The sequence below is a fragment of the Apostichopus japonicus genome, chromosome 3 (assembly GCF_037975245.1).
Source record: "Apostichopus japonicus isolate 1M-3 chromosome 3, ASM3797524v1, whole genome shotgun sequence".
Classification (NCBI taxonomy): Eukaryota; Metazoa; Echinodermata; class Holothuroidea; order Aspidochirotida; family Stichopodidae; genus Apostichopus; species Apostichopus japonicus.
Window position 1 is genome coordinate 26,702,087 of NC_092563.1, and position 144,179 is coordinate 26,846,265.

General features: G+C 38.3%; 9 protein-coding genes and 1 long non-coding RNA gene across 14 annotated transcripts in view; 5 read left to right on the forward strand and 5 right to left on the reverse strand.

Annotated features, from left to right (window-relative positions):
• Nucleotides 1–1,565: 1,565 nt before the first annotated feature.
• Nucleotides 1,566–30,327, reverse strand: LOC139965666 (uncharacterized). 2 transcript variants are annotated; one of them, XM_071968270.1, is made up of 21 exons: nt 29,720–30,327; nt 28,365–28,404; nt 27,792–27,891; nt 25,009–25,243; nt 24,197–24,340; nt 23,124–23,401; nt 15,678–16,130; nt 14,306–14,545; nt 13,553–13,715; nt 12,657–12,921; nt 11,187–11,426; nt 10,666–10,793; nt 9,048–9,174; nt 8,246–8,363; nt 7,241–7,379; nt 6,119–6,362; nt 4,991–5,111; nt 4,372–4,522; nt 3,447–3,559; nt 2,769–2,976; nt 1,566–2,534 (listed from the first exon to the last, which is right to left on the reverse strand). In XM_071968270.1, exons 2-21 carry the CDS (start codon nt 28,389–28,391, stop codon nt 1,643–1,645), a joined length of 4,386 nt encoding a protein of 1,461 aa, XP_071824371.1. In that variant the 5' UTR covers nt 28,392–28,404; nt 29,720–30,327; the 3' UTR covers nt 1,566–1,642. The 2 variants fall into 2 exon arrangements, with proteins under 2 accessions (XP_071824371.1, XP_071824372.1); XM_071968271.1 differs by lacking the exon at nt 28,365–28,404.
• A 4,329-nt stretch (nt 30,328–34,656) lies between these two features.
• Nucleotides 34,657–48,646, forward strand: LOC139965669 (mitochondrial basic amino acids transporter-like). 2 transcript variants are annotated; one of them, XM_071968275.1, is made up of 5 exons: nt 34,657–34,815; nt 41,284–41,394; nt 43,977–44,020; nt 45,171–45,254; nt 45,876–48,646. In XM_071968275.1, exons 2-5 carry the CDS (start codon nt 41,361–41,363, stop codon nt 46,620–46,622), a joined length of 909 nt encoding a protein of 302 aa, XP_071824376.1. In that variant the 5' UTR covers nt 34,657–34,815; nt 41,284–41,360; the 3' UTR covers nt 46,623–48,646. The 2 variants fall into 2 exon arrangements, with proteins under 2 accessions (XP_071824376.1, XP_071824377.1); XM_071968276.1 differs by having other exon boundaries at nt 34,812–34,949.
• A 3,200-nt stretch (nt 48,647–51,846) lies between these two features.
• LOC139965670 (mitochondrial basic amino acids transporter-like) lies at nt 51,847–65,180 on the forward strand. Of its 2 annotated transcripts, none has more exons than XM_071968277.1 (5): nt 51,847–52,181; nt 57,572–57,715; nt 58,341–58,384; nt 59,089–59,172; nt 59,519–65,180. In XM_071968277.1, the coding sequence occupies exons 2-5, from the start codon at nt 57,682–57,684 to the stop codon at nt 60,215–60,217; spliced, it is 861 nt and encodes a 286-aa protein (XP_071824378.1). In that variant the 5' UTR covers nt 51,847–52,181; nt 57,572–57,681; the 3' UTR covers nt 60,218–65,180. The 2 variants fall into 2 exon arrangements, with proteins under 2 accessions (XP_071824378.1, XP_071824379.1); XM_071968278.1 differs by having other exon boundaries at nt 51,847–52,112.
• A 3,218-nt stretch (nt 65,181–68,398) lies between these two features.
• Nucleotides 68,399–88,007, reverse strand: LOC139965671 (uncharacterized). The gene is made up of 4 exons (XM_071968279.1): nt 87,862–88,007; nt 71,678–71,750; nt 70,341–70,526; nt 68,399–68,904 (listed from the first exon to the last, which is right to left on the reverse strand). The coding sequence occupies exons 2-4, from the start codon at nt 71,745–71,747 to the stop codon at nt 68,684–68,686; spliced, it is 477 nt and encodes a 158-aa protein (XP_071824380.1). The 5' UTR covers nt 71,748–71,750; nt 87,862–88,007; the 3' UTR covers nt 68,399–68,683.
• Nucleotides 78,010–83,869, reverse strand: LOC139965668 (uncharacterized). The gene is made up of 2 exons (XM_071968274.1): nt 83,265–83,869; nt 78,010–82,220 (listed from the first exon to the last, which is right to left on the reverse strand). Exon 2 carries the CDS (start codon nt 81,506–81,508, stop codon nt 79,286–79,288), a length of 2,223 nt encoding a protein of 740 aa, XP_071824375.1. The 5' UTR covers nt 81,509–82,220; nt 83,265–83,869; the 3' UTR covers nt 78,010–79,285.
• Nucleotides 88,008–106,404: 18,397 nt separating the features above from the next.
• Nucleotides 106,405–110,891, forward strand: LOC139965673 (uncharacterized). The gene is made up of 4 exons (XM_071968282.1): nt 106,405–106,565; nt 107,387–107,497; nt 108,810–108,962; nt 109,867–110,891. The coding sequence occupies exons 2-4, from the start codon at nt 107,392–107,394 to the stop codon at nt 110,088–110,090; spliced, it is 483 nt and encodes a 160-aa protein (XP_071824383.1). The 5' UTR covers nt 106,405–106,565; nt 107,387–107,391; the 3' UTR covers nt 110,091–110,891.
• A 2,776-nt stretch (nt 110,892–113,667) lies between these two features.
• LOC139958590 (uncharacterized) lies at nt 113,668–118,018 on the reverse strand. Its single transcript, XM_071955751.1, has 4 exons — nt 117,859–118,018; nt 116,951–117,061; nt 115,516–115,668; nt 113,668–114,721 (listed from the first exon to the last, which is right to left on the reverse strand). The coding sequence occupies exons 2-4, from the start codon at nt 117,054–117,056 to the stop codon at nt 114,498–114,500; spliced, it is 483 nt and encodes a 160-aa protein (XP_071811852.1). The 5' UTR covers nt 117,057–117,061; nt 117,859–118,018; the 3' UTR covers nt 113,668–114,497.
• A 4,174-nt stretch (nt 118,019–122,192) lies between these two features.
• LOC139965674 (uncharacterized) lies at nt 122,193–129,016 on the forward strand. Its single transcript, XM_071968283.1, has 4 exons — nt 122,193–122,346; nt 124,142–124,227; nt 125,278–125,457; nt 126,509–129,016. The coding sequence occupies exons 2-4, from the start codon at nt 124,146–124,148 to the stop codon at nt 126,721–126,723; spliced, it is 477 nt and encodes a 158-aa protein (XP_071824384.1). The 5' UTR covers nt 122,193–122,346; nt 124,142–124,145; the 3' UTR covers nt 126,724–129,016.
• Nucleotides 129,017–129,759: 743 nt separating this feature from the next.
• LOC139958595 (uncharacterized) lies at nt 129,760–134,845 on the forward strand. Its single transcript, XR_011789832.1, has 3 exons — nt 129,760–129,952; nt 133,766–133,888; nt 134,797–134,845. It is a non-coding gene; the product is annotated as an uncharacterized lncRNA (long non-coding RNA).
• A 3,966-nt stretch (nt 134,846–138,811) lies between these two features.
• LOC139965675 (uncharacterized) overlaps nt 138,812–144,179 on the reverse strand; it is a 14,671-nt gene continuing 9,303 nt past the window's right edge. Inside the window, exons 2-4 of one of the 2 annotated variants that reach the window (XM_071968284.1) lie at nt 141,885–141,957; nt 140,578–140,763; nt 138,812–139,141 (exon numbers count right to left, since the gene is read on the reverse strand). In XM_071968284.1, the coding sequence (XP_071824385.1) occupies nt 138,921–139,141; nt 140,578–140,763; nt 141,885–141,957 (480 nt within the window). In that variant the 3' untranslated portion in view covers nt 138,812–138,920. The remainder of the gene's footprint in view (nt 139,142–140,577; nt 140,764–141,884; nt 141,958–144,179) is intronic. The other variant, XM_071968285.1, reaches the window with a different exon arrangement.

Consider the following 144,179-nt stretch of genomic DNA (forward strand, 5'->3'; position numbering starts at 1 on the left):
TGATTGAAAATCATAAAAGCAATATTATGATGGTTATTAATTTGCACTTTATATATTTGTAAAATGAAATCACGATTATGGGATGAAGAAGCAAATATCATGAAAGCTGAAAGAAAATAAGGGAAAGACTTAATATATGCAATACTTTAATGGTGTTTAATTAAAACAAAAGGAAAGTGGCAGATTAGAAAGGGATGCAGAATAGTGTAAACTGTGACCAGCATATCATTAAGACACCCAAAAGCAGGCATGATGGAAAGGAGAAGGAATAAATTGTATTAAAAAAACCAAATACTAAGGGTAATATTTGACTAGTGTAGGAATCAGATTTGGTTAGGTAATGGGGTGGGGGGGGGGGGTTTGAGGGAGGAGGCAAGATTAGTGTAGGGGAGGTGATATGGAAGGGGAGGGGACAAAGTTAGGGTAAAAAGTGAGGTGCTAGGAGAATGGGACAGGAAAAATTGTTGTAAAATGAGATATTGCTTCACTACCCTAAATGCTAGTTGTATAACTTAACCAAACTAGTGACCATTCTTTTTCTTATTGAATCACTTTTAACACAAAATAAATTCCACCCTTCTCAAAGAAACAAATAATCTGGGGACGAAAATATGTCAACACATTTTTTAGGTAGTAAAAAATAAAGTACGAAAAATAATGACAGTCTTTTTTTGTTTTTAAATTGATTTGGTAAAAACAGCAAAGTTGGAGTCGAATTGCTGTCAAACCTAAATGAAAATAAAGGTAATTTATACATGATGAGACAATCTGTCCTTTTAAACCATCTTTTAGTATTAATATTACTTTATGAATTGATTTTTTTTAAATACTTTTTGTTTCTCTTTTCTCCTATGAGTAAGTTGGTTCGGTCAATCTATCGAATAAAGCTGTTAACATTAACAGCTTTGACAGGGCCAAGATAATTCTTAAAATAAGATGAATGTTTGTAAAACCACCTTCTCATGAACAAATAAAATATTGCCTTTTGGCATAGAGAAACAAAGCATATTATATTAATGATTGTTCAAAAAAAAAAAGGAATCAGCTATTCTTGCAAGCAGACAAACCATGCCAAGCGAAAGCTGAAGGAATCACTAGAAAAAAAAAACATATAAGAATATGAAGCACAAGTGTTCATATCAAAGCTTTTTAGATCATAATTTCATATCAAATTTAATACTTTCTTGGTACTCTTTTATATCTTTTTTAAAACGTCTGTGATATGGTACACAGCTACCATAATAATTACGGGTTGAAGTAATACTTCTTAATATCTCAGAGGCCTACAAGGGAGGAAGGAACAGGTGCAATCAGAACTCCACCATTTTTTGGGGAGTGCACAAAACAGCTTCCTTTTCTACCACACTGTTACGTGGTAAAAGACTTTCTTCATTTTGTTGTATAAAGATTCCCACCACCAGCCTCCAGCTCAGGGTCCCGGGCCCTTTGGAGTTCAAACGTGATGGACTATAGCACCTTAAATGTAAAACAAAACCTGAAATAATGTGACCCCCTCTGCCATTTTGTTTTTTTTTATCTCCATGAAGAAAACGTTTAAAGCACAGCGTTGAATTTAAGCGAAATCATGTGAAACATCAGACACGGTAACTAATTATTATGCAGACCAGCAAAACATGACAAATTATAGGCAAGTAACTTGGATTGAGTCATTGGAAGCATTGCAAGGCAGCGTCTCAGAAACGGTAGCGATTCTATCCGATGGTTCGGTCTCTTTCTTTGGACCGGTTGAGGTCCGTTTCATGGAATTACTGTTTCCGATAGATTTGCTTCTCAACTTTCCGAGACCGTTCCTTTTCGATTTTGGAATCAGCGGTGCGCTGTCTGACCGCTGTTTTCTCTCTGTTTGCTGGTGGATGTTATGGTGCGGGTGGATTTTCTGTCCCGGATACTCGTTCCGAAGAGCTTGAGTTCTCTTGGACAGACTCTCAAAACTTTCGTCTTTCGTTGCAGATCTCGTCGGCAGATGATGCAAAGAGCCAAACGTTTCGTCAAATGAGCTGGACTTCTCCAACATCGCCGAGTCATTCCTACCGTAAGGCCTGACCGAGTCGGACATGACAGGGTTGACCTTTGACATAAACCCAGAGTACTGGCTGACCTGAGACCTATCGCTGCTTCTTTCACGCTCCTGTCGAGTAAATATATCCAGCCCAAACTCTGGGTCTCCCCTGCGAACGAGTCCGGGGGATACCTTTTCGTCCGTACCGTTACGCTTCGCCCTCTTCTTCGTCAGGGAAGATTGTAAGACTTTTCTTAGACTTCCGATGCTCGATTTTACTCTCACCGAGCTGGACTCTGAGCTGAAATCAACGTCCCAACTTCGGAAACTGTGACGGCTGGAGAGTCCCGGGGAAAAGTTACCGGAGGAGAGACCGTCGACCGACATACTCTCGTGTGGCACGCTGATGCATGGTTCGATCATCTCTTGATTTTCCGCGAGTAAAATCATGATGTCTTCCGCTGTGGGTCGGACGTACGCCTCGGTGACCCAACACTGTAGCATCAGAGAAGACCTGTTACAAGATCAAATCAAGACCAAATTTTGATAAGAACATGTTCAAGACACCAAATGCTGCAACATTTTGATTTCTCAAATTATAATGTTCCTAAAATGTCAGTAATGAAATACAACCTATTTTTTTTGTAAAAGTCGTTCACAGCTGCTATATCAACATTGTAGTTCTGTTCCACTGGTCATGCTCAATGATCAATTTGCCTGACGGCGGAGCAAACAAAGAACAACTCACAGCATTTGCGGGCAATTTTCAGGCGGTGACATGGAGTTTCCTTCTCTAATGTACTCCAAGACGGCGGCATTGGACATTTCTGGATAGGGAAACCCGCCAAAGGTCACGACCTCGTAAATGACCACACCGAGGCTCCAGATGTCACTCATGGTGGTAAAGAGACCCTCACTGACACTCTCTGGTGCCATCCAACGGACTGGTAGACGTCCTGGAGATTATTGAACGTTAAAAATGTTAAAGTGGGTTGACAGGAATAGAGATCAAAGGATGCACAAAAAACAGTAAATTAAAATCCCAAGGAAGTCCTCAACCTTCCCCTATATTACTTTGTGTATAGTTCTGTCTTGCTTTCTTTACATTAAGAAAGTAAGGATACAAGTGTAAATGGTCAACAAACGATGTAAAGGAGGTCATGTCAACCTCAGCAAATCATTGTGGAGTTTGCCCATACTAGAAGCAAGAAATGGTCACATATTGTTATGGAAACCTTGACAACTGATTTTCATTGAATGGGATCAAACAATTTTTTCTCCCTGTGGCATAAGAAGTCATCATATTAGTCCACAATGAAGGGCTACACAGAATGATGCCTCTAAGATCTCTTGAACTGCTCAATCACAATATGAATTTCAGAAATGTTTAAAACATGTTTTTACTAAACCTTATATATTTACATACCTTGTTTATTCAGCCGGTAGTAGTTAGAGTCGTAGAGTGCCCTGGTCATCCCAAAGTCACTGATCATGACTGAGTAGCAGGAATTCACCAGACAATTCCGGCAAGCCAGGTCTCTATATGGTCAAAAGGTCAAACATATTCCTCAGTTTCATTTTTCATTTCATTTCATTTATTTGTTTCCACATTCAAAATATATTACACAATAATAGAAGAAAATGTATGTGACAAGTGGAGGAGGTCTGAGAAAGCCAAGGCTCTTACGAGGCAGACCCCCCGTACAAAGACAATAAGAAAAGACAAAAAAATAATGAACAATGCATGCAATAAAACAAAGGTTGCACACACAAACAGTTGAAACTGTCTCATGTTGCAAATTATTTATCAATTCAGCTTGCTCTTTTCTTGGACTGCATTGCAAATACACTTGGGTGTGAAATATATTACAGATATGTTGTAGGAATTGTTATAGCAGAATTATGTCTGACATGTTGTTCAAACTTGTGTCCATGGAGCAAAGCCGGACAACACTTTCATGAAAAATCTACCTGGGCCTTCTTCTTTGCATACATGAAAATCTCGGCTAGAATACCGTCATTTAAATGATGTCATTAGTAGGTGACTGTCAGTTACTTGGTAAATTTTGGGCAAGAAGAAGACAAAAATGTGGCAATTACAGAATTTATCACTGGTTGCTATGGTGAATCTGTTGAATAGTGGATATCAGGTAAATGTAAGTTTATTAAACGAATGCAACACATAAAGTCATGACTCTCTCATGATTAATAATTTGAAAAAATGCTGATATTTTGTCTTCGTTAAATTTACTCTTTGAGGTTTCATGCCTTTCACGGTCTACACCAAACCATCTTTTTTACAATAAGAAATTTGTTGCAATGTTATTGCCGTAAAATCTGCCGTTTCTTACCTATGAACGTATTTACTTTTGGCCAAATAATCCAGTCCTGAAGCAATATCGTGTACCATCGCTGTCAACCTATGTGGAAGTAACACTTCTGCTTCGTCGCTATGCTGACCGACAAGATGGCGTCGGGCTAGTAGAAATGTCTTTAGGTCACCTACATGGGACGATTGATATCAATTTATCATTGAACAACAGCTAACATTATGACAAAACATTCTCTAGTTTTCTGCCTTCTTTGCATTCTTTTCTGATACAAAACAAACTAACAAACTACTTCACTAGGAACAAAAGACAAATTTAGAGTGACTTTTAAACTGAGAGTTATGTGTAATAAATAAAGGAGTTTAAGATCACGTTGTATGACCTATGCACAATAGGCCAAACAAAGACAATATATTAAACTGAAGTTAAAAACCTGCACGTTTCCAGCAGCTATCAGGTTATATTTAAGGTAACAGTTTACTGAATACAATGTGCATTTATATGTCACCTTAGTACTGTAAAGGGATACTTTCAGCGGTCTATTTGTATATCTAATGTGAATTTTATTATTGACTTTTTTTGTAGGGGAGCTAGGGGGAGGACATGGAATGAGGAAGGGGTAGGGTAAGGTATAACTTACCATACAACATAAAGTCCATAACAGCGTACAGGGGTTCTCCCTGGGTACACACTCCTCTTAATCTTATAATGTTCTTGTGGTCAAACCTCTTCATCATCTCTGCTTCGCTTAGAAAGTCAAGCTTAAAGGAGCAAATAGAAAGAAAAAAAAATGACAGATAACCAAACATTATGAGATGGTGTAATAACATCAAATTTCCCAGCACTTGATTCAAAGAGCGATTATTTTGAATTGAGAATTTCAACCTTACAAAATCAATCAAAAAGGAGCAAATAGGCAACAAAAAAAAATGATAGATAAGTAACCATAATGAGATTGCATATTACATCAAATTTCCCAGTACTTGATTCAAATAGCGATTATTTTGAGTAGAGAATTTCAACCTGAGAAAATCAATCACGAAGGAGTAAGTAGAAAAAACAAAACACAAATGATAAATAATCAACTATAACAAATATGACAAGTATTCGTTTATGTGTTATGAGATGCTTTAACTAAATCAAGATTCCCAGCACTAGATCCAATATCATTCGAGGGTGATACTTTTGAGTCAAGAGTATCAACCTTTCTTACAGATAGAAGTACACATGAAAGTGGTCGGCCATTGGTGAAACAGTTGTATCCCATACATGACATTTTCTGTTATGTCATTATGAAATAATAATACCTGCCCTGCAAATATTCCAGGGTATAATTTATTGGATAAATTGAGACTGACATTGATTGATATTGCATTAATACAAAAATGGCATGCCATAAAAACAGGCCTGATGAAAGGGGCAAGTGGGTTAGCCCAGAGTCAATAAGGTGGGTGAGGGGGGGGGGGCAAGGAAAAATGGGAAGAAGAATAAATTTATTCTCATTTTCAGAACATACTATAGGAGATGTGAAGACTACTGGAGACCCTGTGGTGTACTTGTCTCCGGGTCCAGCTTCCCTCTCACGCCATAGCACGTAAGTAATTTGAAATTTGTCTACAAAATAACATTGAAATACATATATTATGATTCCACGGATCCACACAGCCAAATATTTCAGATCAGCGCAGATGTCACATGGATCTATCTATATCACATTCTCTCAACAAACTTCAAACACCACTAACGACATGACGAGCGTGGTGGTTACCTTTTCTTCAATCGACGAGCCCATCTTGAGCGTCTTAACAGCCACAGCGGCCCAGCTCTGCCCCTCTAGGAATGCCTCTCCTCCATACACAGTTCCAAATGCCCCCTCGCCTAACTTTCGGTTCAAGATCACATTCTCTCGGGCCATTTCCCACTTGTCCAGCGTCGACAGGGAATCGATCCCGAGGTTTAGGATCCCTAGCTTCTTCATCCTCAACTCTGCTTTTTTGACTTTCTTGTCATACCTGTAGGGATAAAATGAAAAGAAAGATAACATTGAGGGGTCTTGCCCCACCCACCCCCCCCCCCCCTCTTTGGTTTGTTAAATTTAATTCTGAACTAATCACACAAAGATTGGGTAAAGTACAAAAGTCAGTACTAAATGCTCCCAATACTTTGTGCTTTTTACTTATCTTAAGATGTTAGGCTTCTTTTCAGATAAATTCATTTCATTAACGATGTTTTGGATTGAAACACCCAAGAATTTACTCTCTATGATCTACCAATATCATTTATTACTATTTTTGTAGGCTTATGCCTCCCTGTATCAGGTACTGACACATATTATTATTATATCCTTGTATTTTACCCCAAAATGGGATAGAAATGTAATAGAAATATGATAAAAAAAATCATTTATTGCTATTTTTGTAGGCTTATGCCTCTCTGTATTAGGTACTGACACATATTATAATATCCCTGTATTTTCCCCCAACAATGGGGTAGAAATGTAATAGAAATATGATAAAAAAAAATTAAAAAATTAATAAATTAAAAGCAGTGATTGATCAGTTAAAAGTTATACCCCAACTCGCCGTCTGCGCTCTAGCACCCAATCATTGCTCTCTATGCACCCTGTGTTCACTAAATCTTATGCGAGCGATCTTTCCAGTACTCCTTAACCCTCCTTTGGAATAAACTCCCACTCAACATAAAGAATGTCATGTCTGTGTAGATGTTCAAAACTGTTTTGAAGACACCTGTTTTCATTGTTATAATTGTGTTGTTTACTCTTATTGTATATTGTGTACATATCTTTCACTTTCTTTTGTACAGGGCGGCGAGACTTTATTGTAAGTTGCGCTATATAAGAACTGTTTATTATTATTATAAAGGCACCTACTTCTTTTTGAAAAGAAATCCCAAACTGAGGGTCATCACGAGTAAAATAAGGGTAAAGAGAAGACAGAGGGCTACAATTGCTGTCGCACACGAGGAACCGAGCATCTCACGAACTCTCTCAACAGCACATGTCTTCACCTCTGTAGGAGTGAGAAAAGATTCTTCAAGCAATCAAGCAACTAAATTCAACTATTTATTATTTTATGATACTTCCTCTGCGGGATAGGAACGTCATTATTTTTAAGAAGTTTTAAGAATTTGAAGGCACGGTGGAGGGTGATAATTTCAGCTTGTTGCTTCTTTTAGCAATACAAAACATCTAGACATGTTGCCTGATCAGACGTTTTTATCAGTAAGTTACATAATGAAACTTCAAAAACCTTAAAGAAAGTGGATGGTGGTGGGGGGGGGGGGGGGAGGGGCAGGCCAGCTCCTTGCTCAGAGCTTAATCGAGACAAGTGAGAGGCTATCCCGGGCTGATATCGTCCTGTGTGTGCTTCCCAGAGTGTGTGGGGGGGGGGGATCCACCTGCTTGTAAGCTGCTGGTGGGGTAGAAGTTGTCTATGGCTGATTTAATCAGGTACGTAGTGAGGAATTTGCCAAGGGAGGGGCGAAGCTTGTAGGCAAACTATCTAAGCGTTAGGCCACCATGAGTTGGCGCGAAGCGTACAAGAAAGTTTTGGCCTAAAATGCCTTCCAGATTGCTGGAAATGGCACTTCCCATGCCTTGTAAGTTGCATCTAAGCATTTTCTATTTGAAATTACCAGCGATATCATAAAAAAATTCCCATGGGGTAGGTCGCCCCCTACGCCCCCCTTGGCTACGCGCCTGGATTTAATACTACATGTGCCTTTGGTGGGGAGAGGGTCTTGTACTTTATGGGCTACCACTGAGCTAGAGGTTTAACCATTACCGATGTTATACAGTATATGTTGAGGTGGGGAGGCGGGGTGGAGGGGGGATGAGTGTGTGTGTGTATAGAGGTCTAATGTAATCAAACTTTACCTGTTTCTCCTGTGAGAAAATCAAAGTCTCTTTTCATCCGATCTGCAACCGATTTATCTATATAGAGTTCACCACCGTCCAGAGTCCCTGGTGTTGGGATGTATTGCCCAAGCACTACCTAAACAAATAACAAAGATATCAGCATTTAGATTCCGAGATTACATTCGTAAATCTTATTTCACCAGGGTGATCAAACTATCTGTGACTGTCCTAGTAAATGAACTTTAACAAAATGGTGACTGGACTAATTTGGCTAAAAGAACAAGCTTGTATGCAGTCAAATATATGGCTCTTTTTAATTTTTTTTTTAAAAGCAATAGTTGAGAAACTGTTCCTTTCCGATCTTCCTTTCAATTTTATCTTTAACAGGTACACTCTTCCAATCATGTTGAATATTGAGTTAAAAGCAAACACTTTATGAAGAAGACTATACACAGTTCAATGTTTGAGTGACATTTTTATAATATCAACAAATATAGCCGATTATGTATCACTAACATGTCACTCTTTGTTGCGAAGAAATAAATATGGGATTATGGGCTCAATTTGTGTCATAATCCAGTATTTGTTTTGTTGTTGTTTTGCTCACTTTACAGGAAGCAAGGAAAATATCTGGAAGGAATAGGGGGGGGGGGGGGGGGTTAAGTTCACATAAATATAAGCCACCACGGCTGTGCTACCAGTTTAATATCATCCTGAAATAACTGTGTAAGTTTGAAAAAGATAGGACTAAGCCAATACAAATTTTGGCATTAATTGTGTCTCATTTGTTTTCATATCAACAATGTGATCACATCAGTACCTGATAGGGGTCTGAGTCGAAGAAATTCACCATGATGGTCACCGGGCTTCTTCTGTCCTGATTGATAAAGTCCACTGGACCAGTCGCACCCACAAAGGAAGTATTTCTGAGGTACTCGACAAATAAACTTAAACAAACAAGGCAGAATATCGATGAATTTAAATCATTTTAATTTGTAACTGGTACCCAATATTTGTCAGTTAAACAGACGTCTTAAGAATATTGTTTATATAATAATAAAAAGAGGAAATTGTGGGAAGGTGGTGGGGGAGGGGAGAGAAGAAAAATCATCTCCCACAACAGACAGTGCATTCTGTGATACTTCCATTAGAAACCTGTATGGTAACATCCCCACCAGAACAAAAAGATGGATGGGTTTAAACTTCTCCTTAGTAACACCGTCTGAACTGGCAACAGTAGCAAAGTATCGCTAAACATATAAGAATGTTGACTATTTTATTGCACTGTTAATGAAAATGCAAACTAAAAATTTCACTTTATCATCGGAATTCTGTTGGCATTGTGCAACTTAAGCAAGTACTTTTGGAAATTAACGAAGTATAGTCTTATCATGACATACACATAGGGAGAGGGAGAGATGGTTTACATATTCATGGAAAGCAAAACAGCCAAAGGCACGCACAGAAGAACCGAATCATTCCAACCTAATTATGACATATTAACCCCTCTGTCACTACATCCTGGATATGTAACAATCAAAATTCATTCTGATGAGAGGAAGAAATTCCCAGAGGATTTATATTAACGAATGGGATGTATCGTCCTCGTTCAATTAGATCTTGAGAAACCACGGACTAAAGGCAGACAACAATCAAACACTGTAGGATGCAGTGTTAGCATTTGAGGAGAGGAGTGTAGCCGTGTGGTGTAGAGATAATGACGAGAAGGACACTAAGGCTTCTACTGGATTATGTCATCTATTCAATCCGTGAAAACTACAAAAAATATATATATATATAAATTCTCTATTAACGTACAAATATATCACAAAATATCAGTAAATCACAAGCAGCACAAAACATTCAAGTAGCACATAAAGACTAGAAAATACAACACAAACCTCAAAGACGCAACTCAAATAGTTTCTAGAATTACACATTTAAAACTCCATAAACCGCAATAGTTAAAACGCACCTCTTTAGTATCCTTTACTCCTATAAGACAAATCCTGTGACAATCATAGGTCACACAGTATTGGCATGGGTAGTACTGGCTGCCACACCCTGGCACAAGTAACATGTATCATATAAAGTATATAGCAGAACTCTGGTCACACAACTGACCCTACGCAGATCTAGAACGCCAGTGAGCTCCCCGATCTCTCCATACCACATGAAGGAACGACCAAAGCGGTGAAGACATGGAGTGGGGGGGGAGGGGATTTGAGAGGAGGGTATCAGTTCCAATCCTCCTTTTGGCAAGATATATAGTTTGGGAAGTTAGTACTGTAACATCCTGTTCCCATTTCAATTTCAGGAAATTAGACCATCCCAAATCTGACGTATCTGGTGACGATATGACCCTGAATGGTGGTGGTTCTAAGGGACACGTAGTAACATGGCAAAGATGGGTGGCTCTGTGTAAAAGTTGAACTTACTTCGTGGTTTTATCAGACTGCAGAGAGTCCAGATGGGTGGCGTCCTCATTAAACAGTTTCTCGAGAGCAAAAGCAAAAGTGAAAACTGCATCATAGGCGTAGGCTGCCAATGGTACAAATGATTTGTTCTGTGATGAAGAAAAAAGGTAATAAGAGAAATTTGCAGGAAAACTGATCAAAGATTACATAATATATAACATGGAGGAGGGCACAGAGGGCTATAGTCATAGCAGGGGTGGGGGGGGGGGCATACATGGGTTTTATGGCATACCTCAGGGATAAACATGGGAGCTAGCTGTATGTGGTTTTAGGACAAATATGAGGAAGACCTTTTTCCATCTCTTTATTCGACTACCAACTTTAATTCAAGTAAATTTACAACAATAATCCAAATTTAAAATAAAATGAATCAGAATGCCCAGAATCGAGAAACAGTTTTTTACCAATTAATATAACTTTTTTTTTAAGCAAATCAGTTTTGCTACAGAATGTTTCCAATAAGTCAAATTCTGTGAACTTACTGAACCGTTGAGTTCATAGAAATTGTCAAACCAGGAGGACATCGTGGAACCGCCAGCAATGACTTGATCTGGTTCGGCAAGGTTTACCCGGGTGAGAGTGATCCCACCAGAGAGGGCAGTCTTCATGTCTGACGTAGAGCAGCCAATCGCACCAGTGAGGTTCTGTTTATCTAGGTCCCACCAATCCTCGTTATACCAGGACGGAAAAATCCACATGAAACCGTTATCAAGAATCAAACCCTGATGAGCCAAAAAGAGTTTATTTAAGCAAACTGTCTGGTATTAATACTCTGTTAGGATGTAAACACCATTGTGTATTATTTCTTAACAACTTCTCAAACATTTCCTGTAACTTAAGTGACCATCAGAAACTAGTTTTGCAAACATCATTTCCAGAATAACACATGGAAAGTGTACATTTTAACCTCTTCCTGTATGATGTCATCTTGTCAGGGGTATGGAGACCATGCTACTTGCCAGCTTAGTCCATAAGTTTGATTGAAAAAATGTCTTACTCCACCTCATACACACGAAATTGTGTCAAAGTGGCCCATACAGTGATTAGTAAACATTAAGGTATGTCATAATGGCCCATACAGTGATTAGTAAACATTAAGGTATGTCATAGTGGCCCATACAGTGATCAGTAGACATTAAGGTAAGTCGTAGTGGCCCACACAGTGATCAGTAAAACATTAAGGTATGTCATAGTGGCCAATACAGTGATTACTTAACATTAAGGTATGTCATAGTGGCCCATAAAGTGATAAGTAAACATTCAGGTATGTCATAGTGGCCCATACAGTGAACAGTGAACATTAAGGTATGTCATAGTGGCTAATACAGTTATTAGTAAACATTAAGGAACAATTACTTGTTACATTGAAGCCACAAAGAGCTGCAACATTCATATAATTAAGTAGGAAACAGCGAGGTCTACTGTATCATATCTCAATCCAATCATCATGATTCTTGTTTTTAATTCTCTTCTAAGAATATTTTAAAGTTAACATAGGAATTACTTTGAATAAAAGGGAAATTCGTCCAAAGCAGGTTTATAGGCCTACATAATGTCTGTGTTCTACCAACTGCACAATCTACCCCCAAGTTTGTGGCCAAACTTTCAGACTATAAGGTGCAAATCAGTGACTTACATGTATGCATGTCCCAGGATCACACACATTTCCAGTTTAATAATGCAATACATGATTTTGTAAGGCACTTGTTAAGTGCCAATTACCACTTTCTACTTCATAAAATGTCAAAAGCTATGAAACAAATCCATTTGAAAGAGTATTTTGGTAAAAAATTAATGTTCTTCTCAAACACATTCATCTGTTATCCTGTAACAGTATGCAATAGCAATCAGTAAATTTAAATTTCGGGCGACATAGAATACTAAACATGTAATCAATAAATCAATCCATATCTTGATCGCATAAACTCAAATTAATGTTATGAATCAATCACCTGTTTGAATGCCTCACAAGTGACTTTCTTTGCCAGTTCTTCAGAGGTATAGGCTATAACAACTTCTGGTTTGGCATTTTTAATGGCTGTGATGGTTTCTTCGACGTTCTCGTGACTGATGGTACCACACAGGGCACACTGTATCCCTGATATCATGAGATGGTCCTCAACGCTGGACTGGTCACCCATCTCTTGAGCGTCGCTCTCTGAGATGAGCGCAAATTCCGTCCATTCAAAGTATCTGAATAACTTCTCCTTGGCAAACCTGTTGGCATTATCAATAATGCATCATATGAAAAACACATGCACTTTGAATAAATAGGACCAAACGCATGATATATTACATGCATCGATGGAAGGAAAATGCATCGTAGTGAGAAATATGAAAGATATCATTGAAAAACCATACAGTGTTTTCACAGTTTACATTTTCATCAATAATGAAGTACATTTCAGTTTAGGAAATGTGCTTGAAAAGCAGACCTGAACGTTTTCCCGCCAAAAACGTTGCATAATTAAAGTACCATCTTTACCTCGTATTCAAAAACCACTTTCTTGATTTTGGAAACGCCGGTTTGTCATAAATATCTTCAAATTAATCTGAACCTTTCGTACAGCACTAGTAGTCAAAAACAACCGGTCCAGGCTTCCTGTTACTTTACGTAGATCATATATATATATAATCAGCAGTTATTTATGATTTCAAAGCGCTATGTGATATATGTATATATATATATATGATTTCAATATAGGATCTACTTAACCCAATCTGCTGAATATCTGGGGAGACCCTGTTAGACCCTGTTACTTTACGTGGATCTTATCATAATCAGCAGTTGTTTATGATTTCATAATGATATACATATATATATGATTTCAATGTAGGTTGTACTTACCCAATCTGCTGGATATCTGGGAAGACCCTAAATAGATAAGGATGTCTGTCTTTAGCCGCCAGTGACTTGGAATCGGCAAAATATGAAACAATGACTTGGTTGAAATATTTTGAGACACCAGACAGATTCTCACAAGCTGATGAACACCCTGGGCCCAGGAAGCCTGCAAAGAAACAACCAAATGGTTATTAATAATAATAATAAGAAGAAGAAGTTAATAACCTTAGGGAAGAAAATGATCATGTGACATCCGACATAATCTGTTGGAAACAAAGTAACCAACAAGACTGTGTGGTCTGGTATATTATATGCCATGTTATGTCGATTCTAGAAACCATAAAATTCATTCAAATGGAGTAATTAGTTTAAAGGGAGTGAAGACTCACGTACAAAGAAACGTATGATGCCGGTTATCTGACCTAGTTCCGAATGAGATGTAACAGAAGTGTTAGACACTGGCCACCATCGATCCCAGAAAATACACAGCTTGCTACCGTTGGTAAATATATACAGCTACGGTCAATACCCACAACACAGTTCACATAGCAGTGGGACATCTCAGGTCCAGATTAAAGATAACAAGGTATCAAGTTTCATTACTGTCTGCATTTTGTAGCGACAAGAAAAATACTTCACTTGCAAGCAACGGAAAGTCAACTTTTTTCAGAGGGCGGCACACAGTTTGGGGCTAGTCTTCAATGCCTTTAATGATAAGGAAATTGTTAGGCCTACTAAGGGTTGAGCTATACTTGCCAGCCAGTGGTTTAGTGTAATTCTGCATGATACCGGAATAAATATCGAGTGTTTGATCCGTCTCACACTGCGTGCTGTAGGGCAGGAGACTTAACTCGACCTGCGGCAATATCTCTGTATGCTTGTTGAGAGCCTGGACGGCCATACTGGCACCACGAGAAATGTCGTACAACTCGTCGGCTGAGTCTATTGTAGGAAATAGCCCAGGTAGAAACACCTTCCTCCTGACTGCTAGAGAACCTGAGTAACGAACATACCGTAATAAATATACCAAAATGACCAGCCTTTGGCAATATGCAACCCAGATTTACATTGCAAAACTGAAAAGAATATGGCCTAGTATTGTTAATATTTTACTAACAATATTTTCATAAAATGTTCCTTTGGCATGTAAACTAGATACTCTTTTTTTTAAGTTAAAAGAAAGAATGCATTTTTTGTAACTTAGAAGGTTCTCAGTATAAGCTGCAATAAAACAAATAAGACTTAACTTACGAGACACATGCAAGATTTATATCTTCCTGTGACATGAGCTGACAGAATGTTGATGAAGATTTCAAAAAACAGCAGAATTATTGACAGTGCATTGCTGGACATGAGCATGAACTTATGTGTAGGTCCAGAACCAGATAATAAATGTCAGAACGCATGGATATATCCAGTGGCGGAGCGTCCATACAGTCATGGGGGGCGGATGCCCCCCCTGACATACTCAAATGGACTGCTGGCGCCCTTTTCAGCTTTTTACTACTTTTTTACTTATTCGCGATTATTGACTTTTTATTGCGCTCTCATCTACCTATTGACATTTGTCATATTCTGTTGGTGTAATTTTCTGACAAAATGGCGACGACACCTATTTATTCTTCGTTTATCTGCAAATTAGCAAGGCACGGAAAGGGTCATTTCCTGTGCTCTAGGGAGTATCTTTACTCAAAACTTTTCTGTACGCTCCGCGCCAACCCCTGGTGGCGTTCCACTTAAATAGTGTCAAAGCGCCCCTACAGACCATTCTTGCCCCCCCTGACCAAAACCCCTAGCTCCACCACTGGATATATCCATTCTAAAAGGAATATTTGTAACTACGATGAACCAGCATATGGACCAAGTCACTACTCTCCTCTCGAGAAGTATGATGTGAATTTCTGTCGATCACGTCTGCCTTTGTATTATAAACATTTTCCACAGTTTTGAGGAATATTTGACTCACAAGTTGGTGATGACAACCGCCACTCTACAAAAACTGCTACTTGGTGACAAATAACATGGAGGCAAAGCTCCACAGTGAAGGGGATTATCTGGCAACTTGCCCAGGCACCCCAGGGCATCTCCTACTCCCCCCTCACCTCCCCCTCCACATGCCTACTCATACCTGCTGGTATCCAATCCAACCAGATTTCATGATTCTCCTGCAGCCATTGACAGGTGAATTCCTCCATATCAAGTTTACTATGAGCATACGACGAGAAGATGTCCTCGATGTCTCCGTCATCGATGCAGATATTCTGGATGAAAGCCGCGAGAGGCGGAGCGTTCATCTCGACGACGGACCAAGCGATTTTGGTCACGGGATGCCAAGGGAAGTCGCAACCGCCTAACTGGATGTCCCCTTCGACCAATTCTGGAGTGGGACAGGTTGGGAATGATATCCTGGTGAAACTTTGGTACTGCAGCAGGTCGCTCGGCGTCAGAGTGAAGAAAAGAACCGGCTGGTGGAGATCGCTCAATCTCTTCACCACGTACGGCAGATTCGGTCCGACCCAAGCTACCTTCACACTCAGCTGTAACTCTAAGATTTGGCTGGAGAGCATATGAAAATTCAGTTCTGGGGGAAAAACAAATAAAAAAAACATGTATTGAACTGTTTTTCATTTGTAGACAAGTAAAGTCATAGCAGATGGGTCTTCATCATTTTAAGGAGACTATCCAGCCAAGTATTGCAACAGAAATGGCTTGCTGTGAGCTATATTAACATACTGGACTCAACATCCTGTTACTTGAGGCCTAGCTATGACATATGTATACACTTTTGTTTTGATAGGTTTAAGCTGGCTAGGTGCAGCTGCATATGAAAAGTCACGTAGAGTTTGAACCAATTTCATTTGGGGACAAATTGAAGTATATTCTTGCATTTACAGTGACCATTACAGAAGTTGAATTGATGGAGAAAGATTTGTACCTAGCGAGAAGATGAGCAAGGATGTATCAGGCTAGTGAAGAAATGCATCAGAGACATCATTAATCAGACTTAGTAAATGACAACAATTAAAGAATCCTCTAATTAAATATTATCAATAAAATATGATAAGTTGGATCATACCCAAATTTCAAATGCTGATCCTTTCTACATCCCGATTCCCCACCCCCCCCCCCATCCACTTCAGGGGAGAACTTAACATAAAGACTTCCTGGTTATAATATCGCATGTTCGAGTTTGGAAGAAGACAGTTTGGAAGAAGACAGTTCGAGTTTGGAAGAAGACAGTTTATAGAAGAAGGATCTTGATATTGGGCCTAAATTGTATTAGTTTGCAATACTCTCTCAGAATAAGACTAGAACTTGAACATGTTTGGTTACAGATATTCTTCTGAAGTAATTAATTAAGACACCTGAAAATAGCAGTCTGACACTTTAATTGTTTATAATTTTCCAGTCCTTTTTAATTCCTTTCTCACTGAACTATAGGGTTTTTCTCTTGAAACAAACAATTTCAGAACAGCGACAAATTTATAACTCCATTTGTGCTTTGATAGAGAGATTCATAGAAACTCATATCATCCCATTTCCTTTGTTTTGAATCAAGAGGGGTTGACGATACTTGTAGGTCTTTCACATTTATCGTCAAGGCAGTTTACTTGTTGCATTTCCCCCACTTAATGAACCTCAATATATAAGTGGGTGAGCAATCATATAGTGGGTGAGCTATGTTAAGGTAGTCTATATAGGCCCGAATGATAGCACGCAATAATTGCTATAATTGCTAGACGTTTTTAAAAAGTACTTTCCTGGAGGTCTTTACCTCCAAATTGTTCTCAAGACATTTAAAGGAACACACAAGATGACTGAATAAATGTCCCAGTGAGGAATATTTCCTCGAAGGTTGTATTAAATAAAAACAGTTAAGAATTTTGACCTATGGTGACCATATTTAAATTTCTATCATATTGAGGGTCAATACAGCATACCTTTAATGCACAGGCTCAATGTATACCTGTGTATGAAACAAACTCATCTGTAGTCAGTTGGGAGAATATTTGGACATGTCTAGTAGAAGAAGTAGTAGTAGCCAGACTAGCCAAAATTGATAACTCTGTATTTCCTTAAAGTTAATGAAAAGCATAATTTAATTTCCTTTACTAATAGCAGTTAATCAGATGGGAAGCTGATAACTATGTTGTGCTGAAAGGTTGTTTAACGTCTGTTTGGATAGGTCCCATATGAGATATAAATATATCACTGACACAAACTTGGTCTATGAAAAATATAAGTTAAGACAAAAACCACCAAAATACACAGTTGAAGATCATGTTCAAGAATGATGTTATCAATAATAATGTAACTGGGCGATTCCGGCGACAAAGGCTAAAAATTTCAAAGCAATATTTTTCTCCCCAGGTTGTTAACATGTTTTGATGAACAACATCTTATAGCTTGAGAAATGAAAAAAAGAAAATTGATGTCCTCTTATAACAGTTCAGTTTCTTGAGACATATCATATGACTTTTCTTGTTTCATAATTCATTAAATTGTTTAATTTCTTTAATTATAGTGAGTATATCACATGTACGTATGTATATATGTATATTAGATCCTCCTGCAAGAAGGAACTCGCGAAGAAGCCTCATTGGCTTATCAAAGCCGCAATCTGACCGAAATCAGTCTCTTAGATTCATATTTAACGTCCATGATAATGAATTGTTAATTGTCAACAACTCTGTAACTGGACGACATACATTAATCTGGGAGTGATTCGAACTCGGGACCTTATGATTGAAAGGCACCGGCGTTAACCACTGAGCTAATACTCCACGCAACAGTAGAACATTAACAATTATAAGGAAAGATTAATTAAAATGACAATTAATATTATATAGTTAATTATGAACTGAATAAACAACACATCCAAATATGACTTGATGCTATTCTTTACACATTCAAAAATGTTTTAATGACTACTTGATTGTTTTTAATAACTGTATAAAATAGGTACAATATTTCATCCCCTTTGTTTGTTATTATTCATACTGGTAGCATACAGCCTGATACATGTAGTGTAACACATCTACACATTTCGTGTAGATTCGTGTAGATGTTCGTATCATCAAGCCTTTGTTCTACAAAGTTTTCAGGTCAAACATTAGCTCGTTAAGTAAACAGCCCTGGGAGCTTCAGATCAATGCTATAACTGTGTACATTTAGGCATTGTAACAGAATTAGGGAGCTCAAGGAAATAAAAAACCTGGGTGTGCTATCTTGTGCCACAAAATCATGATGGCGAAACATCGCAAACGAGAAGCATTCGCACATCCCGCCAAGTTCTTTATGCCCCTTGTGGGAGTCAACAGCCCCTTTGAAATTTTGCAACTTTGGGGTTATCTGAGGACAAAATTCATGCTTTTTCGAGCTATTCTAAATGCCTTTTTAGTAGTTACAAAGTTCAATAAAAATAGTTTATTGCTAGCTACAACATGGAATAAAATATCTACTTGGTATATAGTAATCATCTCTCCCCATCATCATCAGTCCTCCATCATCATCCCTCCCTGCCATCATCCAGTCCCCCCATCAACATCCCTCCTTGCCATCATCCAGCCCCCATCAACATCCCCCCATCATCACCAAACCCAGTCCTAATCCCTCCCCACCATTTCATTTGTGTGCAATCAAGTGTGCAATAGAGATTGCCTCCAACATCGTAGCATTTTCGTTTCATTTGTAAATAAATCTGACAAGAATTAGATTGCACGGCTTCAAATATATAATGAAACCCCCCGCATACTAACTTAGGCCATGATTTTGCAAAACTGGCGGTGCAAAGCACAGCTGCATAGCTGGCTGGCTACATCCCTGCTGGCAGACAGATATCAGAATTGGACAATTATTTTAATAAGATAAATGATATAAAGTATAAATGATTCCGTGGGAATTGAAGGTGACACTCAAAATGTAACTCTCTACTAACATGCATGTGAAGAGCATGACAATTTACTTTAACACTCTGTGCTAAATACTATGTATTGATGCTTAGCTGCATAGCAATTTACTTTGACACACTATGCTAAATAATAATAATAATAAAGGCTTATAAGCACAACTACTACAGAAAACTGTGTGTACTGTTGTGCTGGAAAACAACTAAATAAATCTCAAAGTAACGATACAAAAGTTAAACCTGGTAGAGATTCTGGCTGAAATCAGAACCATTGACAAATAAGTAGTGTTTTGCCTCATAAAAGTAGCAGCATTTTGGACTTCTTTAAGGCTGTCAGGAAGTTTATTCCACAATTTAGGTCCAGCCTTCGCAAACGAGCGATACCCATACGAGGAAGTGAGTTACAATAATCAATATGCGAAATAACCATGGATTGGACAATAGTGCTTAACTCAGACTTAGTAAGATAGAATCGCATTTTAGAAATATTTCTTAGATTCTAAAAGCACCTGGATTTAAGTGAACAGATTTGATGCCAAAAAGACATGGTATCGTCAAAATGAACACCAAGGTTACGAACAGTTTGGTCAAAATGTACGCAATCAACAGTGTTAAGAAATACTATGCATTTATATGCTTAACTGCATAGCAATTTACTTTAACACACTACACTAAATTCTATGTATTTATGCTTAACTGAATAACAATTTACTTTAACACACTATGCTTAATTATATGTATTTTATGCTAAACTGCTTAAATTGGATTACACAAAAAGCTGCCCTGGTATAACCAAAACGTTAATCATTAACCAACACGTCATCCTGTGTTCTAACATACCTTGATTAAATGTTATTGTACTATGCACTCAACAACCACTTCAAAATAAATAGAGAGGGGGGGGGAATGTCCTGATATGACATTTTGTAATTACAAATCATATTTATAAGTAAGAAAAGCACTTTAGGAGCTTATGCAAACAAAAGATATTTTTACCTGCCAGTGTTTTTCATTGCACATATAAAACCATTGTTTACCACAGCTGGTGAAGTTCTCAGCAAATTTTCAAGTTGAAAACAAAAATCTATGTCTTACTATTAAAGAAGCCGACTTGGTTTTTATTGCATTTTGTTTCGTATTGATTGGCTATGTGGTTCTAAAATCACATAATTTCATTTCATTTATTTATTTTTGTTCTATCACAACATAAGTATGACATATGACATAGAAGGAGATAAGAAACAAAACTTGTGAAAGCTGTGTACTAAGAAACCCTATAGGGCTTGTCGGGTAGTGACGCTCCCTAAAAAAATACAGAACTTTACAATTTGAAAAGAGAACCAAAAGAACAAAACAAACAGAACCACCCCTTCCTCTCCCTTTCCTCACATCCCCCCCCCCCGCCCCCAGTTTCAATTCGCAGTTCTAGTACATGTTGATGAAGTGCTTTTGTAAGCTTTTTCTAAAAGCAACTAAAGAAGGCTTCGCCTTTAAAGTGAAAGGTAGGGGATTCCAAAGTGCGATGGCCCGATGATGTAAGCTATTTTTAGAGAAATTGTTGTGACATTGTCTTGGGTGCAGGTAATCAGCTTGCCTAGTATTGTGAGCGTGGATGTTTGAGTTTTGTGTAAAGAAGGCATTCAGATTATCTGGTAGCACTTCGTGTAATGAACGATAAACAAAACTGACAGGGGCGTAGCCAGTATGTAGCGCTGTAGGCCCGAGCCTACACTGTTTTTGGCCAAGTTATCTTTTTTTAAAAACACCCATAATTCAAATCCATAAGCTTGCTGGACGAGTTTTAGAGTCTAGACAGGTAAATTATTGATATGAACGTAGCAAGAGTATGGCTAAATTAGGTGACCTATTCTTCTGTCATTTAGGCTGTCAAATTTCTATCGTGTGCCATTTCAATCAACACTCTACCTGCCGAAAAAGACAAGGATCCGATCTTGTCAGTTTTTTAACATCTAGTTAAGAACCCGTTTACGCAGATGATATTTCAGTTGAGAAACATTCCACAGTCGAAGAAGCCTATTGTTGATTAACAGACTTTATAGAGCTGCAGCACTTTGTTGCCTGTTGTTACTGGCTTACTCTGTACATGTACCTTACTAATTTTAAATACATTATGTAGTATTAAATTATGTACTATTTTAACTCGTTTGTTTTTTGGGTTTAAAAGTGATATTGAATGGGGTGTCTCAAGTTACCAAGAGGCCAGGGAACCAGAATGAACACTTGGGAAGGGCTGTTTCCAGCCATCTGGGGGGGGGGGTTTGCAAGACCAAAAATTTTCTTGTATGCTCCGCGCCAACCGATGGTGGCGCTCCGCTCAGATAGTTGGCCTACAACTTTGAAAATCCTGGCTACGCCCCTGACTGAGGACATTGAGACTGACCAGATCAGTAAGCTTCAGTAAATTCAAAGGCTTAAATAATGATGCAGTACATCAGAGCTTTGACTTTAATAGTCAAAGTTTCTGCTTAAAGACGACAAAAAAAAAAAAAAAAAAGCTGAATATTTGGAATGCATATTTGCATGAGATCAAAACTAATATGGAAAATGATCTGGGTAACAAAGTTTTGAAAATGATTAATGGAAATCATTTTTGTGATGCTATATGAACATTCATCGGCTAAAACTTCTTAGGGTGACCCAATGAGCTTTAATCTATTTTGGTTACAGAGATCATTAAAACTGTTGGATAAGTTGTACTTATATGAAAAATACAGATGATGCTTGTAAACCAGAATGGTATGTTTTTTTTGTTGTGTTTTTAATTTTTAACAATCTGTAAATAATTAATAACTTTATACCCAACTGAAACTCATAGTTACATCCAGGGAGAGCTAGTTATACACTCATGGTTTTTGGCCACGACGACGAAATGTTACAGCAGTGATACAAGATACACAAGTTCATACATACCAAGCTGCATATTCGCTTGATAGAGATTCACTCGGCAATATAACCAAAGTAATGCACTTACAGTGGCGGAGCGTCCATACAGTCATGTGGGGCGAATGCCCCCCCGATGGACTCAAATGGACTGCTGGCGCCCTTTTCTGGTTTTTACCACTTTTCACTTATTCGCGATTATTGACTTTTTACTGTGCTCTCAAATACCTATTGACATTTGTCACATTTGTTGCGATGACACCTATTTATTCTTCGTTTATCTGCAAATTAGCAAGGCCCGGAAAGGGTCATTTCCGGCGATCTAGGGAGTATCTTTATTCAAAAAAATTCTGTATGCTCCGCGCCAACCTATTGGCGCTCTGCTTAGATAGTGTCGAAAGCGCCCCTACAGACCATTCTTGCCCCCCTGACCAATACCCCTAGCTCCGCCACTGGTTTCTTACCAAGATGGAAACCCATGGATTGCTTCTGGATGAAAATGCATCTTAACTATGTTATTAACCACCAAATTAGCTTGAACCCACAACCACTCAGATACTCGGTTTCATATTTCAATACTACACTCACCTTAGTAAGTGCTCTCGACTATTGGTTGGGTGGATTGCTTGAATTGTAGTTCATAATAGTGACAGCCAAAACATATAAATGATGAAAACAAACAACAACAACAGAATTAAACCTGCAAGCAAAATAATTCTAAAAACATTTACCAGCAAAAATTTTGACTTTGATTAACAACATTACCTGAGTAGTCCGCAAGAAGATATGCACAATCCGGGTTGACACTGCCACCTATTATCGACGTCTCGTTGCTGCACCACGGCGGATAGAAGACTCCCTTGGTACATTCCGGTCGGTTGCAGTACAGGAGCCAGTCTTCCGTGTTCTCTCGTAGGACACTGCCGCTGATGGAGAGCTCCGACACGTAATGAGAGTTCTGCAGCGACCTCCAGTGATCCCCGACCACGCTGGATCCTTCCCACATCGACGTGACGATATCTGAAGACACGTACCAGCCGAACCTGCCGTGAAGGGCAAAACACCAGGCTATATGTGTTAGCTCATGTGTTATATGTGTTACATGTGTTAGCTCAGTGGTTAACGCTGGTGCATTCCAATCATAAGGTCCCCAGTTTCGAGTCACTCCAAGATTAACGTACGTCGTCCGATTACAGAGTTGTTGACAATTGACAATTCATAATCATGGGCGTTAAATATGAATGTAAGAGACTGAATTGATCAGCTTGCGGCTTTGATAAGCCAATGAGGCTTCTTGGCGAGTTCCTACTTGCAGGAGGATCTAAAATACATACATTTGTCAGGTAATGTGTCAGTAGGAGGCTGAGGGGGCTGCAGCATCAGTGCAGCCAGGCTGTGTACCTGGACAAAATTGGACTCTGCAGAGATAATCTCACTATTGTTCTTTTTGACACAGTGTCTTTAAGAAGAAAGTCAGTATATATCTTAGGAAAGTGTTCCTGTTCCAGGGTAAAATACAGGGCTGGAGGAGAAACCATGGCAACAGCAGATTACTTGAACATCTCATTTAGTTTTTGCTGTCACACCCTGAGGATTCCCTCCCCCCCCCACACCCCTTATTGTAGAACTGCATGTCTAACTTGAACTGTTGTTTCTCTCTGTCATCGAAATTGAATCAGAAATTTTTTGAGGGGAAGCGGAAAAAAAATCGAGTAAGTACTGATAAAAAGAACCACTAATTCATGACACCTACAGGACCATACATATATTTTAAAGACCAAGGAAGTGAGGGAGCAATTTTCTGTCCTTTGTTTGAACTAAAAAAACTATCAACATACCTGCCATATAGGGCATGGTTGCCCTGTTGTGATATTCCATCAGTACCAGCTGTGTTCCATCCCTCCAAAACCACTGGGTTACTCATCCACATGGCCAAGTTAATCGATGGTGCATCGCTTGGTCGGCTTCCGCTGGTCTTACAGCTGGGTACAGGAGTGGGGGGAGACCCATTGGTTAATATACAAAGCTTACAACTTGGATTAAACCTTGTTAGAATTAAAGCGCAGCAATACAATGTGTAAGTAAAAACATGAACTAATTATGTCTTGAAAAGTCGATTCTGTTCAGATGTTGTCAAGACGCACCTTTCTTGAATGTAGGCCGAGATTACAAGGTCCGTTGATCCGAAAACATATACTTTACATTGGCTTCTGGTGAGGTGCCGGGTCCAGTTTAAAATCATGCTGGTACTGTTTAAGGTTTTGCAGGGTGGTATTGCTTACCTTGTTGATTCTGTCCACCATTATGAACCCAGACCGGGGCTGAGGTCTGAGGGTAAGCATTTGCTCAAATCCCCCAGAACTCGTACCAGATATGGTGACCATTTTATTGCTGCAATTGCTCCACGTCTTTATACTAATCTTCTTTCTGATGTGCGCTTTGCACCATCGGTTAATGCATTTAAGGCTCATCTTAAGATTAATATCTTATTATTTTCTGTTACTTTCAATCTGGTTTTTCTATTGGTACTGTTGCTGTAAAGCGCTTCGAGCCTTTGGGGGAAAGGCGCTAAATATGTTTATGCATGTATGTATGTATGTATGTATACTTGTAAACATGTATACTTGTTTTTTGGGGGGTGTGTACTCACTTCTCATCCAGGCATCCGCTGACCCTCATCAGTGCGTGCGCTGTTTCAGTTGGGCTATACAGCTTGGGGGTAGTAATACACATCTCAGCATAACCAAGGATCTCTGTTCCAATGATCATAACAACATGGTTGAGAAAGTCTTGCATGGGTCTATGTACTGCACTTCCTTCAAGCAGGATGGGTAACACTTCTCCTTCAAAGGTGAAGTGAGTCACTCGATGGTCCATGCCATGCACTGAAAGAGCCAGGAAGGATAATTACTGGAATACTATAACTTTGGTATTAAAACCCTGGTAATTTAAGCATAATATTGCAGTAAATAGTGACCCAAATCTTAATTCTCCTTACAAACGTTACGCACACAGCTTAATTGGAACGGTTACTCAATCATCAAAACACTCTGTGTGAGGTGGGGAGGATGAATGTGTCTGACAAAATGCACACAGTGCTTCACAATAATGTGAGGCCTAAAAAGGGCATAAATTGAAAATTTCAGTCATGGTACCTGTAGGTCATAATTTACAACATGCAAAGATGCTTCTCATTGTTGGTTGTGAAGTTCTTAAAATTTTGAAATAAACATCCTTGGTAACATCATTAATAAAATAAACATTAACATTTGGCCACAACTGAATATTCTGTTTAAACTTTGAAGGGTGTGACGACTCGCGCAAAATGAAACGTCTAATGCCGGTAATCTGACCTAGTTTCAAATGAGGTGTAACAGACGTGTTAGACACCACCATCGATTCCAGAAAATACACACACAGCTTGGTACCGTCGGTAATTAGACACTAGTGTACCGTCAGTACACTTAGCTGCGGTCAATACCCACAGCACAGTGTACAAACTATAAAGCGATGGACATCTCAGGTCCAGCTATTAGATAACAAGGTATCCCGTTTCATTACTGTCTGCATTTGGTAGCGACACAAACAAAACGTCACTTGCAAGCAACAGAAAGTTAAATTTTTCAGATGGCCGCACGCAGTTTGGGGCGAGTCTTCAATGCCTTTAGGTGTCTAGACTATGCAATGTTTCACAAGACTCCTGGCCAGTTCTTATCTTGCGTGTGTTTGGTGTTTGCCAGATAAAAAATTGACAGCGAAAAAATATACTTTAGTCAGCCATTTTTTGTGGAATCTAGACTATTGTATTAATTAAACCTAGACAGGCACAGCAAGTTTCTATGAAAAATATTGTGCAAACATTTAGGCAAATCTTATTTATACCATAAGTTATTTATTGACATTCTTGTCATTTTCTGCATTGACAGTTTTGTGGGAAGAAAGAGAGTATTTGGGTAAACATTTAAATGTTATTTTACAAATAGTAAAAAGTGACAAAGAATATGGTGGTTCAATGCGATGTCTTGTAGTTACAGCTTGTTGACTTATTTTTCTACCCTTCATTCAAGATAACATCAAATCAGGTTTTGGAATTAGACTTTTTTTTCTTATGGTAACTAACTTTGATGTGATTGGTGTCTTTATTGGATGGAGAGGGAATGAGTCTAGGGAAGGGGTAGGACTTGGATGCAATCAATAAAGCATATTATTGGCATTTGGGAGGGACTTTACATCCTTGAACAGCAGTAATCACCAACTGCTTAGTTAACTTAAAAATTCTGAAAACAGGTCACAAGAAAAAAAGATTCAAAAGATCAAAAATCAACGCGGTCCAGATAGGACTGAAATCAATAACATATAAACTATATTGTTTGAAAAGTTCATTGCTCTTGATATGCTCGGGTTGTCCTCGATAATTGTAAACCCTAATTTGAAAGTAAATGATTTCGTCACCCAACTGGCACATGATATTGCCTTGCGAAGGGCCCAGGTATATCAAAATCAACAATTGCTGGCTCCTCAAATCTAGAGTCTTTGTCTTAAGACAATTATGCCACGCGCCTCTGGCAGCTGAATAAACATTTTTATCATCCTGGAATCAGATTGTGGTCGAGAGAGGGCACGGCACCTCAGCATATCAGTTACCAACTATAGAGAGATAAATACTTTGTCAATAATTATTCATCGATTTTAGGCTTCTGCATACAAACTCGAATCACACCAAAGCCAGCTTCTGTAACATGTAATAAAACTGCAGCGTGTTTATACAACAACTTACTTGTCAGGGCTTTTGTTTAGTCGACACAAAACTGTGTTTCGTGTAGCATACGATAGTTGTAACCATACGACAAACTTGAACTCAGATACCAGTACTTACATGTTTCAATCTGTTTTGTGCACATGCATGGCTGCATACTTGCTAGGACTTAAAGCAAAGAGATATATATACACTTTTTTCACAACTTTGAGGTTTTTGTGAAAAGCAGAATTATATAAATGTGTAATTAAAGGCTGTTAACACAGTAAGCATTACATTCAAGCAGTGCAAATAAACCAAGCCATTTTGACCATGTGCACATTTTACAATTATTTTCCCACCTATGTGATGGTACATTTTATATGTTGGGAACAAAAGACAACCATCCGTCCAATCATTACTAGTTTTTTACTTATATCTTAGGCTTCCAAACCCTCCCCAGGATGGCAAATTTGACACAGATTTTGTCACAAATGAAACTGGAGTCCCTAGTGCCAACTTCTGGCAATAGCCCTGGTTAAATGCAGTTCTATATACCAGTTATATATCCCTTATATATCTTAAGTGAGACTGATTTTGTGCAGATACTACCACCAAAGTTTCCAGTTTAACTTAACTGTTAATTACTTCTGTAAAATTATGCAAACTTGTGACACAATGTAAAATTTTATACTTACTCGTCTGATTTTGCAGTAAACAACTCGAATTACAGGAGGACAGCGAAAAGAGTAGGAGAACCCCTACTTTCAAGATTAGAGAAAGGTTAATGACAGCCATCTGTAGCAAGAAGGAATGGAATGAGACCAATGTGGGCACATTCTGAGAAATTGGTATTTACCCATCTCAAAACATTGGTTAAATATCTTGCCTACATTGACAGCACTGAATTCTAATATTTAGGGGACAGTAATACTGGTTTTGTACTGTCTAAACCCTATCCACTGTACTACATGTTGAATGTTACTTAAATGTAGTCAGTATATGAGCCCCAAATTATAGCACGCAATAATTGCTAGAAGTTTTCAAAAAGTACTTTCCTGGAGGTCTTTACCATCCAAATTGTTCTCAGACATTGTTATGGAACAAACAAGATGTCTGAATGTCCCAGTAAGGAAAACTTCCCCGCAGGTTGTAATAAAACAGTTTAAGTATTTTTACCAAAGGTGACCAAATTTGAATATCTAGCATATTTGGGGCCAATACAGCATACCTTTAAATATTCTGCACTTGAACTGCAGAAAAACACTCACCGACATGTTTTCCACGAGTTGATTCATTTATGTTAAGAGACTGTTATTGGGAAAATTATGCACCATAGATGTTAGGTAATTTAATACTTATATATCAATTGTTATTCTTAAACATTTTATGAATTGAGAATCACAATGGGCATCATTTAATATGGGTTAAAGTCTTAAGGAATAATAACACTTCAAAGAAAATGACCTACTGAATTTGCATTTAATCATACATTCACAGTTCTATTCAATCCATAACCCTGGGCTGGAAGATAAATGTAAAGTTTGCAATTATCAGTTTCCATATTTATTGGAACATTTTTAAACATTTGCAGGATACCATGTAAGAATTGAGACAATACAATATAGAAAAACAAAGATCCTGGGCTATAATCACAGGTTTAAGAACCAAATGTCTGGGGGAAGTTCTCTTCCGCCCCCCCCTCCCCAACCCTTCAAATTTCTTTTGGGGAAACGGTTTTAATGACAAGTAAAGTATTGTGTAAAATATTATGTTAATATTTTGAGTCAAATATCCAAATAAAATATCATTGAGTTAATTTCAAGTATAATATCATAGCGATATTTTGAGGATATTGAAAGGCTATTTATTCAAGTTTCTTACAAATTCTTGTCCTTTAATAAAACTGACGCTCCCTGAACATTACTTTAGGGTGTTACCAATTGCAATCTAAATGGGTCCATATAGTGATACAATACATGTCTGATATTCTTAGATGGCCACAATGGTATCAAAGCCAAAGAACACACTACAAGCACTGTGAAACAATTTTGGAAAAGCTAATCTATTGAATACTTAAAAGTTTGTGATTAAACTTTGTGTGTACATTAAGTTCAAATTGCCCTAGGCCAACTGAACATGCCTAGGCCAAGTTAGTGCTAGTACTAGTCACTGAAAGTTGGTACCACTGTGTGGTGCCTCATTTGCTTCCCTTTACAATTACTGTCCATTAAATAAGTTGGTTGGCTATTGACAACCTGTGCGAATGTAAATTGTCATAGCATTAGCAGGTACATAGGGCTACTTGCAATGCAAAGTAATACTAATAGGCCTACCCTAGGCCTATGGCATCCATAGCACAGCAGGGAATAATTTATCAAGTACGTGTCGCTTCGCAGAATGCTATACAAAATGCTCAAATTATATACAATGTATCCTAGCACTTTTAGCCATTTTTAAAAAAATAAAACAGCTAGGAACCATATTATTCGTATGAGACAAAATTTCGTTCTTTCAAACTGTTACTCAAAAGTTGGAAACTAACTTATTTCCCTGCACAGTCCTATCGACTGAAAATCTGGACAATGACCGTAATTTTGTAATAAAAACCACCATACTCACTCACCTTGTATTGTTATGTATATATTGACCATCCGTTGTACATTTTCAGTGCCTATCCGTAGTAGCCGATGTAAGGCTTATATTTATAATATTGAATCAAACTTTATGGAATTCCGAGTTCTTGAACCATAACAAGTAAGATATTCATTGCGAATATGTAAACTTCCCTTGATATTTATCTCTATGGAAACTTAACGAATGTTTTTACATTACCCAAACGTTCAGCCATAACCCTAAAACTTAACGGTTGGGGATAGCTTCGCAAACTCGAAATGCAATTTCCGGTTAGGCTGCAACTTGTCTACAACGTTAGAAAGCAGTCCAGGATCCCTGCGTGAAGTGACAGCAGTTAGCCTCGACCGAGCGCACAAGATCCAAACAAGTACAAGGAATTGTCACCTTTTAACGTTTGAAACAACGATCGTTCTTGCTTAATCGTTAACCTAGTATGTACTCTTTAAATCTTGTTAATACACGAGAAGGGTGTTAAAGTATTCAAACTTTGTCAAAATGACCAGTCGACAACGCAACTAACTTCTCTTGCTACATAACAATATCCCCAGTATACCGAAATGTGTTCACAGCTAGCTAGCTATGGCGTGCATGTGAACGGTGCATGCCTTCGTAGATCTATCATGCAATCTGAGAGTACACAATTTTTACCCACGTAGAAATGGTATCACCTTTCAAGAGTTAAGAACTTTTGTCGAATGGCGTTGATGCAGACCATAGCACTAAATACTGAAGGGAACATGGGTTGTGCGTTTGTACGGCGGAAGAAGGTTAAATTGGGGGCCAGAGTGGCGAGGGGAAGAAAAGCACAACCTTCGATGGCAGTGACACTGATTTTAGGGGGAACACCAAAAAGTTACCTAACAGCTTTCTGACAACACGAATCATCTATGTCCAAGTCGTATCACAAATTCCAGTATCTTTTCACATTTTAATGACAAAAAAAAAAACATCGAAAGTGTACTCTTCTACCAAACAATACCCTATTTATGAAAAAAGGTGACGTTGTGATTTTTTTATAACCCAAAAATGGGGTACCATATGCCCACGCATCTCCTCCCCCGGGCAATGGTGTGCAAAGGTTTCAAAGGTGGGGACCAACTCTAAACTTTCCCCGACTGCCGGAATGCATTAACTTTTGTGGTGGGGAGCAGAGGCGAAGAAAGGTTTTTATAATAATAATAATAATAATAATTTTCCATCCATTCGAAATCTGATTTCTGTTACAGAATGAAAATAGAACATAACGTAATACTAATATAATAATATTATAACTCACAGTTACCAATGAAACATGAAGAGGCACAGCCAAATGCTTGAATGAACATGCAAATACAAATCGCTAAAAAAAGAAAAAAAAAAGATGTATCAACAACTAACGAAATAAGTCAACACAACTACCAGAGAAAGCATTCTGAATTTGCATAAATTAACTTTGTTCTTATATTCATCTATGTTTACTTGAGGTAAATATACTTTTCAGCGTTTATTGCAAACTTAAATTTATAAAAGAATTCCTCGATACAAAGATTCTTGTTTAGGCGACTATAGTTTGGTAAATAGAATTTTTCACATGTAGAATTAAAAAGTTATATGGGTGGATACATCCATTCCCAAAGAGATTTCTTTGTGAAGAAAATTTGCTTTCTTAAAAAACAATCTTCCACTTCTAAAATAAAGTTAGATGTAAACTGACATTCCCAAAACAAGTGCTCAAGATTTTCAACATGTTTTGTACAAGAGGTACACTGGAAGTTTGTTATATAGTCGCAATTATTCGATGTAAAAAAACGGAATTGAAAAGAACGCAGTTTGACATTGGAAACAGTATATTTCGGCTTTTTAAAACCTTGCCAGTCCTTCTCCGTAAAAACATTAAACTCTTTATTCCATTTCATGAATGCTGTAGGTTTCTTGGTTATACGAGAAAGCATCATAGAATATATCAATTGAGAAATTGAAATCGCATTCATTGAATAATAATAATATCAGCAGATATTTTTTTTACGACGCTTAAGCGACCACAAATGTGGGAGAAGCCCGCAAGGGCTTATGTATTACAACTTACACGTCGGGTGGCTTCCAATTCAACAATTAAATCGAAGTTGGAATCTTTTCAATATAGAAAGTCACTTTAGATGGTTAAACAGTATATTGCTCTTGGATGAAAAACCCACCTTACTATGACCCGGCCGGGAATCGAACCCCGAACCTCCCGACTGCTAAACCTCATTGCGCTCAAATGCCCACCACATTTATCCACTCGGCCACAGCACCGGTAAAATGAAAGGGGCACTGCATGCACTGAGTAATTAAGTCCGACTTCTATGAAGGGGGCGGTGGGTTGTTCTCCCAGAACAAAAAAAAAAATTAAATGTCAAATGATACATTTTGAGGCATATTTAGATTAGAATTTAGTTCTATTTAATGTCTGATGAACGTAGGTGGAGCAACTTTTGTTCGTAGAGCGGTGCAGTCTGAGGCATATTTAGACTGTATATACATCAGGTATATATATATATATTTTCATTTATATATATATATATATATATATATATATATATATATATATATATATATATATATGAGCCCTAAAGGCAAGGTTTTACTAGTATATACTTTGTGTGAGGTTGAAAAAAATAGTGTGGAGGATACACCCATAGTTATGGTCCAACTCTCCGTCCGAATTTTAAATTCCTCTACTGAACCATTTCCCTCTGACTGACTGTCGGCGGAGGTGAGGGCCATGTTCCCCGCCCACCCCTTTGCTTTATGTACGCCACTGTCTCCGGTTGCATCGCCCCTGGCGATTTTTGAAGGGATTTGCTATGTCATCCGGCAACTGAGAGCCACGTCATATTAGTGTCAATTTCACAAAATGCTGCGAGTTATTTCAAACTTTGTGAACAGGATGTCAATTTTTTTTTAGTGTCTATCCTCTTCAAATTCCAGACATCATTGCAGGTTTTACATGTACAAATTTGTAATAACATGGTCATGTTCAACCTACGATACAAATCACATTCACTGTCCAATGATGTGGTTAATTCGTTTCACAACATTGATGTTACATTTATAATACGACAGTATCACATCGGTTGGAGTGCCTGTGATTCAAGCTTGAAACAAAACGTTTCTGTGATCTGTATTATGTGATAATTCATTGTGCACGGTTTGTCCTAAATTGTCTAATTTTTCTAGAAATCGAAGAAATAAGAAAGTTTAACGTTGCTTTTACCGTTCTCACAAATGATATCTGTTATCTGTATAGTATATATTTATGTCTTTTGATCACAGACAACATCTAAGAAGGGTGCAATGATAAACTGATTGAATCCACGAAGAGCGGAAGAAGATTAAAATACAAGAAAACTTTGTTTGATGAAACTATACTCTGCCTGTCCGACCGGTCACAAGTCAACATAATCAATGTTTCACATGAAATCGAACTTTCGCGCAAATTTCCCTCAAGTCTGCAGCAGTGATCTTTTATCTACTTCGACAAAATAATATTACTATAAATTCAAACTGAAAAAAACCAATCCTTTTTTTCATATCTTCTTATGTATATATAAGGGTGTGATACATTGATCACAAGAGAGCCCCTTATTCGCTCCTATCCTATTTTATAGCGATTGTTTTGAAAGACCCTGTAAACAGAAATTTGTTGAAGTTTGCTAAATAGAGGGCGCTCATCGAAATTGCGTTCTTAATCTTGTTACAACGGTACCAATTGAAAGGTTAGTTTCTGTTCATGTGTTATATAAATAGCATCCGATGGCACTTACCAACTAAATCTTTAAAACACGTGTAGTGTATAGGCCGTACCCTTCAGTTTTTTTGGGTGGGGGGGGGGAGGGGTAGGGAAACCCCTTATACCCATCGTTTGTCACGGTTTATCATTGAATATATTTGTAAAGGTATTAAAAAAAAGTTTCAAATTTTTGGTAGAGGGAATAGGGTGAGGTGGTCGGTTTGGGCCTTGGGGGGGGGGATGGGGTGGGGGCGAAGTATTCTATTTGAAACTCCCGATATCCCTCCACTGGTGTAGAATCACCAGTGGTTATTAGCCATCTACCCACCCCTATATTTCTCTCTTCATCTTCTGTTACATTTTATTGCACGACTGGTTATTAATTTACAGTACTGGTTGCTGGTTGGCTTTTTATTACAGTAGTGCATGATTCATTACTGTTATGTTAGCAGTTGGTTTTTGTTGCATTAGTTGTTTGCATATTACTGCTGGCAATGCGTTACAGTAGTGGTTACGATATTGCATTACTGGTTGATCATTGATGATTACATCAATGGGCAAGACACCAACAGCCTTAGTACGCATCATTTTTCTTAATGACATTTAACTTCCATCAGTCATGTCTGGTATCTGTTTTCATTTAAAATAAGAATAAAACAAAAAGAACAAACGAACAAAAAAATATTATAATATATATAATCACTTGATCAAATAGTCAAGAAGGAAACTAACCACAACTAACAGCTTTGATTTAAATGTTACCAACAAATCAATAAAGATGATTTAGCTTTAGTACGTTTATTGACTTTCTTATTCTGTATTTAGCATAATTTTGCAGATCTTGCAAAACACTTGCTGTCTTATTTCTTGTAACAATTCCATGTTAATTTAGAGGGAAGCTCAAGAAAAAGATAAAGCAGTCATTCTAGTAGCGTGATTATTGCCTTTATATCGGTTTATTCAGAACGATCTCTATAACAAGTGTATTTACTAGATAAAGTACAAGTTATCTTTATATCCGTCCCCCCCCCCCCCCCCCCGCTCAGGTACGATTCCATCTATAAACTTTTTACAAAAGTCCCTATTACTACAAGTATAGCCTATCGTGTTTCCGTCATGCCATGTATCATCTCTCTTGGCTATTTTCGTTTCTTATTCTTTTTGTCCCTAACGGCTACCAATAAAACAGATTTACACACACGTACGTCCCTTGCTGTTAAATTTTGCACTGGCCTTGAACTTGCCGCGCTGCAGCTGAAACAGTGTAACTCAACTAAACTTACCTCGAGGCTCAACGTAATGTTAATGCGGTGACTGATCTGTCGAGAAACAAGGTAAGACCGTCGGCTTTGAAAAACTCGATGATCACATTGTAATACAGTTTGACCATGGAGTCTGTTTATAGCTCCATGGTTTGACTTTACAGCGCTTTCTTAGACAGACTTGAAAATTCATTCCAGGCGTAAAGGCAAGTCAGCCTGCATGTGCTCTTGTATTGCAGTTAAGTTAGGCTTAACTTAGGCTGGGCGATAGAAATTGAATCAATTTCTATGGGCTGGGCACATCTTCCCAAATTTATTCTATTTACTACAGATGATTGCGTAATCATGTGCCGACATCCATGTTACATGTGCATGCTTGTTACTATGTTAGCTAATTGGCGATACGAAACTTATCTAACCTGTTATGAAGGTATATATAGTTAAGGCTACTAGAACATATATATACTCGAAAAATGCTGACATAACGTGTATGCAACTATAGTGTATCTCAAGTGTAACAATAAAGCCTAGCTTAGGTTACAATGTTCTCTAGGCTAAGTCTAACTCTTAACTTTCTAAGCCTTTATCTGGCGTAGGCACTAAGGTAGCCTGAGTATTACGGCCTAGGCCTAGTAACAGTTAGTCACTTAGTGTTGTTAGCCCAGGGCTGGGTCTAACATTAGGCTTAAGTTTGCCCAGGATATAGTAGCCTATGTGATATAGGCCCAGTCAAGATACAAGAATAATGTTAGTGTTAAGTTAGAGTCAGGCTTAACCTTGGTTGTGGACGAGTATGAATGGACCTCAGTAGTGATATGAAATCCACAGGAATTTTGACCCCTCGCATTACAGGCTAGACAGGCCTAGGTCCACATAAGGATGAACAATGTCAGGAGGCGAAGGTCACACATGTATAATCACAGGCACCTCATACATTTCTTAAAACAAACGTATGTTTCTCCCCTTCCCACACACCAGTACGCTATAAAGAAAAACCAAACTTGATCATGTTCAACAGTAATTTTGTTGGAACCTTTGAAGCATTAGTTGCCATCAAATTGCACATTCCTTATTTGCCGGGACTAATTTGCAACTGCTAGTACTAGTAGGCTATGTTTGGTGACCAGGTTTATAAGAACATTGAAGGCCACATGAGCTTGAATGTTCAGCCATGTTAAAGAGGGTATTAAAATTAAAACAAACTGTTCTGAGTTCCTTTACACACGCTAATATAAATACACTCACTATTTGTATATACACTAGTTCACCATAATGTTCCCTTGAAAGTTCACTTGAAAGTTCACTTGAATGTTCACTTGAATGTTCACTTGAAGAATCACTGGAAGGTTCACTTGATTGTTCACTTGAATATTCGCTTGATTAAAAATATATATAGTCCAACACTAACACTCAAAAACCCCACCAGTGATCCTGTAGAAAGAGGTGAAAACAAAGTCAACACTAACAAAACTCCCCTTTCTTCTTTTCAAAAACAAAAGGATCAACTGGTGAGACACTAATGTAAATCACTATGACACTGTAAGTTTCCCATCTGTAAGATGTCCATGAGACTCTTGCAAGACGCACAATGCTTTGTCATACAATTGGAAATCTGATCACTGCTCTCAATCCAACTAACTCTAGAAAGTTCTCCTTTGTGCAACATCTCCTTGATACTACCTATCTCTACCCTCAGACGCTTTTCACTCACAACTTTGGTAGAGTGAATGTTCTCAAACAAAGATTTATTGTCCGTGCACACATCAATGGGTATCATGTTTTTCTTGGGTTTGTTGAAAATCACCTCTGACAAAAGATAACCAAGGCAAAACGCTGAATCCAGGCCATCCGCCATTGATAGCGCCTCTGCTGCTAAAGTGCTTCTTACAACTCTTCTAATCTTTCCAGATCGCCATGCCAACGGACAAGAAATGTTGTCCTTTCCCTTTAGTAACACTATATGACCACCAGCACTGGACACTCCATCTTGTAAGTTTGCATATGATGCATCACAGTACACAACTAACCTCAGTTGTTCTTGGTCACCAAGATTAGGGAATAGGATGCGACTTTGCCTCATCTTTATCTTTTTGATCACTTTGTTGGCCTGTAATAAGTCTTTCACCTTCGGTTCCTTTGTTGTAGTACTAAGTTCCAGGGCATCATAACTTATATCAGGTCTGGTTTGATTGGATGCCCACTGCACCTGACCAATGGCACCTCTTAATTGTGTGACTTCACTTTGTTTTATTAGAAATTCCTTTTGTGCCACTCTAGCTGCTGGAACTGGGATCTCTGTTATGGATTCTATGTAGGAATTTTGTGTGAGCACAATGCCATCTACATCATGGGCAATCTCTAGTCCAATGTATCGAAAAGCTCCCTCTGCTTCTTTGCCTATCTTGAAAGCAGACTTTATCTTATCTACCACCATTCTCTTAAAGTCTTCTGTTCCAGCCCATAGAAAATCATCCACATGCATTATGAGCATACCACTAAGTTTGTCGCCATGATGCCAGTAAAATAATGCCAAGTCTACTTCTGAACAGGAACATCCAAGTTTGTTAAGTTCATCTCGAACGCTGAAATACCAGTTTCTAGAAGCATCATTTAAACCATAAACACACTTCCTTAATTTCCACACTTTGCCATGAGCATTCGCCTCTTTAGGTGGTCTTAAAAACATCTCACGGTTGATCTCATTACCTTGTAGAAAAGCAGCTTTGATATCAATGGAATGACATCTCCAGGAGTGTGTGGATGCAAGTGCAAGGAAAACTTTTAAAGTCTCTTTTGAAACTGTTGGAGAGTCAGCTTGTACACATTTTTGCTCCTCAAAACCACGTGCCACAAGTCTGGCTTTAGCAATCTTCTTACCATCAACTGACTTCTCTGTTATCACCCATCTAGTTGAGATTGCCAGCTGTCCACAGTCCTCTATTTCTTTATAAACCTGAAATTTCGTCCAATTTGTTAGCTCCTCATTTTTAGCCAGTTTAACTTCTGCCTCTTCATGCCTGTGAACTGGTATGAAAACTACATTAGCCTCTTCCGTGGAGCTAGAAATGTCTGCCTCATTTGAACTGTGTTCTATTACCTTCCAGTCTTCCACATCATTTTCAAAATCAAGTTCTTGAATATCTGAACCATCTTTATTCTTCACATAAAACCAGTTACGGTATTTTCCTGTGGCCTTTCCTGATCTCCTTACAATCTCACATTCAGTCCATGTGTCTTTACCTGTTGGTAAGTATGTGATATTCTGTTTCACCTTTGGTAGTGTTTGAACAGAGTGTATTCTGTTCCTCTGGTAAACTTGATGTTGATTTTTGGTAGCATCTCTTTCCTCATTATCATCTCCTGTAACAGTTTGAGGAATGTCAACATTATCATCTTCCTCCACTGTTGGATGAACAGGCATGTCTTCAACTTCACTCTTTGATTCATGTTGGGAACCATCATCATTCCCTTCATTGGGTAACTCATGCCTGAGATCACTTTCAGATGATTTGTTGAACTCTTCACCAACTCTTGTTAATCTGCAGGGATGCACCCTTACATATACACTACCATGGCGAACAAATACCACCTTACCATCTTGTCCCAAGACTTTACCTGGTCCTCTCCATTTGGTACTACCATCTCGCTTGTAAAACACCTTGTCACCAGGTTGGTACACTTCACCAGAGCTTCTTATCTTATGTCGGAGTGCCCGTCTGATTTTCTCTGAGGCTTCAGCTTGAATAAATGCTTTACGGCTTGAATGAAGCACATTTAAATGCTTTGCAAAGATTTCACTCACTGTAGTGCCATGTAAAGCTGGAGCTTTGTCAGTCAGTACAGACGGTAGATTGGGATTTCTACCGAACACCAGCTGATAGGGACTATATCCGTACACCATCTGCAATGAGTTTTTTGCATTCACAGCCCACACAAGAGCAAGTTCTATATCCATGTTGGGGTAGTCCTCCAAGATCTTCTCAACACAATTATCAACAACAGCATGATTTCTCTCACAAAGGCCATTTTGCCAAGGACTGTATTCTGCAGTATTCCATATCTCGATATTTAGGTTTTCAGCCATGTCTCTGAATTCTTCATTGGCAAATTCTCCACCATTATCTGAGAGAAACTTTTTGGGTGCACCCATACCACTTCCAATCCATAGTTTCATCACCTTCTCAATAACCACCTTTGGGGTCTTGTGACGAATAACACCAGCAACACTAAAACGTGTTTCGACATCAGTAATATGTAGAAAGTATATGCCACTCTTCCACTCTTCGAGATCTAATGCCACCACTTCATTAAACTCTTTGGCCAAAGGTAGACCAACTACAGGCCTTGGTGGTGTCTTTTTGTATTGCTTGCAGACTTCACACTTAGAGACAACATCATCAACTAAATCCAAAGTTGTCTTGTCAGACACATCAGCTTCTTCCAACAGGTATTTTAGCTTCTGTGCAGTCGGGTGAGCAAACTGCTTGTGCAGCTTTTCAATTCTTTTTCTGTTTTCTTCTGTACTCTTCTCATCTACTGACAGTAAAGCTTCAACTGTATCACCAATGGGCATGGTAGTTTCAACTATGGGGACGCAGTAATGCCCAGATGAGGTACACTGTAGTTCAACTGTTTCTCCAAAGATTGTGGCACAATCATTCTCCAAATCAAGTTTCACTTTAGCTTTCTTCATTGCTGGTTTACCAAGGAGGAGGGGAATATCACTGTCTACAACATCTGTGGTTATTTGGCATTTGACCCCTGCAATTTCACAGGGAATGGTGACTTTTTCTATGGACTTCAAGCGCTTCCCACCACCAAATTTGAAAACCGTGTCACTCTTACTTCTCATCACTCTGGCCTGTTTCTCTTCATCAAGCATATCCAGATAACATGTCATCCAAGACTGACCAGCCACGGTAGAACTACATGCACTATGAAGGATGGCAGCACCCACAGCCTCATTCATTAGAACTTCTGTCTCTATTTGTTTATCACCCGTAAACAAAACAGCCTCTTCGTCCTTAACATCTGCCTTAAACACCCTCTTCTGCATATTTTCATAAGAATCAGGACAATCTTTCAGCAGATGTCTGATTGACTCACAGCTACTGCACTTTAATGGATAACCATCAGGGCCAATAGGGTTAAAGTGTTTTGTAGTGCCCCTCATATTTCGCCCACCTCCTCTACTGCCTCGACCTCTTCCAGAAGTGTTTGGTCTCTCATAATTTGGAGCACCTGTCTGTCTGTAACCATATCTTCCATGCCCTGTTACTCTATAGCCCCCTCTTCCAGTAAAGAAAGCTGTCTCTTGTGTTGTAAGGAATGTTGGCTCTGTCTTGACAGCCACTCCTTCTTTAGCCTCAGGTGGAGGCATTGATTGTTGCCCAAAGAATTTCTTCAAGGAGTTCTGCATTTGCTCAAACATCTTATCAGGTTCTTTATAGTCCACTGCAGTAAACACCAATTGTCGGTCTTTGTGCTCTAATTGAGCACTCTCAAGAAGTTTGAATGCGAGGACTGGTTTGGGTAGCTCCATCTTGTATTTCTTTGTTTTATTGTACAACTTCTCAAATTCTGTCACAAATTCCTCCATTGTTGTCTCTGTCTGTCTCCTGTAACAGTCAAATGAGGTATATGCCTCATATGCAGCTGATAGCTCATCCTTCTTAAAAACATTGTCCATGAATTTGATAAGAGTGGAAACACCAGTTTCCTTCTTCAAGTCCTCCAGATTAATTTCGTTAAACACTTTATCTCTGATAGATTTAGCTCCTTCTTCTGGTAATGATAGAGCTACGGCTAAGCCATGCTTCTCTTTCTTAAGGTCGGTAACTTCTTGCCATGCTTTAACTTCTTCAATCCATCTTGAATATGGTTTTGCTTCACTAAAGACTGGTGGGGTCTTATAATTCGCCATTGTGTTTATTTCAGCAACCTCGCTCTGCTACCATGTTAAAGAGGGTATTAAAATTAAAACAAACTGTTCTGAGTTCCTTTACACACGCTAATATAAATACACTCACTATTTGTATATACACTAGTTCACCATAATGTTCCCTTGAAAGTTCACTTGAAAGTTCACTTGAATGTTCACTTGAATGTTCACTTGAAGAATCACTGGAAGGTTCACTTGATTGTTCACTTGATTGTTCACTTGAATATTCGCTTGATTAAAAATATATATAGTCCAACACTAACACTCAAAAACCCCACCAGTGATCCTGTAGAAAGAGGTGAAAACAAAGTCAACACTAACAAGCCACATCAAACATGTAATGGACATTGAAAATATGGTTTGGTCAATTTTGTTCTGGTCAAAGTGATTATTTAGACAGTTGAGTTTGAATGCATGATAATGAAATTTTAAATCTGTAAACTGTAACCCTAGATCCTGAGTCTCAGCGAGTAAGTCTCAGCAAGAAGCATAAGTTGGGTCAGGCCTTTTCCTTTCTTTTTTCTAATCTTTGCCATGCTATGAGGTTTCCTAGAGATTAGTTCTAAATGAAATTTGTTTTCACTTCATTTCGATACCAGCATTTCCAAGTCATCCAGCCAGCAGAGACAACTTAATGGAAGGATCCTAATATTCCTGGAAGACTAGATATAAACCAATGGCTGCTGACTTCATTGCTGGGCTTAATGGAGGTATTTAGACATTTTATGCTTTGTATTATCAGTCCATTTGATGTGAACTGAAGATACATGGTTACCCAATCATTTGACTTACATTATAATACAAAACAATCTTGCAACAAATTTTGCTGATGTAAACTTCATTCATTCGTTCATGTTGCAAGTTGTGATACAGACCGTATGGTACATACATAGTACAGCAGTGCATTCTATTCCTATATGAATAAAAAATGGCCAAATAGTGAAAATTGACAGCCACTGAACTGCACCGGCTAACTATTTATCAATTTATGTACGAGAGAGACAGGGTTTTGCTCCAGTTAGTGAAAGCAAATAATGCATGTTAATACCTAGAGGCCTATCTTTTGTGTAGTTACAGAACTCACCAAGAATTGGATAGTTTAGTTTCAAGTCAGCCTCTGCATTTTCTTGCCCTTTGAGAGTGCTTTCGTAGACAGTTGGTTTTTTCGAGTCGGTAACCTTGTCCTGGTTTGGTGTTCCAAATGTAGATCTCTGGTATTTTTTTGTATGTCATAGTGTGTGGTCAAAGGGGCATTCTGTGACCTGTGCATTACCTAAAATTTGTGGTACTCTTGAGTCTAGACCTACAGTAGTATGACCTGATTTGTGTTCAGATGGCCAGTACCATATCATCAATTCCACACACAATCTTTACGTAATCATTTGCTTTGTGTTTATCACAAATTGACCTTCTTCAATTGTCTCTTGTGTCAAGCAAAATGCTTCATAACTGAAAAAAAATAATTCAAAAAATTTAGTGTTAAAATTTTTCCATGGCAGTTTTTGAGGCTATGAACAATGTCCTGTTCATGTATAAACACTGATGTGCGTCTTTGCACAGTTTGCATAGCAATTTGCCCATTTTGTATAGCAGTTTTTGAGGCTATTAACATTGTCCTGTGCATGTACAAACACTGCTATGCATCTTTGCACAGTTTGCATAGCAATTTGCCCATTTTGCAAAGCAGTTTTTGAGGCTATGAACATTGTCCTGTGCATGTACAAACACTGCTACACATCTTTGCACAGTTTGCATAGCAATTTGCCCATTTTGCATAGCAGTTTTTGAGGCTATGAACATTGTTGTGTACATGTACAAACACTGCAACGCATCTTTGTAAAGCAATTTGCCCATTTTGCATCATAGCATTTTGCGATGCGATACCGGATGAAATTATTCACTGTGCAGTACATCGTTCTTTGCCCCCCTACCCGTACTTTTGAGGTTTGTTCCTTCCTGCCTTCTTACATTGGGAATGTGGCGTTAAAGACTAGATGCAGCGTGTAATCGTCTGGCAGAATATCAAACATATAAAAACAATATCTAGTGATGAATAAAAAACACCTGAAAGGAAAAGGAAATGTTTTTTTTTATGGCCAGCTTGATTATACTTGAGTTTGCTTTCTGTAATAAGGTTGTAAATATGTCAACAACGGTTGGCAAGAAGTTGTTTCATATCATCTCATCTGATATGTAGAACTGAACTGCTAACACCTGTTAGTTGTTTTATCAAAGTCAAACAGGGTTGTTAAAACTTGGTCAAAAGGACAGCATAAAAGAAAAATAGTATACTTAGTTGTGCAAATTCTCATGAAGTTGTATCGAAGCTAGCAATTTACTGTGTGCTCCAGGATTTACGTCATGATTCACCCATGATTAAAGATACATACGTCATTAATCATGTACAAGCATGCATGCCTGCAGACGTACTCGTGCCTTCGTCAATGTCACGTTACCGTTTTGCGAAAGCTGGCTAGCTCGTACAACAAGATTTACAGGTGAGTTGCAATCATGTTACAAGAAAACCAACATTCTGTAATAATGTTTGTCATGTTCGCTTTTAATGATTGCTCGTCCAATTATTAACATATTTTCCACAAAATTTATCACTTTGCTGCTTCAAATGGGAGAAATACTACTTTCAAATCTCTGTGAAGTTAGAGCTGTGTGCCCGTACTCATCGCACGTTCCTGTTGGTTTTGTTCGGTACTAACTATATTGGTGTTAAGTATACATTCTAAATAGTGTTTCTTAATATGTCTCTTCTGTTTCTTGCAACCCCTTGGCAATTGAGACAAAAACAATGTGTGCCCCTTTCATTCTAGCTGTGATTGAATGCCTTTTGTTATATATTTGTGGCTAATGCCTATATTTTAATACCCTCTGGAGACCTGTCTTGCACCCTTGGGGAATGGGAGGGGGGTGTGCATCCCATGTTCAAAAAATGCTGGTCTGGATGAATGTCGAGTCACCATGAATAAGATTACTTTTTGATGTACTGTAGCACAGTAGGTTTTTTGTAGGTTTTCAATGGTTAAAGTGTTTAGTAAGTAGTAAAACTTAATTACATTCTTCTTAATGGGTACAACCTATCATAGACTTGATATCGTGGTATAAGGTATGAAATGAGAAGACAAGGAAATTGTGTTTCATCTAAGGCTGCAGAAGACTTGATATTTATATATATATTTAAAGTGATGAAAAGGTTATATTTCTTTTCGAGAACCACAAGGTTGGGGGTGCTAATCTTCAGAATGATCATTTCACTACTAATTTCTCGTCTTTTCACCAGGTGTGGCAGGAGTCTTGGTTGGCCATCCTTTTGATACAGTGAAGGTAACGTTATGTCTTTATAGTAGATCTACTTCACTCCTCTCTTACCTGTCTCTGTTCTATGTATGCACTCAAATCTACCTATCCTACAACATTTGGTAACATTTTAGAACTGTGCCCCCCCCCACCTTTTCTCCTCGCTGCCTTACTTCAGGTCAATATCCACTTTCCTCTCCCTTCTAAATCTAGTTTAATACTTTGCAAATAGTGTGAGACTGGATACTGATATCCTAGTTAACCAAGTCAATTCTAATGCATGCAATTTCAAGGTTTTCACTAACAACAGTCTGAGAAGTAGACCATATAGATTTATCAGATAGCCTAACTCTTCTTTAGTTTCCAGTGTGAATTACATCCATTGCCATGTGTTAATGATAGTTCTGTGCATGTTTGTTTTGACGAGGAGAAGCATGCCTATTAAATGCAATTAAAGGATGGTGGAATATAAAACTTAAAAAGTGTTTTTGTGTGAAAATCCCATAAATCTGTTAATTAGAGTATTAGTTATGTTGCCATTTGGCATTTACACAACCTTGCAAAATAGCATACAGTAGCCAACTGTCAAATTTATAGCAAGCATGTGTTACCATATGTGTCGTGCAGGAAAAGTTCACCATGGACGTTGTAATTAAAACCAGAGTATTAAAGTGTAGAATCCTGAGGTCAAATTATGTTTAAACATCCTTTTGAAATTTTGCATTTTAGTTTGGAGGTAGTGTATTCAAGGGTAACACTTTGATTTCAAGGTAACACATTAATTTCAAGGGTAACACTTTGATTTTAAGGTAACACTTTAATTTCAAGGGGGAATCAAGGGTAACACTTTGATTTCAAGGGTAACACTTTGATTTCAAGGGTAACACTTTGATTTCAAGGGTAACACTTTGATTTCAAGGGTAACACTTTGATTTCAAGGGTAACACTTTGATTTCAAGGGTAACACTTTGATTTTAAGGTAACACTTTGATTCCGATTTGATTCAGAAGATACACTTTGTACCATACAGTAACTCGACGCCAACAGGTGTCGAGTCATATATTGCACGGTCCTCAAAATTTGCATTTCAACTATTGATTAATTAATTTGAACAATTAATTGGATATGTCATCGTGACATGAATAAACCGCATCTCGTCATATCTATCCCACCCTAGATTCGACTGCAGACACAAGATCCTGTCAAACCGAGGTACAGGGGAGCGATTCACTGCTTCGGCCAGATAATACGATCAGAATCGGTGAGTGATTTGATAGCAATGATAGCAGCATACTGTTCAGCTACTGTATCAAACATGAAATTTAAGGGTCGCAAGATTTTTGGTCATAGATTAAAAATGGTCCATAACTGGCTAAATAAGAGCAGTTAACATTTAGTTTTTTTTTTAGGTTGAGGAACATCTCATTATTGATGAATATAATACGGGTAGGTCAGAATGACACAACCCACCACAAAATAAAATACATCAAGTTAACATTATTCTAGCCAGCTGTTTGAGCCTCCCCCCACTCCCTCACCTCCCCTCCCTGTGTTTTTTTGTTATCTCTATGATGTACCCAGATGAACCCTTTAAACCATTGAACATTTTCATTTTAGGTAAAGCTCATTCTATTTTATATCAGAATTTCAAGGACAAAACCAGCATTATGATTTAAAAAAGGGAATGTTATTGAAGAACATTCATCTCATATCCATCTGGGTTTAACCCCCCTCTTTCTAATTTAAGCCTATCCAGGTGTATTTGAGATGGGCTTCTCAACTAGCAAATACAGAATATTTGTGTCTGCTCTGTAAAGTGCACAGTAAATTCTGCCTGTCGAATAAACGTTTTAATCCACGCTATTTGTCACTTTCTCCACAGCCCCTTGGATTGTACAAAGGTATGGCTACCCCTGTCATCACCGTAGCCTGTCTGGCATCGGTCCTGTTTGGATCCCACGGATTCTTGCTGCGGAGACTAGACGGAGAGAAACTATCCAGCCACTTCCTTGCCGGTTCGTTCGCCGGAGCCATCCAGAGTCTGCTGGCTTGCCCAATTGAGATTTCGAAGATCCAAGTCCAGCTGCAGGGCATCGGCCAGAGGAAAGACGCCGGTACGAAGCAAAAATACGCTGGCTCCATCGACGCGTTCGTCAAGATTCTGAGGGCGGAGGGTGTCCGAGGTATCTACAGAGGATTGGGATTAACTCTGATTAGGGACATTCCTGGTTTTGGGATCTATTTCACTGTGTTTGAAGCCTCGTGTAGGACTCTGAGCAAAGATGCACCTCCGGGGCAAGAGGTGGGAGTGGGGAGCCTTCTACTGGCAGGTGGCGTGAGCGGACTGGTCAACTGGTTCTCCACGTATCCCAACGACGTGATGAAGACCAGGTTCCAGAGAGGAGGAGGCAGCGAGCGAGAGTCTTATTCCTCGTACCGCGAAGTCTACAGGAGATCGTATCAACAGGAAGGGTTACGGGTATTCAGTAAAGGACTGGGCGTCACGTTGGTGAGAGCCTTTCCCACCTGTGCAGCCATATTTGCCACTGCCACTCTGACCAAGCGTCTCATTCGGAGAGAGAACCAGAATTTTGAAGAAGTAACTCCTGCTGCTAATTCCCCTAGGTAATGTTAAACATACGAGTTAGTACAATTCGCACAAAAATCATGACACGTTTCCTGGTTGTTTAAACCTTTAAAGTATATAGACATATTAATAGTCTTATTTGGGACCAATTCAGTAACGCTTTTTGCATTTTCTACATTTTGAACTTTGATCGAGGGCCACAATAGTTTCTTAATTTTTTGACTGGCCAACTGGAAGGACAATATAGCAATCCTCGGAGCTAAAAATTCCAACAAAACAAAAAAAAACATCTTTTGTATATAAACCTCAGTAACATAATAAATATTAGACGAAAGATTTGCAATGTCTAAGAAATGCCTTGTCATGTATACAGACAACTTTGGTTTTTGGTAGTATTGCTGCATTCTCTGATAATCTTTTTAGGAAATGAGAAGGAGCATTTTTAAGGCGTATCATAGGCACAACAATTGATACAATGAACTTGTACAGGATCAGAACATTTTCAGGTATTACAATAGAAGAAAGCAGATGTTTCTGTTGTTACGTTGGAATGCGAGAGATCTCGATAATTAATTTTTAACGAGACACAAGCCTGGGTTCGTTTCCGTAAGGAACACAGACAAATTGACGAGTCTAGAGAATTTGAATGAGAACGTAAACTATATTGAACAATGGATTTTGAACCAACAACAACAAGTGGTAATTACAAATATATAGAAAATTACTCACAAACTTAACAAGATAGGATACACTTTAAAACACGCTGGTCTCTTCCAACGGCGATATCCCTCAGCGGCCACGACCTTGATGACGATGATTCTCGGTCCGTTGTACCGCGAAATTCACTGGTCCTCGACGAAGTTTCTCGCGATCCCAGAAACAGCAGTCACCTTCTTTCCGGCGATGCTCCGAAATAGAAGACGGACTTCCAGCCACAATCGAGTGAAGCACAAGTCGAACTTCTCGCCGACTAAATATTACCAGAGTCAGTCCAAAAATCAGCTTTATAGCCACCAACTCCTGGCGTAACGAACTTCCTCAACGGAGACAGAAATTCTTCACCTTCTCCGAAATAAAGACTGGCACACTGTACTTTCACATCAAAGTCCTCTTCAAACTTCTGAATGGAAGTGTAGAATCAATCTTGTTATCGATATCTCAATCCCTCAGAAACTACTGGCAGTTGAGCACTGACGACATATAGTAGAATAGTATAATCTGTGTCGTCACTTGTATTCGTTCAGTTCAGAAACTGAGCAACTCTCCGATCTGGGCGGGTTTATATACGATGCGCCATGTCAAGAATCCTCCAGATCTTTCTCGATACACCTGAGTAACAACGCGACCCGGTTTCTCTATTTCGCGGAAGTCCTTTGCATATCTCGCGAACGTTCCAGAGAATCCACGAAGATGCCGTGCACAGCTTCCACTCGATTCCACGTAAACCGAAGTTAACCCGAGACCAGCGTGTCATCATAAGGAATATACCAGAACAATCGTGTATTATAACATTCTGACACGGTAACCCGACCTAATTTCTCAAATACTGATTTATCACGTAGGCAATTTTAAAGACTTTCTATATAATAACATTAGGTTTCTCACTAGCAGTGACTAGCGTTAGGCTACAATGGGCCCTCGTAACACTGTTTCACGCATCCCATAAGATCGTCTAATTATGAAATCACTTGGATGCCAAGAAAAACTCTTTTTTTGGGGGGGCCAAAGAGTGTTAGATAACCATATTAAAATGGTTTTTGCTGTGATGCATTTAATGTGATGGTCAGTATGAATATATAAAAGGCCAAAATGAATGAAACTTTGATATTGATCAATAGACATATATATGAACTTAAGTGTTAGGTGACTTCATTTTTTTCTTTCTTATTGTTCTTTGAGGAGGAGGGGTGGGGGTGAGTGCGATCACTTTATTTTGTTTCAGTTCTGAGGCTAGATAGGTTTCATGCTTATTACCTTCTGACATATGATCTCACAGGATTTGACATTTAATTTTTTATTTTTTTTTATTTTTTTATAATGGGCAAGTTTCAGCCGCAACAGAAGGGCTCACTGTGAATCTTTTCTTTTATTTATTTTTTTATTTCTCTTTTATTTCTCTTGCATGTGCACAAAAAGTAAACTCATAAGTGGTATCGTGAAAGAAAAAACATTCTTAATGAAAGACAATAAATTAAATTAGAATAGGCACGACAAAATATTTATAATACATGGTGCAATTGAAGAAAATAATTTTCGACATTTAAATAATGCTCGCTGATGAGAGTGTGTGTGTATGTATATATTCGTGAGTTTGGTGGTTGAACTTCATACAGACCAGACATTTAGATGGATCCACCTCACTGAGTAGGGAAACCCTGCAGTGCCTGTTTGTTGAAGGTCAAAGGTCACTTGAGATCAATCATTGGTCAAACTATGATAATGAGGTGGAATGCAGAATCTCCAAATGGGAAACTTGGATGAGTGCTGATAATGGTACTAAAATCATCCTAAATGTGGAAAAACATCTGTACTGTTTCCTGTGAAAGGATACAAAAGTCAAATTCTGAGTCTACAACAGTCAAAATTGAAAAATCCTGCATGCAATTATGACATTAAATGTTCTCATTTAAAACATAGTGTAGCAAGGAGTCACTTAGCCTAATGACTTTCTTTTTATATCTTAACTATAGGGTATTTGAGTTTTTTATTAACCATATAGACCATGTGTTGCATAAAGTCATATTAGTCTCACATTTCAATCATGTAACAGAAGAAAGTATTAAGAGAAGAATAAAGAATGTATGTCATAATGAAACGAAGATATATTTGTTGCATTTCTGTTGGCTATGAAGACATGCCATTTTCTGAAACATACATTACTTTTTTTTCAGATAAAACTGTTTACTAACATTTGTTCTTTTTATGTGGTATTTTTAGGCTAAAAAGTTATTTTTGTAACATTATAGTAATTTATAAAATGACCTGTAGACAAACCTCAGCCATGTTTTTCCCCCCTCACTAATTGTATCTTTTATGAAGGAATACTATAGACTGATAAGAGATACAGTTGCATAGTAATGTTTACCACCAGCAACTCTTGTTTATTTTTAATCATATGCAAACGTTAGATATTAATAGTCACATTAACAGAGTCGATTTTGCTGTACTCATTTCTAATTGGAGAATTGATGAGGTGGGTGGGTGTGTGTGGAGATCTTTACAATCAAGTAATATGTATCTGCTGGTTGGTTGCTGGTCTTTGAATCTTGAATGAACTAACCTTTATCCTTGGTACTGGCAAATTCATTACACTAACTACTGCATCTATGCAAAATGTGTCGTAGGAAATGTATTTATTGTCGACACAAGGGTGCATTTATATACAGGGTACTCATACACATGTAGATATTTTTGCGTGTGTGTATGTATGTATTTATGTACAGTATTTATGGGTGTATATATATATATTGTATGTATATTTTACATTGGTAACGTCCAGGTCATTCACTGCAAACAGAACCTTTTCCTTTCATATATAGGTGCATAGGCTGTTGTGAAGTGCCTACTAAATTACATTTTGCATAAGTGTTGCTGCATTATTTCATCGTGTGATGCGCTGCTTCATAATTTATATGAAATCTGTACAACGTACCATAAAAGTAAACAAGTTTTGTAAAAACCATCAATTCATCATTTGGGACAAAATTATTTGAAATATTTATCCATATATATATTTTCAAAACTACATCTTTAACATAATTAGTATGGCAAGATCATATCTATAATATGTCATGTGTATTATCATTGAAGAATATGTCTGAGAGTTAGATACTGGAACAAATCCCTTGTGAGGACCAAGTGTCTGCCATACACGGAAGTAACTTTATGAATATTCATGAAATCTTCCAGAACGATTATATATATGTGGAAACACTGTTTATGATTTCTGAAGTATTTATTAATTATGCCATATGTTCGAAATTTGACAAAAAATGTATTTGATTTGGGTATTATTTTTGCTTGTAATAATCTGCTAATGGTAAGGGCCAACTAACAATCAATCAGGCCCCAAATTAATCATATATTGAGGCCCTTCAGCTAATGTGAAGGTAGCACTTAATCTTTCCTTCAGAAGTAATATCCAATTGAAGATTTGAGTATAAAAACTACCCAAAAAAAAGGAATTGTAAGATCTCTTATGTCAGAGTTTACACAAACACTTCCAATATATCCCCCTCCACTGGGCTTCAAAATAAAGGGAGTAGATTTTCAGACTTTTTGCCTCCTATCTTGCATATAATTGTTAAAACATCTGCTATGATACTGTACACATCAGTACACTGAACATCCAGTAATAACAAAAAAGGGGAGAAATTTCATCTTACCTAAAAAGTGCTCTCAATCTCAATTATGAATGTTAACATTACAGGGCCTAACTCAAACAAGGGCCTGAAACAAACAAGGGCCTATTCAAAGCTATAGCCATATTTGCCTAGGGGTTAATCTGGGCCTAGGTGCCTTGGCTGTGTTGACCTCTCAGTTTTTAAGCGGGCCATCTCCACCTCGAAACTTGCGAGTAAACTTATTCCTTTCCATGTCCTATCAGCTACTATTTCATTGTTTGAGATGTGATCATCTGTATGTTTCTCAATTTGCTGTCCCCCTGTTTGCATGAAACCATTAATTTTGTAATATCTGTCTGATTTTAAGACATTTTTTCTCGTTTCATATATAAATTATAGTTTTCTTTTCATCTGTATGCAATGTTTTTTTAATAATCACATAAACGGATTCTCTAATTTATCAGTGTACTGCACAGTCGCCGCTTCTATCTGTGCGTCTTTCTTTCATTAATTACTAATGAACCTATTTATAGAACTTGCCAACCATTCGTGCCTATCACACCTTGGCTTTCATGCTCCACGGGGTTACTTTAATATCTCAAGTTGTAGAACCGATTAAGTCGCATTTGTGGTTCCTATACAAATAACTATCTTATCTTGTAACCTTTTAAACTGTTCTATACCCTAGGAGGTTTGCTTCAAAGATAAAATTCTCGAACTGGATACCAAATATGCATGCAGTTTTGTGTGGGGGATTGTGGTTATAGGAATGCTGAAATGTAACAAATAATAATAATAATACAGAAAGAAAGAAAGAAACATATATGCTGTTTGTGTTTGTTTTCCATGTTATTCATGTGTTCACTTTTAATGAGGTCCCATCATGCATTGCAGACAAGCATGACAATAGTAGCTACATAATAAACCAAGATGAAGATCAGTATTATACAGGTGTGAGGTAGTGTCACAGAATCAATGACAAACTGTCCCAATATCAATATCACTGGTTCGGTTTAGTGGTTTAGCTGCTGTGAAGTGAACCTTTGAATGCAAATACAATTATTATACAGGCATAACACCAGAGGAAAACAATGTGAGCCACTGCGGTTGAACTTCATTCTTGGTATAAGAAACTTCAACAGGAATTGATAGATACCCGAGGACTGAAAATATTGATTTGTCTTTGCGAGTGAGTGATATCTGTATACAGCCTACACATGTGAAGTAAAAGTGTACCGTATATTGTATTGTGTAAAAGGTACGTAAGGATTATTGCCAGTTTCATTTCTTGATTTGTCAGTGAGGATTAGGTTTGTCATGGTCGACTGATTCACTCTCTAAGTCTGATATAGTTACATGAGGTGTAGGTTATTGTAAGACAAGGCACATTGTATGTTATTGATAGTATACAGCACGAACAGGATGGGGCGGGGCAGAGAGGTGTTAATTGATTAATTATGCGTACAATGACTATCTCGCCGTATCATCACAGTAAAGGAATAAGAACTGGATGGGGCGGGGCAGAGAGGTGTTAATTGATTAATTATGCGTACAATGACTATATCGCCTAATTATCTTAGTAAAGGAATGAGAACGGGATGGGGCGGGCCAGAGAGGGGTTAATTAATTAATTAATTATGTGTACAGTGACTATATCGCCTTATAATTATAGTAGAGGAACAAGAACGGGATGGGGCGGGCAGAGAGGTGTTAATTTATTAATTATACGTACAATGACTATATCACCTTTTAGCTCCTCTAATGGAGCAGTACAGTGACTATATCGCCTTATATGCAGTGGCGTAGGAAGGTACTTTTGAGTGGGGGGCTGAAGACTGATGGCCGGCCTGGGGGAGGGGTCTAAGGGGAGGGGTGCCCCCCTCCCCTTTGGAACTTTTTGCATTTCCAGGTGGCCTCAGATGCAATTTGGTGCAATATAGCACACTTCAACACCCACTCCATTTTGTAAACTTAATTTTGTATTTTCACCTGGCCTTAGATGCAATTTGGTGCTCCAAATTTTCTCATTTGGAAATGAAAAAGGGGTTTTCTGACTTGCGGAGCGGGGGGCGGAATGATACTTCCGCCCCTCTAGATTTTTCACTGGGGGGGGCTGGCGCCCCCCAGCCCCCTCGTTCCCACGCCCTTGCTTATATGTCACAGTAAAGGATTTTCCAATAGGGGGGGCGTCAGGCATGAATGATCGCCGTCCTGGGGGATGTGTCTAAGAGGAGGGATGTACAATTTTTGCTTTCGAAGAAGGGCTGAAATGCAAAATGGTGTCATATGCATGGGCGGCGATCCGTACTTCCGAGTGGGGGGGGGGGGGGGATATGACCTTGTTGACTATCTAAGCGTAGTGCCACCATGAGTTGGCGCGAAGCGTACAAGAACATTTTGGGATTAACAAACCCTCTAGATGGCCGGAAACGGCACTTCCCGAGGTTTCCAAGCGGCATATACCCAACTTTAAAATAGGGATGTCATGTCCGAAATATCTCATAATCAGGATCCAAAATACTTTTTTTTTAATTTCGGGTGTTATTTTGGGAAAATTGCCCCTGTCAATCTTGTTTCAGGCGCAACGTTAGAATGTTCGAGAGCTCTTTTATATTATTCGATGAAGAAAATGGCCTCATGCAGGCTATTATAGGCCTATACACATGCAATACACAATTACACATAGTTACATTCCTAGGTACCGATTGCTAGGGCATCCAGGTGAAACGTATATTAAGCATTACCCTGGTTACATGAGATTCTCAGCTGTTCGAGGGAACATGTACGTGTGTAGGCCTACTATAGGGCCTATATGAATACTATGCGGGTGCATATATGTACTATATCAATACCGTGGGCGCAATAATACATTTTGTTGTTATAGGGCCAATGAAGCCTACAGTCAACTATTTTTGCTTTATAAAGACGCTTTATTTGAAAAGATCGCACTGCGTTTATGGTAGGCGAGAAATGAAGCTAAAAAAGAGCCGTACATTAACGAAGATGCATAAATGTAGGCATGAAAATATTCTTATCCCTGGCATTTGGTGGGGGGGGGGGATATGGTGCATTACATCCCCTCCACCCATTTTCATGGGGGGATATATCCCCCCTCCACCCAGGATCGCCGCCCATGGCCATATGTGATCCATTTTTCGACCTTAATAATAAGCAACATTTCCAGTAAATATGGACACAAAATGCACAATTTAGTATGGCTGGCATGTCACTTAGTGTTTATAGTGATAATACAAACACAATTACCATCTATGTTTCTAAAACTATTATGCCGCCGAACTTCGCCAGAACCTTTTTCTGGCAAACAAAAAATAAAGCATACGGGAGGGGGGGGGGGGTTGAGTGATCACCGACATATCACATAAAGGTCGTCATCAATTTTTTTTTTTTTTTTTTGCTAAACTTTTTTTTTTTTTGGTGACGGCCAAAGGGGGGGCGCGCGCCTGTTGCGCCCCCCTAGATACGCCCCTGAGTAAAGGAATGAGAACGTGATAGGGCGGGGCAGAGAGAGGATCAATGCGTACAATGACTGTAGCGCCTTATTATCACAGAAACGGCTAAATTATTTCATGAATTATTTCACAAACAAGAATATATAAAGATATTTCCTAGCCAGGGTGTGGATTAAATACATAATTATATTGGCGTTGGATTCTCTTATTCACAAGTTGATATGTAGTTGCGTATGAAAAAGGAGTAATAGTATCAACATAATTGAATTGAATTTAGTTTGGTTTATTTTAGTTTAGTAGACAAAAAGGATCAGGAAGTACACTCAGTCTCAAGTCCCCATCAAGGACCCTATAGGAGAACAAAAAATGAAGACACAAAAAGTCAGACCCGATTACAAGTCTTAAAGTGCTTGTCCAAAGCATTCTTAAACCCATTGACACTACTTCCAAGTACAACTCTCTCAGGCAATCCGTTCCACTCATTCACCGACCCTATTCAAAAAAGTTATTCCGAATATTTATCCTACTTTGTAACTTCTGGAGTTTAAGATGGTACAACTACCATTGGTAAACATGAAAAAGTCAGTGAAGGTTAAATTGTAAAAACCATACACAATCTTAAGAACCTGAATCAAGTCACCACGTAACCTCCTAAGCTCCAGTGTGGTGAGATTCAAAAGTTGCAACCGCCTATAATAAGGAACTAATCATCCTAGTAGCCCTCCTCTGGACCTTCTCGAGTACTTCCTTATCCTTAGCAAAATATGGGTTCCATGCCCTCATTGCATAATCCGGATGAGGCCTAACCAACTGCTCAACTACTTAAACCTAACAACTATGTCCAATTTCAGAAAACTGAAGTTCCTCTTGATCCAACCTAAAGCCCTATTACCTCTCTTAGCAGCTTCAAGACAATGTTTAGAAGGTTGCAGAGATGAGTCAATGTAGATACCTAGGTCTCTTGCAACAAACACCTCCTGCAACTCCACACCATTGAGATTGTCGGTACACTTTTGGTTACTATAGTACCAATATGCATCACCTTGAATTTATCAATATTAAAAAAGCATTTGCCACCCCTGAGACCAGGAAAAACCTTATCCAATCCATTTGTTATTGGGTTTGTCCCAATAACAGGGTAAGAATCAAGATTTTTCATATATGAAGGGTATAGTCATAGGCAGTGGCGGAGGGTATTGGTCAAGGTGGGCGAGAAAGGTCTGTAGGGGCGCTTTCGACACTATCTAAGCGGAGCGCCACCACAGGTTGGCGAGGAGCATACAGAAAAATGTGACAAATGTCAGTATGTAGATGAGAGCGCAATAAAAAAGTCAATAATTGCGAAGTAAAAAGTGGTAAAAAGCTGAAAAGGGCGCCAGCAGTCCATTTGAGTCCGTCAGGGGGGCATCCGCCCCCCCCACTGACCGTATGGACCCTCCGCCACTGGTCATAGGAATAATTACATATTCAATGTTCAAATAGTTTAGCCTTGGTGATCGCTTGGTGGAAAATCGCACTATCGCAGTTTCCTGCATTTTGAGATAGCTTTCAATATAGGCATAATATAGAATAAAGGGGCAAAGTCCATTGCATGGGACAGTGACAGGCCAGAATCCTAGGATGGGATTTTATTAACTGATAAGATTGGCCTGTGCCTGTGCAGGGAGATAACAACTCTCTGGTCTGTGCCCTTAGCATCAGCCGTAATGCCCATGAAAATCATCCGTTACCGACGGCAACAACTACCGTTCCTTTTTATAGTCAAGCTGCCGAAGGTGCCACCATAATTATCTTGATCACCTTAAAACTTCATCATCAAACTTAATCAGGGCTGTAAAATGGTCCCAAACGCCATTGATATTTGCTCTTGACAACCGCCATAAAATTAGCAGCGGGAAACGTAACGATCAAACATGTAAGGTTTCATTTCTGTTTCGTTTTCTCCAACTTTGGATAAAGTGTCTTTGCAATGGTGCACTTTTTGGAAAATTGCCTGGATACCCTTTTGATTCCTGAAAAGTTTGATGTAGTGACCCTGGCATTTTCATGAAAATTCAATGCAATTTCTAACTTGCCCTCAAAAGTTGCCATTTGCGACTCATCCTATATCCAGCCCTATTCTATAGCCTACATCTTTACGTCTCGCATATATCTGTTGTCGGTTAGACGCGTGGCAACGCGTCACACCAAATGAGGTATGCGCGAGGACAGAAGGGCTATATACTTGCTTCGGGGGAATTGTATTTACCTTTGATACTCAAAAAAAGTTATTTTTCTACTGGAGAAATGTGATGCACTTTTTGAAACGTTACGCCCGCGAGCAGTGTGTGAACGTCTGTGCTTGCTTGCACATATACTTGTAACAAAAGCAAATCCGAAATAGGCCGAGATATAGCTAAAATTAATGGAAACGATACGAAAGAAATGCAGGAAGCCAGTGCACACAATCAGTTTATAAAGTAGAAGATGTGAGTCCGAAGCCGTTAAGGTCAACTCCCTGTGTAGGGAAGGGGGGGGTATGGATTACGGAAGGTCCTCCCGTGGAATAAATAAACTTGTTCAAATAAATGTTACATGTGTGATGTATGAGTGCTATCACCGACTGTGATATCACACCAACCGTCTTTGCTATACATACTCCGAAGGTTGGTTGTGGTTTATATGCAAAGAGTGTAAGTTAGAAATACTACATAGCGTATTGCAGAGTGGTAGCTGCCCCATAAAGCCGTCCGATATGAAATAGGGGAGTGGATGATTATAGGCTTCCTTCCCACATGCACACTTCACCCACTAGAGGTTCACCAAGCTGCTCATATATTGCATATATCTTATTTTCGTCTACATGGCTTCGGTTTCTTTTTCATTAATTTACGAACTCGATAATATTGTGAAGGATGGAAGTATAAACTTTCCCTTGTTTGAAGTTATTTGACACCGCAAACCTTGATTTCAATGTCTATCAATAGTACAGTAGCCTACTGCTATAGACGTACACTGCACAGATCTTCCTCAAAGGTAAAACATCGTGTCATATGTAAAGCTGTAATGCATGTAAAGAATTATATGACTAGCTGTGACTGTGTCTTGATATCGACAGAAAATCAGTGCAGGGATATTGCTGTAGCTGTCCACTTAGCTCTTCAATGAGTTTAAACAAGTGGTTTTATTTTCCTGACAGAATTAAAAGGTTGCACTGTGTCCCATCTCCAGACTCCTAGATGTGTGTAAAGAGAGAGAGACATACAAGGCATCGAGAAGACCTAACTAAGATAATCACCGATAATCGGTATGGCGGTTGATTTCATAGCAGGATTGAACGGCGGTAAGATTAATCACTACAGTATGTTAATATATTGGAATTTGATGTATATAGGTTCTAGGGTGGAGGAGGGGCCGGGGAGACTTACACCCTCGCCTTCGTGCAAGGGGTTAGTAAATGGTGTGGAGCGAAAGAGTGTGATCAAGGCGTGGTCTCATACCTTGGTGACCCTACCTGCAGTCACTAAGTGGAACTTATTTGTATAATAAAAGCAAAACGCTCTACACACTGAAAAAAAGTCATAGATGTATGCTGTTGCAGGACCCCCTGTTGTCAGGGGATGGAGCGGACAGTAAAGCCCCATCCAAATTCATCCGCCATCTCACTTTTTGTAGAAATTGTTCCTCGCAAAGTGGTTAGTTTTAAGGGATATATCCAAGTGGAAAAAAAGACTTTACCCTCTTGCCTGCACTTAGCTAATTGCCTCAGCTCTATCATGAGAACCATTACCCACCCCCCTACCCTCCCCTTCGTCAACATACCCGCCCTCAGATTTCATAATGCATGCTCGATTTTGGCGAGACATTATTTTCATGATTTGAAACAGTGATCGGGAAGGATTATCTGCTTAGGCAAGAAATTTCTACATTCTTTTCTCTTTTCATGTTGAATGTATTTGGCATTTAAGGTCTGGCAGGATTGATAGCTGTTCACCCACTGGACACTGTTAAGGTGCGTGAAGTTTTGTTTCTTATTATCATTATTTGTTGTTATATTCATTGTTAAGCTACTTGTACATTTATATATAGGTGCAAGATCTGGAAGGTCGTGGGTTCGGACCCTGGCCGGCCACAAAGTAAGGTGGATTTAATATCGAGGAGAAATCCACGTTGTCTCTTTTCCATCCGAAATGGTCTCCCAATTAATTGTAACAAAAACATAATAATAATGATGTCGATGATGATGATGACGATGACGATGACGATGACGATGACGATGACGATGACGATGACGATGACGATGACGATGATCATGATGATGATCATGACGATGATCATGATGATCATGATGATGATGGTCATGATGATGATCATGGTCATGGTCATGATTATGGTCATGATTATGGTGATGGTGATGGTGATGATGATAATGTGTAATGGCTTCACACACTGACCAAGCTATAATTACTCCATGTCAACTTTCCTCTCCCTCCAACCCCCCCTCCACCCACCCCCTCCACCCCCCCCCCCCTCTCCAACCACCTCAAGAAATGTGAATAAAATTGTACAGTACAATCATTTTAAATTCATATAGTCTCGGTTTGTTACATTAACCGTCGATCGCACATGTTCGCGGTGTTCTATTGTTTTGTACACTTGAATGCTTTATTTATATATTTATTTATTGTTGTTCATTCGACTCTTGTTTACAAACAGGTCAGAATACAGATGCAGAGTAACAAAGCTCCCAGATACCATGGCAACCTTCACTGCATAGTTATGATCATGAAACAGGAATCGGTAATATCTCTTTCCCTTCTATCTTATTTTTTGTAAAATACTGATTGTAACAGTGTGGGCAAGGGATTTTCTAGGACTAGTTCCCCCCTTCCCATTTCAAAACAACAAGAGAAAGTTAAAAAGCATTAGCGAGTCGTGATACTATCACCTAATACTATATTAGATTACCAACATGGGTACTATATAGTACCCATGTGATCAAGGTTGTGCCAATAACTACTTTTAATTTGGTTGTTTGGGGTTCGAAAGTTGGTGTCGGCGGGGGGGGGGGAATGGGGATGGGGATGGGGAGGTGTTGGCAAACCCTTCTTTACATATGTATCATTACGTTTCGTTGTTTTTTCAGCCTGCATCTATTTACAAAGGTTTGGCTTTCCCCGCCTTAACCACCTCATCTTTAAATGCCTTGGTATTTGGGGCGTATGGACCCTGCATCCGTCGGCTCGATTCCAGCAAACTGTCTCACCATTTCCTGGCAGGGAGTGCGGCTGGTTTAGTACAAAGCCCACTTTGTTGTGTGGTCGAGTTATCCAAAATTCGAGTCCAGATGCAGGGTGTAGGTGAAAAGACAGATAAATCTAGCGTGCGAGTGTACAGAGGCTCCATAAGCGCCGTCTTGAAGATATTTAGAAGCGAGGGTTTGGCAGGGTGTTCCAAGGGGCTGATCTTGGTGACGGCCCGCGATGTTCCAGGTTTCGGGGTATATTTTGCTTCTTATGCGGGACTTTGCAACGTGCTAGGTAAAACACCCTCCGAAGATCTTTCATTTATGCCGTTAATGGTCGCCGGTGGCTTAAGCGGTGTGTTGTCGTGGGGGTCAGTATACGCACTGGACGTGGTGAAAACGCGATTCCAAGCGGACGGTATCGACGGTAACCGAAAGTACTCAAACTACAGCGATGTAGTCAGAGAAATATACACCCAGAACGGTATGCGCGGTTTCTTTGCTGGGCTCAGTGTGACCTTGATTCGAGCCTTTCCTGCAAATGCCGCTTTATTTGGAGCTGCCACGTTAACTCATCGACTGTTAGGATCTCAGTTCTGACAAGGATCCAAAATCGAGGGTAAATAAAATGTTATGTTATCATTGATTAAATATATGATATCACGATTTACGAATTATTGCAAAAAACTGCCAGTTTCAGTGGAAAATTTGCGATTCGTTGCTTGGAACCAATGTTCCTTTGAAAAATCAAACTGTTTAGTTTTTACGTCCAGTTTCGGATCACATACTCTTTAACTTGGATTATTGGTAAATTTAAACAGCGGAATAAATGACTCAACATTTATAACCTCAATGTTCCATTCAGACAGCGAAGATCACTTGATGTTGTTCAGTGTACCTATTTGTTGTTTCACAAGCTTCGTGTGTCATCCATATGAGACTACATGGCCACAGGGTATATGTAAAGCAGATGCCAGGCAAATGGTCTTAAAGGATTGGTTCAGGTGTTTGAAATGTCTATTTTGTATGAAAGAGCACAAAAAGACAAAAAGAACAGTGAAGAAACTACCATGATAGCATGCTCTGTTAAGGAGATATGACACTTTGAAGATATCAAAATTTCTTTGAAAACGACTGGTGTAGAAAGACTTACTGTGAGGGTGTGACGTCACATCCTCACTTCCTCAACATTTGTGAATATATTTCTTGAAAAATTATTTACATTTTTTAACACATTTGAAAATAATATAATCAAAAATTCTTCAGATGTTTAATCTCAAATACTTCCTTTGACAAATATGAGATCTCCTGACATATCTTTTGGTTGGAAGTCATGAAATCTCACAAAATATTTAGCGAAAAAAACAAAGACTTTTCAGGAATGTGAGGATGTGACATCACAGCTAGTCAGATTTCAGCAGTTTCTACACAATTTGATAAAACTTTACACTTGAATATCTCTTTAACCGAAAAAGATATTTGAACAGTTTTTTCACCATTGTGTTTCTTTTATTGTCCTCTTTCATATAACATAAACATGTGTAACTGAATTCCAATCCTTTAAAGGAGCAAGAGGGGAATGGGGAGGGTGGGTCCATTGTTACATAGTTTCTTTCATAATATACTATACCTGTTTATGGTCATAACTGTTTGCTCATTACGGTCTCCAATTTAGTAAATACGCCGTCTAATTATTATTATTTTTTTTATATTAATCGGTCCCTTTTTTATTGATTTGTTTTGTTATTAAACTAACATTTATTTCATTTCAAAGCCTTATTACAAATATTTTGACAGTGTAGTAATAATCATTGTTGCATTTGTGTATAATTTTTTAACAAATTAACCAAACAAAGCAGGCTTCGCGTCCACCAAATTGCAATTACGTGTTACACTTTGAAACATGCATAGATGAAATGTCTCAGGTAAGCATATTATCATTCATTCTTCAGTCATCGTTTTGGGGTTTTTGCCAGAGGCGGAAGGGAATCTATATATAGAATGGCAATGGCGTGTCATGTGTGTGTGTGTGCAAGTGATACTTGCTTGTAAACCCCGTAACTGAAAACGTGAATGGTGGATTAACTTCATACTTGGTATGTGGTTCCGTCCTATTTAGTGCAAGAACAATATTTTTTTTCTGTGAAGGTCAATGGTCATCTGGGGTCAGCAGAGGTCAGAATCTGAAAACTTTGTAAACACGATAACTCAAAAAGTGCATCTTTGTTGAACTTCATACTAAGTGTACATATATATATATATAACTATATATATATATATACACATATATATATATATATAAATATATATATATATATATATATACACATATATATATATATATATATAAATATATATATATATATATTTATATATATTATATTATATTTGCATGATGTTGTTTGATTGTTCTTTCTAATATCCTAAAGGATATTAAATGTATGACTCACATTATACATAGTATATATAGTATAGTAATGACCGCAAGACCATTCCTTTATTTGTTTTCCGAACATGTTACCTCATTTGACTAATTATTACTGACATTCCATCTCCATTCGTCCACATCCAAACCACCCACGCTGTTCCTTTATAGTTTTTAGTTTATTCCTAGGTGGCCAGGAAAGACATAGTTTGAGTTAGTTGAATTGAGCATATATATGGACATGTATTGGCTATGGGCGGGGGGAGGGGGGATGAGGAGTTGTATTCTAAGATCTACTTTAAATAAGTTAACTTCCTTTGTACTATTTTGTAAATAACGTTATAAGTTCGAAGAGTTTTTAAGCTGCTTTCTTATTTGTTCCATTTTGGTTTTCAATTATGTTGGCCTTAAATCCTCTGTTGCATTTTTTTTTTTTTCGTGTTGCCTTTGTTGGACCCTGGCGGGGAGGGACCTCGTTACAGTATATTGAGGCATTACACAGTATGTAGGACTGGCCTGCTAGATAAAATGAAAGTGTTACCTCATTGTTCATGTTTTGCTAGGCATCTGCATAGGGTGAACAATGGGCATGTAACGTTGCCTTCTATAGTTATGATTAAGTGTATGGTCATTATGATATTAAGGGCTCTTGAAACGTTTCTTATAGTTCACATTTTGTAATTTTGTTCACCATTTTGTTCCGTTGCTATAGCTCCATAAAATACGCACAACTAAACAGAGTAAAGTGTATGTATTTTCCCCTGCAGACAGGGGGCATGTCTATCCATTGAATTAATAGGGTCTCCTTCCCGCATCAATTACCCCCACACCCCTTTCCCCAAACAAAAATAGTTTTATATTCGTTGTTGCATAGCCTCTTCGCTCTTGTAAATGTATGTACAATTTATGTTTTCTAACAAGGCGCGGCCGGTTAACTCTTTGAGCATCCTATGGACACAATAATCAGGCGCGTATCCAGGATTTTCTAACCCGGGGGGCGCGAATTACTATCTAAGCGGAGCGCCACCATCGGTTGGCGCGCAGCGTACGAGAAATTTTCTGGTTTTGATACCCCCCAGATCACCGGAAACGGCACTTCTCGGGCTTGAAATGACCAACCAGATGTACACTTTTGGCCTGAGAACCAAGTATTTCCTAATAGTTTTTTTTCCATCCATAACCTTTTTGAAGATTGTCAACCCGGCACACGTCATGTTCGACCTGATCGCATCTCCCGTGGGTCTTTGCTTTTGTAGGTGATTCTACGTCGCGGCCCACAATACCCGTCAGCCCCACTTTTCAAGGTTTTAAGCCCCAAATTTGTTCAGAATTTGAAAATTCACATTTCTCGTGAATAAACTCACTTCAAAACATACCCATAATGTTGTACAAAATTTCATCTATGGACAACCAATATAGAAAAACTTCCTTCAACCCCTAACAGACCGGTCAAAATTGCTCGAGTAGAGAGAAGTGTGATGCAGAATGTTGGTCAGAAATTTTCGAAAATTCAGACACAGTTAATTTATTGGTGTACAAATATTAAACCTGTTATAACGGCTATTATAAAACTTGGTTAAAGGAAATGATAAAAATAGCAGATATTTCCGAAACCGAACACTACACACATAGGTGTAGTAGGCGCGGCGGCAGTGGCGGAGCTAGGGGTATTGGTCAGGAGGGGCGAGAATGGTCTGTAGGGGCGCTTTCGACACTATCTAAGCGGAGCGCCACCACTGGTTGGCGCGTAGCGCACAGAAAATTTTTGAGTAAAGATACTCCCTAGATCGCCGGAAATGACCCTTTCAGGGCCTGGATAATTTGCAGATAAACGAAGTATAGGGTGTCATCGCCAAATTACACCAACAAAATGTGACAAATGTCAATAAGTAGATGAGAGCGCAATAAAAAACTCAATAATGTAGAATAAGTAAAAAGTGGTAAAGAGCTGAAAAAGGCGCCAGCAGTCCATTTGAGTCCGTCAGGGGGGGGGGCATCCGCCCCCTGACCGTATGGACGCTCCGCCACTGCGCGGCGGGGGTGCAGCCCCTAATTCGCCATTACTAATGTAAAAGAAACTTTTGACATAACTGGACCTTCATGCTTTTTATACATCTACATGAGACATGTCGTTGTTAACATTAGCATCCCGCGGTATACTGCGCAATTTGAACGGACCGTACGGTACATGATGGATGCTTGCTTATATAATATTGACATTGACACGTTGAACGCGCGCTTCGCGCGCGAAAATTTTTGGTTATTTTTTCGGGCAAGTCGGACAGTTTTGAGGATTTTCATCCTGGAACGCTATTTTCATGCTCACTGATATGATATGATATATGCTGTTTGCGTTACAAATTCGAACAGGCGCGTAGCGAGGAATTTGCCAAGGGAGGGGCGAAACCTGTAGGCAAATTATCTAAGCGTAGCGCCACCATAGGTTGGCGCGAAGCGTACAAGAAAATTTTGGCCGAAAATGCCTCCCAGATCGCTAGAAATGGCACTACCCAGGACCATTTGTTAGCGCGAAGCGTACAAGCAAATTTTGGTCGAAAATGTCTCCCAGATCGCTGGAAATGACACGTCCCAGGCCTTGTAAGTTGCATCTAAGCACTTTCTATTTTGAAATTACTCAGCGATATCATTTAAAAAAATGCTGAATGGGGGGGGGGGGCGGTCGCCCCCATCCCAAAATGCGTCATGTTCCCCGACGACACGGTCGAGTTCGAGACCAGCAACAGTTGGTTTCATAGCACAATTCTACACACGCGTTATGATAGACCATATATATATATAGATCATTAGTGAGAGAGGAAAATGGAAACGTCAAAACAATGGAGTTGTCGGTGTAAGGGGTAGGTTGAGGCACACTTTTACGAAATCATTGATCCGTCACTGGCTACCCTTCAGCGCTGTAATGATGTCACTGTTCCTCTTTCTATTCCCGGTGCCTTCGCGTTTTTCTTTTACTCCCTCCTTTTCTCCTTCTTCTCTCTTTCTTCTTTTTCATTTCCCTTCCTTCCTCTCCTCCTCCTCTTTTTCCCCTCTTTTTTCCTTTTTCTTCTCTTTTTTTTCTCTCCTCTTTTTTCTTACCCGGGGGGCGCGCGCCCCCAACGCCCCCCCCCTGGATACGCACCTGATAATGGTGATGAAAATGAAACAGCACCACCCCCTTCTTAGTGCAACACACCTCCACAACTGCCAGAAATGTACCAGCCCTGTGAATGTATATACTTTCTAATACTGACCGCTTAAATGTATGCTAAAGTGCCATCGAATCATAACAGCTATTCCTTCACACCTCCTTCGATATAAGTATAACTCGTACAGTGGCGGAGCGTCCATACAGTCAGGGGGTGGATGCCCCCCCCCCCCCCCTGACGGACTCAAATGGACTGCTGGTGCCCTTTTCAGCTTTCTACCACTTTTTACTTATTCGCGATTATTGACTTTTTTATTGCGCTCTCATCTACATATTGACATTTGTCACATTTTTTGGCGATGACACCTATTTATTCTTCATTTATCTGAAAATTAGCAAGGCCAGGAAAGGGTCATTTCCGGCGATCTAGGGTGTATCTTTACGCCAAAAATTTTTCTGTACGCTCCACGCCAACCTGTGGTGGCGCTCCGCTTAGATAGTGTCTAAAGCGCCCCTACAGACCATTCTCGACCCTCTGACCAATACCCCTAGCTCCGCCACTGAACTCGTATCCTCTAGCCGGCCGACGACTGCCCGACTAAAGATGGTTAAACTCGACACCATTCGGCAGTCGAGACCTATAGGTTTTCGAGCATCTTCAAGACAAATAAATACTAAGTGCACATTCAGCGAATGATGAACGCTCTCTGGATAACATTCGAAAGAATTCTGAAAGAACACGGCCAGAGACTGCATGTCACATATAACAAGGCCGAAATGTGTGTTTTTTTTATTATCCCCCTGAGTGGCTATATATGTCGAAACTGGTAAGTTGCACTGCACAACAGCAGCCGACTGCTGGGGGTGCCGACCCAACATGTTGAAGCAACACAACTGGCCAAATCTTACTCAGTCGTAGTAAACAAATGCCTTACAGATACACGATTTCGCCGAGGTGGGTCGCGTTTAGCCTTGCAGTAGTCGGCCAATCTAGCGATTCACCCAGGGCGCTTGATTTTTCAAAATCCAATCTGATTTATATGGTAACACGGGAAGCACCATATTTTGACAACTCTTCAGGTTTCTCAGCAATGTTGAATATGCAAATTTCATATTTGCCCGGGATGACCATCGTTTAGGGCCTAATGAAACGACAAGTCCATATGTCAAACAGATGTATACGTCTAGAAAATTGGATCAGCACTGCACATTTCAAGGCAATTACACCAACATTCCTTAATTTCTGAGAATCCTTTCAATAACGCATGCATGTATTCACGGTGAGTTATCGATTTTGCAGAATGAAATTGACTAGCTATTGCTTTTCACAATTCATAAGGTCCCGAGTTCGAGTCACTCCAAGATTCATGTATGTCGTCCAGTTACAGAGTTGACAATTCGTTATCATGGACGTTAAATATGAATCTAAGAGACTGACTTCGGTCTGCTTGCGGCTTTGATAAGCCAAATAAGTATAGCTTCTTCGGGAGTTCCTGCTTGCAGGAGGATCTAAAATACATACATACATGCAATTTTGATTTATTCTGCTCACCGGTATTTATTATGACATTATTATTATTATAACAGACACTGTTGTAGTGCCCTACCTCAGCCAAGTACCGCGGTAGCCTCCATTGCTTGGTTTCTATCATCAAGCAGGAAATCGGTATATAAACCTTAAAGTTAAAGTAATAATATGCTCTATTAAAATTAGACCAATAATGATTATGGTGATAATGATGGTGATGGTGACGATAGCGAAAAACGGTTTTGGGGACAATGACGGCAATAGTGACAGCGGTGATTACCATTTTTGAGCCAATCCACCCCTGGGTTAGGGGGTTAAGTTTAGCTGATCTACGGATGTTCGTTAAAAGGGACGTTGTATATTTGGCCCTATTCGTAAGGTAGACTGCCGCGTTTCATGTCACTTTAATATGGGGTGAGAGTGGGTGGGGTGTTAGCATGGAATTGCATGTCATGGAGAGAAGGGCAATGGAATGGGAGGCAGAGATCATCCCATAATTGGTACCTACTCTTTTGTATAGGCGTGTCACTCTCAGATAATTGCTGATACATGTTCTTCTGTTTATGTTTATCATCATTACCATAAATGACATTCTTTTGAATATTATTTCCGTATTTATAAATGTTTAATCTCAGTAAATCATCGTCATCATCATGATCATTACCTTACTAATAAATCTAAAGAACAAAGACCATAAATGAAACTATAGTCAAGGGCGGCGGAACCGGGGGGGGGGCACAGGGGGCACGTGCCCCCCCCCACTTTTCCTCAGGATAAAAATGTGCCCTTTTTCTACATAAAAAATTGTACTCTTGATCACCTTATTAGGTCAGCGATATTTCAGTAAGAGATCTAATCCTAAGTTAGAAGTAATAATGGATTCTGTGGGTCAAACTCAAATGTTTACTACCACAAGGCTTCTAGCATTCTGGTGAGTGCCATTATGCATATTCAATTTGTCAAAAAAATCCTAATACATTTCCAAAAATACATTGCTATATTACAGTGTGACTTTGTAATAAGCAGAAGCCATTTATAGCCTACTATGAATAATGAGTTTAGTTTTAATATCCCATAACCTCCCCCATCCTTTCGTATTTTGACATGTTTCATTTGCTTTCATGCATGTATCGATCGCGTGTGTACGGACTTTGACTTTATAATGATTTCACCTCATTTTGTCTCGCAAGAAAACTTGTTCCTTGTTTCCAATATGCACATTGGATATTGCAGTGCTAGTATGCATTTTATCCTTGAGGGGGGGGGGGGCAGTGGCGGAGCGTCCATACAGTCAGAGGGGGTGGATGCCCCCCTGACGGACTCAAAATGACTGCTGGCGCCCTTTTCAGCTTTTTACCACTTTTTTACTTATTCGCGATTATTGACTATTTTATTGCGCTCTCAAATACCTATTAACATTTGTCACATTTTGTTGGTGTAATTTTCTGACAAAATGGCGATGACACCTATTTATTCTTCGTTTATCTGCAAATAGGGAAAGGGTCATTTCCGGCAATCTAGGGAGTATCTTTACTCAAAAAATTTCTGTACGCTCCGCGCCAACCTGTGGTGGCGCTCCGCTTAGATAGTGTCGAAAGCGCCCGGCCTACAGACCATTCTCGCCCCTGACCATCACCCCAAGCTCCGCCACTGAGGGAGGGGGGGGGCGTTGATGGAGTGATGTGTATACGCAAATAAGATAATACAATAAGAGTTATAAAGGGTACTAAATATCAGGCTGCATCAGTCCAATCGAATTTCTGCAAAGTGCCCTTCGACGTCGGTGCCCCCCCCCCCCCCAGATTAAAAGTGCTTCCGCCGCCCTTGACTATAGTATTGTGTGTATAACAAGCAAATTATTTGCGTATTACTGAATGAACCATGAACCATCAAACCTGGCTCCTTATACAAAGGAACTAGGTTATAAACCATTGAACCATCTCGCTAGATCAGTATAGCTCGTATCCTCTATGGTGAACTGCGGATGGAGCGTTTGCGCTTTTTGTCGTAGGAGCCACAGCGTTCGGGATCAGGTTGGTTTTCGCCACAATCCGATTCGTCTGATCCATCAGAGCAGTCGATGTATTCTCCGTCGCATACGTCACACTCGGTGATACACATACCGTTATCACATTCAGCAACACTGAAAGGTTTCAGATCCTCCTCGCTATAAGCCTCTTCACATAACGCTATGAATTTTAAGACGATAGAATGGAAGTTATTGAAAATTTTAAGATTTATTAGGTGTGGAATTTTGGGGGTGGGAGGGGGGGGGGCAACTATAAAGCCATCAGGCATCATTGGACAATATGATAAAAAAAAAAGGGTTTCTATACGACGAAATACTTCCCCAAAACAGCTAACAGCAATCAAATATCTGAATGTTTGATGTATATAGTATAGAAGATGCCATGTTGGTTTCTATGTTGCCTCACACATGAGAATGGATTATTGAGATAGTCTGTAGGCTATAATGTGAAATTATTGAGCTACATGAGTATTGAATGGTTTTCTGCATTTAGCACGAATCTGTTTCAGTTTTTGTTTCTGTGTGAGGGTGGGTGGGGTGTCTACATGCGTTTGTTTTGTATTGTGACCGAGGACTTGAACGAAAGAATTCCAGATCCTCGGTATGGATTTCTTAAGAATCACCACGTCCTCGGAAGAATTCTATTGTGCATGTGGGGTATTGTTAAGGGTACGTGGATTTGAACAATGGAAAAGTACAATGGGGTCTTCGGTCTGAATGTAACTTAATAAACATATGTGCGTGTGTGTGCGTTTGTTTTTCTATCTGACCGAGGACTTGAACAAAAGAATTTCAGGTCCTCGGTTGTGATTTCTAAAGAATCACCAAGTCCTCGGAAGAATTATATTGTATGGGGTATTGTTAAGGTTAGGGTACGTGGATTTGAACAATGGAAAAGTACAATGGGGTCCTCGGTTGGAATGAAACACAAACATGTATGGGTGTGTGTGTTATAACGATCGATCGGTTGGCTTCAAATGTTGCATCTACAATGCGGCATTGAATGTGCTCTGTACTGCTGACATTGGTTTCAGGGTCAGCATTGCTTAAAATCATCCAGAAGATACAAATAGAAAAGGAAAGTATAGTTTCATAACCATCACAGATTAACAAACTGGACTGCAGCGCCTAGACTGACCACAACCCGAGCCTGACTCTACCGTCGTGACCTAGTTTACGATAGTCGAGAAGACTCCGCAGTTTATAACAACTGACCCCTCATCCGGCCCCGCCCCCACGTGGCGTAGGTTTAGTTATGTCGAGTCTCGATCAGTCTGCGGTTGGTTTTTAAGAATTATCCCCTCCCTCGCCCGCCCCGCCAAAACAGAATTAGAGGTTCGGATTCACCAAATAATCTATTGTGACCGCTCATAAACCTCTGTACAGGTCGCGATACAGAAAATTGAAGATGTGTTAAGGGTCAACAGTCCAGTGGTGGGGTAGTCTGTACAGGTAGATCGAAACAAACTATCTTCGACGATTAAGTTTGTAAACTCAGAAATAATGTAAGGTGGCTGGCTGTATGTGTAATACTCATGTCACTCTTCAAAGAGTTCATATTAACTTACATTTTTCTATAGATTTAAGTTTCCTTACCTTCCCATTCATCTTGACAACTTTGTTCATCTTCATCTTCATAATTATTGCAATCCAAAACACCGTCACATTCGTCATAGCGTGCATCAAGACATTCGTTGTCCCCGCAAATGAATAAAGATCCCTTTAAGTATAGCTGATATGCGTCATAATGGTTGCATTCCACAATCCATTGGCCGCCGTTCCCTACGAAAAATTAGAAATAAATATACGTATATATATACATATTTAAGATTTCAATTATATATATATATATATATATATATATATATATATATATATATATATATATATATATATATGGGTCTGTGTGTATGAGTGTGTTTTTTGATCGCTCAACGCGTTAAACTGAGTAACAACAACTATAGTGTTCTACTAGTCTCAACTAATTCTCTCACAGAAATGAGACGGTAATGCGGGGGTGGGGGGGGGAGGGAAGTGGTGTGGATGGAGATGGAACAAACACAATTGCCCTTTCTGCGTGGGATCCTACGAAAGGCCTAAATGACACTGTCTTAACTTGGTATATCCCATAGGTGTAGTCCTATCTCATATTTCAGGTTTCTGATGTTCTTCAGATTCACTTACAAAAACGCGGACCCACCCCCCCCCCCTCCCCAGTAGGTCGGATATGTATTGACCTGTTTCTTACTATGTGTACAGTAGTTATCTAAGAATTGGGACCAAACGTTGAGTGTCATAAAACCTAAAATCAAAACTAAATCTCATTTGAAACAAAACTTAAATTGAGGCATACTGATAAATAAAACTTGTGTGCCCGTCAAAATCAAGAAAGGTACAGGAAAATTAAAAGTTCAAGTAATTATTAAACTGAAGGTTATTAGATAGCCTAAACACCTGTATACATACGTGGTTAATTTAATGGGATTTGTTACTTTAATGGGTATATAGGTTATTAGTATAAATTGACCCTTCACATTTTAAGCAGTGTTAAAATAAGTGAAAAGTTTCACTTTCCTGGAAGTTCTGATGCCCTCAAGTACTTCCAGACACTGGATTGGAAAATTCCTTTAGTCCATGGAGGTCAGACAAATGTTGAAGCCTGAGTTATTTTTTTAAATATTTTGTTACCATAAATGGACCTTTTAGCAGATTTAAGATGAAGGATAGGGTTCTTGATCAGCTTTAACACATTTCCTACCGTGGGGGGGGGGTGGCATTGGGGAGGGGAGAGGGTAGCGTTCGCGGCTATGATTTACATCTAGCCACAAACGAGCCATTGCCTCATCTCATTTATGATCATGATTATATTATCCCCATGGTAACGCCATTGCATAGTTCTTGTGTTTACTGTATACATGTGTGGTCATACTTACTTAACCCATAACCCTCTGCACACGCAAGTGAACATCCTAGCAACCAGATAGCCATTTTAATTCCAGACATTTTCTATGGCAAAGAAAGAAACAGAAGAATAGGTTCAGACCTACAGAGGGAGAATATCTTTAAAAGTATTGTGCATTTAGTTTCCAACATTTGATTTCTGCTAGGCTATGCCAATAAGCCGTAGGCCCTAATCGTGGTTTCAAAAGCCAGATAGTATAATAATTGTAAGATGTCTTTTGGGTCCAAAAAAATTGTCGGAACATAGAGACGTCGGAACATATAGAGACGTCGGAACATATAGAGACGTCGGAACATAGAGACGTCGGAACATAGGTGTAGTGAAATATATTTTGCGTGTTTCCGTATTGTTGTCTGTTACATAATTTGGTGTAACTTGGTTTGACCATACCTCAAATTGTTCAGATTCAGCTGCATAATTATTCGCACATTTTTGAACGAGGACCTTGCGTGATTGGCTTGTTGAACCCTCGTGATTTGTGTTATGTAATAAGTCCTATTCAATGTCCATTGATATATATATATATATATATATATATATATATATATATATATATATATATACATATATTGGGCGCACACGGAAAAAGGACTATTGGCGTTGGTTGCGTCTAGCCAGGATACATAATTTTATAAAGATAACTTGCGAAATGGTTGGAAAGTAATGCCACGTAACCAATAATGCTGTTCGTAATAGGGACCAGTGGTTTCTTGATGTTCTCGATGTTAAAGGGCTAAAGAGGTATTTTGGTGTTTATATATTATAAGTTAAATGCTTTCTTCGTGTGTGTTTGCTGGTTCATGTTTGTGCAATAGTGAAATTTGTGTAGTTTTATTTCTGCCAAAAAACAAACAAACTATAAACTATTAAACTATAAACTATTTTTGTATTTCGATAGTTTTACGGAGTCATGGAGTCATGCGACTGCGGAGTAAAATAAATTGCGGTGACTTCAACTTTTGTACGAATCCGTCCTCATGTTCGTCTTGCCACGACCGTTACAATATAGGGATGTCACCGTGGCCACGAGGGAAGGGTGTGGGATCAGAAAGCTACATCAATATTGTCCCCACACACGACCCCAATTCCATACCCCACCTTAATGTTCTAACAGTTTTTTTTTTTCTTTCAAATTTCGGCAAGATAAAATTATTGACAAATCTCAGAAAGTTTCGTAATATTCCCGGAAATTGAGAAGGGTTAGGTTAGCTGCAGCTGAAAGTTTTCAGCTGAGCTATATAGAGATCGTGTGATTCTGCCGAAATTGATTCTGTGTCTATTTCAATGACTGCCATTTCGCCATTTTCATTCGATTTGGATTACAATTTCACGATATTCACGACCAGTATGCGTTTTGGTGTGAGTAGCAAAATTTCTTCCGTCTTAATTTTCCCGTCATTTTGGGAAGTAATTCCACCCGTGGGAGACTTGTTATTCAGGCTTCCTATGTATAGTTTGATGTCATTCTCTGTAAATAGGACTTCTTGGCAGATTTGCAATTGGAACTTTTCAACAGTTTGTTTGTGGAATACCTATATATTGTTGGAGCCGTTTCCGATTTCTGTTGTTTAACGTTTCTCTGTGGTATACGTCGGTTCTAAACAAGTTGCAGGTCGTTCTACTATTGCATGGGTGCAATGTTCGTGATCAATTTTGAGTTAGCAAAATTAAAACGGGATATCCACAACATTTTAGCAGAGAATTATACTTTTTTAACGTTTTTAGTTCTTTTATTGCGAGAATGAAACCTACGAAGTGCATATAATGTTTTTTTTTTAATTTATTTTTGTTTGCATTGGGCATAGCTTATTACTAGTAATTTCAACGATCTATTGCCTGAAATAAGTTCCTGACAGTGTTTCCAAAAAGGTAGATGCCCAGTGGTGGACCGTCCATACAGTCAAGGGCGGATGCCCCCCCCCCCCCGACGGACTCAAATGGACTGCTGGCGCCCTTTTCAGCTTTTTGCCACTTTTGACTTATTCGCTATTTTTGACTTTTTTATTGCGCTCTCATCTACCTATTGACATAGTTTGTCTCATTATCTGCAAATTAGCAAGGCCCGGAAAGGGTCATTTCCGGCGATCTAGGGAGTATCTTTACACAAAATATTTCTGTACGCTGCGCGCCAACCTGTGGTGGCGCTCCGCTTAGATAGTGTCGAAAGCGCCTCTACAGACCATTCGGTCTCGCCCACCCCCCCCCCACCCCACTGACCAGAACCCTTAGCTCCCCACTGCAGAAACCAGGAAAGGAATGACACTGCTATCCCGTCTATATCTTATATTTTCGCACTAACAAATTGAAAAAAACTGCTTAGAAATAATGCGGCCAATCAAAACAAATTTCTCAAAGAGAAGCTTAGCTGAGCTTCTGTAGCGGTGCTGATCTTGTTTCTATCTAGTAATGCAAAACAATTGCAGTAAATTTCAAGCAATAAACGTTTTGTCACCTCTTTGTAAATTCCATTGAACTGAATGTGCAAAGAAAATAGTAGAAACATTCGAAAATGCAACTCGATTAAGAAGATGAAGAGTCGAGCAAAATGTTAAAACCTTGTTTATTGCATATTTGTTTAGTCTTTATTTATCTACGCAACTATGCATTGGTAAACCAGAAGAAAAAAAATGTATAGGCAAGACTGTGGAGGCAGGAAAAACATGAATGCAGAGCCAATAGTAAAACCAAAAAAGTTTTAACAAGGAAAACAAGCATCTAACAGAAAATTAATGTAGTAATTATGAAAACAATGAACTGTGTTATACCTATGCAGTATTTGTTAATTGTATACAATAGTGTTTCGCTTTTTTTTAAGCTCGGTCAGACAGTCAAAATTATGCACATGAAATCTACTGTAAACAGTTGTAAACGAAGTAATATCATGAGATAGACCTTTCATCGGCTAATAGCAGCCTGCCTGTACAAAAGCACTGATATTCTCTTTCCCGTTAGATTCACTGATAACTTGTCACCAAATTCGATTCTTCAGTTTTTACAGTTTCGAACCCACCCCCCCCCCCTTCCACCTCCCCCACCATCCGCTCCTCCCACAAAATAATTACATGTAATGATCATAATAACTGTAGAAAGGTTGATCATTTCCGCCCAGAATTCTTTATGTTAATAAGTATATATAGTTCTGGGTACATTCGCTTTGTGAGGCCTACCCTCTTGGTACATTGTTCTGAAATTAGCAGATAATATCGACTGCATAATTGAACGTTTGTTGTGACCGAGAACAAGCAAGCTAATAACATTTTGTAACTATGCAATTACGTAAAAAAAAAAATAGATAAACAAACAACAAAACCTAATAAAAACACACGCACAATAAGAAATGTCAAAGCAGCTGCTTTACATCACATAGTATGGTTACAAATAAAATCAAAACACAGGAAATGTTTTAAAGGGAATTAAAGACAATATATTACTCTCTTTTCTTTTATGCTGGGTTTGCTGTTTCTTCTCCTCGTAATAATCTTGATAAAGCTAGATAGATATGTTTACTTTCATGGTGAAGAATAAATTGCAATTTATTAATACCTATTATAATAACGTAAAAAGTATAGAAAATATATAGCAGAATATATTCGTTTGGCATCCATGCCTACCACGTGTGACTCTGTATTACAGCTTGCATCAAGGGAAATGAAAATATGATAACGTAAAATAACGAAAATATAATATAGAATAATAAAAAAAAATAGAAAGAAAGACAGTCCATATGAAACGAAATTACCATTTTCATGAAATCTGCAGGAAATCATTAGAAGAGAAACAATTATCCGCTGAAATGTATCAAAAATTCAATTAATACAGTGATCATAACAGCCCAGTTTAATCCTCTTACCTCACTGACATTGGATCGAATAGCTTGTAACCCCCTACCCTCCTCCCCCACCAAGTTCACCAAACGCAGTACATGCATGCTTCGTCTATTGATATTACCAATGTAAAATAGCAAGAAATATCATTGTAACCAAAGTACGAAAAACAACATGTTATTATGCGGGGTATCCCTGACGAAGCTGAGTGCAGTCGCCCTCTATCGTTGCCATGAAGTCAGAGTTACACAGAGTTCTGGGTCTACGTCAGAGCCGTCTGTACAATCAACATTATAATAACCATCACAACTGTAACACTCTGTTATACATATTTGGGTTTTTTCAGACTATATCAAAAGCAAACTTGCTTAGATCCTTCATTCCTTGACTTCTTTCGCACATGCAGCTGTTGATATTACAGCAAAATATTATCCAAACTTACTGGTATATATTTCATATACATATTATTGCAAACATTCTCAATATTTTGAGGGCTCCTCTGGAAAGCAGTGCTTTAAGTGTACTGAGCATGCAGGACTACCCTCATTAAAGATGACAATAATAATAATAATAATAAAAAAAATAAAAAACTTCATGATTATTGAAAACTGTTTTTGGTCCCCAGATAACAAATAAGGGTCCCAGAGAAACAACGACGACAATTATAAGCAGTACTTTGTTTGCCAATATCCAATATTGTTTTATTAAATATGGATCCATTGATTCGGATTGATTGATTCATATTTCATTTCAAAGGTAATTTATTTGAAAATTTCTAGTTACAGTTTAAACATCTCATGGCTTAAAATGTATCTTAGCGAGAGTAATGGTGTGTGGAAGATCTTTTTAGATTATCATTTGAGTGATTTTGGAAAAGAAGTTTACTTAAAAGGTAATTTTAGCTAAATGGATTATATTTCTAACATCAATATTTTGTTGTTGTTGATAATTGATATATGTAAAGCGTGGTTTATTTTGAGTTTTAAAAACCGACAAGAAAAGTTTGAAAACGAGATAATTTGGAATAATTTGAACATTAAAGTTAATAATAAGACAGTGTTTAATCAGTTCCTGCACTTGAAGGGAATTGACGACTTTATACACATTTTTTTTTTTGTGTCTTCAATAATGATAGAAGAATATTGCAGTATAATGTATTTGTGAAAGTCTATATTAGACAACTTTCCTTGTATCATGTGTAATAGATTAATTTCTGCTGTTCCGACTTTGTGGACGGAAAACTTGCTCAATACAGACTACTCAGATAATAATAATGAAACTGCTAAACAGTATACGTTCAAACATACACCGAAAAAATACACTATACAGTGGCAGTAAATTACAAATACACCGTACCACGTGACCAAGTCGGAAAGTGGAGTTAACGGTGTACCAGCGAAACCTAGGAAATTGGCCCTCCCTTTAAAAAAATCTAGCTCAGAGGATACCTTTAATAGATTGCTTTATCACAAGAATATTTCACAATTGGCATATGCCATTATCACCAAAGGATCGACTCGTTCCGAGCACAACTTAATTACAGAGATGGAATTATAACTTCGACAATTAAAACTGGTCAAATATGTTCTCTAGTGCCTAATTCTTGGATGCTAACTTTGTTCTTGGATGCAGTATTTCTAATTCCGTGTTTTATACAGAATTTAAGGCACTAGTAGACGCGTACATGTCATGGCAATTATCGAGAGCATCGTTATGTTCTTTCTGCAAAATTGAGTACCACATATATCACGTGCTATTGATATATCACGTGATTGGTTCCAACTTAAATCAGGCCTCAGTTCGGGGCAATCAAAAACCGAAAATGGTCAATGTGGACAGGGGATTTGATTTATTTATTTAGGAGCCCAGTCGGGGGGGGGGGGGTGGAGTGGGAGGGTGGTGATAATTGTGGGTAGTACTAGTTACAAATCTGCAAGTGTTATAACATGATATAGAAGTTTGTTGTACAACTGACAATTAAATGTGGATTTTGTTTTCGGCTCTAAAGATTTCCTTCATGCTTTCCGCAGTCTTCACTGACTAACTGGGAACGAGGGGGGGGGGGGGAGGGGCGGGCGGATCTCAAGGAATCATTCAACACTAAAACGATCTCTTCTTTGACATGAATTTAAGGTACTGACCTATTTCGCTTTTGTTGCTGTTGTTGTTGTTAATGGTTAGAAATGGTTGATCGTATCAAGTGATCAGCTCGTCCTCCGCCCGCCATCCCATACCCCCCCCCCCCGACAAAAAAAACCTCTCACCACCGCAACATATGGAAAAGTTCAGGCTATAAAAGAGCATTTGCTCTACAAAGCCACACAGACTAAACTCCGCCCATGTTATGAGTCACCGGTATGAATATGCATATTGACAGGCGGACTGTTCCATTACCGGCATGGGGATTGTATTTGTTTCTAAATGAATTGATGCTAAAATAATTATGGCAGTGAATGTAAACGAACACTGAGACATGACGTTGTGTTTATACATTTATTTGTCTGCACACCTTTTAATCGAACTTGAGAAAATAACACTTGTTACAAATCAATTGGTTGTAAAAGCAAAATAAAGTAAAAATTTTCAGAAAATGACAAAAAATCATGGCGAACTGTGATAGCGTGGTAGAAAGAATGAAGGCTTACATGGACGAAATGTGTGAATGAAAAAAAAAACTAAGAACGAATACCGTATTTATCCCATTATACGCCCCGGGGCGTAACATTTTTCAAACTGGGGCGTTTATTAGGGGTCAATTTTCTACGATGTTACGTATATGATTAGGCCAAGCCTATATAGGCTTGCACATACGTTTGTTCATAGCCTTAGTCAGCTATTTTCGGACAATTTTGTTTGCTGAATTTTGATGGGAATTTTAGGGGGTCGTTCATTAGGGAGGGGCGTTTAATGGGATAATCCCAACAGGTCTATGTTATGGGGTGGGGTAATGTGTGGGCTCGGGGGATGGTATGGAAACAACAAAATTTAGGTGATTTGATAATTTACACAGTAATTAGGGGAGTAAATTTCTGTCAGCAACTTAGTATTTTCATTCCAGTTAACAATAGACCATGTTGGCAGAGAGGGCAGAAAACATCCAAAATGATGATTTTTCTTGTCACCATTTTTTGTTTATTCTAAATTTCTTAGGTGGCGAGAACATTTCTAGGCTTGACTACAGGCTTAGGGTGGTTATCCTTAAATCCTACAGGTCTATGGGCAGGTAATACCCTTAAGGGAAAATACATTTAGATGTCTTTTAATGCAATATAATGCAATAATCAGATAGTGACACTATTTTCATGAGAAATGTTTACTATTGGATAATGAAGAGGGACCCCTCCCCTCTGCCCCTGACAGCAATTCTACCATATTTGCTAAATTAAATTGTGATTATTTTTTAGGTTTCTGTGCATTCTGACACCCGGACTACATTGTTCACAACAATTGTTATGATTTTGACAGAATACCCTTAATGTTAACCTGAAGATTCAATATCATAGCTATAAAACATGAAAATCAGATGCTGCTTCACTTTCTGGAAATTAATTCACTAAATGCATGTAATATTTTAGTATGTAATTTGCATGTAATTTTTTAGTATGTAATTTGCATGTAATTTTTTTTTCATTTTCTTAATCCTTCTACCAAAAAATCATAGAGACATTCCTGAATGTGGTATAAAATGTGTGTGCATTCAATGCGAGTCACCATTAATAGTAAACAGAATGTTGTATTTGTGATCTCACATGTTTTTATTCTTCGAAGCACGTCCTCCTGTTATGACCAACTTTCTTACACTTTGTGCAGGTTATGTGGAATTTGAGACCTCTCTGATGCTTCTCCTCCAATAGTTCTAATCTATTTTGTTTTAACATTATCTGCTTCAATGCTTCAACACCCTTATGATTGGAGGATCTGAAATACCACCCGGTCACCCTGTCATTGAGCTTTTCTAAGCCCTGCTGAGAAAAATGGGACAGATTACCATGAAGTTCTAAGGATTCGTTAACATGGTAAACAAGTACATGCATGTATGGCGTGACATTAGTGGTGATGTACACAAGATTGAAAGTATTAAGCCAATCCTTTGTTGTTTCACGGAAGGCTGGAATTTCATCCTTTGGGATTTTGTCTTTGAGCATGGTGACAATTGTTACAAATCTAGTCCATAGGGACGTAATCAGTTCTAATTTTGGATGTCCAGGGATCATTTCAGCTAGATCTATATTGTTGAAAATTTCCCAGTGCTCTGGACCTGTAAAATCGCGAGAAGATACTCTTTTGGACTCTTTGTTCACATAGAACTGCCACTCGATATTGAGCTTCTGTACAAAATTCTCGAATCGTCTCATGTTGGCACACTTTTCTGGTGCATAGAGGGTTGAGGAAACAGAAAGGTTATCTCTCTTCCTCAACTCCGTCAACAAATGGCTCACCAGCTGATCAGCAACACGTAAGAATAAGTGCAAGGTGTCAGGAACTACATGGGTGATTGGTATATTGGGGAACAAGGGAGCATGGCTGCAGCTAAACTGAACACTTTTCTGTTTCAACTTAGAGCATTTTACAATTTCCTCAATGGACCGTGCACCCAAGGTGGCATCTGTCATCGACCACTGTTTTCCAGCATCAAAATGTTCCTTGGCCGGACATTTACACCATAGACATGAGAATGCCGAACCAAAGCCATCAATACCCATGACTAAATTAAGAAATTTCAAATCCCCACCCAGGAAAAAATCCACTCTATAAATATGTCCATCAACGTTCACTTCTTGTAGGTTGTTAATTTCACTAATTATATCCCCTAGGCCTTCCTTGAGACAATCATACTTCTCAGGTACCTTTACTATACCTATCAAGTAACTTCCTGTTACTCCAGAGCAGGCCCGTTCTCCAATAATAGAGAATACAAAGTTCAAAACATGAATTCGCTTGCCAATCCTTGTTCCGTCTCCTGAAATCTTTACCTTAATCCTCCCATCTTGGAGAATATCTTCATCTTGTTTGCTTGCAGACATTTGTCTCAGTTTGACAGTTAACCTTTCTTCAATAGATTGGTAAACACCAGTGAAACTTCCAGACACTGCCTGTACATTGAACTGGGCATTAAGATCCTTTATGCGATTTGAAACAAGGTTTTGAGTTGGTAAGCTGTCACAACTTTGAGCTAGTTCGTGATACGCTCTACGTGAAATATTAAACTTGTCTATAAGGTAAACAGCCCTATCAGTTTCACAACGGCCTTTACCTTCGCAGTTTTCAAAAGAAAGTTGCACCTCCTTACTGTGTTCATCTTTAAAGATGATGAGGACTGGTGACATCCCATTTGGTCTCAAGGCTTCCACAACATTTTTAGCTCTATTGATTTCCTTTTTCTTGTGGCGTCGTTTCTGGCAGGCACTGTATTTGCGTTTGTCCTTTGTTTTACCCCTGCTGCGCTTTTTATTCCCATCGGTTCCTAGTTCAGACTGAAGTATCGATGTTGCCTTGACCAGATCTTTCACCACAGTGTTCGCAGTTTCCAGTTCATCCTCCAACAATTTTCTCCGTTTCCGTTCCTCTGCAAAATCTTCTTGTAATTTCCGCTTACGTGGTGTATCAGTTTTGTAAGTAAACTTGAGGTCATATGTGGAGGACTTCAGTTTCGCTAGCAATTTCTTCAGTTGTCTACCTCCTTTACACTTCTTCACTTTATGACATAAAAACTTTACTTTGAAGGTCAGAGTTTTCATCAATGGATCAGTATGCACTTTCTCAAATGTGATTCCATTTTGGTTAAAAATTTCTCGTATCATAGACTCAATATTCTTTTCTGCCAAGGGATCCACGGTTTTGACTAGCTGGTATAGGTAATAATTGTTTACCGGCACATGAACTTTATCTGGGTTGTCCACATGTAGAGCAGCAGTGACCAATGACAAGTAAAGACAGAACAGGAAACACAGTCTGGAAATGCTCACTTGGGAATCCATTGTTCAGCTGATGCAGTTACATTTCTCACTTCAGTACCTCAACCAAATCGGCATGAGTCCCATTGTCTTTAACAAATTTAAAAACAAACATGAATCCTCGATGGAGTAGACTTTGGCAACCCGTGGCGGAATATTCTACTAGAGGTTTCCTCTCATACATTTTAAACTGAACAGAACCATCCACAATAAAGCAAAAATCTGCATGTGAATTCAGAATTCTGCGGTGCCACCCACTACCAAGAAAACAATCCAAGTCGGTCAGTTGATTTAACTTGTAACTGTCTTTGTTACATAGGACGCCGTAAGGCCTTATTTCCTCAAATGTTCCTTTTTGTATTGGTATCTTAATTTCCACCAGTGAATCTGTTTTGCGATTGCCGTTCAATTGTTCTTTGATTTGAAGATGAAGTTGCTTTTTGAAGAGTTCCTCCGCATTTGGTTCAATGCTGGATTTGGGAATGTCTAAAATATCACTAAAATGGCGCCATTCATCATACTTTCTTGGCCATCCCTTGTAATGGACCAGTGCACTGTCTTGTGTTTGTTCCAAAATTTCAAGTTCAAAATATTTTGCTGTGCTCCATTTTACCTGTGAAGTTTTTCGAGAAGTGTCCAACTTAATTTCACTCTGTAGAAGGAGACGGTAGTTTTCTTTTCTCCTGGCTTCACGAGGGTGTGACTCGCGTGGTGGAGTCATAATGACACATTCTTGCTAGGAAAGGAAAGGGGAAAATAAATTAAATATGTAATAAATGCAATCAAATAACTTATAGTGTCAGGTACGGATGTACCGGATTCCAGATTTTAAGATCCGGCCAGAGGTTATAATGGCAACATGAAAGGGGCCCCCTCAAACAGTGTTACGTTTTTTTTCTAAGGCCCACCAAACTTTGTTGAGTGGCTACACTGCCAACTTGTGAGAGGAGCCCTATAAAACAGTGTTACGATTTAAAAAAAATAAGTACACTTACCACCAAACCTTGTTGAGTGGCTACACCTCCAACTCACGAGAGGAGCCCAATCAAACATATTACGTAATTTTGAGAACGCCAATACACATTACATAATGATAATGTGACGGTGTAGCCGGCTACACCGTGGAGCTTGCAGTTGATTGGTATTCTGCAATTTATTCTTGTACCATACGGTAAAGTATGATCAGTGCAGTAGGCTAGCCTACACTGAATTCTAGGCCAAGGCCAAGGGAATGAAAGTCATATCGGAATACTGTCCTGGTGGTTTCATGAAACACATGAGGCTTTTCTCATTATTTTGAAACACTGGCCAAAATATGGCAAACCATAATTAATTAATGATGTCATGTAAACAGCATCCTAGTAATGAAATGTATGAATGCAAGGAAATGTTCCAACACGTTATTTTCCCCGAAATCATGTGAAATCAGGAATAAAATTTCGGTTGTATATTACTGTTGACGTCATTTATTAGGCAAACTCATGTATTTGACTTAATTAACTGGGGTACATGGAGTTACCCACTTACAGTGGTATCATCCAAAGTGATAGTCCTAGCGATAGCTTTAGCCTACGTACATATGAGTGTACCTAACTGTACGAAACCATATGCATTAATACATAAAGCACGGTAGGCCTGTACGTTCGCTACAAACGTTTACGTGGGCAATTTATATCACTATATTCATCCTATTTCAACGGAAACTATGAAATAGGATTCTCAACTTGTTCATTTATGTATATTGCAATGTCGTCATCTTATTTCATTGCATATTACTTACCAAATCTCGAAATTCACCTCAGAAATCACGATTGTCGGACGAAGCATCAGTGAGATACACAAGCCTGTTGATACACAAGCTGATTCGTGACGTAGCTCATGAATAAATAATGAGGCGTTATAATGAGGTTTTCGAAGAAAAATTTCTAACAGAAACTTTCATTCGATGGAAAAAAGACATACAGTGAACATTAACTAATCAGAAATAGGCTTATATAATATGAAAGAACAGAATTTGAAGTTAGTTGCGCAAGTTTAGCCATGCAGTTTGATCAAACGGTCTGAGAATTCGAGTAGTTTGAAGTTAGCGTCCTTGTAAAATAAACGAATATGCAAGCACATAAATCCGACTGGACTAAAAAATTAAACTTTTTTAATCGGAAAACGACATACAGTAAAGTTCAGATTAATGATGATTCGTTAAAAGATTATGAAAGAGAAATGTTTAAACTACTGTAATTTGTTTTAGCCGATATCAGTAAATGATATCGGTACATTGATTTTTTTCAAAAGATCGCGATACGGTCGTTTTGGAAGGTATAAAACACACACTTAAGGCCCGAGGTCGACTATGCACGGATCAAATGATCGCCACCTTTCCATATGGTTTATTTCAGTATATGCACACCGTAACGCGTTACATATCCATGCACCGAACGCCAGTCAGTAAGTGATTAATTAAGACAGTGACGTCACACATATTAATTATATCGTAGATGTATCTATTATACTTCTGAGAAAAAAATGACATTGTCTTTTCTTCTACGACGTCTGGGCGACGGAATCGATATCGCATATCTCCCCTGGGGAGGGGGTTGGCGCGAGCGAGAGGGGAATGTACTATTAAAATAACCAAATCCAGCGTTGTTTGAAGATATATCCAGTTCCTTGAATCATGGAGGTACCTCCATGCTTGTATTAAATGCAAGGGCGTAGGAACCGGGGGGGCTGGGGGGCGCCAGCCCCCCCCAGTGAAAAATGTGGAGGGGCGGAAGTATCATTCCGCCCCCCCCCCCCCCCGCTTCGCAAGTCAGAAAACCCCTTTTTCATTTCCAAATGAGAAAAAAATCTCATTTGGAGCACCAAATTGCATCAAAGGCCTGGTGAAAATACAAAATTAAGTTTACAAAATGGAGTGGGTGTTGAAGTGTGCTATATTGCACCAAATTGCATCTGAGGCTACCTGGAAATGCAAAAAATTCCAAAGGGGAGGGGGACACCCCCTCCCCTTAGACCCCTCCCCCAGGCCGGCCATCAGTCTTCAGCCCCCCCCCACTCAAAAGTACCTTCTTACGCCACTGATTAAATGTAGAGACAAGAGTATCATATTTTAGTAGTATCACATTTCATTAGTTTGGTTGTAACTTGTATACAATTACATTCCTGGTGTGAACGACTTAAATTGTACAGACTATAGCGTGACATGAGGATGCCAATTGGAATACACATCCATATCTATACCTGGCTCGGCCAATATCATGGAATTGAAATTAGGTGAAAGAAAAACGAGGATATATGGGATTATGAAGGGGTAACAGGCTAATGTTTATACCTATGTAGGTGATTAACAGAAATTTATACAAAGAAGCCATGTCGCACTTGCTTACAACATTAATACCTTTTGCAGCTATTTGAAGGTCACTCCGCGCCATCTTGATACACCTAAAGCAATGACTCGCGCAAAGGGTGCCTACGTTATAGTAACGAGGTTTCGACGAAATCCTGATCTCATCGTCAAAACATCTCTCATTTTCACATATTAGAAACACTTGATGTACTAGATTAGTTGGATGAGCCCCTGGGGAGCAGGCACTCCGAGTTGGAGGGACACAAACAATTTATGGAGGATAAATTAATAGGGTGGGGTGGGTGAATACTAGTCTGAAAGTTGAGTGGCATGCCCCCTGTGCCAAGCCTGGCTACGGGACTGTTGGGGGGGGGGGGTTGGCATACTTAAATGGAGTCATATAGCCGACTTAGAAAAATGGTCAGTGAACGATAAAGACTGATAAAGTCTACACTGCAGGTCGACTTGATCATGTTGAGGTCAAACATTTTCTGAAACATTTTTATGGCAACTAAAGTCTTCAAAAGCTGAAGCTCGGTGAAAGATCTTCGACAAATTGCTTCGTCTGTTAACTGAAATATACCTCACAGTAATGAAACAACCAAGATGCAGCTATTGCTGTGTAAAAGTTGATGATGTAGGTGCGTGGAAATTAGGTCAACACGCAAAACGATTTTGGATAGAACTTCCCAAAATGTATTCTCTGTTTCTTTCTGATTATTTTCAATGGACGTATCAGACAGTCCAAGTGGAAACTGGTACAGTATAGACATACTTGCAAAATAAAATTCAACATGGAAGAAGAAATAGATAACCTGTCCAAAAATATCCTACTCCCCTCCCCTCCCCTCCCCCCCCCCCACTTCCCCCAAAATGGTTATAGGCTTCTTCTTTTTTAATTAAGTCACTTAACAAATGATTGACATGCTGTGACTAATTTATTTACAATGTACATCCTTTTATTGAAGCATATTAAAGTTACAATGGAACAAGGCACCATCATAGATGTAGGCCTATAAACGTGTATATTGCAGCATGTTTAGCAGTCTGCCACAGTATATACATTGCTGTCTACTTACAAGTATAGTCTCTTTCTTCCGCAATATTAAATTGTTTTCAGATGTTCTCAGATGCCTTCGGTGATGCATGGTGACTCATATGTGAACACTTTAAGTTGTCATGACATAACAAATAATCACTTCATAATTTCGAAAGGGATGCATGCATTTACCACAAACATATATCATCTTCAACGTCATTTGCTTGGAAGGTTCAATGACTCTGTCGTATTTGCATCTCATTCTTCTTAATTAGCAGTTAGGCCAATATAGGCAAGTAGCAAGAGCAGACTGTCTTCTCAGTCCCAACAAAATCACCAATACTTCAGTTGAATTCTACTTTCCTATCCTAAGCAATTGGATATAGCCTAGGCTAGGCCTAGTTACTATACTGTAGCTTTAATACAACGATGACTTTATAGTTATACTATCATAGTAGTCAGTACTCATAGAAATTGATAAGGTTTTCTATGTCAGTACTAGAGTTAACTTGTAACTAGGCTAGGCAAAATATATGTTATCGCCCGTCAGTGACTGTGTCACTGGCATTGAAATGCAGGACAGACGCAGTGTTGAGGTAATCTAATACCGATCGATGAAAACTTGTTACATCCTTTGGGTTGTATATTAGTTCAGTTAAAAGCCGCATTTTAATCTCTCGGAACCTTGAAAACGTGCAGTATGCTTCCGTAGATAGGCACTGTTACGTCCCAGCAGTACAGATTGAGCAGTAAGAAACTATTTATTGAAACCATTTTTTTTTAAATATCAACATGATACAATATTCCGTTTTTCGTTTTCCATTCCGCATACGTATACCCTTAGAAGTGGCTCACAATTCGTTGAGTTTTAATATTTTAAAGAATTTCTTACAATCTGGAAAATGAAATTGGGTACTTCATTGCCTACATTAAGACTCTACGTAAAATAACAGTGTAGGTTGACGCTTTTGGGTGAGCTGTTGATTGTAAAGATCGCAATATTTGATGAATATTGGATGGATATGATGATGGCGTTCTAGTTTCTATAGCAACCGTGCACTTCTCGGGTGCATACAACTCATATCGTATCACAACTTTGATATTCCATTTGCTGCACAGCGACAAGCGGGAAGTGGCTTCTATATATAAATGTAACTTAGGGTGATAAAGTGTGTCGGAGTTGGTCACTGTAATCACAGGTATTATACTATAATAACGATGATGTAATGTATAGGAAAGTGTGCAATCAACATGAAGACAAAACGTGGCTGTAAGGGACGCATGGTGCATACATGTGTTCTACAGATAAAACACATCAGGACACATTGCATCACATCACATCACATCGGGACACTTAAGAAAAATATCGTGGATGGACTTGACTGGTATACGTGACGAGTGTTTCAGAACGTCTTTTGATCCCTTGTTATCATTCGTATGGGTGAGAAAGATCGTACTAATATGAGGAATGATGTGGTATAGTACTATACTGAATAATTAGACCATTAAATATACATTTACGGGAAATAACTCAATGCATAGATACAAAAGTCTCCCATAACATCAGTATAACCGTGTGTACTGATTTCAATGTTATACCTAATAAAGCGTAACTCTTAATACAAGTAACTTACCCAAGATAGAGCCTGAATGGGCCCTGAAACAGAACAACTTGATCAACTCTAAACAACGGTCCCGTTTCATCAAACCTTTCTTATACGAAACTGGGAAACATAAACTTTATAATCGAGCCCCCGAAATATTGTTATTATCAAATAAGCTCATAGGCGTGGGAGCAATTTATTTTCTTTCAGTAGGTGCCCGAAAAATTCTCAGCATATTGCCCGAATTTTCACAAAAATATTTGGTTGGGGGCTGCAGTCCCCCACCCCCATCCCCCCGCATCCTACGCCTATATGATTAAGCCTACTTTGAATTATCTATAAAACTGTGAGAATTGTGTAAAACAGGATTACAGTATATATAACTCACCTGGTTTCTCGGTTGGATCTTTTGAGTGATGATTTGAAACTTGTGTTGAAAGAACTAAACAAAGTTCAGGAGATCTGTCGCTTCAGTTTGTACCGACAACCATTTATAACATTCAGGATACCCGTATGCAAATTCTGAGTTAACTACGTCTGCGCACTATGAACGATATACATATAATTGTTACGATTGAATGTATGATATACATGTAAGTGATACGATTGGACCGTTTGCTGTGAGATGCTGTCTGAATGAATCTGATTCGTCTAGGGTAGATAGTGGGCGGTGCTTTGCTAGTCTAGGACCATGTGTGAGAACTGAGTTATCTAACTAGATTGCAACTGGCAGGGTCAACCTAATTGATTAGAAAGTAAAACGAAGTAAATATTATCATTATTTCGATGTCACTCCTTATTGGTATGAAATATTTACATCCCATGATATAGAACCAAAAACATTTTGAGTATTTCCCAAAGACTCAACCGTCTCTCCTTAGTTTATGCAAAGTAGATTGAATAATGTGATATTTCTTTCATAAGCGTTAATCAGTCAGGAAGGATATCGAGGGGGACACATCTTGTAAACGGTAGTTTTTAATAGTAACTAAGCAAATACTAACAGTTTCGAATGGGTTAAACCAGGGTTGTCCAACCTTTTGCAGAGGAGGGCTACATGGAATGATTATGATGAAGGAGGGGGCCGCATGAACCCTACGCTCGAATTTTCGATTTTTTTGCCCGAAGCCCAAGGCAACAAAATGTGAGCACTGCGCGCGGAGCGCACTGATTTATTTTCCTTCCTGATAAAACATGAAAAAAGTCCAGCCGCCCGCCCCCCCCCCCCCCCTCCGCTTAGAGAGTGTCACACAAAAAGACCTGTATGCAGTTTTTTGGACCCAGAAGGTTCGAATGATTGATTATATAGCTTCAAATTGTTATCAATAAATCTGCTCACTAAAATTTCGCACCGTAGAGCATCTCTGGCGGGCCGGACGCAACCCTGCGGCGGGCCGGACTGTGGCCCGCGGGCCGTAGGTTGTACAACCCTGGGTTAAACGGTTGGCATCGAAATCTATGAAACCGTCAGAGTCCGCGAGATTGTAGGGTCAACCCCTTTACGCAATAGTGATGAAGTAATGAGGTGTTATCGATGTTTCATTCGAGGAGTAAGTAACGTTTCTGTTTTCAACTCATAGTCTCCCTAAATAAAGCAATTCCAGCAAGAATTTAAAATTTGAAAAAGTAAAATTGGAACTGTAAGTTATATGCATTTAAATCTTCTCATTTTTGGCTTTCCTTCCTTTTACTTGCTGCGTACCGGCAAAGATTTGTCGAACTCAGCCAGATAGAATGTGTAATGTATATCATTGAACAATGTAGTCACGTCCTTACTCAGGAAAGTCAGAACAACACGTAAGATTTTACTGTTAAGTGAAGCTACATCAGGTTCGTCAGTCGGTTTGGGAACTGCAAGGGTAATACTTATATGGTTTAAGGTCTTTAAAGTTAACTTGCACAAATTTCAAATGACTTTACTTATACATACACATTCTGTGTAACCTGCAGTTGTGGGATGACCCACAACTGCCCTTGTGCAGATCACTCAGTAAATAACAAAGTGATCCATTGGAATATATTAAACAACAAATATTTCCTCCCACAACTGTATCCACACTTTGGTCATTTGTGTCATTTGTGTAGGTCATTTGTGTAGGTCATTTGTGTAAACTACTGAAACCCAGAATTGCGTTTTGGCGCCCTCTATAGCACACTGTCCCATAACTGCACTTTTAACTATACACTTTGGCAAGTTGCAGGAACTCTAGTCACACGGCCCACATTACTGTATGGGACAGTATGTAACCCATGAAGAATGTGGGTGAATTCAGTGGGACAAAACTAAAAGTAAAACACCATGTTCCTTTTTTTTTCTAGCAAATTAAATTTGATTAAGTTAGACTCAGGAATGAAACATGCCTTCAGAAATTTAATTTGCTAGGAAAAAGACAGACGGTGTTTTAGTTTTGTCCCACTGAATTCACCATTCTTCATGGGTTACATATACTGTTACATACAGTTGTTGGCCATGTGACTATGTATATAAATAAATAAATATGTAGACGAATACTAAGTACTGATATTTTTTTTTATTTTCAAACGTTTAGAAAGTTTTTTTTTCATGTATTAAGCTGCCTTAAATGTGTGACATTAATGCAGCTAACCAAATATTATATTTTCATTTTGCAATAAATTGCACAGCGAGCAAACTGCATGTTGGAAAATCAACCAGCTTCGGAAATAAACTCTTTGCTAAAAATCTTTCAATCCAGACAGTACTTACAGACATAAATCGATCAAGATTTTAAACTAACCACCGACGAGCACTCTCTCAATGAGTTGCAAAAATTGTTCAAATAAAAGCTCTTGGATATAATATACAACTTCTGGTACGCAAATATCTTCTTTACGAGTGTCATTATAGAATATGAAGTATATTTATTCCTGCTTGTTTCAAATAAACCCAAGTATCGACCATAGAAAAGGACCACTTTCGCGTCTAGAATATTTACAATTGACATGTATTGTGTTTGTTGCCATCATGCAGCTGTATACTACTTTGATTCCAAACTACCAGCAAATTGTTGAGAAATGTCTGGCGTTTGCCAAGAGAAAAAATCAATGTGATATTATCCGTAGCGTTTATTTTCTTATAGAACTTACATAACAAAGATGCTATGCAATGGAAATTAGTTACTTGCTGCAACTTTCCCTTTGAAAGTTATACCATTTATACGAGTTGTTTTTATATTTACTTTGCCATATACAGGTACCCAGACTTCCAGTACGAGTACCACAGCATGAAAACGGGTACAAATACATTTTACCTTGGTACTAGTACAGGCAGGAGCAAACCACGTTTACTCAGAAGAATTCCACACTGGATAGTGTATGGATACACTGGATATATATATATATATATATATATATATGTCACCAAAAACAGAACTAGTATTGTTCGATACAGGTGACAAACGCCTACAGTGGAATTACGACCTTCCTTACCGATTTCGAACCTCTGGACATACAATCAGCGTCCATAGCCTAGTGGTTAGGGTGTCCGCGTACAGAGCGGAAGGCCCGTGGTTCGAATCCCGGTGGAGGCTGAAATTTTTTTCACTGTTCTTGTTTTCCAACTCATTACGATTTTCATATTTATATATATATATATATATATATATATATATATATATATATATATATATATATATATATATGTTTCTTGGTTTCAAAATCGTGCCCGTGGCATTGTGGGTAATGGTGGATGACGTGTCGATATGCGCACAGACCAAACACTTAGACTTGTTCATTTTTCGTTATCAGAGGGGGTCGTAACTTGTGGGGGGGGGGTAGAGAGGTGCGAAAGAGGATCGACTTTATGTTGCGAGGCTGCTTGTACGCTATCACGGGGGGGGGGGGGGTGAGGGGGGAGTCAAAGAAATTGCCAATCATGGGATCAGATTTAAGAATGTTCCAGCATTGCTGAACATTTTGGAGGAGTGGGCGGATTAAGGAATGATAAGAGGTAACAAGAGGAATGTGTTCGGGTGGCATACTTCTATTAGCGTCTATATCAATCCGCCCAAAGTGTTCACTTTCAGGAAAAGTGCCAATTAGGAGCATGAGAACAAGTTTTTTGCTATGTTATCAATTAGAATGTGTTATTTTTTGTGGCTTGGACGTTAAAGAGCATGAATGGAAGCACATGTGGTGCAAAAATTGGGTCAATTGAGGCATTTTTAGACCAGTTTAGACCTCCCCAGGAGCAGCGTACGAAAATTGTTTGCGACTGAGTAAAGAGGTTTGTTTACAAGTGACGAAAACTTCAGGCTCTCGTAGCAACAAAAAAAAATCTGCATGGCCATGGTACGGAAAATTGATGGTGCCATGTGTCACAACTTCCGTGGGATAATACAAAATGGCACACTCTAGCGCCCCTCTGTTGCGACCCCGGGTTTTCCTTGTCCTTCAAAGCCGATAAAATACAATTTTAGATAGATTTCAGGGAAGTAAACTCAAAGGACCAAAAGACTACTGAGAGGTTTCTGATGTTAACAAAAACAATATATTTACAATGATACGATCTCTACTGATTTGTAAAAGGATTATTGGTACTAGAAATTAGGAATATTACAGACAGATTTTACAATATTATACGGCCGTTAAATACTTAAAAGATTACTTAACTTATCTTACGCGGCGCGTGCCGGCTCTCGGTTCCTTTCGTAGCTGTTCTGACCTCTTTGCTTTACCAACAACGATGTCGGGAGTATCCCTCGTAGGCTGGTATCCCGTGACTTGTTCAGGAGCAAAACCGTTCCCCGCTGGTCCAATTCGACTCAACGTTTGTATCCCAAGGATGGCTTCCTCCTGGGTGAACTCCGAAAAACTCTGCTGAAGTCACGCCTGTCCCGGTTAAACGACGCACCAATCTAATAAACAAACAGTCCACCGGTTCCTCCGTCCGTCCCCTCGATAATTAATCTTTTATCTCAGATGAATTTCTTCTCACAATAGATCGGAAAAACTCCAAATCATCGAAAATATCTCTTTTTATATATAGCCGGGTTTAATCTCCCGAAAGTTCTTTTCCAGGAATCCTGACGGAAAAACATCGAGAATCATCCATGTCTCGAAGATACGACTGACAGTTCAACGTTCATTGGTCGACGATATCCGGTCACCTGCTAAAAATAACTTCCCGTATGTTCTGGAAATTTGTAATCGCTAATACCGAATAGCGCCATCATTTCTCGACGCTTCCAGAAAAATTAAACACGGTTAACAGTCACGACGAGTGACCTACTTATCACCCAGACCAGCGTATACTGAATACACGTACAATGAATACAGTCCTTCGTGACACCATGAAAGGCCAACTTGTCAACTATCCAGTAATGGGTAGCGTTTAGCTAGTGAAACTTCTATCTAGACTTAGAGACCACATTCCTTTTGTGATTTAATGTATTAGTCAATGGGGCTTTTAATGGGCGTATGCTAATTTCGGTGGTGGATTGGCGCGGTAGGTCAGGTGTTGGGCATGAAGAAACTCTGTCACTTTGTCCACAAAAAGACTTTGCCTAGAACGGATACGTTGATATCTAATTAGCTGGCTATTAACTATAGATCGCTTAGTGTGCTGGGGATGAAAACTGTTAAAATGCAAATAGGTATGCTTGTCCGTGGGTTTGGAGTAGACAGATGTCTCAATTGGCTCACTCTTGCATCATGACCAGTACGTCAAGAAAACAGATTTGCCTAGAAGAGTGATCCATATAGTGAACTTAAAGGAGTCATGCAAAATATGAACATGTTCAAAGAAAAGGCAATAGAGAGTCTACACCGTGCTCCCATATCATAAAAATATCGTCCATACAACGTATATACATATAGAAAAGGAGTTTGTGGGGAAAGGCAGCGAGAAAAATCCTGTTCTAAGAAATGCATGAATATGTTAGCGTAAGATGGCGCCATTCTCGTGTCCATGCATGGCATTACCTTTAATTTGGAGGGAATTTTGGGTTAATAAACGTGAAATTATTGCGTCTCAAGATAAATCTGATCAGTTTGGCAATCTCCTCTGTGTGTGAGGTATTGTTATATATAGGCCTCTAAGATTGTGTAGTGACGAGAAGGGCGCCATCAGGAAGGAGGGAATACTGTCTTGAATGTTGCTCGATAAGGTGAGAATTTAGGAGAGGTTGTAGATCAGGGTTTCCCTAACTTTATCCCCCCCCCCCCACGAGCCCCTGTGGATGTCAGAGTTGTCCACGAACCCCCAACTTTTCGAGACACGATCTGAGTCATTATTATACTATAATACGCATAACAGTGCTTCGTAAAAGATACAGTTCATAGTGTAATATTGCAGAGTTTGTCCATAGATACGACTTTTATACATTACTCAATTATATGATATATCAGATTTAGTTCAACAAAAAGTTCTCTAGTTTAGACTTTCAGAAACGTCTCACGAACCCTCTGGGATGGACTCACGCACCGCCCCCGGGGTGCGAATATTTTTTCCCCAAACAGGTTTGCAATTGTGTGTAAATATTCACTCATGATTGGTCGGAAAGTTACGTCATCACCATGGAAACCTTCATTTCGAGGCTATACCGAAATGTCTGCATACATTCATTTCAACGAAGATATACCCGTTCAAAATTACCCGGATTTTTTTACGTATCTTTGGACTCGGTTTAGACATATTTAGCACACTAGTTTGTTATGATTGTATGAGATACTATCTATGTTTGGTCGAAGATTTCTGTGAAGGCATTAAACGATAACATCGCACAGTGAAAGTTTCGTACAGGGTGCATGAAACGTGCTCAGTAGGTCTATATGTATTAATACTGTGTACACAGTGCAGTGACGGAAATACATGCAGACTGTATATAGTGTTTTGCGTATATTCATTCAAAAGACAGTCACAGTCTCGATGCAAGGGGACTGCGGTTGAGAGCGGATCAGTCGTTCGGTTGTTTGGTTTCCGTGACCAGGTTCTTTCCTGGGTGACTTTTCTTTTCTTAAAAAGTATTCATTCAAGACTCGTGAACTCGCGCCATGAAGTTGATTTTAGCGTACCGATTCCACGAAACGACTTACGATTTCAATAGAGCGGCTCCCGAATCTTAAATATCGTAATCACAATGGAATGTAGCGTATGTATCATACGTAAGGTAAACATGTGATCCAAGCATTAAACGTTAAGTTAGGGCGTTTGAAGAGAAACCCCGTTACTAGACCTTAATTAATTGTCATTGTGTTATTCAGTGTATGTCTTCCAGGCGATGGTCATTATTGGTGCTGACGTAATGAACATGATCTGATTGGCTGAAAACTCTGTAATTGCAAACCTGTTTGGGAAAAAAATATTCGCCCCGGGGTCCATGCTCCTCAGTTAGGGAGGGAGGGGGTAGATGGTGATCAAAAATAGGAAGACATATACTCTGTAAGTGTACTCAATACCAGACATGATGGGTGTCCCTGGTGCGGCCAAAATAATACTCTTACGAACAAAGTGAAATACCTCGGCTTCGGTAAGTACTTTATCCGTGTTGGTCGCAATCTGCGTGTACCATGGGGAGCGTATGTAAAAAGTCGCAGGTCTAGGTGAGGATGGTATGAGTCCTATAGGTACGACATCTGCTCTGACCGCCGAGGGTGGGTTTCCTGGCAGTATTTGAGATTATGGGCTCAGAAGAGCGTTTTATGCTTTAGTCGTAACACGTGGTATGACCATGGAGCTATGACAGAGCGGTTTTCGTAAGCGGAAAAAAAACCCCGAGGTTCAAGGTCAAGTTTCTTGCATGTAGATAAGAAGTATAGATTGACGACCTAGTTTGTCAGTGCCAAATCTACGTAATTTCCTCCTGTGTAATCCGATATTACGCCAAGTTTGGGTATCCAGGTCAAAATAAAATGGCTTAATGATAGGCGTCTGTGTTGGCAACAAAGGAACAGAAAGGGGAAAACCCGGATAAATTCATGCCAACTGTCACGGTTACGGAAAATATTTCGGTCAACCGCACTTTTTAAGTTGTATTAAAAGAGTGAAAGAAGGGTTTCTCGCTTGGGTGCTCATGAAAAACAGGTCTCTGTTAAGACCAGTGTCGTGCGTTCTAAGCTTTAGTATCGATCTTATTAATTGGGTGTTTCTATTTTGGGATGTTGAAAAGTTACCATAAAAAATGCTGCTGTATAGTACGTATTTAATGACACTATGGGGGCATGATACATACAGTGGCGGAGCGTCCATAAAGTCAGGGAGGGCAGATGCCCCCCCCCCCCGACGGACTTAAATGGACTACTGGCGCCCTTTTCAGCTTTTACCACTTTTTACTTATTCGCGATTATTGACTTTTTTATTGCGCTCTCATCTACCTATATTGAAATTTGTCACATTTTGTTGGCGATGACACCTATTTATTCTTCGTTTATCTAAGTGAAATACCTCGGCTTCGGTAAGTACTTTATCCGTGTTGGTCGCAATCTGCGTGTACCATGGGGAGCGTATGTAAAAAGTCGCAGGTCTAGGTGAGGTATGGCGGGCCATCAGTCTCAAATCATGGGAGATCGACTTATACCGATTTAAATCGACATATACCAGTTTCCTTCGACTTATACCAGTTTCCAGCAGCTGAAATCGACTTCTACCGATTTAAATCGACATATACCAGTTTCATTCTACATATCATCGATTTAAATCGACATATACCAGTTTCATTCTACATATCATCGATTTATTTTACTTATCATCGATTTAAATCGATGATAAGTAAAATAAATCGATGATATGTCGAAGTAAACTGGTATATGTCGATTTAAATCGATGATATGTCGAAGTAAACTGGTATATGTCGATTTAAATCGATGATATGTAGAATGAAACTGGTATATGTCAATTTAAATCGACATATACCAGTTTCATTCTACATATCATCGATTTATTTTACTTATCATCGATTTAAATCGATGATATGTAAAATAAATCGATGATATGTCCATTTAAATCGACATCTACCAGTTTAAATCGATGATATGTCGAATTAAATCGGTAGAAGTCAATTTCCGTGGACTTATACCAGTTTCTAGCGTCTCAAATTGACATATACCTATTTAAATCGACATATCATCGATTTAGCTCATTAACATATTCCAAATCCCGATTTCGGTGATGATTAACATGTGGAGATACATCACGTGTAGTCACCTGACAAGGCGGGCAAATAATTGCAAATAAACACGAGCGCAGTGGAATGCATGATTTGAGCTTGAATACTGTAATTGTTAAACCCCATGGGTATATATTTAGCTACATTAAAACGTAACCTTACATTAGGCCTCACTGCAGAACAATATCATCTTTGTTTATGGTGTAACTGGAGTAGGTAATTGCATCTGTGTACGTACTGTGGGCCTATTCAGTTGCATGTATATTCCTATACTATAGCGCCACGTGTTTGAGTAGACAAGCCCAGTTTGCATTGAGATAATTGCACGTCATTGACATATCAGGTTTTTCAGCCGTATTGTTACACCGAAATCGTTTTGCAAGTAATTGTTCATAATTACCATTGACATAACCATGATGAACACCCTTGCTAGCTTCGTAATTTTGGAACTATTATTAAATTATTCGCCCGCCTTGTCAGGTGACTACACGTGATGTATCTCCACATGTCAATCATCACCGAAATCGGGATTTGGAATATGTTAATGAGCTAAATCGATGATATGTCGATTTAAATAGGTATATGTCAATTTGAGACGCTAGAAACTGGTATAAGTCCACGGACATTGACTTCTACCGATTTAATTCGACATATCATCGATTTAAACTGGTAGATGTCGATTTAAACGGACATATCATCGATTTATTTTACATATCATCGATTTACATCGATGATAAGTAAAATAAATCGATGATATGTAGAATGAAACTGGTATATGTCGATTTAAATTGACATATACCAGTTTCATTCTACATATCATCGATTTAAATCGACATATACCAGTTTACTTCGACATATCATCGATTTAAATCGACATATACCAGTTTACTTCGACATATTATCGATTTATTTTACTTATCATCGATTTAAATCGATGATAAGTAAAATAAATCGATGATATGTAGAATGAAACTGGTATATGTCGATTTAAATCGATGATATGTAGAATGAAACTGGTATATGTCGATTTAAATCGGTAGAAGTCGATTTCAGCTGCTGGAAACTGGTATAAGTCGAAGGAAACTGGTATATATCGATTTAAATCGGTATAAGTCGATCTCCCATGATTTGAGACTGATGGCCCGCCATAGGTGAGGATGGTATGAGTCCTATAGGTACGACATCTGCTCTGACCGCCGAGGGTGGGTTTCCTGGCAGTATTTGAGATTATGGGCTCAGGAGAGCGTTTTATGCTTTAGTCGTAACACGTGGTATGACCATGGAGCTATGACAGAGCGGTTTTCGTAAGCGGAAAAAACCCCGAGGTTCAAGGTCAAGTTTCTTGCATGTAGATAAGAAGTATAGATTGACGACCTAGTTTGTCAGTGCCAAATCTACGTAATTTCCTCCTGTGTAATCCGATATTACGCCAAGTTTGGGTATCCAGGTCAAAATAAAATGGCTTAATGATAGGCGTCTGTGTTGGCAACAAAGGAACAGAAAGGGGAAAACCCGGATAAATTCATGCCAACTGTCACGTTTACGGAAAATGTTTCGGTCAACCGCACTTTTTAAGTTGTATTAAAAGAGTGAAAGAAGGGTTTCTCGCTTGGGTGCTCATGAAAAACAGGTCTCTGTTAAGACCAGTGTCGTGCGTTCTAAGCTTTAGTATCGATCTTATTAATTGGTTGTTTCTATTTTGGGATGTTGAAAAGTTACCATAAAAAATGCTGCTATATAGTACGTATTTAATGACACTATGGGGGCATGATACATACAGTGGCGGAGCGTCCATAAAGTCAGGGAGGGCAGATGCCCCCCCCCCCACCGGACTTAAATGGACTACTGGCGCCCTTTTCAGCTTTTACCACTTTTTACTTATTCGCGATTATTGACTTTTTTATTGCGCTCTCATCTACCTATATTGAAATTTGTCACATTTTGTTGGCGATGACACCTATTTATTCTTCGTTTATCTGCAAATTAGCAAGGCCAGGAAAGGGTCATTTCCGGCGATCTAGGAAGTATCTTTACTCAAAAAATTTCTGTACGCTCCGCGCCAACCTGTGGTGGCGCTCCGAGTAGATAGTGTCGAAAGCGCCCCTACAGACCATTCTCGCCCCCCTTGACCAATACCCCTAGCTCCGCCACTGGATACATATCAACTCAAAAGTTCGTCATAACCTAAGTGAATTAGAGTTCGACTTAAGTAAAATGTATTCCACTTAAGTGAAATTGAATTTCACTTAAGTATGTGAAATGTTAAAAACGGCTTGCCATATGGACCTGAGGCAGATTTAAACACTGTTAAATTTGTTTGAGCTATACTGACGATTGAAATAATTTGTTATAGCTTATATCATGGAGGTAAAAACAGATCTCCATGGTTTAATCCATATGTGTTGGATTACATAGAGTGGGTTTTGAGGAAGGGGCTGCAGTAGGTTAATATTTATACTGATAATCCGCTCTGTGTTTCTGAGTATTGTTACCTCCCCAACCATGCCCAACCCCCCAACCACCACTCCCCGCCGGCTTGACCAATGTTGAAAATTTGCTGGTCAAACCTACATGCAGTTTCTACGATGTAGCATTTCATATGAAATACCTCCAATTAAACATCATCTAAAGCAGGGTTGTCCAACCTACGGCCCGCGGGCCACAGTCCGGCCCGCCGCAGGGTTACGTCAGGCCCGCCAGAGATGCTCTACGGTGCGAAACTTTAGTGAGCAGATTTATTGATAACAATTTGAAGCTGTATAATCAATCATTCGAACCTTCTGGGTCCAAAAAACTGCATACAGGTCAGTTTGTGTGACACTCTCAGCGGAGGAGGGGGGGGGGGGCTGTACTTTATTCATCTGTTTTATCAGGAAGGAAAATAAATCAGTGCGCTCCGCGCGCAGTGCTCACATTTTGTTGCCTTGGGCTTCGGGCAAAAGATCGAGCGTAGGGTTCATGTGGCCCCCTCCTTCATCATAATCATTCCATGTGGCCCTCCTCTGCAAAAGGTTGGGCAACCCTGATCTAAAGCAACCAACACCATAACTTTGGCCGCAAACATATATAGATAACATCATTACGTGTCCGAACAATGCACGGTTTGAAATGCCATTGTTGTGGTAATACGATCTAACGACTTAAAATCAACATCCTTATATGAACAAGGTTTTGGGGTAATCTTAACAAAAGATATTCTCCGTATACAGACTATAGCCAGACTATAGTCTGGCGTTTATATTACAACCAGGAAGTAACCACTTATTGGCTAAGGAATTGCTTAGTCACACATATTCAGAGCGTTCTTGCGCATAAAAAGAACCCTAGATAGCGGTTATTGGCTAACGCTCAAACTGTTCAGTTTAAGGAATGTCACGGTTGGGGAAATACCGGTAATGTTTGGGTACTTTACACCTTTAGCCTATAACATTGCATGTAGGACTTAAGTCAAAGTCAAATCCATAGCCAAATCTTATGTCAAATCCATTATTTGGTCTGGTTCATACAACACCAACCTTAACAATCTTATAATACTTCAAAAGGCAGCCATTCGCCGCATAACACACTCAACCCCACGTGAGTACACCAGTCCCCAATTTAAGAAACTCAATAAAATTGCACGATCTCAATAAATTTAAGCTAGCATTATTTGTCTACAAGACCTGGAATGGATTTCTACCAGCTGCCTTTGACTATTTTTTAACCAGTTACAGAGATGTACATAATCATAACACGAGGCATGCTAATCATGCCCACTTTACTCTCTACAATACCACCATTGGAACTTTAAGCCTACAAAACCATGCAACAAAAACATGGAATATTCTAACGAACGATTTAAAGAATAAAAAGTGAGTCACATCCTTTAAGAAGTGGTTATGTAAGGAAATAATAGCTAGTGACTGGCTACTACCAAATTATACCTGTATGTAATTACTATATAAATAATGAACATTTAAAGCAGCATTTTGCGTTGGGTCGCTTTTTTCCACCTTTTTAACATGTGCATCGATTTTTTTACATGTATCAATCATAAAACAGCAAACTAAGATACCATCCAAGTTTCACCCTGTCAAGAGCGTTAATTAGCGAGTAATTAACGATTTATATCGATAACGAGTAAAAGTGTCCTCGACAAAGTTTTCATATCTCCAAATCTTCTAGTTTGAATTCCACCAATCAGTGAATAGTATGTTTATTCATGAGCATTTTGCGTTTGGTCGCCGTTTTCTTCTTTTTTGACATGTCCATCGAGTTTTTTACATACATCAAATCACAAAACAGCAAATTAAGATATTAGCCAAGTTTTCCCCTGCCAAAAACGTTAATTGGCGAGTATTCCACATACAAAATTAAATCGCATTCAGTTCCCAAACCCACTAGTTTGAATTCAACCAATCAGAGATGCAGGTTTAGTTATGAGCCGTTGCTAAAAATAGATTCAAGACTTTGCGTTGGGAGTTGTTATGCAACTCCCTGGTACAACTGCCATATAGACTGTACACAAATCTAGCGTGGTGTTATATTACGTATCTGTCAATGACGTTCGTAGTGTTTAAATATTCATATTATGGGCGAGGTTTATTGGGTTCCCAACGGAAAATATCTTGGAGAACAACAACGTTGAAAGTTGCAATTTTTTCGACTTTTATGCCACCATTTGAAGTGAAATATAAATAGATAAGCTAGTTATGTATGTCGTTATGGCATAGTGGAGTCAGTGAGGTTGAGAAATATCATAGTCGAGGACGCAAAATGCTGCTTTAAGTTGTATTTATATTAATGTTTATGTGTTTATATATATATATATATATATATTCCCCTTTTCTTTTCTTTCTTCAGGGAGTCTTCCACACTGTTAAGCTTTTAAGCTTTATGGACGACTTCCCTACACTTTGTACTTTTGTGGTAAAACATATTTAAAAAAAAGTAATCATAAGTTTCATTGAATTTTCAGTCTACTCACCAACATATTAGACCTTTCTAAGCCCATCAACTTAGAGAAAGCCCGAGAGTGTAATATTAAGGAGGCTATAATGGGTGCATGCAAACGTCTAAAATTCTCACCCAATCCCAAGCCGTGGTTTCTGCTAAGCTTGGTTGGAAAAAATAGCTTTACAGTCAAATATTGCAGCATCATCTGCATATTGTGAAACAGTGCAGTAAACCCTGTACGTTAAAACAGGTATACAGTAGAACAATACAATAAAACCATTACAAAACAACATGTACAGTAAAACAGTGCAGTGAACCCTGTACGGTAAAACATGTATAGTAAAACAATACAATAAAACAATTACAGTAAAACAGTACAATAAAACATGTACAGTAAAACAATACAACAAAACCATTACAAAACAACATGTACAGTAAAACAGTGCAGTGAACCCTGTACGGTAAAACATATATACAGAAGAACAATACAATAAAACCATTACATTAAAACATGTACAGTAAAACACTACAATAAAACAATTACAGTAAAACAGTTAAACAGTACAATAAAACATGTACAGTAAAACAGTAAAATAAAACAGTACAATCAAACATGTACAGTGAAACATGTACAGTAGAACAATACAATAAAACATTTACAGTAAAACAAGTACAATAAAACCTTTACAGTAAAACAGTACAATAAAACCTTTACAGTAAATCAAGTACAGTAAACAGTACAATAAAACAGTACAATGAAACCTTTGCAATAAAACATTTATAGTAAAACAGTACAATAAAACATGTACAGTAAAACAATTCAATGAAACATTAACAGTGAAACATGTACAGTAAAACAGTACAAAGAAACCTTTACAGTAAAACATCACGTTTTATTTTCAATTCAATTCAATATAATTTCAATCAATCAATTTTAAAATGCAACTTTTACAAAGAGATGAGAATAAACATACTGAGAACATCAATATTGACAATAAATAACATGAAAGGGGTATTACATCACAACGAGTAAAACAATAGAGCAGTATATACAGCGGAAAGATAATCGAATGATTGAGGAGACCTCTATAGAAAACTTGAAGACTGATAGAAGTCCCCGGAGAGGATGGAAAACAAACACACGCGCTTTATTTTGATTACGGAAATAGGTTATGTTAAATATGTACTTTGTCAGAATGCGGCCTTTATACTTTTCTTATAGCAATATTATACAGGAAGAGCACCAGCTAATCAAAAGTTTTTATTATCAACTTGAAATCCGACCTGGTGTTTGTTCAATGATAAACAATCGATGTTTGTATCCCTATAGCTATCTTACAGAATTACCTATCATTCATATAAAAAGCATTTTTGTCGTAAAGATGAACTATATCAGTACTTTTGTTTCCACATGAAATGGAATAAGAATAAAAGCTTCCCTAGACGCTTCCCCTCCCCCACCCTCCCCCACCCTCCCCTCCCCGAAGTGTAATTGGCAATGCTACACTAGCTACTTGAATGTAACAACATTATAACGTCATTACGAGTTCGAATCAACTCAAATACTAAAATATAGACATCGCGTCTGTATACCCGATAAGGCACAAACTGAGCCCCCCCCCCCCCACGACCATTTTGGAAGTTGCAGATCCGGGGGTGCATGGCATTTGGAGGCTCAGTCATGTTGACCCCAAAAATGGTTATAAAGGTAAACGAAAATGGGTTTAGAAAGCCGTCGATGTTTGACTTGAAGTTATATTTTTTATATCGAATCAGGCATCTGAAATGGTAAGATATTTCATATTTCGGGCCACTTAGGACTTTTGACTTATATAAGTATCTACTTCACAAGTCAAGAAAGCAAACAACACTGAAGACGTTCCCATTTTGAAGAAGGTTACCATTTACAGTCTCACAAATCTCAAGTTAGAATAAAAATTTACTTCCCTTAAAGCAAGTAAACTATAGGGTTTAGTTCTTTTACAAGAATTTAAATCTATTAGGTATGCAAAGGCATCTCAATATCTTACGACTTGTAATGGCTTTCTGATGTGAGTCGCATAATTCATAATTTTGCTTGCAAAGTGTTGAATTGATGAGTTTCTTAGGTTCGTAGTGATCAGTTTATCACTGTGCTGCCAATAGTTCAATTGATGACATTTGATAAATGATCTTTTCGTCATTTTTGAAGCAAAATATGTTGAATTCCATGCTTCTTAGATTTAAGGAATTTGACATTTTGTTGCAAATTGTTTATATATTAAACGAACAATTAATAATTTTGTTGAAAATTGTTACTATATTAACATATGCACCAATTTGGCAGTTAAAACTTAATTTGTTTCTGGTGGTGGACCCTAGACTCCCCTACATAGGGGTCGGCTACAATAAACCATCTTGAACAATAGGTTGTGTGTGTGTTGAAGTGAACAATGGTCATCATTGCCTTCTGACACAAGAAACCATCAACAGAGGATCGCTTGACATGGAGAAGCTAAACAAGAGCTAAAGTTTCAACAGTCTATCGCAGATTCACTCTCTATGGCACTAATATATACTTCTTACCCTACTTTTAAAATTTTAATTATGTACCTATATCCAGCGTCAAAGGATATATATATATATATATATATATATATATATATATATATATATATATACTATAAGTATATAAGTACTAAAAAATAATGAACTCGGAATGTGGTATTCTGTACGTACTCCGTGCTAAACTAAAAGGTCGATTCCAAAACTTTTTTTTTTTTCTTTTTGCGACTTCTAATCACAAAAATATGGAACGGTTTTTGTTCTTTTCTTTGTCCAAAACTATGGATTCCATGGTAACTCCGATACAAATTTGTAAGTTCAGCGTCCGTATACATGTACTGTTGCGGTTGAATGATAATCGTTCGCCCGAGACGCTATCTTAATGGCTTCACAATTACATCCGAGAAAAAGAGTAAATTGTTTGTTCTATTGAAACCAATTCAAATTTCAGCTTTGAGTGGCCATTGATAACCGATATCAAATATGTGATCATGTATTCCCTTTATTAAGTTGATCAAGGAGAAGCACAAGTGTTTTCACAGGTCTATTATAGAAACTAACGTTTAGTATAATTATGTGGCGTTTTCCTATGTACATATAGCTTCGACACGTAAATCTACTATTACAGTCACTGAATAGAAATCGAACGGATTACTGACAGTAACGTCATTTTTATCATCATTATCATTATTATTATCATTTTTTAACACCCCTCTCGATTCCATTTATTGATTTCCCCGTCCTCCATCGTTTGGACGTCAAATTATTGACGTCACAATTGTCGGCCCTTACGAGCTTGCACTTGTGACTTTAAAGTGACGTACAATTAATCATTTTAATTTATTAAACTGTTTCTCATAATCGGAAATGATGCCCTAACGGCTCTGATGTCATATATAGAGCAACAGCTTTTCTACCCTTTTTGTTCTAAGTTCATTATTTATTTATCCTTCATTTTGTGATGCTTTGGAAAAAGCTGTGAAAACTTGGTTTTCCAAAATATACTTAATTTAAGGATTCATTAAAATGAAATGTATGAAACGATAATTGCTTTTTATTACTGTGAAACTTCATCATAACCATGTAGATATGCCAAGCTATTTAAAGCACTGACGAGATACATCGAAACACTTTAAAAGGGTTATATCATTACGAAGGAAAACAAACAAATAAATAAAACAAATAAACCAAATATGCTAATATATAGCATTTCCCTCTTCCTTTTGATTAAGTATATGCATACAATTCACAGCAAATGCCAGTGACAAAATAAGTGTTTTGCTTGGGGAATTCCGTAAACTTGTGTGATATTGTTGTTGAGAGATGCACAATCTTGTATTTAGCTTTTCGTAGAAAGGTTCTCATTTGCCCTCGGATTTCGTTTACGAGCTATTGTTTGTAGTATGTGATCTGATGACGTGTATAACGTGCGGTATAGGCTTACCCGCAAAACGTACCGTAACGCATGAATGATCAGCTTCATGGGAAACCCAAGTTTTGACAGGAAGTCATACGACCATATTTCATAATTCTCAGTATGTATTTGTGTACGATTCCAGGTGAAGCCAACGGTCCCATTTCCAGCTGTATGAGTTGACCTTGTTACAAGAGCGGTAAAGTCGTAAGGGCCGACAATTGTCACCATTTACAGTCTCACAAATCTTCAAGTTAGAATAAATATTTACTTCCCTTAAAGCAAGAAAACTATAGGGTTTAGTTCTTTGACAAGAATTTAAATCTATTAGGTATATGCAAAAGCATCTCAATATTTTACGACTTATGATGGCTTTCTGATGTGAGTCGTATAATTCATTATTTTGCTAGCAAAATTGTGAATTGACTACATTTCTTAGTTTCTATCACTGTGTGGCCAATAGTTAAATTGATGACATTTGATAAATGATTTTTTCGCCGTCATTTTGCAGCCAAAAAAATGTTGAATTTTATGCTTCTTAGAATTAAGAATTTTGACATTTTGTCGTAAATTGTTTCTATATTAACCGAACAATTACTAATTTTGTTGAAAATTGTTACTATATTAACATATGGCGTTTAAAAAATTAATTTTGTTTCTGGTGGTGGACCCCAGACTCCCCTACATAGGGGTCGGCCACAATAAACCAAGTGCAGCCACCCAACCCCTCTTCATAAAATCTTTCCAATAGTTGAGGCTATATATATCGATGACCTCATATGCGGAACCTCTCTCATATAGCCTTTTATCGCCTTATTTTGTGGTTTCACTGTTAGCTCTGGAAACATGTTGCACTTTATTTGCTGTGTCACCATCTTGAGAAATAAATAGCCTGGTTTTGTGGTGAAGTGAACAATGGTACAGAATAAGAAGAACATGTATATAAGGAGTCGACATTATTGCCTTCTGACACAAGACACCATCAACAGAGGATCGCTTGACATCGAGAAGCTAAACAAGAGCTTAAGTTTCAACAATCTTTCGCAGATTCACCGTCAAAAAAAAACAACACACAAGGTAAGATTTTGACTTCATTTTATATTGATTTTATTTAAGTTGAATTTGACTTTGTTATTATTATTATTATTATCAACATTATTATAATAATTATCTTTTATAAATTTTTTTCTATGGCACTATTTTATACTTCTTACCCTATGTTTTAAATTTTAATGATGTATTGACTATGTTTAGCGTCAGAATATGAGACTAATTACACATACTTGCTTAAGTTTTTTCCCAATGTATGTAAAAAGAGATTTTGGAGAAGTCTTGGAACATATCGAAATTGAAAGTATCTTCTTGTTTTTTTTTTTTTTGGTTTTTTTTTGTGAAGTGAAGTGAATTTGTATACTCAAGGCACCAGAGCGTGTTTCTTTAGTGTAGTATACGTTTCAATTCGCACGTTAATTAAAATCCCATTTAAGACCGAACCTTAAATATAAGGTGACATAAGACAGAAATTTCTAGATTTTTTTTGATATGTGGTTCTACTGATCTTTTAACGTCTCCTTTGGTTTTCAAAATGTTCAATGTATTTATTTCAACCATAAGTCTAGACTGCTCCTTTAAAATAACTTGAACTAATTGGTTGTCTATAGTTTGGTTGAAACAATGTTCCTAAGCATACTCGTTGGGATAAAGTATTGCTTTTTGAGAATTTGCTTGCATTGAAGTAGGTAGTACGGCTGCTATTATTTATAAATTTATGATATTTTTTTTCTCTCATGCTATTCATACCTAATGTTATTATAATTAAGTATCAACAGTTTATTATTCGTATCACATTTAGTACTTACTTTGATGGTATACATTGTGTCGCCTGTTTTGCATTGCAGTTGCCATGGATACTGTTTTCCTCGTAGTCGTCACGTGCCTGAGCTTCCTAAAGTTGTCTACGGGCCAATTTCCAAACTTTAATCCACAAGAGAGAAACCTCACAGTAAAAGGTAGGATCTTGATTCTTTAGAACTAAGTCTATGTAAATGCAGAATCTTGATTCTTGATTCTTTAGAACTATAACTCTCTGTAAAGGTAGGATCTTGATTCTTTAGAACTAACTCTATGTAAAGGTAGCATCTTGATTCTTTAGAACTAACTCTATGTAAAGGATAAACAGTTAACGCTTTTGCATATAATCTTCATTTCAAAAAATCTTCAAAATATATTACCAAATTATATGCATCAGACTCAGTCATATTTATTCATTCATTCATTCATTTATATTTGTTTTAATCACGTATTGTGTACATAGACTAAGTACGAAAAGTACATCAAAGTTAAAGGGAAGTAAACTAAATATTCTTGAGGGCTTAACAAATAGAATACTGCCTGAATGAAAAGCATAAAAAGAAAGAAGAAAGAAATAACCGTGGCCTTATAATAAATACACGGCTTGATATATGATAATACAATAGCCCTTGGTACAAAACTTGCAAGAATTAAGTTCTGTGAAGTGTGAAGTGTGAACGTGAATACAAGTTATTGTTATTGCCCGAGTTAATTTTTCGACAATTCCGTCGATATTTAAAGGATAACCTTAGGCTGAGTTTTAGCCTTGATGTGCTATAGACCAGTAATAATAGGAGGAAGATCAGCAAAAGTTATGTTTGTTTGTTATAAATAAAAAGGTTTTCAAGATATTCAGATTTAATATATGCTAAATGTCTGTAGTGCTCCTTTTAACGATAAATTGATGTTGATATCGGTTCCTAAATGTAAATGTGAATAAAGATCCATTGTTTTAGAAAGTCCAACTTGATATTGACAACACAACAACCTTGTATGATTATGATTACGATTACGATTATGATTATGATTATGATTATGATTATTGATGACTTCCGCCCAGGTTTCCCTAATGTAAATTAGCAGATCTGTTTACCTGATGAATAAATTATTTAGATTCGAAAGGCATATGCTTGACTCTTTGCTAGATTTCAAACAAACTTGTAAGATGAGTTTAATGTTCCTGTAGATATCACCCCTTGTATAGAAAACTATCAAATGATGACAATAGCATCTGCAACCCAGTTTTTTATACGTTCATCAGGTGTGATTCCATACCCCCCCCCCCCCTCCTTCCGCGCCCTCTCCCCAACCACACGCTCACCTACTCTCCCGGGCTCACTATAACACCTATAGATATATACATGAGGTAGCCTATAGGATTCATATAACATTAACGAAGCCTAAACTTGTCAGTGTTATATATTACATTGTTTCATGCTATAACTCTCTCACTCTCTTCCTATAACATAGGAAACTGCCAAAGCTGTACTGGATCCACATATGAGATACCCTGTTTCGGTGACAGCAATTGCTGTATCTATTCATCATATTTCTGTGATACCATCATTGACTGTCCAAATGGCTTCGACGAACAACCTCATATCTGCGCCAACATATGGAAAAGTAAGTAGACAGTGGTACGGTCACTATTGTTGTTTGCACTGATGTCAAGTAGCATGCAATGTATACTCCACCCCCCACCCTTCAACACCAACTCACCCCCACCCGTATAGATGCGCAAATCGTTTGTAGCTATAGTAACTATGCCGCTTTCTCCTATAGAATGTTGCATTCGTATGGGACGTTACCTTATTACAGTAATATAATAACTTGTTTTTAATTGTAAATTAGTAGATAATGTTTACCGGGCGAGTTCATGATTTTGGATTCGAAAGGTATATGCTTGACTCTTTGCTAGATTTCAAACGAACTTGTAAGATAGATCTAACGTCAATTTCGATATCGCCCTTTGTATAGTTAAGTATGACGTTTCACGTTTCATTCGCATTCATTCTAGCAACCTGATCAGTCTGAACACACACACATCCACACACATACACACACACAGACAGACACAGAAAGAGAGAGAGAGAGACAAATGAAATCCTTTACCCGAAAAATGAAATCAGCCCATATCATATAAAACGCAAAAATATTAATTCACGTTATAGCAACGTTAAGACCGGTTTCACCTAAACAGTTTGCACAGTATAATAATGTCTTTCCCATCGTTTCTAAGAAATAGCTCGTCAAATTATTAGGAAACATCCTTCGTTCGTCAATGATGCTAAGTAACCACACGCAAGCTTTATTCGCCGATACGTAAGCCTACTTAGAGTGCCCATGTACGTAAAAGACTAATGTAGTCATGGCAACGGTATCAGGTGATTCGCGCGCAGTATGGTAGGGCCATATCACGCTTAACTATCCCCCTCAATCCGTCGCCCATACCCCGGCCTTGTTCTTAATATAAACTTATTCTTCGGTTCATTATTTTACGTTTTTCGTATTTGTTTTATTTCCTCAGCGACTTGTGACAAGGAAGCGAAATTTAATCATGTCAAACCCTTTGAACTTGCTCAATGTGATGACGGAATGTGTATAACGGAGTGTGACGTATGTGATGGTTATTATCTTGATTGTACAGACGGCTCTGACGAAGACCCAGAACTCTGTAACTCGGACTCCAGGCCAGCAATCCAGGGCGACTGCACCCAGTTTCGTCAGGGATACCCTATCCCAGACGAATAATAAACCAGTAATAAATTTTAACCGAAAAGTAGACAAATAAATTAACAAAAAAATAAACAAATAAATAAATACATAATCATATTCTGTAATTATTGTTTGCAGTGTACTATGAATGACGTGAAGGAGGTTGGATGTATGTGTGTGTGTGTGTGGGGGGGGGGGGGGGTACACGGACGTTGTTTGGTCCCTGTCCTCTGAAGACTGTTTTATTTGGAAGAGGGAATGGGAACAGAGAATTTGAAGTCTAACTAGTTAGGGTGTGTGTATGTGGAGGGGGGGGGGTATGTCCCCTTTCTCTTTTATTTTGGATGTGGATGTTTCTTCTCCTCGAACACAGAGGGTCACTTTTGCTTCAAGAGCAATAAGTGTATTTGGCGCTGATCAATGGAATAAATTACCTAACCATGTCAAACAATCTGAGAATCTTGCAATTATTAAAAGAAAACTCAAAACATATTTATTTCCTGGCTAATCACTAATATACTCAATTTTTCAAATTTTCAATATTTGTATTCATTATAATTCATATTTTTGAATTTTCTTTGAGATTTTATTTAACATTTTGCATTTTCTATTTTTCTCTTTGATGTTCATAACAATTGTATATTTTTGTACATTCATCTAGTACATTTTTCTACGCCATTTGATATCTTATTTCCTTCTGAATGGTTTATTCTTTCTTTGTATTTTGTTGTTAAGCGCAACCGAAAACTTTGTTGGGGTTGCGCTATATGAAATTCAATAAATAATAATAATAATACCAAGCACTGATCTTTAATAAAGCTATAGTGAAGTCCAAAATTACCTTATATCAATTATTCCTTAACAGTTTAAGTTTGTGATAACTTATTTAAGGTATTTCTAAGAGGAATATATTGCAGATAATTTAGATTTCTTTCATATACAAATATTGAGATAGAACATGAACGTAGCAGGAACAGATATGAAAATGGCCCATGGATTGTTGAAAAATGCAAGATGTACAACAAGGTCCCAATTCTGACGACACATATTACCCCTCCCCAACCCTGGGGATGTCCATGATCATTGTTGAACTATAACGAAAGGACACAGACCAGCAAATGACTGGCTTTTGGATAATTACAATCTCTGTTAGTTTGCTGCTCCGTTTGATGTGATAATTTATCCAACTTCAAACGGTCAGTTGGGCCCTCTATAACCGTACATATGTAAAGGTAGAACGCCCAACACTCGTCACGTGAATGGATAACGCACTCTTCGGCAAAACGGACAAGGCTCCTCCCCTCCCCACCCCCCCTCCCCTTCTCCCCGCCTCCTCGTGCTCTGATCACGGCTGAATTATATGTATGAGTCTCATATATATATATATATATATATATATATATATATATATATATACATATATATATACGCATGATGAAATGTTCCACGTGTTGGGTAGAAATAATAGTAGAAAAGATGAGGACAACATGTAATGCCTTTAAATCCAACATAATATTTAGAATAGAATAACTAAACGCTACACAAATTTTCGGACACCCTTCGTCAGGTGTATAAAGAGTGATTGAAATCACGTTAGTCCACCGTAAGCCCCAGACTTCTCAAAGTGCTTGAACCCGGAAAGAAAAGCCATATCCCTATTGAGACCATGACAGTGTGAACGTACTTTAAGGATCAATTCGACTTCCTTCAAGTTTCTTTTATTATGGTCAGACAAATTACCCAGGAGTATGGCAAACTTAAGACAGTCGATATTGTGTTGTGGAAGATTAAAATGTTCAGCCACTGGAAAACTGGCTTTGTTGAGTCTGATTGTGCTTTTGTGATTATTAAGTGGTAAACGAAAGCGAGTGAAGGTTTGGCCCAACGGCGGCGGAACCGGGTGGGCACACTAGGCACGTGCCCCCCCCCCCCCCCCACTTTTCCTCAGGTTAGAAATGTGCCCTTTTTCTACATAAAAATTGAGGTGTCTCAAGTTAGCAAGAGGCTAGGGAACCAGAATGAACACTTGGGAAAGGCCGTTTGCGGCCATCTGAGGGGTTTATAAAACCAAAAATTTTCTTCTACGCTCCACGCCAACCGAAGGTGGCGCTCCGCTCAGATAGTCGTGCATACAACTTTGCAAATCTTTGCTACGCCCCTGACTTTTAATGAATTTCTGTGGGTCAAACTCAATGCTATTTCGAATGGAAAAAATTGTTAAGATATAAACAAGAAATAATGTCTAATTCGGAAGATTCCTACACTAGCAACAAGCATGATATCACCTCATTTTGTCTCAAAAGAAAACTTGTTTCCCAATTTGCACATTGGATATTACAGTACTAGTATGCATATTTTCTTTGAGGGGGGGGGGGGGCCTTGATGGAGTGATGTGTATACGCATATAAGATAATACAATAAGAGTTATAAAGGGTAACGTACTAAATATAAGGCTGCATCAGTGCAATCGAATTTCTGCAAAGTGCCCTTTAATGTCGGTGCCCCCCCCCCCCCCAGATTAAAAGTGCTTCCGCAGCCCTTGGTTTGGCCAATGTATTGTATATCGGGACAGAGAACACAAGTGATAAGATATATCACAAAGGGAGTGTCACAATTGTAAGGACCTGGAAATAAACACACCCCTGAAGGAGAGAGCTGAATATCAGGGTCCGTCATCATGTGATGACAGACCTTTCACCGGGGTTTACCACATTTAATAATCCCCTTGGGTTGGGGAGTGTCGGTGTGGGGTAAACGACTCCTACAGGGATGTTACGTAGGCTGTGAGGTTGTCTTATAGCAACTACAGGGGGGTTGATAAAAAAATAAAAATGTCACCCATATCGTCACCCAAGTTCAACGTGTTCCATTCATTTTTGACCAGCCTAATAAATGGATCGACCTGATCGCTGTGTGTAATGACGAATGGAACACGATGCTCTTTAAACTCCCTATGCTGACTTAGAAGCAGTTTCTCCCTGGGAATATATATATATATATATATATATATATATATATATATATATATATATATATATATATATATGCATGGCAGTCATCAAGATCGCGAATGAGACTCATACATATAATTCAGCCGTGATCAGAGCACGAGGAGGCGGGGAGAAGGGGAGGGGGGGTGGGGAGGGGAGGAGCCTTGTCCGTTTTGCCGAAGAGTGCGTTATCCATTCACGTGACGAGTGTTAGGCGTTCTACCTATACATATATGTACGGTTATAGAGGGCCCAATTGACCGTTTGAAGTTGGGTAAAAGATCACATCAAACGAATCAGCAACCTAACAGAGATTATTGTAAATATCCAAAAGCTGGTCATTTGCTGGTCTGTGTCCTTTCGTTATTGTTCAACAATGATCATGAACATCCCCAGGGTTGGGGAGGGGTAATATTTGTCGTCAGAATTGGGAACTTGTTGTACATCTTGCATTTTTCAACAATCCATGGGCCATTTTCATATCTGTTCCTGCTGCGTTCATGTTCTATCTCAATATTTGTATATGAAAGAACTCTAAATTATCTGCAATATATTCCTCTTAGAAATACCTTAAATAAGTTATCACAAATTTAAACTGTTAAGGAATAATTGATATAAGGTAATTTTGGACTTCATTATAGCTTTATTAAAGATCAGTGCTTGGTATTATTATTATTATTTATTGAATTTCATATAGCGCAACCCCAACAAAGTTTTCGGTTGCGCTTAACAACAAAATACAAAGAAAGAATAAACCATTCACAAGAAAATAAGATATCAAATGGCGTAGAAAAATGTACTAGATGAATGTACAAAAATATACAATTGTTATGAAAATCAAAGAGAAAAATAGAAAATGCAAAATGTTAAATAAAATCTCAAAGAAAATTCAAAAATATGAAATATAATAAATATAAATAATATAATATATAATAATAAATACAAATATTGAAAAATTGAAAAATTGAGTATATTAGTGATTAGCCAAGAAATAAATATGTTTTGAGTTTTCTTTTAAAAATTGCAAGATTCTCAGATTGTTTGACATGGTTAGGTAATTTATTCCATTGATCGGCGCCAAATACACTTATTGCTCTTGAAGCAAAAGTGACCCTCTGTGTTCGAGGAGAAGAAACATCCACATCCAAAATAAAAGAGAAAGGGGACATACCCCCCCCCCCTCCACATACACACACCCTAACTAGTTAGACTTCAAATTCTCTCTTCCCATTCCCTCTTCCAAATAAAACAGTCTTCAGACGACAGGGACCAAACAACGTCCGTGTACCCCCCCCCCACACACACACACACATACATACATCCAACCACCTGCACGTCATTCATAGTACACTGCAAAAAATAATTACAGAATATGATTATGTATTTATTTATTTGTTTATTTTTTTTGTTTATTTATTTGTCTACTTTTCGGTTACAATTTATTACTGGTTTATTATTCGTCTGGGATCGGGTATTCCCGACGAAACTGGGTGCAGTCGCCCTGGATTGCTGGCCTGGAGTCCGGGTTACAGAGTTCTGGGTCTTCGTCAGAGCCGTCTGTACAATCAAGATAATAACCATCACATACGTCACACTCCGTTATACACATTCCGTCATCACATTGAGCAAGTTCAAAGGGTTTGATAAAATTAAATTTCTCTTCAATGTCACAAGTCGCTGAGGAAATAAAACAAATACGAAAAACGTAAATAATGAACCGAAGAATAAGTTTATATTAAGAACAAGGCCGGGGTATGGGCGACGGATTGAGGGAGATAGTTAAGCGTGATATGGCCCTATCATACTGCGCGCGAATCACCTGATACCGTTGCCGTTACTATATTAGTCTTTTACGTACATAGGGCACTCTAAGTTGGCTTACATATCGGCGAATAAAGCTTGCGTGTGGTTACTTAGCATCATTGACGAACGAAGGATGTTTCCCAATAATTTGACGAGCTATATCTTAGAAACGATGGGAAAGACATTATTATACTGTGCAAACTGTAAAGGTGAAACCAGTCTTAACGTTGCTGTAACTATAATTATAAAATATAAATAATTAATATTTTTGCGTTTTAAATGATATGGGCTTATTTCGTTTTTCGGGTAAAGAATTTCATTTGTCTCTCTGTCTCTCTTTCTGTGTCTGTCTGTACGTGTGTGTTCAGACTGAAAGAGTCAAGCATATACCTTTCGAATCCAAAATCATGAACTCGCCCGGTAAACATTATCTACTAATTTACAATTAAAAACAAGTTATTATATTACTGTAATAAGGTAACGTCCCATACGAATACAACATTCTATAGGAGAAAGCGGCATAGTTACTATAGCTACAAACGATTTGCGCATCTATACGGGTGGGGGTGAGTTGGTGTTGAAGGGTGGGGGGTGGAGTATACATTGCATGCTACTTGACATCAGTGCAAACAACAATAGTGACCGTACCACTGTCTACTTATACTGACCTTCCCATTTGCTGGCGCACCAAGCAGGATGTTCGTCGAAGCCATTTGGACAGTCAATGATGGAATCACATAAATATAATGAATAGATACAGCAATTGCTGTCACCGAAACAGGGTATCTCATATGTGGATCCAGTACAGCTTTGGCAGTTTCCTATGTTATAGGAAGAGATTGAGAGAGTTATAGCATGAAACAATGTAATATATAACACTGACAAGTTTAGGCTTCGTTAATGTTATATGAATCCTATAGGCTACCTCAGGTATATATCTATAGGTGTTATAGTGAGCCCGGGAGAGTAGGTGAGCGTGTGGTTGGGGAGAGGGCGCGGAAGGAGGGGGGGGGGGGTTATGGAATCACACCTGATGAACGTATAAAAAACTGGGTTGCAGATGTTATTGTCATCATTTGATAGTTTTCTATACAAGGGGTAATATCTACAGGAACATTAAACTCATCTTACAAGTTGGTTTGAAATCTAGCAAAGAGTCAAGCATATGCCTTTCGAATCCAAATAATTCATTCATCAGGTAAACAGATCTGCTAATTTACATTAGGGAAACCTGCGCGGAAGTCATCAATAATCATAATCATAATCGTAATCGTAATCGTAATCATAATCATACACGGTTGTTGTGTTGTCAATATCAAGTTGGACTTTCTAAAACAATGGATCTTTATTCACATTTACATTTAGGAACCGATATCAACATCAATTTATCGTTAAAAGGAGCACTACAGACATTTAGCATATATTAAATCTGAATATCTTGAAAACCTTTTTATTTATAACAAACAAACATAACTTTTGCTGATCTTCCTCCTATTATTACTGGTCTATAGCACATCAAGGCTAAAACTCAGCCTAAGGTTATCCTTTAAATATCGACGGAATTGTCGAAAAATTAACTCGGGCAATAACAATAATTTGTATCCACGTTCACACTTCACACTTCACAGAACTTAATTCTTGCAAGTTTTGTACCAAGGGCTATTGTATTATCATATATCAAGCCGTGTATTTATTATAAGGCCACGGTTATTTCTTTCTTCTTTCCTTTTATGCTTTTCATTCAGGCAGTATTCTATTTGTTAAGCCCTCAAGAATATTTAGTTTACTCCCCTTTAACTTTGATGTACTTTTCGTACTTAGTCTATGTACACAATACGTGATTAAAACAAATATAAATGAATGAATGAATGAATGAATGAATGAATGAATAAATATGACTGAGTCTGATGAATATAATTTGGTAATATATTTTGAAGATTTTTTGAAATGAAGATTATATGCAAAAGCGTTAACTGTTTATCCTTTACATAGAGTTAGTTCTAAAGAATCAAGATGCTACCTTTACATAGAGTTAGTTCTAAAGAATCAAGAATCAAGATTCTGCATTTACATAGACTTAGTTCTAAAGAATCAAGATCCTACCTTTTACTGTGAGGTTTCTCTCTTGTGGATTAAAGTTTGGAAATTGGCCCATAGACAACTTTAGGAAGCTCAGGCACGTGACGACTACGAGGAAAACAGTATCCATGGCAACTGCAATGCAAAACAGGCGACACAATGTATACCATCAAAGTAAGTACTAAATGTGATACGAATAATAAACTGTTGATAATTAATTATAATAACATTAGGTATGAATAGCATGAGATAAAAAAAATATCATAAATGTATAAATAATAGCAGGCGTACTACCTACTTCAATGCAAGCAAATTCTCAAAAAGCAATACTTTATCCCAACGAGTATGCTTAGGAACATTGTTTCAACCAAGTTATAGACAACCAATTAGTTCAAGTTATTTTAAAGGAGCAGTCTAGACTTATGGTTGAAATAAATACATTGAACATTTTGAAAACCAAAGAAGACGTTAAAAGATCAGTAGAACCACATATCAAAAAAATCTTGAAATTTGTCTCTTATGTCACCTTATATTTCAGGTTCGGTCTTAAATGGGATTTTAATTAACGTGCGCATTGAAACGTTTTACACTAAAGAAAGACGCTCTGGTGCCTTGAGTATACAATTTCACCAACAAAATAGAAAGAAACAGGAAGATATACTTTCAAGTTCAATATGTTCCAAGACTTCTCCAAAATCTCTTTTTACATACATTGGGAAAAACTTAAGCAAATATGTGTCTCATATTAGTCTCATATTCTGACGCTGGACATAGTCAATACATCCATTAAAATTTAAAACATAGGGTAAGAAGTATAAAATAGTGCCATAGAAAAAAATTATAAAAGAAAATTATTATAATAATAATAATGATCATAATAATAATAATAATAACAAAGTCAAATTCAATATAAAATGAAGTCAAAATCTTACCTTGTGTGTTTTTTTTTTTTGACGGTGAATCTGCGAAAGATTGTTGAAACTTAAGCTCTTGTTTAGATTCTCGATGTCAAGCGATCCTCTGTTGATGGTGTCTTGTGTCAGAAGGCAATAATGTCGACTCCTTATATCCATGTTCTTCTTATTCTGTACCATTGTTCACTTCACCACAAAACCAGGCTATTTATTTCTCAAGATGGTGACACCGCAAAGAAAGTGCAACATGATTCTAGAGCTAACAGTGAAACCACAAAATAAGGCGATAAAAGGCTATATGATAGAGGTTAGACATTTCCGCAAATGCGGTCATCGATATATATAGCCTCAACTATTGGAAAGATTTTATGAAGAGGGGTTGGGTGGCTGCACTTGGTTTATTGTGGCCGACCCCTATGTAGGGGAGTCTGGGGTCCACCACCAGAAACAAAATTAATTTTTTAAACGCCAAACTGGTGCATATGTTAATATAGTAACAATTTTCAACAAAATTAGTAATTGTTCGGTTAATATAGAAACAATTTACGACAAAATGTCAAAATTCTTAATTCTAAGAAGCATGAAATTCAACATTTTGTTGGTTTTAAAATGACGGCGAAAAAATCATTTATCAAATGCCATCAATTGAACTATTGGCAGCACAGTGATAAACTGGTCACTAAGAAACTAAGAAATCTCGTCAATTCAACATTTTGCAAGCAAAATTATGAATTATACGACTCACATCAGAAAGCCATCATAAGTCGTAATATATTGAGATGCTTTTGCATATACCTAATAGATTTAAATTCTTGTCAAAGAACTAAACCCTATAGTTTTCTTGCTTTAAGGGAAGTAAATATTTATTCTAACTTGAAGATTTGTGAGACTGTAAATGGTGACCTTCTTCAAAATGGGAACGTCTTCAGTGTTGTTTGCTTTCTTGACTTGGGAATTAGATACTTATATAAGTCAATAGTAATAAGCTGGGTAGCGCCGAAATATGATATATTGTAGACTATATTACCATTTCAGATTCCTGATTCGATTTAAAACTGCAAGTCAAACATCGACGGCTTTCTAAACCGAGTTTCGTTTACCTTCTAAACCATTTTTGGGGTCAACATGAGCCTCCCAATCCCCTGCACCCCGGCTCCACAACTTCCAAAATGGACGTGGGTAAGGGGGGGGGGCTTCAGTTTGTACCTTATCAGGTATACAGACGCGATGCCTATATTTCAGTATTTGAGTTGATTCGAACTCCTAATGACGTTAAAATGTTGTTACTTTAAGTGGCTATACTGCATTGTCAATTACACTGCGGGAGAAGGGGGGGGGGTCTGAGGGGGTGAAGTTTTTATTCATATTCCTTTTCATGTGGAAATTTCATGTGGAAACAAAAGAAAGAAATCATTAAGTGTCGTCACCAACTATATACCAATATGCATACAGAGTTACAATGGTCAGTTATGTTCATGCGCCAAGAAGATTTACTGTCACATTGAAAGAGTTTCTTTTATTTCTCATTTGGATAAGGTCAATGCAGGCCAATGTAATTTGGAAGGTGCAGAAAATTTATAATAAAATCTAGATCCTGAAATGAGTCAGTAGTTTTGATATTAACTGGTTTACAACAATGGTCGTAGGAACACCTTTGACAGTAAGGCAGGGATTGTTTTTGTTCTCCATCTCTGCCCCCCCCCCACCACACCCCAACCACGTGTACGTACACCTTTTCTAACTCGGGGTACACACCTCATTAGGTTAGCTAAACACGTTACAGTCATGATAAAGTTATCTGCCTTCATCGCCTGTTGAGCACATTGAAAAATAAGATTTTTCTGGAGTAGTTCTCCGACCAACCGCCGACTCTCTAACCTCCCCAACCCCCCACCCCTTACCCGTACCCCCACACACATACCCGCATACGAACACACATACACACTTTTTAGGGGCTTCTTATGTCATTGAATAAGATAAAACCGTATGAAGACCTTGATGTTAACTTCCTGGTACAGATTTTCAAAAGGTAAATGCTGTGATTAATTCAACCATATAATGCAATTCTATTAAAAAAAAAAAAAAGTACCGTATAATTTTATGACTTTTGTTTTCTAAATTATTTATACCTCTTCCTGGTAAAGTCATTCTTTTTCACTGTGCATTCAAACGATTAGTTCACAGAATTATTCTTTCTACAACGAGAAAAGGGAAATTCTTTGTAACTTTGATAATGAAAAAAAAAGAGGACTGCCCTCGTGACAAAAGGCTGTTTAAATAGATAAGGCTTTTATTGAACCAGGACTAATAGATCAAGTTTAGTCATTCAAATGAAATGAAGCTTCAAATGAGTCATTCCAGGCTGCTTTATTTCCGTAACCTATCTCGCTTTAATCAGTGTAGCCTACAGTATAGTGATTACGAATACATAAAAGGATTGGTTCAGGTGTTTGACATGTCTATTTTGTATGAAATAGCACAAAAAGACACAAAGAACAGTAAAGAAACTACCATGATAGCATGCTCTGTTAAGGAGATATGACACTTTGAAGATATCAAAATTTCTTTGAAAACGACTGGTGTAGAAAGACTAACTGTGAAGGTGTGATGTCACATCCTCACTTCCTTAACATCTGTGAATATATTTCTTGAAAAATTATTTACATTTTTTAACACATTTGAAAATAATATAATCAAAAATTCTTCAGATGTTTAATCTCAAACACTTCCTTTGACAAATATGAGATCTCCTGACATATCTTTTGATTGAAAGTCATGAAATCTCACAAAATATTTAGAGAAAAAAACAAAGACTTTTCAGGAATGTGAGGATGTGACGTCACAGCTAGTCAGATTTCAGCAGTTTCTACACAATCTGATAAAACTTTACACTTGAATATCTCTTTAACCGAAAAAGATATTTGAACAGTTTTTTTCCACCATTGTGTTTCTTTTATTGTCCTCTTTCATATAACATAAACATGTATGACAACTGAACCAATCCTTTAAGGATCGGCTTGGATTATTCATTATGAAGCTGATGACATTCGTTCAATTGAATACGAAACCAAATACCAAGCAATTGTAAATTATACCTTTAAACGGTATAACGACCCCGACCTCCCACCCCACCCCACCCCACACCACCCCACCCATACCCTTCTCCACGTCCTTTGCTCTAAACCGCATCCATATATACATATAGCCTACACATATCAGCTGCTCAAATATATGAAAGGATAAATCAGGGTTAATCTAAGTTTGAACAAGGAACTTTTACTATATGTATCCAGTGTCATTTGCCTGTAGTCTATTTTTCTCTCGAGATAATGAAAATCGAAAAATTTGCATCATAAAATATGCAGTTGCGCACTGATAACAAAACGCTTCTGCTTCCTGTATTTTACATTTTTACTGTTATGACTCACCTGTAAATTGGATAGTTTCTTATTTTACCTATTAACTCCGGCGTTGTTTATATATAGGAGCTTTGATTCATCACTAGATCGACATACACTGTAACTATAACAGCAAGAATCATCAATCGGAGAAAGTGATCGAGCACAAACTGCAGTGGTCATTTCCCATCCCCTATCCTCCCCCACCCCCCAAATTCCAAACCCCTTCCCTGTCCCACTTTCAAACAGGTCACATTTTTCTTTCCACGTTGAAAAATATTTCAACTATGAAGCAAGTCAGATTAATGACCGTGAGATAGAGATGTACAGACGCAATAAAAGAGGTAGTAAGAATTAAAGGGCGTCATCATCCTCTCTTACCCCACCCCTAACCCCCCCCCCACCACTCTAACCCAAACCCTTCCTTGTCACGTTGCTGTCAACTCCCGTTCGGTGGTGTTTCGACAACCTTGATGAAATATGGCTCTATGTACCATAAAAGCTGAATCACCAGGTGACTAACCAAAATAGTAGAATTATAGAAGTCTTTCCTCAAAGTACATATAAGGATATAGGCCTATATATATATTGTGGTAAGCTATTTCCGTGAACTCCCTAGTAAACGGAGAAGAAGGACCAGGGTTATGTATAACAATCACACGCTATATTATTTGTACTTCTAGTAGGCTATTATTCACTATTCCAGTTTGTTTTCACTTCCTCATTCCAAAGAAAACCACTTTCAATTCAAATGCTTTCAATTGCAATAAAAAAAATCAAACCTATAGGACTGTTCGAATTAAAAAAAAAAAAAAAACTTTTCCATTCAAAGTTTAGTTCCAATCAACCACAATAGTAAGTTTGTGGTCCTATTACGCCAAACAGAAAGAAATGTTGTGGTTAAGCGTTACTAAAGGAAAGATTGATCTGAAATTGCATAAAATGAGCCGTCGTAGCATAAGTTTTGACATAATTGAAGAGCTCTTCGAAACCACACAAACGTGTAAACCAAAAACAAATAGACTTCATCAACAACGGCGTATCGGTTTTCTCTCTGAAAAGCATTACCTCTTTGGCTGTTCGAATCCATCAGAAATATTATAAAAAGGTAAGCCCATTCGTACACTTTTTTTTAATTGTTACCATGAATGTTTTAAAACAAACAGTTTGGTTAATTTCTGTGTTTGTTTATTTGTGTATTTTTAAACGTTGTTTATTAAATTTATTCTATGGTATGACAAACAATCTTTGTACTCCGTTATATAATTTGCACGTCGAGCCACACATAATGATACTATGTTATACGTGATTGATTTGACCGAAACTTAAAGGTAATCAGTACAGGCCCCAAATTATAGCACGCTATAATTGCTAGAAAGTTTTCAAATGTAATTTTCTGGAGGTCTTTACCTTCCAAATTGTTCTCAGACATTTTTAAGGAACACACAAGATGACTGTATGGCTATAAGTGAGGAAAATTTCCTCGAAGGTTGTAATGAAAACGGTTCAAGAATTTTGACCAAAGGTGACCATATTTCAATATCTAGCATATTCGGGGCCAATACAGCATACCGCCCCCATCATGCTCGAATATGAAACGAACACACAAACTATCTTGTCGCTTGGCTATAACTATAGCATAGATACCAACAATAGTCAGTTTACCAATCACTGCATGCAACAAGACAGTCATCACTACGACAACAAATGCTGAAAGTTAAGTAAAAACCTTCGTTTGAATAAACGTTACACTTTTTCATTGAAGAATTGCACAATATCGATTCCATTCAAAAGTACATATTTGAGAAAGATTAACAAATATTTTTCAAGACGAAACTCTGAGATATTGACAAGTATCGTATTTTTTTCAGTCGTTTTTTTGTTTGTTTTTTGTTTGTGCTCTTTTTAATAGTTAGATATTATTTGATTATACGTGCGCTTGGTAAGTTGTTCGAGAAGTATAAGGAAAAAAGGAGAATTTGATCTTTTACAAACTATTTTGCGAAATATCTACCAGCAAACGAAGCTAACATTTAGCCTACCACTGTTTTCAAGATATAAATACATTTGGCAATGAGATTTTAACCAAAAATATGATCATATTTTATATTTTCATGAAAAATCTTTCATTGAAAACATTGTTTGCATAACGTTGCGTTTGTAATTTGTGCGTGGCGCAACCGGTTATGCAGTTCTATGGGGATAGCAACCGCACTCCGACGCCCGCTGCTAATCATAGCCTAGTCATTTATACCCGTTATGACCCCCAAACAATATTCATGTCAGTTGGCATTGTCTGGAGTCTAAACTTGATTAAGTTAAGCAATAATTCGTTTTCATCAGATCAAAAAAACCGGGGGCGCCATTATATCAGTGTTTAATAATGTGCGGCAGAATAAGGTCACGTGATCATACTGTTATACCATTTCTGTTATCACGATGAACACAGAAAATGTTGACTTTCCCATCGGCTGTTGACCTTCAAAAATGTATGATATATTAACATCGATGGGCTACAACCCCCTAGAATATCCGCACTTATGATCAACTTTGAACCAACCGGAGATTTTAGAAACCATTTGTTTGGAGAGCGATAGAGGGCGACCCTCCCGATCATGCCCTTCCATACACATGTTCGCTTAAAATTGTACATAGATATTGCTGGCATATTTTCGTTTGACAGAAACACTATGGGTAATGTGGTTAGGTGGGGGGGGGGGGGGTTGGGTAACATCTGCCACCGTGTTTCCTGTAAACAACCGTGCCGCCTTCCACGCACGTTTCCTTGACCCGTTGCATTGTATATATATGATATACGTCGTTTTCAGCTTCTATAGTTCTATCAGATTTCCGATGCCTTTATATTCTGATATTCACGTATAAATGTCTCTCCCTTTTAATAGAAAAATGAACCATCTGCAAGTCTTCGCTATTTTGATGTCTACATTCGTAGCAGTTGCTCTTGGACAAAACGACAGCTTAGTGTTAAGTAAGTGAGAAAACTTGTTCACTCGTTTCCAAGCACCAGTATATATATATATATATATATATATATATATATATATATATATATATATATATATATATATACTCATTACGATTTTCATGTATATATATTCATTTGCCTTTGTCGTTTACCTCCATTGCATTAACATAAAGTCTGTTTAAAGTATCTCTTTCGAGATCCGGCTTTAGGAATCACAAATGATTTTCGAGTTGGATAGCATCATGTTTGATCTCTAGAGTAGGGCAAAATATGTCACCAAAAACAGAACTAGTATTGTTCGATATAGGTGACAAACGCCTACAGTGGAATTACGATCTTCCTTACCGGTTTCGAACCTCTGGACATACAATCAGCGTCCATAGCCTAGTGGTTAGGGTGTCCGCGTACAGAGCGGAAGGCCCGTGGTTCGAATCCCGGTGGAGGCTGAAAGTTTTTTCACTGTTCTTGATTTTCCAACTCATTACCATTTTCATATATATATATATATATATATATATATATATTACCGTAGTAACTCATGACTACAGGAACCATGTGAAAAATGAATATGCAGTGTTTTCGAGAGCTGAACATTGAGAGTGAGTGCCACCTGAATATGTATATCGTTCCTTTATGACCAATTACAAAGCTTCAAGTCGTTATTTAGACAATGCTTCATTATAACGTTGTATATATGCACCCATATACTGTTAATTTCTTAACTTGTATTCTTAGCGATACTCTATTAACATGTGAGTACGTCATATTTCTTTCCAATGCACTCCAAAGTATCCACACACCCTCCTCTGGTACAACAGTATACAACAGTTGGTATTATGTCCATTAACAGCTACCGTACCTTCTGTAATGTTGGTTTATTTGGTTGTCCGTTCATTATTTTGTTTGTTTGTTGATTTTGTTTTTCCCCTGAACAGTTGAAATTTTGTTATTCAAAAAAAAAGGTTTTATGTAGGCACCGACAATTACAAAGGATTGCGCTGGCTGGGGAGGTAATATGTATATTATATTTGTGTTTTTATGATTTTATCACAGGAAATCCTCGATACACCTTCGACTGCTCCAGTTCGTTTGCAGACAGACTACGAGAACAAGGCAAACTATTTGAATGCGGCGTGGACAACCTATGTATTGATGCCAGTAAAGACGTATGTGACTCTACCGTGAACTGTGATAACTTCATTGATGAAAGCGACTGCGATGATGAATGGCTGGGTAGGTGTTATTATTATAATATCAGACATGCTGCTATATGGAATCCATATAGAAACCATGAACACGGTTTTAAATGTTCTCAATGGACAGATACGTGTATACGTACTACTATAGGTTACAAATATTACATAGTAGGCCTACACCTATGTCACACCTATTTATTTACTTTTTAAGTTGTTCAGAGCTACACTAACACCATGAATACGGTAATTGTTATTGTTTTATATAGGCTACATAAATATGTTTAGATGTAGTAGAGTCAGTTTTTTTCCCCCTTTCTTCCGCCATTCCCTAGCAAGTCCCCTCTCCTTTTCCAAGCCACTGTTGTTTCCCTTAGGCGCCATATTGTTATGCGTTGAGGTTTGTGTACCTATTCCGTACAAGAAAAGTTAATTACTCACTGAGTTCGTTACAGAGTGTGTTCCGTAGGCTATTCGTACCGAGTATCACAGATGGTTTGAAATTCAGGGGGCTATTGTAGTATGGCTGAGATGCTGAAGGGAAGATGGGCGCTAGGGCGGAACGAACTTTCGGAACACCCTATATTAAATCAACTATGTAATAGGTACCATATATAGTCAAAAAAAAGGGGCAAATGTTAAGGGATGGGGGAAGAGGGGGAAGCAAACGCCGTGCATGGGACAGTAGGACAATCGGCTTTGATTTGAGGGGACAAACCAAAACGTTACCATAAAACAACTTTCCGACAACTTTTCATTTCGCGTCACCAATTTCTATAGTTGAATGTTCTAATTATTTCAACAAAAGGGCACATTCTAGTTATTTTATTTTTAGTATTTACAACCCCCGCTCCTTTTTAATTATACCGTGATTTGATTTTTCAACAAGGGTACGTTTTACCACCAAAAGGGTGCATGCTTCTTAGTTATGAAGGCTTCCCGATGTGTTTCATAATAAAACTGCCATGTGGGCAAGTTCCCCCTGTGTCCCCTGGCTTTGGGGAAAAGTCCCCCCCTGTTTCCACGGGCATTTGAGGGGAGGGCATGTTTTACCAGGAAATCAATGATTTTGTCTCTCTTTTTATACACAGACAATTGTTTAATCGACATTAACGACATAATTTTAGGGATAAAACCCTTCCGATTATTCCAGTGTACAGACGGTATGTGTATAAATGAATGCCAAGTGTGTGACGGTGTTTACATGGACTGTGTCGACGGATCCGACGAACACCCTGAAAAATGTAAGATTGAATCAAACAGACCAAATCCTCAGCGATGCGCAAATTACAACAGAAGACGCTGAGCACTGCACCGTTGGCCGTTACCATTATAAACAACACGCATATAGATGTACCGTATCCTCTGAAATGAATGCGTGAAGATAGTCGACGTGGAGATATTTAAAATGCTGTTAATATATATAAATATTGGTTTATTGTGTTTTTTAATTTAAAGAAGTTAAGTATAGGACAAATCAAACACAGTCCAGTTTAAAAAAACAAAAAACAATAAAACAATGTTAACTATGAATGAGAGCTTCAGAACTCTGGAAGCCCGTCTTGGGTATTGTTCAGACACAGAACAAACATAAGATCTGTTACTACGCTCATCTTCAAATGAATGCAAATAAATCACCTATTACCAATGATATTTACCTTTGGTCATGTTGTTAATATGCCCTTAGAAATGAATATTCACATATATAGGTATCCGTTATGTATCAATTGTACATTATATCAGTTAAGCCAGTTGATCAGTCCCTTCAGGTTTCTTAGCAGAATCTGAAACTGCGCTATATATATATATATATATTTTTATATATATATATATATATATATATATTCTTCTATATATATATATATATTGTTCTTGATTTTCCAGCTCATTACGATTTTCATATATATTTATTTATATATACATATAATATATATATATATATATATATATATGTGTGTGTGTTCTTATAGAAAGTCCCTCTATGCAGACAACGTCACTCTTTGTAGTTTACGACAGTCCTGGACCTATTTGTTGTAAAATGTGAGATAAATAAAGGTGGTAAAGGTAATTGAATGAGATGGCAGCCAATGGATGATAGCTCTTGTATTTGAATAACATTTAAAAGAAGCGAAAATATAACAGAAGTCAGTATTCAACATATCAAGTCTCGGCTTTTATCCGCAGTCAATAAATGTATATAGGAAACATTCGTCCGGAGTACGTGCTTGCCAAACAATAGGTTTCAAAGATATTGTCAGCTATATATGGTAGGCCTAATCGACATTAAAACGTTGAAGTAACCGCAATGATATTGTATTAAATTCTCTTATAGGCAACTCCAACTCCCCCTCCCAATCTCCTCCATATCCGCACCACGACAATAATTGACAACATCGTAGTGTTATTGTTTCCACTTAAAACTTTAATGGTATGTTACTCAACACCGTGCACAATGTGTTGGGGGGGGGGGCTATCCCCACCCTAAACACACCTCCGATAATTAGTCGGGGGATTTTGCATTCTGCCGGGGAAGATTTGGACCAATATACTTCCAGAATTGACTTCAATTTAATTGAAATTTGTTACCAAAACCTTACGTTAAGGGCTACTTATATACTTCTTTACCTATGGATGATCCCCCCACACCCACCCCTCCCCCCTATGGGTGAGTTGAGAGTCGGCTTCAATGACCCCACTGCAGTATACCCTTCCTTTATGAAATACTTGATTCACATCTGGCCCTCACATAAAGATTCAGGTGACTACCTGAATCAGTCAGGGGGGAGTTCATGATAAATTATGAAGACAATCTTGCGCTAAGTGTCAAGGTCCCAGGAACAGGAATGGGTGCGATATCCAAGCCTATCTGACGTGATTCTCTAAAAACACTTGTCGAAGAGAAGGCAAGTGTTCATCCGTGTTCAACGGCTATAGATTTTTAAGTGAGATTTGACTCCATAACTCTTTGGATTCACTAAAAGACTAAAAGAAATGAAAGTGAAAACATTTCATGTGATGTATGACATGGTGGAGTACTCGTATGAAACGCTGAAAGTGAAAATATTTGTGGAGACGCGCCAATGATAATGTAGGTTAACAACTGTCTCTTCATATAGAATGCACATGTGGTGTGCATTGAACGTGGGAATGCATGTTCACACATCATACAGATGGTAGTCAGTACCTACATATATGTTAGCATTTTGTGGTGTTGTTTGGGATACCATGTTTTACCATGGCAATGGTGGCACATACCATGAACTTGCACCAGTGGCGTAGATTTCTGTTTGACATTAAGGATGTAAATGAGGGTTTCTCCATATTTTTGAGATGAGGGGTGGCGAACTACGCGCAAGGTGCGTGCGCGATCGCCAAGGGATCGCCGGGGAAGGTTTGAGTGGGGAAGGGGGGGGGGGTGAATTTATCCGACGTCAATCTGCAGAAATTAGTAACAAATTCAACACAAATATTAGCCTCCTCAGCCAATATTTCAATGAGAGACCAAAGGTGTAGGTTATGACAATATCATTTATCAATTGTATTGTTTTGCAATCGTTTTTCATCTAACTTTAATTATGAGACGGAAAGAATAAATCATCTTGAAATCACCAGACCATTTTCATCGTTTCTTTGAGTGGAGCTTCTTAAGCAATGGAGCTAGGCTTCTGTTAACAGCCTACCAAATAAATTTCCCCATGGGCAGCGATAGAACTAACTCTACCGAGCAACAGGCACAGTCCTAGCGATATAACCACGTATAATACAGTATTTTCAAGTTTGAGCAGTCTAACGATATAAAATTTGTTAGGGTCTATCTATAACATGGTGTAGATGACTACATGGGTCATCCCCCTCCCCTCTACGCCCCCCACAGTCAAATGTTGGGGCATACACCCCCATTGCCCAAATCTTGTGATCGTATTTCAAACATTAAAACACATTGTAAAATGAATACTTTCTTAATCATCATTTTTTAATTTGAAAAAAAAAAACTTTTTGGCACACGCATTTTCATAACACTGGGGATGATGACATGGGCTATCCTCCCCCCCCCCCAGTCAAATGTTGGGGATACACTCCCCCTCCCCACGGATCTACGCCAATGTTCAATCGTTGATTGCAAAAACTAAACCCTTAGAATTATCCAACCTCATTTGCCGTATCCTGTAAAATGATTCCTATGTATTCTCCCAACCAAGCGTATACAACTGATGCAATTCTTTAGATCAAAATTCTTAGCCAAACTTATGACACGTTCTTGTGAAATTCCTGCTTCCTCCCGCGACCTTCTTTTCTGTTAATCGCATCGCATCGGTGAGTTAGAATTGGTGATAAACTTGAATGGAGTACAATCACGAAAGAAAAAATGGGTGAATTAGAACTTGCACACTTTAAAAAAGGACCCGTTGCATGCCCCTCGACAGGTTTACATATGAATTTGGATACCTTGTAGAATTCTCACTTATATATCATTGTTAGGTATAGCATTCACCTTTAAAACTGGTTATTTACCTCTAGGCCTGTCTGCAGACAAGGTAAGTTTACATATGCTTATATACTTTTACAGATGTTTTCTTAACACAAACAGGCCTTTTATTGAATGATTTTAAGTAATTTTGTTTTGTTTTGTACCAACAAAACTGCTTGTGACTTATAATTGTATATCATGGCTTCAACTCTCAATGTCCGATATTTGAAGTAATCAAGCAGTTTGTTTGCAATCTCAGTGTTGTATCCTGTCAATCGTAATTAAAAGTTGTTATTATAAAACTTAAGTCTTCCGTACCTAGTCCTTTGATTGATTGTTCTGTTGGTATTTTGCCAGCTGCTGTAAACAATTAATTGTTTCCTATCGTCGCTATGGTGATGAAGACTTCTTCTTAATTGACGGGACTAATTCGTTAAATAACTAGATCTTCTTCCTTATTAATACACATTATGGCAAGAAGCTCGTGAATAAAAAAGGGAATAAAAAACATTTAATTAACAGCTCTATGTTCCATGTGTTGTTGTCCTTTTTCAAGCAATGAATCTTCATTGCAAGAAGAAAAAAATGTGGGTTAAAGAAGATATTGTTGAATATATCAACAATTAGAAAAAAATGACTATTTGATTCAGTCTAGACTGCCGTATACAAATTATTGGGAGAAAAACATTTGTAAAGAACATACGTCACTTGCGTATTGTACACACACCCACTAAAACAAAAGCAAACAGGCAGAGAGAAAGAGAGAGAAGGGGGCGGGGGGGGGGGGCGATTAACAATAGCACTCATTCTGAATACATGCCAATATCAAACACCTGTGTGGATACTTGAGGACTTTTCTTAATTTTCTTCTTTTTTTTTTCTTTTTTTGATATTCATAAATATCAACTGTCTATATTCATCTTCACCATGCAAACAAGTATCTCCCTATCACTGTTTCTATTCGTGCGTGGCTTAATTGTCAAGCAAGCGCGCAACCATCATTTTGGTAATGGAGGCTAAGATGTTGCGGGATGTCGTTGAGGGGCGGTATCTAAGAGGAGGGGTGGCCCCTCCACTTGGGCTCATTCTTCCATATTTCATCAGTGGTTATGTACCCTAATCGGTGATATCACATGTTCACGCATATAATTACACTGCCGATAGAAAATGATATCACATACAAATCGTTACAACATTGATCTACATAAAGATGCCATCCGTCCATCATTGATGTTATGCATTTCATTTTCAGATGTATTTCAAGCCAGTTATTAAGACCTACAGTGTAACTTGGACCAATTTCGTGTCAATGTATAAATCACGTATAAATTCACACTATATATATATTATATATAAATTACTATGTATAAATAAACGTTGTTCTCGGTTTAAATGACGTTTAAAATTTGATACAGTTTCAATAATTTTTTTTTTCAATACATCAATGAATAGATGAGGCGCTCAATGGGTTTAGTTCCTCATGTACATGTGATATACAACGTGCTATTCAAAAACTTGGCGCAACAGGCCAATAACCAGAAAAATTAGTGAACCATGTCATTCTTTTATATATTTCAAGAAAACACAAAATACATGGCGCAAAAAAAAAAAACCACAACGCTATTATGAATAGGCCTTAGGTTTTCATTATAATGTAATGAAAAAAAAAACGTAGCGTCGTATGTTTGGCATGGATACTCACTGCTTGAATAAGGATCAAAAACATCATTTTGTGTGAACAAGAATAAAACAGAATTAATACCACAGCACTGACACATGGTGAAACCGAAACAGTTAAGGTTGTCACAAAATAACAGATGTTGCATTTGCAAATGTAAAGTCATGAATAATTAGCACAACTATTAAACACTGGTTTAAATGAACTTATTGTAGCCGATGCATTTACGGTCATTTATATATATATATATATATGAAAATGGTAATGAGTTGGAAAATCAAGAACAGTGAAAAAACTTTCAGCCTCCACCGGGATTCGAACCACGGGCCTTCCGCTCTGTACGCGGACACCCTAACCACTAGGCTATGGACGCTGATTGTATGTCCAGAGGTTCGAAACCGGTAAGGAAGGTCGTAATTCCACTGTAGGCGTTTGTCACCTGTATCGAACAATACTAGTTCTGTTTTTGGTGACATATTTTGCCTTACTCTAGAGATCAAACATGATGCTAACCAACTCGAAATCATTTTTGATTCCTAAAGCCGGATCTCGAAAGAGATACTTTGAACAGACTTTATGTTAATGCAATGGAGGTAAACGACAAAGGCAAATGAATATATATAAATGAAAATCGTAATGAGTTGGAAAATCAAGAACAGTGAAAAAACTTTCAGCCTCCACCGGGATTCCAACCACGGGCCTTCCGCTTTGTACGCGGACACCCTAACCAACTAGGCCATGGACGCTATATATATATATATATATATATATATATAAATATATTATAGATTATCACACAACTCATCTATCCCATCACTGGGAACATTGATGCGGATTTGCTACAGAGGGTCTTGGGAGTGGGAAGGGAAGGGAGAGCTATTGGGACCAAAAGGACAAAAGGATAAACTGTTGTGCAATTGGCCCACATGTAGGGATATTTGGAAGAACTTGATACGACATCTCTTTGTACAGAGATTATTATAATTTATACACATGCATGCGTAATTACCTAACGATGGAAATCCTTCAACTGTTCGAATGTTTCTAAAAGAAAGAGGTTGTAGATGGGACTGTCAGTTTAAAACACAGTCCGTTATATAGTGTGTTGATAGATACTGGGTTAACGGGAATTAGTTCAAGAAACTTTGAAAATAGAGGGCATACTTCAACTTTATTTGTGCCAAAAAATATTAGCGGTCGCGAACAATTACAGCTTCACAAGTTCAAACCACCAGTATATTAACAATAATAATGATAATAATATTTTAATAATATTTAAAAATGTGGAAGTTTCCCATTGGAGTGCAATTGGTTGGGGGGGGGGGGGGGGTGAGGATGTTAGGTCAAGAGTGGGATATTTGGAATCTCTGTGTTTGCTGAAATTGTCAGCATCCCTTACGGACATCGCTCATATAGCTACACCACTGGTACAACCTCTGCGTTGGTGGAGGAGGATGACCGTTAAAGATACGTATCTGGAAGTCGTTCGGTTTCCTTTCAAACATGACATTTTGTAATGTGTGTTCCTTTTTGTGCTTCATAACGCAAATGCGTGAAGCCCTCTATCGGACAATAGCTGACCTTCCGTAGCAGATTCGTTGCGAACTTCATCATAAAGAGGAAACAAACCCTGCAATCATCATCTTTGGCATATCTGAAAGAGATAGTTGTGATGGCGAAATACTCCAAATAGCTTTGGAAAAAAGACACCGTTTTTTTAGATATCCTAGCATAAATGTCGTGCCTAGGCGCCGCCATTTCGTAAATCCTGGATGTCATAGTGCTACGAGGATCTGAAACCTTCACTTTGTCTTTGTCTTGTGTTTTGAAATATTTTCAAGGTAAAATGTGAACAGTGTGGACACAGGCTGGAACCAATGTCATCAGTAGGTCATATTGCAAGGTTCATTATGTTAGATACGAGCATTTTCAAAACCCAGATCCATTACAGAAAATAATCATTTCTATAGGTAAACAGATAAACGTAAGACCTGGAAGCACATGCGGCTCGATTATGTCATATTTAGACTCGATCAAGTGTCTAGTCTTGTATGTGAATGAACATTAAATCTGCGATACTTCCAAAATGAAAAAAAGACTGTTTCAGCTGTTTGGTGACGTTGGTAATGACATGTAGATGTCTCTATTAAATAGACCAATAAAGATTGTTTGGTTTGTATCTACTTTAATATTACATTACAGTTGCCATGGATATTCGTAATACCGTGCTGGTCGTGTGCTTATGCACTTTAGAGGGCGCTCACTGTTTATCTCTCGGCTTCGGTCTCGATTTTAATATACGGAACACTGACTTCAACATTAAAGGTAAGTGCATAAAATGGCATTGACTATAATCCTACAAACCCATGTTACCATTAGCATGTTCTTGTATATATAACATTTTCGAATATCATCCTACATATAGACTGATAAAGCGCTCCAACCAAATAGTTTGGTAGTCCTTAAATTGGCGGTGAAGTAAAACCCTTTCATGGCCCACCCTGTCCATATATAGACGTTTAGATTGTGTTTTCCCTCTATGGTATATATGAAAACCTATTACAGGTAGCGTTACTGATTTGAGTAAACTCAAAGATCCTCACCCTGCCGGTGTTATTGTTTGCACCACCTGAGTGTCTGCAGAACATCTGTGCCCCCCCCCCCAACTTTTTTATATATATTTCGCCCCACACGTTGTTTGTTCATTGTCTCTTCAAACCTCGGCAAGGGGTCCACTCTTTTCTCTCTCCAAATAGTCCGGAAGTTTTTGTATAGCAGTGTTCATGAAGTATCCTTATCACTCATAATATATTCCCACCTTTCATTTTGCAAATATTTCAAATTTCAATCGCAACTGAAATTTATCAAGAAATTAAACAATTAACATATTATGATATTTTACAAAATATTTACTTATTCTTTTATAGCGTCCTCTGATTTTATTAACTCAGCCAGTGGTAGTCTACATTTCCAGTGTGTATATTTTTAACAAGTTGACCAATCATAGTTTCACGTTACTCTTTTGTTTTGGTTTTTCATCTCTCATCCTTTGGAGTTTGAATGCATCACAAACAATACCCTATTGACTTAGACCTAGATTGGGCAATGCAGGCATGAATCTGCTCGCATTATACGATATATATATAGCATGCACGAGTGTTTTTTGTTAGTTTTCTTAGACCCGTGACAAATATCTCTATTCCCTCTTTCTTCCTTTCTGTTCATTAATTTAGGGGAACGTTTCAACTGCACTGGCCGTCCGAATCAATTTCCATGTTTTGATGAAGACGATTCTTGCATTTTCATGTTTTTTTTCTGTGATACGATCATTGATTGCCCAAACGGTTTTGACGAAAACCCTTTCTTCTGTTCAAATGCCTGGCAAGGTTAGTTTCTTCGGTAATGAATTGCTGATGTATGTACAGGCGCGTAGCCAAGGGGGGGGGGGAGGGGCGACCGCCCCCACACTTGAGCATAACTTTTTGTACGTTTCTATGATATCGCTGGTAATTTCAAAGTAGAAAATGCTTAGATGCAACTTGCAAGGCCCTGGGAAGTGCCATTTCCAGCGATCTGTGAGGCATTTTCGGCTAATATTTTCTTGTACGCTCCGCGCCAACTTATGGTGGCGCTACGCTTAAATAGTTTCCAATAGGTACCATAAGACACCGTAACTGATGGGTGGACTTGAAATAAGATGGAGTGAGGGAGGGGTGGGTGGTGGTAGGTTGAGCTTTATTTGTGTAGTCAAGTCAATTTGTATAACAGTTGAACGTAAAATTTCCAAATTACATTTTGATTTTATATTCAGATCATATTCATTATATCACTATGAGCTTGGCGAAGTGACTGGTGTTACATCTTCACTTTTATTTCGAAGAGGTTTTTCCAAACGTACGCAATAAAGAAAGTGCCATTTGTCATTACTAGTGGGAGGAGGCGCATGAGTCTCCTAACAAAATAGAAACAAAAACGTATTTTATCGATAGAAAACTAATTGAATAATCTGTAATACTAACAACGATCTGTGAAAATGCACTAAACACCTTACATGTATTTATTTGGTTCAGGCAGTCTTACAAAACCGTGCCAAGGGTATACTAACGTGTAACAAATGGGAAACGTATTCGAGTAATGCTACTTCTATCCGGGATGCGGGGGAGGGGGGGGGGGAGGCTGTGGACTTTTGCTGAGATGGTGGTACCTCCTTCCTTAAAGAAACTTTCAAGACTACGACGATTGTATATATTTCATTAGTATCATAATACCATCATGGTACCATAATACTTCAAGTTTCTTTGGAAGTTGTGATATGAAAGGGTTGGATAGTCGAGGGGTGGGGTGAGAGGGGGGGGGGGTGATTTGGTGGAAACTCATCTCCGATCCCTGATTTCCATTCCATGGAACCCATACGATGCCACACCGGACACGATTGTTCCTCCCCTAACCCTATACTTCTCTGGGCTCCATGGGGTTTTCGAAATCCCCTCTGAATAGTAAATAACAATTGAATGATATTGTTCGGTACATGCATCTGGCAAAATGTTATTCTCATTTGTTGTTTTTTTTTATACTTCCTGTACAGAACGATGTCGGCTAGAAGAAGCAGAACAAACGAAGCCTTTCGATCTCGCCTATTGTGAGAATGGCATGTGTATAACAGAGTGTGACGTATGTGATGGCAATTATCTTGATTGTACAGACGGCTCTGACGAAGACCCAGAACTCTGTAACTCGGACTCCAGGCCAACTATACAGGGCGACTGTTCACACTACTGGGAAGGATTCGATTTCCCTTAAGAAAAAAAAAACACACAAAGATTCTGCATGTTGTCGTTTTGGAAGACAATTTCTGCCACTGAATGATACTCAGCTACTTTCGTAGAACTTCAAAGCTGACATTTTCATCAAAGGTGTTGACATGATTTCAAAGGTGGGGGAAGGAGAGAAGGGTGAGGGTGGAGTTAGGGGGTAAATTCTTAGTCCCGCCGACTGATTTAGGTGGGGCAAGTCTGACATTTATGGAAAGGAAAGAGGTGGATGAAGGATTTAAAAAAATTCTTATTATCGTTTTAAGTACGTTGGATTAGTTACTCTATATGATACGTTGTACGCATATATATCTATATATATATATATATCTATATATCTATAAATATATATATATATATATATATATATATATATATATATATATATACATATATATATATATATATATATATATATATATATATATATATATATATATATTAAATATATTAATATACACGTGTCATCGTCATTCTTTTTGTCGGTGATGCATGCAAAGAAACAATTTATCAATTTTCATTTAGAGTGAATTGAAATATAAAAAAAATATGAGAGAAACCTGTAGTAAATAACAGAGTATTGCTTTTCGTCGTTCCTTGGAACTTTCAATAATTTTTTACGCTACCGGGTTTCCATAAACCTCCAAAATGTATGATGTAGGCCCTATCCTCTTTTTTATAGTTGCACTACGGTATCATATAGCCTAGGCCTAGGTCTTGAGTGGGCCTGCTCAGTGGCGTCGCCAAGGGGGGCCAGGGGGGCACGTGCCCCCCTGGAAAACCTAGTGCCCCCCGAGTGCCCCCCCCATCTGAGATTTGGGTTGTTAAAAAAATATATGTATATTTTGTTATATTCAACTCCCATCATCTGAGTTGTTTTTTCATAAGGACAAAGAAGCACAGTAATTCGTATTTTCTTCAAATGAGGTTGACAGGTTAGGAGCTGACGAAATGTGAGAATGTGAGGGTCCGCAGGCACCATACTTGCCTATGTTTGTGGACCCATATATTAACCCTGTTGTGTAGGGGGTGCAGAGGTCATTTGAGGTCAGATGCTTGTAGGAACAAATGGCGAATGTTCACACCTGCATACTGAGCCAAACTCGATGTGTGATCAAAGTTTGGATTGCATGGTGAGATCCCTGATAGGAGCTTATAACGATGCTGGAACCTATTACATCTTAATAGATAATGGGCGAAAACAAGAAGGACAAGAAAGGATTCGGGGGTCATGCACACATTAATTCAACAAATGTAGGTTCTATTGATAGGGTTAGGCATAATATCGACAGCATGTGGTTCATATCCTCTGCAAAATTCTGCGCGTTGTTAAAATCATTACCTCAAAAATAGCAATTTCTGGAGATATCTTCAGATCGAATTTAGCATCAAATGTGGCACCATTTTGCATCTAGCCCATCCTCCGTATGCGAAATTTTCGGCACTCCCTCCCCTTAGACCCCTCCCCCGGACGGCGATCCGTATCCACCTAAGTGCCCCCCCCCCCATCAAATGCTGGTGCCCCCCTGTGCCCCCCAGACTGAAAAGTCTGGTGACGCCACTGGGCCTGCTATACGGCGTGCCCCAAGTATAGCACCAAATCAGTGCACAGAAAGTTAGATAATGGCCAATAATACGTGCGAACGTCAGCAAGCATGTAATGCACAACTACGGATCGAAGCAATCAAGAGTGAATGACTGTTTCTAAATTAGACGGTATGAATCCCCAGACAAACACCTTTGAGCTGAGTTATTTTATTATTAGCACTCTAAAACTTGGGACAATATCCAGTCGAAACCCTTCCCCAGTCCATAATCTATTTCTGGCACCAATGTTACCATGGAGATCACAGAAGAAGAGTACTGGTGTTATTCCCGTCATTTCTCAATGAAGGTAGAAAATAACCCTACTTGAAAGTTATACATGCGATTGTGTCACAATAACTTCCCCAAACGGAATGCATAAATTAATGTGTGGGAAGGTTGGAAAGGGAGTTGATGTGGGGGTGGGGTATACGAGACTCCGAGGAGTATAAAGATAACAACTTTTATATAGTGGTGTTTGTGTAGGGCTTACGGTTATAGTGACTTGCTAGTTGGACAGGATATTAAGGTTTATGGGTGCCTTTTCAACTTTCCCGCCTTTCTTGTTTGTTGTCGTGGCGTATTTAGCAAGATACCTAAGCCCATGTAAGTTCAGGATTACACCTTACATACTCATGTGTGTCTCCACTATCCGTATAGGGGGTATAGATGTCTTGTCGTACCTACATGGAAGGAATTCATTGGATTAAAGAACACGGATTCTACACGGGTAAGTGAATGGATTTATTACATTGCATGTTGTCCATGAATTTAGCAGCAGCCGGATTTGATGAAAAAAGTATTTAGATTATTATGTATCAAATGTATGGATTAAAGATACATTATGAAGTGAAGCATCATACTCCATTTGCACACTTGACCATCAAACCTGGCTCCTTATACAAAGGAACTAGGTTATAAACCATTGAACCATCTCGCTAGATCAGTATAGCTCGTATCCTCTATGGTGAACTGCGGATGGAGCGTTTGCGCTTTTTGTCGTAGGAGCCACAGCGTTCGGGATCAGGTTGGTTTTCGCCACAATCCGTTTCGTCTGATCCATCAGAGCAATCGATGTATTCTCCGTCGCATACGTCACACTCGGTGATACACATACCGTTATCACATTCAGCAACACTGAAAGGTTTCAGATCCTCCTCGCTATAAGCCTCTTCACATAACGCTATGAATTTTAAGACGATAGAATGGAAGTTATTGAAAATTTTAAGATTTATTAGGTGTGGAATTTTGGGGGTGGGAGGGGGGGGGGCAACTATAAAGCCATCAGACATCATTGGACAATATGATTAAAAAAAAGGGTTTCTATACGACGAAATACTTCCCCAAAACAGCTAACAGCAATCAAATATCTGAATGTTTGATGTATATAGTATAGAAGATGCCATGTTGGTTTCTATGTTGCCTCACACATGAGAATGGATTATTGAGATAGTCTGTAGGCTATAATGTGAAATTATTGAGCTACATGAGTATTGAATGGTTTTCTGCATTTAGCACGAATCTGTTTCAGTTTTTGTTTCTGTGTGAGGGTGGGTGGGGTGTCTACATGCGTTTGTTTTGTATTGTTGACCGAGGACTTGAACGAAAGAATTCCAGATCCTCGGTATGGATTTCTTAAGAATCACCACGTCCTCGGAAGAATTCTATTGTGCATGTGGGGTATTGTTAAGGGTACGTGGATTTGAACAATGGAAAAGTACAATGGGGTCTTCGGTCTGAATGTAACTTAATAAACATATGTGCGTGTGTGTGCGTTTGTTTTTCTATCTGACCGAGGACTTGAACAAAAGAATTTCAGGTCCTCGGTTGTGATTTCTAAAGAATCACCAAGTCCTCGGAAGAATTATATTGTATGGGGTATTGTTAAGGTTAGGGTACATGGATTTGAACAATGGAAAAGTACAATGGGGTCCTCGGTTGGAATGAAACACAAACATGTATGGGTGTGTGTGTTATAACGATCGATCGGTTGGCTTCAAATGTTGCATCTACAATGCGGCATTGAATGTGCTCTGTACTGCTGACATTGGTTTCAGGGTCAGCATTGCTTAAAATCATCCAGAAGATACAAATAGAAAAGGAAAGTATAGTTTCATAACCATCACAGATTAACAAACTGGACTGCAGCGCCTAGACTGACCACAACCCGAGCCTGACTTTACCGTCGTGACCTAGTTTACGATAGTCGAGAAGACTCCGCAGTTTATAACAACTGACCCCTCATCCGGCCCCGCCCCCACGTGGCGTAGGTTTAGTTATGTCGAGTCTCGATCAGTCTGCGGTTGGCTTTTAAGAATTATCCCCTCCCTCGCCCGCCCCGCCAAAACAGAATCAGAGGTTCGGATTCACCAAATAATCTATTGTGACCGCTCATAAACCTCTGTACAGGTCGCGATACAGAAAATTGAAGATGTGTTAAGGGTCAACAGTCCAGTGGTGGGGTAGTCTGTACAGGTAGATCGAAACAAACTATCTTCGACGATTAAGTTTGTAAACTCAGAAATAATGTAAGGTGGCTGGCTGTATGTGTAATACTCATGTCACTCTTCAAAGAGTTCATATTAACTTACATTTTTCTATAGATTTAAGTTTCCTTACCTTCCCATTCATCTTGACAACTTTGTTCATCTTCATCTTCATAATTATTGCAATCCAAAACACCGTCACATTCGTCATAGCCTGCATCAAGACATTCGTTGTCCCCGCAAATGAATAAAGATCCCTTCAAGTATAGCTGATATGCTTCATAATGGTTGCATTCCACAATCCATTGGCCGCCGTTCCCTACGAAAAATTAGAAATAAATATACGTATATATATATACATATTTAAGATTTCAATTATATATATATATATATATATGGGTCTGTGTGTATGAGTGTGTTTTTTGATCGCTCAACGCGTTAAACTGAGTAACAACAACTATAGTGTTCTACTAGTCTCAACTAATTCTCTCACAGAAATGAGACGGTAATGCGGGGGTGGGGGGGGGGGGGGAAGAGGGAAGTGGTGTGGATGGAGATGGAACAAACACAATTGCCCTTTCTGCGTGGGATCCTACGATAGGCCTAAATGACACTGTCTTAACTTGGTATATCCCATAGGTGTAGTCCTATCTCATATTTCAGGTTTCTGATGTTCTTCAGATTCACTTACAAAAACGCCGACCCACCCCCCCCCCTCCCCAGTAGGTCGGATATGTATTGACCTGTTTCTTACTATGTGTACAGTAGTTATCTAAGAATTGGGACCAAACGTTGAGTGTCATAAAACCTAAAATCAAAACTAAATCTCATTTGAAACAAAACTTAAATTGAGGCATACTGATAAATAAAACTTGTGTGCCCGTCAAAATCAAGAAAGGTACAGGAAAATTAAAAGTTCAAGTAATTATTAAACTGAAGGTTATTAGATAGCCTAAACACCTGTATACATACGTGGTTAATTTAATGGGATTTGTTACTTTAATGGGTATATAGGTTATTAGTATAAATTGACCCTTCACATTTTAAGCAGTGTTAAAATAAGTGAAAAGTTTCACTTTCCTGGAAGTTCTGATGCCCTCAAGTACTTCCAGACACTGGATTGGAAAATTCCTTTAGTCCATGGAGGTCAGACAAATGTTGAAGCCTGAGTTATTTTTTTAAATATTTTGTTACCATAAATGGACCTTTTAGCAGATTTAAGATGAAGGATAGGGTTCTTGATCAGCTTTAACACATTTCCTACCGTGGGGGGGGGGGTGGCATTGGGGAGGGGAGAGGGTAGCGTTCGCGGCTATGATTTACATCTAGCCACAAACGAGCCATTGCCTCATCTCATTTATGATCATGATTATATTATCCCCATGGTAACGCCATTGCATAGTTCTTGTATTTACCGTATACATGTGTGGTCATACTTACTTAACCCATAACCCTCTGCACACGCAAGTGAACATCCTAGCAACCAGATAGCCATTTTAATTCCAGACATTTTCTATGGCAAAGAAAGAAACAGAAGAATAGGTTCAGACCTACAGAGGGAGAATATCTTTAAAAGTATTGTGCATTTAGTTTCCAACATTTGATTTCTGCTAGGCTATGCCAATAAGCCGTAGGCCCTAATCGTGGTTTCAAAAGCCAGATAGTATAATAATTGTAAGATGTCTTTTGGGTCCAAAAAAAAAATTGGTCAAAAAAATTAGAGTCCAAAAAATTGTCGGAACATAGAGACGTCGGAACATATAGAGACGTCGGAACATATAGAGACGTCGGAACATAGAGACGTCGGAACATAGGTGTAGTGAAATATATTTTGCGTGTTTCCGTATTGTTGTCTGTTACATAAAATTTGGTGTAACTTGGTTTGACCATACCTCAAATTGTTCAGATTCAGCTGCATAATTATTCGCACATTTTTGAACGAGGACCTTGCGTGATTGGCTTGTTGAACCCTCGTGATTTGTGTTATGTAATAAGTCCTATTCAATGTCCATTGATATATATATATATATATATATATATATATATATACATATATTGGGCGCACACGGAAAAAGGACTATTGGCGTTGGTTGCGTCTAGCCAGGATACATAATTTTATAAAGATAACTTGCGAAATGGTTGGAAAGTAATGCCACGTAACCAATAATGCTGTTCGTAATAGGGACCAGTGGTGTCTTGATGTTCTCGATGTTAAAGGGCTAAAGAGGTATTTTGGTGTTTATATATTATAAGTTAAATGCTTTCTTCGTGTGTGTTTGCTGGTTCATGTTTGTGCAATAGTGAAATTTGTGTAGTTTTATTTCTGCCAAAAAAAAACAAACTATAAACTATTAAACTATAAACTATTTTTGTATTTCGATAGTTTTACGGAGTCATGGAGTCATGCGACTGCGGAGTAAAATAAATTGCGGTGACTTCAACTTTTGTACGAATCCGTCCTCATTTTCGTCTTGCCACGACCGTTACAATATAGGGATGTCACCGTGGCCACGAGGGAAGGGTGTGGGATCAGAAAGCTACATCAATATTGTCCCCACACACGACCCCAATTCCATACCCCACCTTAATGTTCTAACAGTTTTTTCTTTCTTTCAAATTTCAGCAAGATAAAATTATTGACAAATCTCAGAAAGTTTCGTAATATTCCCGGAAACTGAGAAGGGTTATAAGGTTAGCTGCAGCTGAAAGTTTTCAGCTGAGCTATATAGAGATCGTGTGATTCTGCCGAAATTGATTCTGTGTCTATTTCAATGACTGCCATTTCGCCATTTTCATTCGATTTGGATTACAATTTCACGATATTCACGACCAGTATGCGTTTTGGTGTGAGTAGCAAAATTTCTTCCTTCTTAATTTTCCCATCATTTTGGGAAATAATTCCACCCGTGGGAGACTTGTTATTCAGGCTTCCTATGTATAGTTTGATGTCATTCTCTGTAAATAGGACTTCTTGGCAGATTTGCAATTGGAACTTTTCAACAGTTTGTGTGTGGAATACGGCATGTAAGAATAACCTATATATTGTTGGGGCCGTTTCCGATTTCTGTTCTTTAACGTTTCTCTGTGGTATACGTCGGTTCTAAACAAGTTGCAGGTCGTTCTACTATTGCATGGGTGCAATGTTCGTGATCAATTTTGAGTTAGCAAAATTAAAACGGGATATCCACAACATTTTAGCAGAGAATTATACTTTTTTAACGTTTTTCGTTCTTTTATTGCGAGAATGAAACCTACGAAGTGCATATAATGTTTTTTTTTAAATTTATTTTTGTTTGCATTGGGCATAGTTTATTACTAGTAATTTCAACGATCTATTGCCTGAAATAAGTTCCTGACAGTGTTTCCAAAAAGGTAGATGCCCAGTGGTGGACCGTCCATACAGTCAAGGGCGGATGCCCCCCCCCCCCGACGGACTCAAATGGACTGCTGGCGCCCTTTTCAGCTTTTTACCACTTTCAACTTATTAGCTATTATTGACTTTTTTATTGCGCTCTCATCTACCTATTGACATTTGTCTCATTATCTGCAAATTAGCAAGGCCCGGAAAGGGTCATTTCCGGCGATCTTGGGAGTATCTTTACACAAACTATTTCTGTACGCTGCGCGCCAACCTGTGGTGGCGCTCCGCTTAGATAGTGTCGAAAGCGCCTCTACAGACCATTCGGTCTCGCCCACCCCCCCCCCCCACCCCACTGACCAAAACCCTTAGCTCCC

Excerpts from the sequence above, each read along its gene's own strand:
- LOC139965666 (XM_071968270.1), bottom strand. The coding sequence starts at position 28,391 with ATGAATCAACTCGTGGAAAACATGTCG. Across the intron at positions 23,402-24,196 it reads AACCATGCCCTATATGGCAG|GTTCGGCTGGTACGTGTCTT; the intron begins GTATGTTGATAG and ends CCTTCACGGCAG. Across the intron at positions 6,363-7,240 it reads GGATTTCTTTTCAAAAAGAA|GTATGACAAGAAAGTCAAAA; the intron begins GTAGGTGCCTTT and ends TTATCCCTACAG.
- LOC139965669 (XM_071968275.1), top strand. The coding sequence starts at position 41,361 with ATGGCTGCTGACTTCATTGCTGGGCTTAATGGAG. Across the intron at positions 41,395-43,976 it reads CATTGCTGGGCTTAATGGAG|GTGTGGCAGGAGTCTTGGTT; the intron begins GTATTTAGACAT and ends TCTTTTCACCAG. Across the intron at positions 44,021-45,170 it reads ATCCTTTTGATACAGTGAAG|ATTCGACTGCAGACACAAGA; the intron begins GTAACGTTATGT and ends ATCCCACCCTAG.
- LOC139965673 (XM_071968282.1), top strand. The coding sequence starts at position 107,392 with ATGGATACTGTTTTCCTCGTAGTCGTCACGTGCCTGAGCTTCCTAAAG. Across the intron at positions 107,498-108,809 it reads GAGAAACCTCACAGTAAAAG|GAAACTGCCAAAGCTGTACT; the intron begins GTAGGATCTTGA and ends CCTATAACATAG. Across the intron at positions 108,963-109,866 it reads CTGCGCCAACATATGGAAAA|CGACTTGTGACAAGGAAGCG; the intron begins GTAAGTAGACAG and ends TTATTTCCTCAG.
- LOC139965668 (XM_071968274.1), bottom strand. The coding sequence starts at position 81,508 with ATGGATTCCCAAGTGAGCATTTCCAGACTGTGTTTCCTGTTCTGTCTT.
- LOC139965671 (XM_071968279.1), bottom strand. The coding sequence starts at position 71,747 with ATGTCTGGAATTAAAATGGCTATCTGGTTGCTAGGATGTTCACTTGCG. Across the intron at positions 70,527-71,677 it reads TGCAGAGGGTTATGGGTTAA|GGAACGGCGGCCAATGGATT; the intron begins GTAAGTATGACC and ends AATTTTTCGTAG. Across the intron at positions 68,905-70,340 it reads TTGTCAAGATGAATGGGAAG|CGTTATGTGAAGAGGCTTAT; the intron begins GTAAGGAAACTT and ends TAAAATTCATAG.
- LOC139965674 (XM_071968283.1), top strand. The coding sequence starts at position 124,146 with ATGAACCATCTGCAAGTCTTCGCTATTTTGATGTCTACATTCGTAGCA. Across the intron at positions 124,228-125,277 it reads AAACGACAGCTTAGTGTTAA|GAAATCCTCGATACACCTTC; the intron begins GTAAGTGAGAAA and ends ATTTTATCACAG. Across the intron at positions 125,458-126,508 it reads CTGCGATGATGAATGGCTGG|ACAATTGTTTAATCGACATT; the intron begins GTAGGTGTTATT and ends TTTTATACACAG.
- LOC139965670 (XM_071968277.1), top strand. The coding sequence starts at position 57,682 with ATGGCGGTTGATTTCATAGCAGGATTGAACGGCG. Across the intron at positions 57,716-58,340 it reads CATAGCAGGATTGAACGGCG|GTCTGGCAGGATTGATAGCT; the intron begins GTAAGATTAATC and ends TTGGCATTTAAG. Across the intron at positions 59,173-59,518 it reads TGATCATGAAACAGGAATCG|CCTGCATCTATTTACAAAGG; the intron begins GTAATATCTCTT and ends TTGTTTTTTCAG.
- LOC139958590 (XM_071955751.1), bottom strand. The coding sequence starts at position 117,056 with ATGGATACTGTTTTCCTCGTAGTCGTCACGTGCCTGAGCTTCCTAAAG. Across the intron at positions 115,669-116,950 it reads GAGAAACCTCACAGTAAAAG|GAAACTGCCAAAGCTGTACT; the intron begins GTAGGATCTTGA and ends CCTATAACATAG. Across the intron at positions 114,722-115,515 it reads GTGCGCCAGCAAATGGGAAG|CGACTTGTGACATTGAAGAG; the intron begins GTCAGTATAAGT and ends TTATTTCCTCAG.